Here is a 141,062-nt window from a genome sequence, read left to right as displayed (position 1 = left end):
TGAAAAATGTCCCCCTCCTGCCCCCTTGGGTGTCCAGTGTGGCCTTCACAGATATAGACACACCTTGGGGGAGGGTGTTTTGGCTGCTGAGCTGCGCCCCGCCCCCCATTGTGAGGGCTGAGGGTGTGATGGTGATGCCTCCCCAGCTGCTGCCATTGTCTGTGGGTTGACTGTGATGCCACAAACACATTTGGCAGCTGAGCAGGTATAAACGTGGGCCAAGGCGCAAGCCTCGGCAGTTGCCCTCCCCAGAGAGAAATGGGCAGCTCGGGGGCACTCTGCCCTGGTGGTCTCCTGCCCCGTGGCAGCAAGCTGACAAGCGGAAGGAGGCAATCGCCTGGTGCTGGGATGCTGTGGAGCAAGGAGAAGGCAAGTACAAAGTTTACTTGCTGGTGGGATTGCTACCTGAAGGTGACGGATATTCAGCTCTGAAGCTGGTTGATGCCTGGCAATGGACCTGGCGAGGCTGCAGCTGGTGGGTGGTGATTGGAAGAGTTTGCGTTCAGGCTAGTGGATGCCGTGAGGCTACGCTGGCTGAGATGGATGCAAAGTGGTTTGGAAGCCTTGTTTGTTAACAGGCAGCCAAACAGAGGAGGAGTGTGGGGGGACGCTGTTGGATGGGGGCCATCCCACTCACCTCTTTTCCTTTGCCTTACAGGGATGTCCGGAGCCGATGAGGTTTCCCCCAAGTCCAGCCATCAAAGTCATGAAGAGAAGCGCAGGACGTCCCTATTTACATGGGAGAAATGAACGTGAAATACTGGCAGCGAACAAAGGACAAGGCCATGGCCGTACCTGAGAGAAGGACCTTTGAAGGAAGACTGCAGGCGGACACCTGCTGCATTGCAAGTGATGGGACAGTGGGGAGAGAGAAGAAAAAGAGGGAGGAAACATTAGGCCACATTAGGCGCACCGTCCATTGGAAGTGCTATGAAGACGCTTTGAACAGGAATGGCTTCCCCTCAGGGATTCTGGGAACTGTAGGTGGTTAAGGGGACAGAGAGTTGTTAGGCGGCTTAGGCTTAGGCTTAGACTTAGGGTTAGGAGTTGGATAGGGGTAGGGTTGAGTTGGGGTAGTGTTGGTTAGGGTTAGGGTTCCCTTCTTGTCAGGGAACTTTGGGAAATGTAGCTCTAGTTAAGAGTTATGGGGTAGGGTTAGGGTTCCCTTCTTGTCAGGGAACTCTGGGAATTGTAGCTCTAGTTAAGAGTTATGGGGTAGGGTTAGGGTTCCCTTCTTGTCAGGGAACTCTGGGAATTGTAGCTCTAGTTAAGAGTTATGGGGTAGGGTTAGGGTTCCCTTCTTGCCAGGGAACTCTGGGAATTGTAGCTCTAGTTAAGAGTTATGGGGTAGGGGTAGGGTTCCCTTCTTGTCAGGGAACTTTGGGAAATGTAGCTCTAGTTAAGAGTTATGGGGTAGGGTTAGGGTTCCCTTCTTGTCAGGGAACTTTGGGAAATGTAGCTCGGGTTAAGGGTTAAGGGTTAGTGTTAGCGTTAGAGTTAGGGGTAGGGGTAGGGTTCCCTTTTTGCCAGGGAACGCTGGGAATTGTAGCTCTGGGAGGGGAACAGGGGGTCTCCTAACAACTCTCTGCACCCTTTTCAAACTATAGCTCCCAGATTCTTTGGGGGAAGAAGCCATGAGTGTTTAAAGCGGCTTCATAGCACATGAAATGGTGTGGATGTGGCCCTGGCCTCCCTCACCCCACTGCTCCTTATTCTTGAGGAATCGAAAAGATTTCCCCATGCAAATCTCTCGGAAACAATGTATTTCATCTGGAAAACTATTTAATAAAGATTACTTTTTATTAAAACCTTTGAATGTGTTTGAACTGTGTTTGAGTGCGCAGAGAATGATTTCACTTGAAAGCAATGCCCTTAGATTACAGAATCATGGAAGAGTTAGACGGGACCACAAGGGTCTTCAAGTCCAGCCCCTGCAGGAATCTTTTGCTCTACGTGGGGCTCAAAGGACGGCCCTGAGATTAAGGGTCTCGTGCTCTACTCAGTGAGCTATACGGATTGATCTAAATAGCAAACACCCATTATTTATTTTTTACAATTTACAGTCGTGTAAAATAAAGGGTGTAGGAGATGAAATGATTGTTGCCTTTTCATTGTTTAAAGATGTTTTGTTAAGACTTTTTTTTTTAAATCATATTTATTAAAATTTCCAAAATACAAAAAGTAAAAATAAAACAGAAATAAAATACATTTGAAACCTTACTTTCATTACCCCCTTTCTGGGACTCCCCCCACCCCCATCCCTACCATATTCCCCTTTCATAACGTTGGTTCTACAAGCTCTCACTCCCAATTTAAAATTTAATTTGTTTAACCCAATATTCAAATTTAAATTTATACAGTCATCATCATTACCTTAAATAAAAATCAAAGATTCTCTCCCCAAGGTCCACCCCATTTTCCTTCCACGAGTTCCTTTTTTTTTAAATAAAGACGCCCCAACAAAGTATAAAAACTATATAAAAATATAAAAGATAACAAGTATATAAAAAGAAAAATTCAGCAAATAGTTACACAGCCTTTGGATTCTAAATCTCAGCTGTCAAAGTCTCCGTCTCTTTTCACCAAGCTCTCTCACAAATCGCCCCGGTTCCCAGGGGGGGTTACGTTTTCCTTCTCCCTCCACTCTTCTCCTCCAGCACAGTTCTTGTAGTTTTCCATCGTGGAATTCTTAATTTTTGTCAGAAGTACGCTTCTTTCTAGACCTTGGTTACCCAGTCCTTGTTTTAAAATGTTTACAGTAGGGAGGGGGACTGACTTCCTTTTTGGATCCCCCCCACCCCCGCTCGTGCCAAATCCGAAAAAAAATTCCTTTTTTTCTCCTTTTAAACCCGGTTTCCAAATTACTCACGGGTTGTTGTTAAAAGTCCGAATTTTCAATGGAAGAAGTCAGCGCTCTCCGCCGGATGGCATGCGGCTTCGCTCGGCAGGGAAAGCAGAGGACTCAAAGCACCACGCCACTCCCCGTCCCCCGCTCCGTAGCCTTTAAAAAGGCTCCTTCGCGGGTCGGGAGGGCGCAAACGGTGCCCGCCGAGTCACCAGGTCCACGGGCATCCGCGCCCGTGGTTTTTAGGGTCCCCGCGTCGCCGGCGCGGCAAAACCCAACCCCTGTCGAGCAGATTCCCTCCGGAGCTCGGAGGGAATCCGCCATTTGGCGATGGCACCAACCCGGAAGTCCCTATAAAACAAATTATAAAACCACAGTAAAACATGAAGGTCAGCTTCTTAGCTTTAGAGTAAGAAAACCAACCATATAAGCATTGCCATTCCTCAGCCGAGTTGTATCCAAGGCATTGCAATGAGCGGTACAGCATAGCTAAAAGGGTATTTGGGAAGAGAGTAAAGCCAATGAACTGTCTGGGCAGAAAGCACAAAGTCTATCAGGAACCTATCATGGAGAAAGTGTAGGATTGGGTTGCCAGCATCGAGTTCTGTCCAGCACTGCCTCACAAACTTGCCGCTGTCTCTGGTGCAAGGCAGTGAGAAGCTGCCCTTGCATTTAGGTAACTGTGTTAACTGGCTTTAAAGGGCTTTTACAAATACTTGTGGTACGGTGGCCTTTTTTTACATCCCACATTATGAAAGAAGTGTGCTCTTCTGGTGGCACTGAGGAGGCCATGAATGTTAAATTTGGTGGGAACCATGTGCCAACAGTTGGGCAGAGCGTTACACTTTATGCTGTTTGTTTTTCTTCTTATTCCAAAGATGTACTCCTTGATGTCTGCCTCTTGTCATGTTTCTCTGCCTGGCTGGGACAAAAAGAGCAACCCAGAGCCTTGCAACAAGCTGTGACCCAACGACCAGTACAAGGTATGGTAGGAGATACTTAACTAGGGTTATGATGCTGGTTATCGTATAGGCCAGGGATGGGGAGCCTGGTGTCCAGCAGAGATTGTTGGGACTCCAACTCCCATCAGCCCCATCCCTGAAACCTATGGAAGATGGGCTAATAATAATAATAATAATGGTCATTTGGTGGGAGGAATAATACGCTTCAGCTTTGGAAGGCCTGGTGTGTGTGATCACAGCATTTGGGGTTGGACTAGATGACCCTTGGGTTCCTTCTATGATGCTTCATTCTCCTCTCCAGTTCAATCTTCTAAACTCTGACTGAATAAGCAGGATAGATCCCTGAGTTTCTGCCATTGACTTGTGGTTCTTCCTGCAAAATTGCTTTTAAGCCCATTCAAGTTGAATGATTAGAGATCCTTTCCTGCCACTTCCGAGTCACCTTCAATGGTAGCCCCACGTAGAGCACATGGTAGTAGTCCAAGCTGGAGATAACGCTTAACCATGCTGCCCTCTTTCAGTTTTATGCGGTGAATGCAGACTATGACAAGCTGAAAAAAGGAGCGCCCAGATATCTGAAGAGCAAATGAATATGGGAGCTATAGTTTGGGTCTTTGGGTTTGATGCTTTTGTAACTGGATCTGTAATGGCTTTTAGGCAAATACAATAAATGATTGATTGATTGATTGATTGGTGAAAAAGTGCTTTTTTACTGAGATGCTAACTTTCTCTCTGCATGCCATTCCTTGAACAGCAAAGATAAGGCTTGCTTTCATTGCTCTGTTCATTGGTGCATTTGACTAGTGTTATGTGGAGGGAAATGCAGCCCCTGGGCTGAAAAATGTCCCCCTCCTGCCCCCTTGGGTGTCCAGTGTGGCCTTCACAGATATAGACACACCTTGGGGGAGGGTGTTTTGGCTGCTGAGCTGCGCCCCGCCCCCCATTGTGAGGGCTGAGGGTGTGATGGTGATGCCTCCCCAGCTGCTGCCATTGTCTGTGGGTTGACTGTGATGCCACAAACACATTTGGCAGCTGAGCAGGTATAAACGTGGGCCAAGGCGCAAGCCTCGGCAGTTGCCCTCCCCAGAGAGAAATGGGCAGCTCGGGGGCACTCTGCCCTGGTGGTCTCCTGCCCCGTGGCAGCAAGCTGACAAGCGGAAGGAGGCAATCGCCTGGTGCTGGGATGCTGTGGAGCAAGGAGAAGGCAAGTACAAAGTTTACTTGCTGGTGGGATTGCTACCTGAAGGTGACGGATATTCAGCTCTGAAGCTGGTTGATGCCTGGCAATGGACCTGGCGAGGCTGCAGCTGGTGGGTGGTGATTGGAAGAGTTTGCGTTCAGGCTAGTGGATGCCGTGAGGCTACGCTGGCTGAGATGGATGCAAAGTGGTTTGGAAGCCTTGTTTGTTAACAGGCAGCCAAACAGAGGAGGAGTGTGGGGGGACGCTGTTGGATGGGGGCCATCCCACTCACCTCTTTTCCTTTGCCTTACAGGGATGTCCGGAGCCGGTGAGGTTTCCCCCAAGTCCAGCCATCAAAGTCATGAAGAGAAGCGCAGGACGTCCCTATTTACATGGGAGAAATGAACATGAAATACTGGCAGCGAACAAAGGACAAGGCCATGGCCGTACCTGAGAGAAGGAGCTTTGAAGGAAGACTGCAGGCGGACACCTGCTGCATTGCAAGTGATGGGACAGTGGGGAGAGAGAAGAAAAAGAGGGAGGAAACATTAGGCCACATTAGGCGCACCGTCCATTGGAAGTGCTATGAAGACGCTTTGAACAGGAATGGCTTCCCCTCAGGGATTCTGGGAACTGTAGGTGGTTAAGGGGACAGAGAGTTGTTAGGCGGCTTAGGCTTAGGCTTAGACTTAGGGTTAGGAGTTGGATAGGGGTAGGGTTGAGTTGGGGTAGTGTTGGTTAGGGTTAGGGTTCCCTTCTTGTCAGGGAACTTTGGGAAATGTAGCTCTAGTTAAGAGTTATGGGGTAGGGTTAGGGTTCCCTTCTTGTCAGGGAACTCTGGGAATTGTAGCTCTAGTTAAGAGTTATGGGGTAGGGTTAGGGTTCCCTTCTTGTCAGGGAACTCTGGGAATTGTAGCTCTAGTTAAAGCTAGCTTTAGGGTTGGAGTTAGGGTTACCGTCAGGGGTAGGGGTAGAGTTCCCTTTTTGCCAGGGAACGCTGGGAATTGTAGCTCTTGGAGGGGAACAGGGGGTCTCCTAACAACTCTCTGCACCCTTTTCAAACTATAGCTCCCAGATTCTTTGGGGGAAGAAGCCATGAGTGTTTAAAGCGGCTTCATAGCACATGAAATGGTGTGGATGTGGCCCTGGCCTCCCTCACCCCACTGCTCCTTATTCTTGAGGAATCGAAAAGATTTCCCCATGCAAATCTCTCGGAAACAATGTATTTCATCTGGAAAACTATTTAATAAAGATTACTTTTTATTAAAACCTTTGAATGTGTTTGAACTGTGTTTGAGTGCGCAGAGAATGATTTCACTTGAAAGCAATGCCCTTAGATTACAGAATCATGGAAGAGTTAGACGGGACCACAAGGGTCTTCAAGTCCAGCCCCTGCAGGAATCTTTTGCTCTACGTGGGGCTCAAAGGACGGCCCTGAGATTAAGGGTCTCGTGCTCTACTCAGTGAGCTATACGGATTGATCTAAATAGCAAACACCCATTATTTATTTTTTACAATTTACAGTCGTGTAAAATAAAGGGTGTAGGAGATGAAATGATTGTTGCCTTTTCATTGTTTAAAGATGTTTTGTTAAGACTTTTTTTTTTTAATCATATTTATTAAAATTTCCAAAATACAAAAAGTAAAAATAAAACAGAAATAAAATACATTTGAAACCTTACTTTCATTACCCCCTTTCTGGGACTCCCCCCACCCCATCCCTACCATATTCCCCTTTCATAACGTTGGTTCTACAAGCTCTCACTCCCAATTTGGAATTCTGCCCGGGTCAGAGGAATGTGCCATAGCGTAGGCACCGGCAGATATTCCTGTCGACCTCCCCGCGTCTCCACTCTGCTGATAAGCAGGCGAGGTCCCGGCGATTCTTCTCAGATGTGTGAGAGGAACACACCGTTCTTCCTCTCTCCCCTTTGGTGTCCCCCAGGGAGGGGAAAGAAGCAGACAGAAAACTATTTACATCTTTTATTTCTGCCTCTCATATCAGTACAGAGAAATATGTCTGCACTCGACAGCAGCAAGATGAAACTCCTCCCAAGTACTTCCAGTACAGGTCATATGACACACACACTGAGCTAACATCCGGTGCTCAGTACAGAATGGACTGCCCCTTTGTTTCCATGGCAACAGTCACAAACATCCTGTCTGGCTTTCCAGCCACAAGCAGCAGACTGAGCTGCTGGAGCCTTTGCTTGCTGCAGCATTGGTGCTTTAGAATAACAAACTCCCCCTAAAGTATCAATGCTTGCTGCGAGCAAAGCGTCATCCAGAGAAGAAAACAAACAGTTGTTATAACATTTCCCTGTTGTTTCAGTTCCACCCTTGGAACTACCCGCCACTGGTTTAACCAATGTACCTCTCTGGTTGTGTGACTTCGCATTACCTTGGTTAACAACTTTCTGTTGTGCCTTTGTCTCTGACTCAGACACAGCTTCAATCTGTCCTTGGTCGTTTACAACAGCAACATATGCAAGGTTAGCAAACTCCTCTGAATACCTTTTGGGTGGTACACCCTTTGTTGCTCTCTCAGACCTACGTAAGAGTTGCTTCTCTTCTCTGCTTTCTGGTTCAGCCTCTGAACTCTCTGGAGAACCAGTACTAAGCTTAATCAGTGGTTCATCCTTCTCTTCTGAGGGTCTAGTCATAATTTGAGATTTCCTCTCAATGACTGTTACAACTGAGCTGTCTGAGCTATCGCTGTCATCATCAGTACCACTGAACTCAATAAGATCAAACTCATCATCATCAGAATCATCAGAATCATCTGTGGAAAAAGTGTGAACAATCACTCTCTCCTGTTCAGGAGCACTCTCTAGAAATTTTGTGAGAATCACCTGACCAGATTCAGACAAAATTACTCTATAGAGACCTTTTTCATAACCCACAAAAATGCCTCTGACATTCTTTACCCCACTTGGAGCTTCTGTTCTCACATGAGACCCGAAAACCTTAAAATAGGCAACAGAAGGTTTTCTATTAAACAGCTTCTCAAAAGGAGAACATCCCAACTCTGTTGAGACTTTTCTCAACCACACGTGAAGATAGGACGCTAGCGACTCGGCCCAATATTCATGTGGTAAATGTGAACTAAGCAATTGCGCATGCATCCCTTTCTGCAATTCTTTGTTCACTTTTACACAGACACATTTCTTCCATGCTTCTTCAGAACTAGCTAGTTTGTGTCTTATCCCTTTTCCATCCAGGAACCTCTGGAAATCCTGTAAAAGAAAAACTGGCTTGTCATCTGTGAAAAGACAATCAATGTTAGCATCATGCATACTTTTAACCTTGTCACAAAACTCCTGAAACTTTCCTAAAGTTTCCTGCGGTTTCTTCATCATATAAACCCAAGAATAATTAGTGTAACAATCAACACACAAAAGGTAATATTTTGCACCGCCTCTAGATGGTTCTAAAGGACCAATCACATCAGCATACACCCGCTGAAACGCTCTGTCGACCTTCTTAGCCACCTTCTTGGTGTCCTTGTTGGTCAGATCTGCAAGAGAAATTTCGTTAGAATCAGAAGTATTACATTTCATGTAATCACTTTGATCAAAAGTCAACAAATACAGTCCATCTTTCTCTTTGGCAGTAAGAAACAGTTCTCCATCTTTGTAGATCTTGCATCTTTTAGCATCATAGTATAGTTTTAGTCCCTTCTTAGCAATCTGCGAAGCACTCAGCAGACTAAATCTCAGTTCTGGAACCAGGTAAACATCGCTTATAGTCAAGTTCAGACTCTCAAGATACACAGTTCCAATTCCGGTCGCTTCCAGTTCTTGACCGTTGGCTTGTTTCACAGTGAAGCTTTGCTTCTTCAACGTCGAAAACAGTTGTCTGTGTGGGCAGAGATGCTTCGTTGCCCCCGTATCGATTATGAAAGCGTTCCCAACATCTGGCGTGGTTCCTTTCGCCATCATAGCCTTTGCAGGTTTCACCTGGCATTTGTTACGGCTTTTGCTTGACGCCTCAGGCTTCGTAGAGCTGTTCTTGGCTCCTTTTGACTGTCGCGGCTTCCTACAGTTCCGCTGTAGATGCCCAGTCTGTCCACAATTGTAGCATCTGACGGCGCTCAATGCTACAGCATGCTCTCCAGTAGCATCAGCAGTGGGAAGATTTGAACTCTGTTCTTGCCTCCCCCTGTCCTTCACTTCCAGTGCAGCAAGTCTGTCATGTTCATTCAGGACCACCGCACAGACTCTTTCCGAAGTCAGGTCTTGAGCCGGTAGCGAACCAAGCTGACTGGCAACAACCTTGTAAGTCCGGTTCAGGCTGTTTATCATCATGAAGCAAAACACTTCCTCCTGTAGACGAAAATTGCGTTCCACCATCTGTTGACGCAAAAACTTCATTTCTGTCAGGTGCGCTTGAACATCTCCATCAGGCGCTAATCTCAGATTGGTCAACTTCTCAAAATACAGCAACGCTGAAGAACCGGCATCTCTTTGATGCGTTGTACGCAGCGTATCCCAAACCTCTTGCGCATGTTCCAAATGCTGAATATGCACCAATTGATCATCTGAGACGCACAGAATTATAGCAGTCCTAGCCTTCACATTCTGTGACTCCCAAGCACGCGTTGGTGCTGCAGGAATGGGGTTCTCAATCACCTCAAACAGTCTCTGATTCTGCAGCAGGGCCTTCATCTTTACAGACCAAGATGAATAATTGTCATTGGTCAGGAGGGGTGGAGAAGGCAAGCCTCCCCCCTTCTTAGCATCCATTTTGAGTCCTTGCATTGACTCTGAAACACAAGCCTCTAAAATCCAATAGTTGGCTTGTTTACACTCTTGACACCTGGCAGCTCTGACACTGGCTGCGTTGGAAAGTCCCTTCCATCAGTTCGTGAGGACCTAGTCATAACAAAACCTTTGTTTTCGCCTCTCTGAGGCATAGATTGACTGTCCAGCCCTCTCGATTAACTTTCCAGTCCTCCTTCACTGAAGGACGTTGCTTAGCAACAGCGCATATCTTTCCTCGGACAGGAAACCACAAGAATGCTTGGAATGCAGGCCTCTTCTAAGTTGGAGCTGCTTTCCCACACACGCTCTCCGTGAAGCAGAGAATGAATCAATCTGCATTCACACTTTTAAGCCCTTAAAAATCTCATACCTTGGGTATCGGCTTGGCTGTCAGCTTCTTCTGGTCAGCTTCTGGCTGCAGAGGATCAGCCTCTCACAACAGGCTTCCATGGAGCAGAGGAGGATTCACCAGCCTCTCATGCAGATGTCCGATGAATCGCAACCATCCTCTGCTACCACTGTTGGAATTCTGCCCGGGTCAGAGGAATGTGCCATAGCGTAGGCACCGGCAGATATTCCTGTTGACCTCCCCGCGTCTCCACTCTGCTGATAAGCAGGCGAGGTCCCGGCGATTCTTCTCAGATGTGTGAGAGGAACACACCGTTCTTCCTCTCTCCCCTTTGGTGTCCCCCAGGGAGGGGAAAGAAGCAGACAGAAAACTATTTACATCTTTTATTTCTGCCTCTCATATCAGTACAGAGAAACATGTCTGCACTCGACAGCAGCAAGATGAAACTCCTCCCAAGTACTTCCAGTACAGGTCATATGACACACACACTGAGCTAACATCCGGTGCTCAGTACAGAATGGACTGCCCCTTTGTTTCCATGGCAACAGTCACAAACATCCTGTCTGGCTTTCCAGCCACAAGCAGCAGACTGAGCTGCTGGAGCCTTTGCTTGCTGCAGCATTGGTGCTTTAGAATAACAGGGAACAGGGGGTCTCCTAACAACTCTCTGCACCCTTTTCAAACTATAGCTCCCAGATTCTTTGGGGGAAGAAGCCATGAGTGTTTAAAGCGGCTTCATAGCACATGAAATGGTGTGGATGTGGCCCTGGCCTCCCTCACCCCACTGCTCCTTATTCTTGAGGAATCGAAAAGATTTCCCCATGCAAATCTCTCGGAAACAATGTATTTCATCTGGAAAACTATTTAATAAAGATTACTTTTTATTAAAACCTTTGAATGTGTTTGAACTGTGTTTGAGTGCGCAGAGAATGATTTCACTTGAAAGCAATGCCCTTAGATTACAGAATCATGGAAGAGTTAGATGGGACCACAAGGGTCTTCAAGTCCAGCCCCTGCAGGAATCTTTTGCTCTACGTGGGGCAAAAGATTAAGGGTCTCGTGCTCTACTCAGTGAGCTATACGGATTGATCTAAATAGCAAACACCCATTATTTATTTTTTACAATTTACAGTCGTGTAAAATAAAGGGTGTAGGAGATGAAATGATTGTTGCCTTTTCATTGTTTAAAGATGTTTTGTTAAGACTTTTTTTTTTAAATCATATTTATTAAAATTTCCAAAATACAAAAAGTAAAAATAAAACAGAAATAAAATACATTTGAAACCTTACTTTCATTACCCCCTTTCTGGGACTCCCCCCACCCCCATCCCTACCATATTCCCCTTTCATAACGTTGGTTCTACAAGCTCTCACTCCCAATTTAAAATTTAATTTGTTTAACCCAATATTCAAATTTAAATTTATACAGTCATCATCATTACCTGAAATAAAAATCAAAGATTCTCTCCCCAAGGTCCACCCCATTTTCCTTCCACGAGTTCCTTTTTTTTTTAATAAAGACGCCCCAACAAAGTATAAAAACTATATAAAAATATAAAAGATAACAAGTATATAAAAAGAAAAATTCAGCAAATAGTTACACAGCCTTTGGATTCTAAATCTCAGCTGTCAAAGTCTCCGTCTCTTTTCACCAAGCTCTCTCACAAATCGCCCCGGTTCCCAGGGGGGGGTTACGTTTTCCTTCTCCCTCCACTCTTCTCCTCCAGCACAGTTCTTGTAGTTTTCCATCGTGGAATTCTTAATTTTTGTCAGAAGTACGCTTCTTTCTAGACCTTGGTTACCCAGTCCTTGTTTTAAAATGTTTACAGTAGGGAGGGGGACTGACTTCCTTTTTGGATCCCGCCCCCGCTCGTGCCAAATCCGAAAAAAAATTCCTTTTTTTCTCCTTTTAAACCCGGTTTCCAAATTACTCACGGGTTGTTGTTAAAAGTCCGAATTTTCAATGGAAGAAGTCAGCGCTCTCCGCCGGATGGCATGCGGCTTCGCTCGGCAGGGAAAGCAGAGGACTCAAAGCACCACGCCACTCCCCGTCCCCCGCTCCGTAGCCTTTAAAAAGGCTCCTTCGCGGGTCGGGAGGGCGCAAACGGTGCCCGCCGAGTCACCAGGTCCACGGGCATCCGCGCCCGTGGTTTTTAGGGTCCCCGCGTCGCCGGCGCGGCAAAACCCAACCCCTGTCGAGCAGATTCCCTCCGGAGCTCGGAGGGAATCCGCCATTTGGCGATGGCACCAACCCGGAAGTCCCTATAAAACAAATTATAAAACCACAGTAAAACATGAACGTCAGCTTCTTAGCTTTAGAGTAAGAAAACCAACCATATAAGCATTGCCATTCCTCAGCCGAGTTGTATCCAAGGCATTGCAATGAGCGGTACAGCATAGCTAAAAGGGTATTTGGGAAGAGAGTAAAGCCAATGAACTGTCTGGGCAGAAAGCACAAAGTCTATCAGGAACCTATCATGGAGAAAGTGTAGGATTGGGTTGCCAGCATCGAGTTCTGTCCAGCACTGCCTCACAAACTTGCCGCTGTCTCTGGTGCAAGGCAGTGAGAAGCTGCCCTTGCATTTAGGTAACTGTGTTAACTGGCTTTAAAGGGCTTTTACAAATACTTGTGGTACGGTGGCCTTTTTTTACATCCCACATTATGAAAGAAGTGTGCTCTTCTGGTGGCACTGAGGAGGCCATGATTGTTAAATTTGGTGGGAACCATGTGCCAACAGTTGGGCAGAGTGTTACACTTTATGCTGTTTGTTTTTCTTCTTATTCCAAAGATGTACTCCTTGATGTCTGCCTCTTGTCATGTTTCTCTGCCTGGCTGGGACAAAAAGAGCAACCCAGAGCCTTGCAACAAGCTGTGACCCAACGACCAGTACAAGGTATGGTAGGAGATACTTAACTAGGGTTATGATGCTGGTTATCGTATAGGCCAGGGATGGGGAGCCTGGTGTCCAGCAGAGATTGTTGGGACTCCAACTCCCATCAGCCCCATCCCTGAAACCTATGGAAGATGGGCTAATAATAATAATAATAATGGTCATTTGGTGGGAGGAATAATACGCTTCAGCTTTGGAAGGCCTGGTGTGTGTGATCACAGCATTTGGGGTTGGACTAGATGACCCTTGGGTTCCTTCTATGATGCTTCATTCTCCTCTCCAGTTCAATCTTCTAAACTCTGACTGAATAAGCAGGATAGATCCCTGAGTTTCTGCCATTGACTTGTGGTTCTTCCTGCAAAATTGCTTTTAAGCCCATTCAAGTTGAATGATTAGAGATCCTTTCCTGCCACTTCCGAGTCACCTTCAATGGTAGCCCCACGTAGAGCACATGGTAGTAGTCCAAGCTGGAGATAACGCTTAACCATGCTGCCCTCTTTCAGTTTTATGCGGTGAATGCAGACTATGACAAGCTGAAAAAAGGAGCGCCCAGATATCTGAAGAGCAAATGAATATGGGAGCTATAGTTTGGGTCTTTGGGTTTGATGCTTTTGTAACTGGATCTGTAATGGCTTTTAGGCAAATACAATAAATGATTGATTGATTGATTGATTGATTGGTGAAAAAGTGCTTTTTTACTGAGATGCTAACTTTCTCTCTGCATGCCATTCCTTGAACAGCAAAGATAAGGCTTGCTTTCATTGCTCTGTTCATTGGTGCATTTGACTAGTGTTATGTGGAGGGAAATGCAGCCCCTGGGCTGAAAAATGTCCCCCTCCTGCCCCCTTGGGTGTCCAGTGTGGCCTTCACAGATATAGACACACCTTGGGGGAGGGTGTTTTGGCTGCTGAGCTGCGCCCCGCCCCCCATTGTGAGGGCTGAGGGTGTGATGGTGATGCCTCCCCAGCTGCTGCCATTGTCTGTGGGTTGACTGTGATGCCACAAACACATTTGGCAGCTGAGCAGGTATAAACGTGGGCCAAGGCGCAAGCCTCGGCAGTTGCCCTCCCCAGAGAGAAATGGGCAGCTCGGGGGCACTCTGCCCTGGTGGTCTCCTGCCCCGTGGCAGCAAGCTGACAAGCGGAAGGAGGCAATCGCCTGGTGCTGGGATGCTGTGGAGCAAGGAGAAGGCAAGTACAAAGTTTACTTGCTGGTGGGATTGCTACCTGAAGGTGACGGATATTCAGCTCTGAAGCTGGTTGATGCCTGGCAATGGACCTGGCGAGGCTGCAGCTGGTGGGTGGTGATTGGAAGAGTTTGCGTTCAGGCTAGTGGATGCCGTGAGGCTACGCTGGCTGAGATGGATGCAAAGTGGTTTGGAAGCCTTGTTTGTTAACAGGCAGCCAAACAGAGGAGGAGTGTGGGGGGATGCTGTTGGATGGGGGCCATCCCACTCACCTCTTTTCCTTTGCCTTACAGGGATGTCCGGAGCCGGTGAGGTTTCCCCCAAGTCCAGCCATCAAAGTCATGAAGAGAAGCGCAGGACGTCCCTATTTACATGGGAGAAATGAACGTGAAATACTGGCAGCGAACAAAGGACAAGGCCATGGCCGTACCTGAGAGAAGGAGCTTTGAAGGAAGACTGCAGGCGGACACCTGCTGCATTGCAAGTGATGGGACAGTGGGGAGAGAGAAGAAAAAGAGGGAGGAAACATTAGGCCACATTAGGCGCACCGTCCATTGGAAGTGCTATGAAGACGCTTTGAACAGGAATGGCTTCCCCTCAGGGATTCTGGGAACTGTAGGTGGTTAAGGGGACAGAGAGTTGTTAGGCGGCTTAGGCTTAGGCTTAGACTTAGGGTTAGGAGTTGGATAGGGGTAGGGTTGAGTTGGGGTAGTGTTGGTTAGGGTTAGGGTTCCCTTCTTGTCAGGGAACTTTGGGAAATGTAGCTCTAGTTAAGAGTTATGGGGTAGGGTTAGGGTTCCCTTCTTGTCAGGGAACTCTGGGAATTGTAGCTCTAGTTAAGAGTTATGGGGTAGGGTTAGGGTTCCCTTCTTGTCAGGGAACTCTGGGAATTGTAGCTCTAGTTAAGAGTTATGGGGTAGGGGTAGGGTTCCCTTCTTGTCAGGGAACTTTGGGAAATGTAGCTCGGGTTAAGGCTTAAGGGTTAGTGTTAGCGTTAGGGGTAGGGGTAGGGGTAGGGGTAGGGGTAGGGTTCCCTTCTTGTCAGGGAACTCTGGGAATTGTAGCTCTAGTTAAAGCTAGCTTTAGGGTTAGAGTTAGGGTTAGCGTCAGGGGTAGGGGTAGAGTTCCCTTTTTGCCAGGGAACGCTGGGAATTGTAGCTCTTGGAGGGGAACAGGGGGTCTCCTAACAACTCTCTGCACCCTTTTCAAACTATAGCTCCCAGATTCTTTGGGGGAAGAAGCCATGAGTGTTTAAAGCGGCTTCATAGCACATGAAATGGTGTGGATGTGGCCCTGGCCTCCCTCACCCCACTGCTCCTTATGTATTTCATCTGGAAAACTATTTAATAAAGATTACTTTTTATTAAAACCTTTGAATGTGTTTGAACTGTGTTTGAGTGCGCAGAGAATGATTTCACTTGAAAGCAATGCCCTTAGATTACAGAATCATGGAAGAGTTAGACGGGACCACAAGGGTCTTCAAGTCCAGCCCCTGCAGGAATCTTTTGCTCTACGTGGGGCTCAAAGGACGGCCCTGAGATTAAGGGTCTCGTGCTCTACTCAGTGAGCTATACGGATTGATCTAAATAGCAAACACCCATTATTTATTTTTTACAATTTACAGTCGTGTAAAATAAAGGGTGTAGGAGATGAAATGATTGTTGCCTTTTCATTGTTTAAAGATGTTTTGTTAAGACTTTTTTTTTTTAAATCATATTTATTAAAATTTCCAAAATACAAAAAGTAAAAATAAAACAGAAATAAAATACATTTGAAACCTTACTTTCATTACCCCCTTTCTGGGACTCCCCCCACCCCCATCCCTACCATATTCCCCTTTCATAACGTTGGTTCTACAAGCTCTCACTCCCAATTTAAAATTTAATTTGTTTAACCCAATATTCAAATTTAAATTTATACAGTCATCATCATTACCTTAAATAAAAATCAAAGATTCTCTCCCCAAGGTCCACCCCATTTTCCTTCCACGAGTTCCTTTTTTTTTTAAATAAAGACGCCCCAACAAAGTATAAAAACTATATAAAAATATAAAAGATAACAAGTATATAAAAAGAAAAATTCAGCAAATAGTTACACAGCCTTTGGATTCTAAATCTCAGCTGTCAAAGTCTCCGTCTCTTTTCACCAAGCTCTCTCACAAATCGCCCCGGTTCCCAGGGGGGGTTACGTTTTCCTTCTCCCTCCACTCTTCTCCTCCAGCACAGTTCTTGTAGTTTTCCATCGTGGAATTCTTAATTTTTGTCAGAAGTACGCTTCTTTCTAGACCTTGGTTACCCAGTCCTTGTTTTAAAATGTTTACAGTAGGGAGGGGGACTGACTTCCTTTTTGGATCCCCCCCCCCCGCTCGTGCCAAATCCGAAAAAAAAAATTCCCTTTTTTCTCCTTTTAAACCCGGTTTCCAAATTACTCACGGGTTGTTGTTAAAAGTCTGAATTTTCAATGGAAGAAGTCAGCGCTCTCCGCCGGATGGCATGCGGCTTCGCTCGGCAGGGAAAGCAGAGGACTCAAAGCACCACGCCACTCCCCGTCCCCCGCTCCGTAGCCTTTAAAAAGGCTCCTTCGCGGGTCGGGAGGGCGCAAACGGTGCCCGCCGAGTCACCAGGTCCACGGGCATCCGCGCCCGTGGTTTTTGAGGGTCCCCGCGTCGCCGGCGCGGCAAAACCCAACCCCTGTCGAGCAGATTCCCTCCGGAGCTCGGAGGGAATCCACCATTTGGCGATGGCACCAACCCGGAAGTCCCTATAAAACAAATTATAAAACCACAGTAAAACATGAACGTCAGCTTCTTAGCTTTAGAGTAAGAAAACCAACCATATAAGCATTGCCATTCCTCAGCCGAGTTGTATCCAAGGCATTGCAATGAGCGGTACAGCATAGCTAAAAGGGTATTTGGGAAGAGAGTAAAGCCAATGAACTGTCTGGGCAGAAAGCACAAAGTCTATCAGGAACCTATCATGGAGAAAGTGTAGGATTGGGTTGCCAGCATCGAGTTCTGTCCAGCACTGCCTCACAAACTTGCCGCTGTCTCTGGTGCAAGGCAGTGAGAAGCTGCCCTTGCATTTAGGTAACTGTGTTAACTGGCTTTAAAGGGCTTTTACAAATACTTGTGGTACGGTGGCCTTTTTTTACATCCCACATTATGAAAGAAGTGTGCTCTTCTGGTGGCACTGAGGAGGCCATGATTGTTAAATTTGGTGGGAACCATGTGCCAACAGTTGGGCAGAGCGTTACACTTTATGCTGTTTGTTTTTCTTCTTATTCCAAAGATGTACTCCTTGATGTCTGCCTCTTGTCATGTTTCTCTGCCTGGCTGGGACAAAAAGAGCAACCCAGAGCCTTGCAACAAGCTGTGACCCAACGACCAGTACAAGGTATGGTAGGAGATACTTAACTAGGGTTATGATGCTGGTTATCGTATAGGCCAGGGATGGGGAGCCTGGTGTCCAGCAGAGATTGTTGGGACTCCAACTCCCATCAGCCCCATCCCTGAAACCTATGGAAGATGGGCTAATAATAATAATAATAATGGTCATTTGGTGGGAGGAATAATACGCTTCAGCTTTGGAAGGCCTGGTGTGTGTGATCACAGCATTTGGGGTTGGACTAGATGACCCTTGGGTTCCTTCTATGATGCTTCATTCTCCTCTCCAGTTCAATCTTCTAAACTCTGACTGAATAAGCAGGATAGATCCCTGAGTTTCTGCCATTGACTTGTGGTTCTTCCTGCAAAATTGCTTTTAAGCCCATTCAAGTTGAATGATTAGAGATCCTTTCCTGCCACTTCCGAGTCACCTTCAATGGTAGCCCCACGTAGAGCACATGGTAGTAGTCCAAGCTGGAGATAACGCTTAACCATGCTGCCCTCTTTCAGTTTTATGCGGTGAATGCAGACTATGACAAGCTGAAAAAAGGAGCGCCCAGATATCTGAAGAGCAAATGAATATGGGAGCTATAGTTTGGGTCTTTGGGTTTGATGCTTTTGTAACTGGATCTGTAATGGCTTTTAGGCAAATACAATAAATGATTGATTGATTGATTGATTGGTGAAAAAGTGCTTTTTTACTGAGATGCTAACTTTCTCTCTGCATGCCATTCCTTGAACAGCAAAGATAAGGCTTGCTTTCATTGCTCTGTTCATTGGTGCATTTGACTAGTGTTATGTGGAGGGAAATGCAGCCCCTGGGCTGAAAAATGTCCCCCTCCTGCCCCCTTGGGTGTCCAGTGTGGCCTTCACAGATATAGACACACCTTGGGGGAGGGTGTTTTGGCTGCTGAGCTGCGCCCCGCCCCCCATTGTGAGGGCTGAGGGTGTGATGGTGATGCCTCCCCAGCTGCTGCCATTGTCTGTGGGTTGACTGTGATGCCACAAACACATTTGGCAGCTGAGCAGGTATAAACGTGGGCCAAGGCGCAAGCCTCGGCAGTTGCCCTCCCCAGAGAGAAATGGGCAGCTCGGGGGCACTCTGCCCTGGTGGTCTCCTGCCCCGTGGCAGCAAGCTGACAAGCGGAAGGAGGCAATCGCCTGGTGCTGGGATGCTGTGGAGCAAGGAGAAGGCAAGTACAAAGTTTACTTGCTGGTGGGATTGCTACCTGAAGGTGACGGATATTCAGCTCTGAAGCTGGTTGATGCCTGGCAATGGACCTGGCGAGGCTGCAGCTGGTGGGTGGTGATTGGAAGAGTTTGCGTTCAGGCTAGTGGATGCCGTGAGGCTACGCTGGCTGAGATGGATGCAAAGTGGTTTGGAAGCCTTGTTTGTTAACAGGCAGCCAAACAGAGGAGGAGTGTGGGGGGATGCTGTTGGATGGGGGCCATCCCACTCACCTCTTTTCCTTTGCCTTACAGGGATGTCCGGAGCCGGTGAGGTTTCCCCCAAGTCCAGCCATCAAAGTCATGAAGAGAAGCGCAGGACGTCCCTATTTACATGGGAGAAATGAACGTGAAATACTGGCAGCGAACAAAGGACAAGGCCATGGCCGTACCTGAGAGAAGGAGCTTTGAAGGAAGACTGCAGGCGGACACCTGCTGCATTGCAAGTGATGGGACAGTGGGGAGAGAGAAGAAAAAGAGGGAGGAAACATTAGGCCACATTAGGCGCACCGTCCATTGGAAGTGCTATGAAGACGCTTTGAACAGGAATGGCTTCCCCTCAGGGATTCTGGGAACTGTAGGTGGTTAAGGGGACAGAGAGTTGTTAGGCGGCTTAGGCTTAGACTTAGGGTTAGGAGTTGGATAGGGGTAGGGTTGAGTTGGGGTAGTGTTGGTTAGGGTTAGGGTTCCCTTCTTGTCAGGGAACTCTGGGAATTGTAGCTCTAGTTAAGAGTTATGGGGTAGGGTTAGGGTTCCCTTCTTGTCAGGGAACTCTGGGAATTGTAGCTCTAGTTAAGAGTTATGGGGTAGGGTTAGGGTTCCCTTCTTGTCAGGGAACTCTGGGAATTGTAGCTCTAGTTAAGAGTTATGGGGTAGGGGTAGGGTTCCCTTCTTGTCAGGGAACTTTGGGAAATGTAGCTCGGGTTAAGGCTTAAGGGTTAGTGTTAGCGTTAGGGGTAGGGGTAGGGGTAGGGGTAGGGGTAGGGTTCCCTTCTTGTCAGGGAACTCTGGGAATTGTAGCTCTAGTTAAAGCTAGCTTTAGGGTTAGAGTTAGGGTTAGCGTCAGGGGTAGGGGTAGAGTTCCCTTTTTGCCAGGGAACGCTGGGAATTGTAGCTCTTGGAGGGGAACAGGGGGTCTCCTAACAACTCTCTGCACCCTTTTCAAACTATAGCTCCCAGATTCTTTGGGGGAAGAAGCCATGAGTGTTTAAAGCGGCTTCATAGCACATGAAATGGTGTGGATGTGGCCCTGGCCTCCCTCACCCCACTGCTCCTTATGTATTTCATCTGGAAAACTATTTAATAAAGATTACTTTTTATTAAAACCTTTGAATGTGTTTGAACTGTGTTTGAGTGCGCAGAGAATGATTTCACTTGAAAGCAATGCCCTTAGATTACAGAATCATGGAAGAGTTAGACGGGACCACAAGGGTCTTCAAGTCCAGCCCCTGCAGGAATCTTTTGCTCTACGTGGGGCTCAAAGGACGGCCCTGAGATTAAGGGTCTCGTGCTCTACTCAGTGAGCTATACGGATTGATCTAAATAGCAAACACCCATTATTTATTTTTTACAATTTACAGTCGTGTAAAATAAAGGGTGTAGGAGATGAAATGATTGTTGCCTTTTCATTGTTTAAAGATGTTTTGTTAAGACTTTTTTTTTTTAAATCATATTTATTAAAATTTCCAAAATACAAAAAGTAAAAATAAAACAGAAATAAAATACATTTGAAACCTTACTTTCATTACCCCCTTTCTGGGACTCCCCCCACCCCCATCCCTACCATATTCCCCTTTCATAACGTTGGTTCTACAAGCTCTCACTCCCAATTTAAAATTTAATTTGTTTAACCCAATATTCAAATTTAAATTTATACAGTCATCATCATTACCTTAAATAAAAATCAAAGATTCTCTCCCCAAGGTCCACCCCATTTTCCTTCCACGAGTTCCTTTTTTTTTTTAATAAAGACGCCCCAACAAAGTATAAAAACTATATAAAAATATAAAAGATAACAAGTATATAAAAAGAAAAATTCAGCAAATAGTTACACAGCCTTTGGATTCTAAATCTCAGCTGTCAAAGTCTCCGTCTCTTTTCACCAAGCTCTCTCACAAATCGCCCCGGTTCCCAGGGGGGGTTACGTTTTCCTTCTCCCTCCACTCTTCTCCTCCAGCACAGTTCTTGTAGTTTTCCATCGTGGAATTCTTAATTTTTGTCAGAAGTACGCTTCTTTCTAGACCTTGGTTACCCAGTCCTTGTTTTAAAATGTTTACAGTAGGGAGGGGGACTGACTTCCTTTTTGGATCCCCCCCCGCTCGTGCCAAATCCGAAAAAAAAAATTCCCTTTTTTCTCCTTTTAAACCCGGTTTCCAAATTACTCACGGGTTGTTGTTAAAAGTCTGAATTTTCAATGGAAGAAGTCAGCGCTCTCCGCCGGATGGCATGCGGCTTCGCTCGGCAGGGAAAGCAGAGGACTCAAAGCACCACGCCACTCCCCGTCCCCCGCTCCGTAGCCTTTAAAAAGGCTCCTTCGCGGGTCGGGAGGGCGCAAACGGTGCCCGCCGAGTCACCAGGTCCACGGGCATCCGCGCCCGTGGTTTTTGAGGGTCCCCGCGTCGCCGGCGTGGCAAAACCCAACCCCTGTCGAGCAGATTCCCTCCGGAGCTCGGAGGGAATCCACCATTTGGCGATGGCACCAACCCGGAAGTCCCTATAAAACAAATTATAAAACCACAGTAAAACATGAACGTCAGCTTCTTAGCTTTAGAGTAAGAAAACCAACCATATAAGCATTGCCATTCCTCAGCCGAGTTGTATCCAAGGCATTGCAATGAGCGGTACAGCATAGCTAAAAGGGTATTTGGGAAGAGAGTAAAGCCAATGAACTGTCTGGGCAGAAAGCACAAAGTCTATCAGGAACCTATCATGGAGAAAGTGTAGGATTGGGTTGCCAGCATCGAGTTCTGTCCAGCACTGCCTCACAAACTTGCCGCTGTCTCTGGTGCAAGGCAGTGAGAAGCTGCCCTTGCATTTAGGTAACTGTGTTAACTGGCTTTAAAGGGCTTTTACAAATACTTGTGGTACGGTGGCCTTTTTTTACATCCCACATTATGAAAGAAGTGTGCTCTTCTGGTGGCACTGAGGAGGCCATGATTGTTAAATTTGGTGGGAACCATGTGCCAACAGTTGGGCAGAGCGTTACACTTTATGCTGTTTGTTTTTCTTCTTATTCCAAAGATGTACTCCTTGATGTCTGCCTCTTGTCATGTTTCTCTGCCTGGCTGGGACAAAAAGAGCAACCCAGAGCCTTGCAACAAGCTGTGACCCAACGACCAGTACAAGGTATGGTAGGAGATACTTAACTAGGGTTATGATGCTGGTTATCGTATAGGCCAGGGATGGGGAGCCTGGTGTCCAGCAGAGATTGTTGGGACTCCAACTCCCATCAGCCCCATCCCTGAAACCTATGGAAGATGGGCTAATAATAATAATAATAATGGTCATTTGGTGGGAGGAATAATACGCTTCAGCTTTGGAAGGCCTGGTGTGTGTGATCACAGCATTTGGGGTTGGACTAGATGACCCTTGGGTTCCTTCTATGATGCTTCATTCTCCTCTCCAGTTCAATCTTCTAAACTCTGACTGAATAAGCAGGATAGATCCCTGAGTTTCTGCCATTGACTTGTGGTTCTTCCTGCAAAATTGCTTTTAAGCCCATTCAAGTTGAATGATTAGAGATCCTTTCCTGCCACTTCCGAGTCACCTTCAATGGTAGCCCCACGTAGAGCACATGGTAGTAGTCCAAGCTGGAGATAACGCTTAACCATGCTGCCCTCTTTCAGTTTTATGCGGTGAATGCAGACTATGACAAGCTGAAAAAAGGAGCGCCCAGATATCTGAAGAGCAAATGAATATGGGAGCTATAGTTTGGGTCTTTGGGTTTGATGCTTTTGTAACTGGATCTGTAATGGCTTTTAGGCAAATACAATAAATGATTGATTGATTGATTGATTGATTGATTGGTGAAAAAGTGCTTTTTTACTGAGATGCTAACTTTCTCTCTGCATGCCATTCCTTGAACAGCAAAGATAAGGCTTGCTTTCATTGCTCTGTTCATTGGTGCATTTGACTAGTGTTATGTGGAGGGAAATGCAGCCCCTGGGCTGAAAAATGTCCCCCTCCTGCCCCCTTGGGTGTCCAGTGTGGCCTTCACAGATATAGACACACCTTGGGGGAGGGTGTTTTGGCTGCTGAGCTGCGCCCCGCCCCCCATTGTGAGGGCTGAGGGTGTGATGGTGATGCCTCCCCAGCTGCTGCCATTGTCTGTGGGTTGACTGTGATGCCACAAACACATTTGGCAGCTGAGCAGGTATAAACGTGGGCCAAGGCGCAAGCCTCGGCAGTTGCCCTCCCCAGAGAGAAATGGGCAGCTCGGGGGCACTCTGCCCTGGTGGTCTCCTGCCCCGTGGCAGCAAGCTGACAAGCGGAAGGAGGCAATCGCCTGGTGCTGGGATGCTGTGGAGCAAGGAGAAGGCAAGTACAAAGTTTACTTGCTGGTGGGATTGCTACCTGAAGGTGACGGATATTCAGCTCTGAAGCTGGTTGATGCCTGGCAATGGACCTGGCGAGGCTGCAGCTGGTGGGTGGTGATTGGAAGAGTTTGCGTTCAGGCTAGTGGATGCCGTGAGGCTACGCTGGCTGAGATGGATGCAAAGTGGTTTGGAAGCCTTGTTTGTTAACAGGCAGCCAAACAGAGGAGGAGTGTGGGGGGATGCTGTTGGATGGGGGCCATCCCACTCACCTCTTTTCCTTTGCCTTACAGGGATGTCCGGAGCCGGTGAGGTTTCCCCCAAGTCCAGCCATCAAAGTCATGAAGAGAAGCGCAGGACGTCCCTATTTACATGGGAGAAATGAACGTGAAATACTGGCAGCGAACAAAGGACAAGGCCATGGCCGTACCTGAGAGAAGGAGCTTTGAAGGAAGACTGCAGGCGGACACCTGCTGCATTGCAAGTGATGGGACAGTGGGGAGAGAGAAGAAAAAGAGGGAGGAAACATTAGGCCACATTAGGCGCACCGTCCATTGGAAGTGCTATGAAGACGCTTTGAACAGGAATGGCTTCCCCTCAGGGATTCTGGGAACTGTAGGTGGTTAAGGGGACAGAGAGTTGTTAGGCGGCTTAGGCTTAGGCTTAGACTTAGGGTTAGGAGTTGGATAGGGGTAGGGTTGAGTTGGGGTAGTGTTGGTTAGGGTTAGGGTTCCCTTCTTGTCAGGGAACTTTGGGAAATGTAGCTCTAGTTAAGAGTTATGGGGTAGGGTTAGGGTTCCCTTCTTGTCAGGGAACTCTGGGAATTGTAGCTCTAGTTAAGAGTTATGGGGTAGGGTTAGGGTTCCCTTCTTGTCAGGGAACTCTGGGAATTGTAGCTCTAGTTAAGAGTTATGGGGTAGGGGTAGGGTTCCCTTCTTGTCAGGGAACTTTGGGAAATGTAGCTCGGGTTAAGGCTTAAGGGTTAGTGTTAGCGTTAGGGGTAGGGGTAGGGGTAGGGGTAGGGGTAGGGGTAGGGTTCCCTTCTTGTCAGGGAACTCTGGGAATTGTAGCTCTAGTTAAAGCTAGCTTTAGGGTTAGAGTTAGGGTTAGCGTCAGGGGTAGGGGTAGAGTTCCCTTTTTGCCAGGGAACGCTGGGAATTGTAGCTCTTGGAGGGGAACAGGGGGTCTCCTAACAACTCTCTGCACCCTTTTCAAACTATAGCTCCCAGATTCTTTGGGGGAAGAAGCCATGAGTGTTTAAAGCGGCTTCATAGCACATGAAATGGTGTGGATGTGGCCCTGGCCTCCCTCACCCCACTGCTCCTTATGTATTTCATCTGGAAAACTATTTAATAAAGATTACTTTTTATTAAAACCTTTGAATGTGTTTGAACTGTGTTTGAGTGCGCAGAGAATGATTTCACTTGAAAGCAATGCCCTTAGATTACAGAATCATGGAAGAGTTAGACGGGACCACAAGGGTCTTCAAGTCCAGCCCCTGCAGGAATCTTTTGCTCTACGTGGGGCTCAAAGGACGGCCCTGAGATTAAGGGTCTCGTGCTCTACTCAGTGAGCTATACGGATTGATCTAAATAGCAAACACCCATTATTTATTTTTTACAATTTACAGTCGTGTAAAATAAAGGGTGTAGGAGATGAAATGATTGTTGCCTTTTCATTGTTTAAAGATGTTTTGTTAAGACTTTTTTTTTTTTAAATCATATTTATTAAAATTTCCAAAATACAAAAAGTAAAAATAAAACAGAAATAAAATACATTTGAAACCTTACTTTCATTACCCCCTTTCTGGGACTCCCCCCACCCCCATCCCTACCATATTCCCCTTTCATAACGTTGGTTCTACAAGCTCTCACTCCCAATTTAAAATTTAATTTGTTTAACCCAATATTCAAATTTAAATTTATACAGTCATCATCATTACCTTAAATAAAAATCAAAGATTCTCTCCCCAAGGTCCACCCCATTTTCCTTCCACGAGTTCCTTTTTTTTTTAAATAAAGACGCCCCAACAAAGTATAAAAACTATATAAAAATATAAAAGATAACAAGTATATAAAAAGAAAAATTCAGCAAATAGTTACACAGCCTTTGGATTCTAAATCTCAGCTGTCAAAGTCTCCGTCTCTTTTCACCAAGCTCTCTCACAAATCGCCCCGGTTCCCAGGGGGGGTTACGTTTTCCTTCTCCCTCCACTCTTCTCCTCCAGCACAGTTCTTGTAGTTTTCCATCGTGGAATTCTTAATTTTTGTCAGAAGTACGCTTCTTTCTAGACCTTGGTTACCCAGTCCTTGTTTTAAAATGTTTACAGTAGGGAGGGGGACTGACTTCCTTTTTGGATCCCCCCCCCCGCTCGTGCCAAATCCGAAAAAAAAAATTCCCTTTTTTCTCCTTTTAAACCCGGTTTCCAAATTACTCACGGGTTGTTGTTAAAAGTCTGAATTTTCAATGGAAGAAGTCAGCGCTCTCCGCCGGATGGCATGCGGCTTCGCTCGGCAGGGAAAGCAGAGGACTCAAAGCACCACGCCACTCCCCGTCCCCCGCTCCGTAGCCTTTAAAAAGGCTCCTTCGCGGGTCGGGAGGGCGCAAACGGTGCCCGCCGAGTCACCAGGTCCACGGGCATCCGCGCCCGTGGTTTTTGAGGGTCCCCGCGTCGCCGGCGCGGCAAAACCCAACCCCTGTCGAGCAGATTCCCTCCGGAGCTCGGAGGGAATCCACCATTTGGCGATGGCACCAACCCGGAAGTCCCTATAAAACAAATTATAAAACCACAGTAAAACATGAACGTCAGCTTCTTAGCTTTAGAGTAAGAAAACCAACCATATAAGCATTGCCATTCCTCAGCCGAGTTGTATCCAAGGCATTGCAATGAGCGGTACAGCATAGCTAAAAGGGTATTTGGGAAGAGAGTAAAGCCAATGAACTGTCTGGGCAGAAAGCACAAAGTCTATCAGGAACCTATCATGGAGAAAGTGTAGGATTGGGTTGCCAGCATCGAGTTCTGTCCAGCACTGCCTCACAAACTTGCCGCTGTCTCTGGTGCAAGGCAGTGAGAAGCTGCCCTTGCATTTAGGTAACTGTGTTAACTGGCTTTAAAGGGCTTTTACAAATACTTGTGGTACGGTGGCCTTTTTTTACATCCCACATTATGAAAGAAGTGTGCTCTTCTGGTGGCACTGAGGAGGCCATGATTGTTAAATTTGGTGGGAACCATGTGCCAACAGTTGGGCAGAGCGTTACACTTTATGCTGTTTGTTTTTCTTCTTATTCCAAAGATGTACTCCTTGATGTCTGCCTCTTGTCATGTTTCTCTGCCTGGCTGGGACAAAAAGAGCAACCCAGAGCCTTGCAACAAGCTGTGACCCAACGACCAGTACAAGGTATGGTAGGAGATACTTAACTAGGGTTATGATGCTGGTTATCGTATAGGCCAGGGATGGGGAGCCTGGTGTCCAGCAGAGATTGTTGGGACTCCAACTCCCATCAGCCCCATCCCTGAAACCTATGGAAGATGGGCTAATAATAATAATAATAATGGTCATTTGGTGGGAGGAATAATACGCTTCAGCTTTGGAAGGCCTGGTGTGTGTGATCACAGCATTTGGGGTTGGACTAGATGACCCTTGGGTTCCTTCTATGATGCTTCATTCTCCTCTCCAGTTCAATCTTCTAAACTCTGACTGAATAAGCAGGATAGATCCCTGAGTTTCTGCCATTGACTTGTGGTTCTTCCTGCAAAATTGCTTTTAAGCCCATTCAAGTTGAATGATTAGAGATCCTTTCCTGCCACTTCCGAGTCACCTTCAATGGTAGCCCCACGTAGAGCACATGGTAGTAGTCCAAGCTGGAGATAACGCTTAACCATGCTGCCCTCTTTCAGTTTTATGCGGTGAATGCAGACTATGACAAGCTGAAAAAAGGAGCGCCCAGATATCTGAAGAGCAAATGAATATGGGAGCTATAGTTTGGGTCTTTGGGTTTGATGCTTTTGTAACTGGATCTGTAATGGCTTTTAGGCAAATACAATAAATGATTGATTGATTGATTGATTGATTGGTGAAAAAGTGCTTTTTTACTGAGATGCTAACTTTCTCTCTCCATGCCATTCCTTGAACAGCAAAGATAAGGCTTGCTTTCATTGCTCTGTTCATTGGTGCATTTGACTAGTGTTATGTGGAGGGAAATGCAGCCCCTGGGCTGAAAAATGTCCCCCTCCTGCCCCCTTGGGTGTCCAGTGTGGCCTTCACAGATATAGACACACCTTGGGGGAGGGTGTTTTGGCTGCTGAGCTGCGCCCCGCCCCCCATTGTGAGGGCTGAGGGTGTGATGGTGATGCCTCCCCAGCTGCTGCCATTGTCTGTGGGTTGACTGTGATGCCACAAACACATTTGGCAGCTGAGCAGGTATAAACGTGGGCCAAGGCGCAAGCCTCGGCAGTTGCCCTCCCCAGAGAGAAATGGGCAGCTCGGGGGCACTCTGCCCTGGTGGTCTCCTGCCCCGTGGCAGCAAGCTGACAAGCGGAAGGAGGCAATCGCCTGGTGCTGGGATGCTGTGGAGCAAGGAGAAGGCAAGTACAAAGTTTACTTGCTGGTGGGATTGCTACCTGAAGGTGACGGATATTCAGCTCTGAAGCTGGTTGATGCCTGGCAATGGACCTGGCGAGGCTGCAGCTGGTGGGTGGTGATTGGAAGAGTTTGCGTTCAGGCTAGTGGATGCCGTGAGGCTACGCTGGCTGAGATGGATGCAAAGTGGTTTGGAAGCCTTGTTTGTTAACAGGCAGCCAAACAGAGGAGGAGTGTGGGGGGATGCTGTTGGATGGGGGCCATCCCACTCACCTCTTTTCCTTTGCCTTACAGGGATGTCCGGAGCCGGTGAGGTTTCCCCCAAGTCCAGCCATCAAAGTCATGAAGAGAAGCGCAGGACGTCCCTATTTACATGGGAGAAATGAACGTGAAATACTGGCAGCGAACAAAGGACAAGGCCATGGCCGTACCTGAGAGAAGGAGCTTTGAAGGAAGACTGCAGGCGGACACCTGCTGCATTGCAAGTGATGGGACAGTGGGGAGAGAGAAGAAAAAGAGGGAGGAAACATTAGGCCACATTAGGCGCACCGTCCATTGGAAGTGCTATGAAGACGCTTTGAACAGGAACGGCTTCCCCTCAGGGATTCTGGGAACTGTAGGTGGTTAAGGGGACAGAGAGTTGTTAGGCGGCTTAGGCTTAGACTTAGGGTTAGGAGTTGGATAGGGGTAGGGTTGAGTTGGGGTAGTGTTGGTTAGGGTTAGGGTTCCCTTCTTGTCAGGGAACTCTGGGAATTGTAGCTCTAGTTAAGAGTTATGGGGTAGGGTTAGGGTTCCCTTCTTGTCAGGGAACTCTGGGAATTGTAGCTCTAGTTAAGAGTTATGGGGTAGGGTTAGGGTTCCCTTCTTGTCAGGGAACTCTGGGAATTGTAGCTCTAGTTAAGAGTTATGGGGTAGGGGTAGGGTTCCCTTCTTGTCAGGGAACTTTGGGAAATGTAGCTCGGGTTAAGGCTTAAGGGTTAGTGTTAGCGTTAGGGGTAGGGGTAGGGGTAGGGGTAGGGGTAGGGGTAGGGTTCCCTTCTTGTCAGGGAACTCTGGGAATTGTAGCTCTAGTTAAAGCTAGCTTTAGGGTTAGAGTTAGGGTTAGCGTCAGGGGTAGGGGTAGAGTTCCCTTTTTGCCAGGGAACGCTGGGAATTGTAGCTCTTGGAGGGGAACAGGGGGTCTCCTAACAACTCTCTGCACCCTTTTCAAACTATAGCTCCCAGATTCTTTGGGGGAAGAAGCCATGAGTGTTTAAAGCGGCTTCATAGCACATGAAATGGTGTGGATGTGGCCCTGGCCTCCCTCACCCCACTGCTCCTTATGTATTTCATCTGGAAAACTATTTAATAAAGATTACTTTTTATTAAAACCTTTGAATGTGTTTGAACTGTGTTTGAGTGCGCAGAGAATGATTTCACTTGAAAGCAATGCCCTTAGATTACAGAATCATGGAAGAGTTAGACGGGACCACAAGGGTCTTCAAGTCCAGCCCCTGCAGGAATCTTTTGCTCTACGTGGGGCTCAAAGGACGGCCCTGAGATTAAGGGTCTCGTGCTCTACTCAGTGAGCTATACGGATTGATCTAAATAGCAAACACCCATTATTTATTTTTTACAATTTACAGTCGTGTAAAATAAAGGGTGTAGGAGATGAAATGATTGTTGCCTTTTCATTGTTTAAAGATGTTTTGTTAAGACTTTTTTTTTTTAAATCATATTTATTAAAATTTCCAAAATACAAAAAGTAAAAATAAAACAGAAATAAAATACATTTGAAACCTTACTTTCATTACCCCCTTTCTGGGACTCCCCCCACCCCCATCCCTACCATATTCCCCTTTCATAACGTTGGTTCTACAAGCTCTCACTCCCAATTTAAAATTTAATTTGTTTAACCCAATATTCAAATTTAAATTTATACAGTCATCATCATTACCTTAAATAAAAATCAAAGATTCTCTCCCCAAGGTCCACCCCATTTTCCTTCCACGAGTTCCTTTTTTTTTTTAATAAAGACGCCCCAACAAAGTATAAAAACTATATAAAAATATAAAAGATAACAAGTATATAAAAAGAAAAATTCAGCAAATAGTTACACAGCCTTTGGATTCTAAATCTCAGCTGTCAAAGTCTCCGTCTCTTTTCACCAAGCTCTCTCACAAATCGCCCCGGTTCCCAGGGGGGGTTACGTTTTCCTTCTCCCTCCACTCTTCTCCTCCAGCACAGTTCTTGTAGTTTTCCATCGTGGAATTCTTAATTTTTGTCAGAAGTACGCTTCTTTCTAGACCTTGGTTACCCAGTCCTTGTTTTAAAATGTTTACAGTAGGGAGGGGGACTGACTTCCTTTTTGGATCCCCCCCCGCTCGTGCCAAATCCGAAAAAAAAAATTCCCTTTTTTCTCCTTTTAAACCCGGTTTCCAAATTACTCACGGGTTGTTGTTAAAAGTCTGAATTTTCAATGGAAGAAGTCAGCGCTCTCCGCCGGATGGCATGCGGCTTCGCTCGGCAGGGAAAGCAGAGGACTCAAAGCACCACGCCACTCCCCGTCCCCCGCTCCGTAGCCTTTAAAAAGGCTCCTTCGCGGGTCGGGAGGGCGCAAACGGTGCCCGCCGAGTCACCAGGTCCACGGGCATCCGCGCCCGTGGTTTTTGAGGGTCCCCGCGTCGCCGGCGTGGCAAAACCCAACCCCTGTCGAGCAGATTCCCTCCGGAGCTCGGAGGGAATCCACCATTTGGCGATGGCACCAACCCGGAAGTCCCTATAAAACAAATTATAAAACCACAGTAAAACATGAACGTCAGCTTCTTAGCTTTAGAGTAAGAAAACCAACCATATAAGCATTGCCATTCCTCAGCCGAGTTGTATCCAAGGCATTGCAATGAGCGGTACAGCATAGCTAAAAGGGTATTTGGGAAGAGAGTAAAGCCAATGAACTGTCTGGGCAGAAAGCACAAAGTCTATCAGGAACCTATCATGGAGAAAGTGTAGGATTGGGTTGCCAGCATCGAGTTCTGTCCAGCACTGCCTCACAAACTTGCCGCTGTCTCTGGTGCAAGGCAGTGAGAAGCTGCCCTTGCATTTAGGTAACTGTGTTAACTGGCTTTAAAGGGCTTTTACAAATACTTGTGGTACGGTGGCCTTTTTTTACATCCCACATTATGAAAGAAGTGTGCTCTTCTGGTGGCACTGAGGAGGCCATGATTGTTAAATTTGGTGGGAACCATGTGCCAACAGTTGGGCAGAGCGTTACACTTTATGCTGTTTGTTTTTCTTCTTATTCCAAAGATGTACTCCTTGATGTCTGCCTCTTGTCATGTTTCTCTGCCTGGCTGGGACAAAAAGAGCAACCCAGAGCCTTGCAACAAGCTGTGACCCAACGACCAGTACAAGGTATGGTAGGAGATACTTAACTAGGGTTATGATGCTGGTTATCGTATAGGCCAGGGATGGGGAGCCTGGTGTCCAGCAGAGATTGTTGGGACTCCAACTCCCATCAGCCCCATCCCTGAAACCTATGGAAGATGGGCTAATAATAATAATAATAATGGTCATTTGGTGGGAGGAATAATACGCTTCAGCTTTGGAAGGCCTGGTGTGTGTGATCACAGCATTTGGGGTTGGACTAGATGACCCTTGGGTTCCTTCTATGATGCTTCATTCTCCTCTCCAGTTCAATCTTCTAAACTCTGACTGAATAAGCAGGATAGATCCCTGAGTTTCTGCCATTGACTTGTGGTTCTTCCTGCAAAATTGCTTTTAAGCCCATTCAAGTTGAATGATTAGAGATCCTTTCCTGCCACTTCCGAGTCACCTTCAATGGTAGCCCCACGTAGAGCACATGGTAGTAGTCCAAGCTGGAGATAACGCTTAACCATGCTGCCCTCTTTCAGTTTTATGCGGTGAATGCAGACTATGACAAGCTGAAAAAAGGAGCGCCCAGATATCTGAAGAGCAAATGAATATGGGAGCTATAGTTTGGGTCTTTGGGTTTGATGCTTTTGTAACTGGATCTGTAATGGCTTTTAGGCAAATACAATAAATGATTGATTGATTGATTGATTGGTGAAAAAGTGCTTTTTTACTGAGATGCTAACTTTCTCTCTCCATGCCATTCCTTGAACAGCAAAGATAAGGCTTGCTTTCATTGCTCTGTTCATTGGTGCATTTGACTAGTGTTATGTGGAGGGAAATGCAGCCCCTGGGCTGAAAAATGTCCCCCTCCTGCCCCCTTGGGTGTCCAGTGTGGCCTTCACAGATATAGACACACCTTGGGGGAGGGTGTTTTGGCTGCTGAGCTGCGCCCCGCCCCCCATTGTGAGGGCTGAGGGTGTGATGGTGATGCCTCCCCAGCTGCTGCCATTGTCTGTGGGTTGACTGTGATGCCACAAACACATTTGGCAGCTGAGCAGGTATAAACGTGGGCCAAGGCGCAAGCCTCGGCAGTTGCCCTCCCCAGAGAGAAATGGGCAGCTCGGGGGCACTCTGCCCTGGTGGTCTCCTGCCCCGTGGCAGCAAGCTGACAAGCGGAAGGAGGCAATCGCCTGGTGCTGGGATGCTGTGGAGCAAGGAGAAGGCAAGTACAAAGTTTACTTGCTGGTGGGATTGCTACCTGAAGGTGACGGATATTCAGCTCTGAAGCTGGTTGATGCCTGGCAATGGACCTGGCGAGGCTGCAGCTGGTGGGTGGTGATTGGAAGAGTTTGCGTTCAGGCTAGTGGATGCCGTGAGGCTACGCTGGCTGAGATGGATGCAAAGTGGTTTGGAAGCCTTGTTTGTTAACAGGCAGCCAAACAGAGGAGGAGTGTGGGGGGACGCTGTTGGATGGGGGCCATCCCACTCACCTCTTTTCCTTTGCCTTACAGGGATGTCCGGAGCCGGTGAGGTTTCCCCCAAGTCCAGCCATCAAAGTCATGAAGAGAAGCGCAGGACGTCCCTATTTACATGGGAGAAATGAACGTGAAATACTGGCAGCGAACAAAGGACAAGGCCATGGCCGTACCTGAGAGAAGGACCTTTGAAGGAAGACTGCAGGCGGACACCTGCTGCATTGCAAGTGATGGGACAGTGGGGAGAGAGAAGAAAAAGAGGGAGGAAACATTAGGCCACATTAGGCGCACCGTCCATTGGAAGTGCTATGAAGACGCTTTGAACAGGAATGGCTTCCCCTCAGGGATTCTGGGAACTGTAGGTGATTAAGGGGACAGAGAGTTGTTAGGCGGCTTAGGCTTAGGCTTAGACTTAGGGTTAGGAGTTGGATAGGGGTAGGGTTGAGTTGGGGTAGTGTTGGTTAGGGTTAGGGTTCCCTTCTTGTCAGGGAACTTTGGGAAATGTAGCTCTAGTTAAGAGTTATGGGGTAGGGTTAGGGTTCCCTTCTTGTCAGGGAACTCTGGGAATTGTAGCTCTAGTTAAGAGTTATGGGGAAGGGTTAGGGTTCCCTTCTTGTCAGGGAACTTTGGGAAATGTAGCTCGGGTTAAGGGTTAAGGGTTAGTGTTAGCGTTAGGGGTAGGGGTAGGGTTCCCTTCTTGTCAGGGAACTCTGGGAATTGTAGCTCTAGTTAAAGCTAGCTTTAGGGTTGGAGTTAGGGTTAGCGTCAGGGGTAGGGGTAGAGTTCCCTTTTTGCCAGGGAACGCTGGGAATTGTAGCTCTTGGAGGGGAACAGGGGGTCTCCTAACAACTCTCTGCACCCTTTTCAAACTATAGCTCCCAGATTCTTTGGGGGAAGAAGCCATGAGTGTTTAAAGCGGCTTCATAGCACATGAAATGGTGTGGATGTGGCCCTGGCCTCCCTCACCCCACTGCTCCTTATTCTTGAGGAATCGAAAAGATTTCCCCATGCAAATCTCTCGGAAACAATGTATTTCATCTGGAAAACTATTTAATAAAGATTACTTTTTATTAAAACCTTTGAATGTGTTTGAACTGTGTTTGAGTGCGCAGAGAATGATTTCACTTGAAAGCAATGCCCTTAGATTACAGAATCATGGAAGAGTTAGACGGGACCACAAGGGTCTTCAAGTCCAGCCCCTGCAGGAATCTTTTGCTCTACGTGGGGCTCAAAGGACGGCCCTGAGATTAAGGGTCTCGTGCTCTACTCAGTGAGCTATACGGATTGATCTAAATAGCAAACACCCATTATTTATTTTTTACAATTTACAGTCGTGTAAAATAAAGGGTGTAGGAGATGAAATGATTGTTGCCTTTTCATTGTTTAAAGATGTTTTGTTAAGACTTTTTTTTTTTAAATCATATTTATTAAAATTTCCAAAATACAAAAAGTAAAAATAAAACAGAAATAAAATACATTTGAAACCTTACTTTCATTACCCCCTTTCTGGGACTCCCCCCACCCCCATCCCTACCATATTCCCCTTTCATAACGTTGGTTCTACAAGCTCTCACTCCCAATTTAAAATTTAATTTGTTTAACCCAATATTCAAATTTAAATTTATACAGTCATCATCATTACCTTAAATAAAAATCAAAGATTCTCTCCCCAAGGTCCACCCCATTTTCCTTCCACGAGTTCCTTTTTTTTTTTAATAAAGACGCCCCAACAAAGTATAAAAACTATATAAAAATATAAAAGATAACAAGTATATAAAAAGAAAAATTCAGCAAATAGTTACACAGCCTTTGGATTCTAAATCTCAGCTGTCAAAGTCTCCGTCTCTTTTCACCAAGCTCTCTCACAAATCGCCCCGGTTCCCAGGGGGGGTTACGTTTTCCTTCTCCCTCCACTCTTCTCCTCCAGCACAGTTCTTGTAGTTTTCCATCGTGGAATTCTTAATTTTTGTCAGAAGTACGCTTCTTTCTAGACCTTGGTTACCCAGTCCTTGTTTTAAAATGTTTACAGTAGGGAGGGGGACTGACTTCCTTTTTGGATCCCCCCCCGCTCGTGCCAAATCCGAAAAAAAAAATTCCCTTTTTTCTCCTTTTAAACCCGGTTTCCAAATTACTCACGGGTTGTTGTTAAAAGTCTGAATTTTCAATGGAAGAAGTCAGCGCTCTCCGCCGGATGGCATGCGGCTTCGCTCGTCAGGGAAAGCAGAGGACTCAAAGCACCACGCCACTCCCCGTCCCCCGCTCCGTAGCCTTTAAAAAGGCTCCTTCGCGGGTCGGGAGGGCGCAAACGGTGCCCGCCGAGTCACCAGGTCCACGGGCATCCGCGCCCGTGGTTTTTGAGGGTCCCCGCGTCGCCGGCGTGGCAAAACCCAACCCCTGTCGAGCAGATTCCCTCCGGAGCTCGGAGGGAATCCACCATTTGGCGATGGCACCAACCCGGAAGTCCCTATAAAACAAATTATAAAACCACAGTAAAACATGAACGTCAGCTTCTTAGCTTTAGAGTAAGAAAACCAACCATATAAGCATTGCCATTCCTCAGCCGAGTTGTATCCAAGGCATTGCAATGAGCGGTACAGCATAGCTAAAAGGGTATTTGGGAAGAGAGTAAAGCCAATGAACTGTCTGGGCAGAAAGCACAAAGTCTATCAGGAACCTATCATGGAGAAAGTGTAGGATTGGGTTGCCAGCATCGAGTTCTGTCCAGCACTGCCTCACAAACTTGCCGCTGTCTCTGGTGCAAGGCAGTGAGAAGCTGCCCTTGCATTTAGGTAACTGTGTTAACTGGCTTTAAAGGGCTTTTACAAATACTTGTGGTACGGTGGCCTTTTTTTACATCCCACATTATGAAAGAAGTGTGCTCTTCTGGTGGCACTGAGGAGGCCATGATTGTTAAATTTGGTGGGAACCATGTGCCAACAGTTGGGCAGAGCGTTACACTTTATGCTGTTTGTTTTTCTTCTTATTCCAAAGATGTACTCCTTGATGTCTGCCTCTTGTCATGTTTCTCTGCCTGGCTGGGACAAAAAGAGCAACCCAGAGCCTTGCAACAAGCTGTGACCCAACGACCAGTACAAGGTATGGTAGGAGATACTTAACTAGGGTTATGATGCTGGTTATCGTATAGGCCAGGGATGGGGAGCCTGGTGTCCAGCAGAGATTGTTGGGACTCCAACTCCCATCAGCCCCATCCCTGAAACCTATGGAAGATGGGCTAATAATAATAATAATAATGGTCATTTGGTGGGAGGAATAATACGCTTCAGCTTTGGAAGGCCTGGTGTGTGTGATCACAGCATTTGGGGTTGGACTAGATGACCCTTGGGTTCCTTCTATGATGCTTCATTCTCCTCTCCAGTTCAATCTTCTAAACTCTGACTGAATAAGCAGGATAGATCCCTGAGTTTCTGCCATTGACTTGTGGTTCTTCCTGCAAAATTGCTTTTAAGCCCATTCAAGTTGAATGATTAGAGATCCTTTCCTGCCACTTCCGAGTCACCTTCAATGGTAGCCCCACGTAGAGCACATGGTAGTAGTCCAAGCTGGAGATAACGCTTAACCATGCTGCCCTCTTTCAGTTTTATGCGGTGAATGCAGACTATGACAAGCTGAAAAAAGGAGCGCCCAGATATCTGAAGAGCAAATGAATATGGGAGCTATAGTTTGGGTCTTTGGGTTTGATGCTTTTGTAACTGGATCTGTAATGGCTTTTAGGCAAATACAATAAATGATTGATTGATTGATTGATTGGTGAAAAAGTGCTTTTTTACTGAGATGCTAACTTTCTCTCTGCATGCCATTCCTTGAACAGCAAAGATAAGGCTTGCTTTCATTGTTCTGTTCATTGGTGCATTTGACTAGTGTTATGTGGAGGGAAATGCAGCCCCTGGGCTGAAAAATGTCCCCCTCCTGCCCCCTTGGGTGTCCAGTGTGGCCTTCACAGATATAGACACACCTTGGGGGAGGGTGTTTTGGCTGCTGAGCTGCGCCCCACCCCCCATTGTGAGGGCTGAGGGTGTGATGGTGATGCCTCCCCAGCTGCTGCCATTGTCTGTGGGTTGACTGTGATGCCACAAACACATTTGGCAGCTGAGCAGGTATAAACGTGGGCCAAGGCGCAAGCCTCGGCAGTTGCCCTCCCCAGAGAGAAATGGGCAGCTCGGGGGCACTCTGCCCTGGTGGTCTCCTGCCCCGTGGCAGCAAGCTGACAAGCGGAAGGAGGCAATCGCCTGGTGCTGGGATGCTGTGGAGCAAGGAGAAGGCAAGTACAAAGTTTACTTGTTGGTGGGATTGCTACCTGAAGGTGACGGATATTCAGCTCTGAAGCTGGTTGATGCCTGGCAATGGACCTGGCAAGGCTGCAGCTGGTGGGTGGTGATTGGAAGAGTTTGCGTTCAGGCTAGTGGATGCCGTGAGGCTACGCTGGCTGAGATGGATGCAAAGTGGTTTGGAAGCCTTGTTTGTTAACAGGCAGCCAAACAGAGGAGGAGTGTGGGGGGACGCTGTTGGATGGGGGCCATCCCACTCACCTCTTTTCCTTTGCCTTACAGGGATGTCCGGAGCCGGTGAGGTTTCCCCCAAGTCCAGCCATCAAAGTCATGAAGAGAAGCGCAGGACGTCCCTATTTACATGGGAGAAATGAACGTGAAATACTGGCAGCGAACAAAGGACAAGGCCATGGCCGTACCTGAGAGAAGGACCTTTGAAGGAAGACTGCAGGCGGACACCTGCTGCATTGCAAGTGATGGGACAGTGGGGAGAGAGAAGAAAAAGAGGGAGGAAACATTAGGCCACATTAGGCGCACCGTCCATTGGAAGTGCTATGAAGACGCTTTGAACAGGAATGGCTTCCCCTCAGGGATTCTGGGAACTGTAGGTGGTTAAGGGGACAGAGAGTTGTTAGGCGGCTTAGGCTTAGGCTTAGACTTAGGGTTAGGAGTTGGATAGGGGTAGGGTTGAGTTGGGGTAGTGTTGGTTAGGGTTAGGGTTCCCTTCTTGTCAGGGAACTTTGGGAAATGTAGCTCTAGTTAAGAGTTATGGGGTAGGGTTAGGGTTCCCTTCTTGTCAGGGAACTCTGGGAATTGTAGCTCGGGTTAAGGGTTAAGGGTTAGTGTTAGCGTTAGGGGTAGGGGTAGGGTTCCCTTCTTGTCAGGGAACTCTGGGAATTGTAGCTCTAGTTAAAGCTAGCTTTAGGGTTAGAGTTAGGGTTAGCGTCAGGGGTAGGGGTAGAGTTCCCTTTTTGCCAGGGAACGCTGGGAATTGTAGCTCTTGGAGGGGAACAGGGGGTCTCCTAACAACTCTCTGCACCCTTTTCAAACTATAGCTCCCAGATTCTTTGGGGGAAGAAGCCATGAGTGTTTAAAGCGGCTTCATAGCACATGAAATGGTGTGGATGTGGCCCTGGCCTCCCTCACCCCACTGCTCCTTATTCTTGAGGAATCGAAAAGATTTCCCCATGCAAATCTCTCGGAAACAATGTATTTCATCTGGAAAACTATTTAATAAAGATTACTTTTTATTAAAACCTTTGAATGTGTTTGAACTGTGTTTGAGTGCGCAAAGAATGATTTCACTTGAAAGCAATGCCCTTAGATTACAGAATCATGGAAGAGTTAGACGGGACCACAAGGGTCTTCAAGTCCAGCCCCTGCAGGAATCTTTTGCTCTACGTGGGGCTCAAAGGACGGCCCTGAGATTAAGGGTCTCGTGCTCTACTCAGTGAGCTATACGGATTGATCTAAATAGCAAACACCCATTATTTATTTTTTACAATTTACAGTCGTGTAAAATAAAGGGTGTAGGAGATGAAATGATTGTTGCCTTTTCATTGTTTAAAGATGTTTTGTTAAGACTTTTTTTTTTTAAATCATATTTATTAAAATTTCCAAAATACAAAAAGTAAAAATAAAACAGAAATAAAATACATTTGAAACCTTACTTTCATTACCCCCTTTCTGGGACTCCCCCCACCCCCATCCCTACCATATTCCCCTTTCATAACGTTGGTTCTACAAGCTCTCACTCCCAATTTAAAATTTAATTTGTTTAACCCAATATTCAAATTTAAATTTATACAGTCATCATCATTACCTTAAATAAAAATCAAAGATTCTCTCCCCAAGGTCCACCCCATTTTCCTTCCACGAGTTCCTTTTTTTTTTAAATAAAGACGCCCCAACAAAGTATAAAAACTATATAAAAATATAAAAGATAACAAGTATATAAAAAGAAAAATTCAGCAAATAGTTACACAGCCTTTGGATTCTAAATCTCAGCTGTCAAAGTCTCCGTCTCTTTTCACCAAGCTCTCTCACAAATCGCCCCGGTTCCCAGGGGGGGTTACGTTTTCCTTCTCCCTCCACTCTTCTCCTCCAGCACAGTTCTTGTAGTTTTCCATCGTGGAATTCTTAATTTTTGTCAGAAGTACGCTTCTTTCTAGACCTTGGTTACCCAGTCCTTGTTTTAAAATGTTTACAGTAGGGAGGGGGACTGACTTCCTTTTTGGATCCCCCCCAGCTCGTGCCAAATCCGAAAAAAAAAATTCCCTTTTTTCTCCTTTTAAACCCGGTTTCCAAATTACTCACGGGTTGTTGTTAAAAGTCTGAATTTTCAATGGAAGAAGTCAGCGCTCTCCGCCGGATGGCATGCGGCTTCGCTCGGCAGGGAAAGCAGAGGACTCAAAGCACCACGCCACTCCCCGTCCCCCGCTCCGTAGCCTTTAAAAAGGCTCCTTCGCGGGTCGGGAGGGCGCAAACGGTGCCCGCCGAGTCACCAGGTCCACGGGCATCCGCGCCCGTGGTTTTTGAGGGTCCCCGCGTCGCCGGCGCGGCAAAACCCAACCCCTGTCGAGCAGATTCCCTCCGGAGCTCGGAGGGAATCCACCATTTGGCGATGGCACCAACCCGGAAGTCCCTATAAAACAAATTATAAAACCACAGTAAAACATGAACGTCAGCTTCTTAGCTTTAGAGTAAGAAAACCAACCATATAAGCATTGCCATTCCTCAGCCGAGTTGTATCCAAGGCATTGCAATGAGCGGTACAGCATAGCTAAAAGGGTATTTGGGAAGAGAGTAAAGCCAATGAACTGTCTGGGCAGAAAGCACAAAGTCTATCAGGAACCTATCATGGAGAAAGTGTAGGATTGGGTTGCCAGCATCGAGTTCTGTCCAGCACTGCCTCACAAACTTGCCGCTGTCTCTGGTGCAAGGCAGTGAGAAGCTGCCCTTGCATTTAGGTAACTGTGTTAACTGGCTTTAAAGGGCTTTTACAAATACTTGTGGTACGGTGGCCTTTTTTTACATCCCACATTATGAAAGAAGTGTGCTCTTCTGGTGGCACTGAGGAGGCCATGATTGTTAAATTTGGTGGGAACCATGTGCCAACAGTTGGGCAGAGCGTTACACTTTATGCTGTTTGTTTTTCTTCTTATTCCAAAGATGTACTCCTTGATGTCTGCCTCTTGTCATGTTTCTCTGCCTGGCTGGGACAAAAAGAGCAACCCAGAGCCTTGCAACAAGCTGTGACCCAACGACCAGTACAAGGTATGGTAGGAGATACTTAACTAGGGTTATGATGCTGGTTATCGTATAGGCCAGGGATGGGGAGCCTGGTGTCCAGCAGAGATTGTTGGGACTCCAACTCCCATCAGCCCCATCCCTGAAACCTATGGAAGATGGGCTAATAATAATAATAATAATGGTCATTTGGTGGGAGGAATAATACGCTTCAGCTTTGGAAGGCCTGGTGTGTGTGATCACAGCATTTGGGGTTGGACTAGATGACCCTTGGGTTCCTTCTATGATGCTTCATTCTCCTCTCCAGTTCAATCTTCTAAACTCTGACTGAATAAGCAGGATAGATCCCTGAGTTTCTGCCATTGACTTGTGGTTCTTCCTGCAAAATTGCTTTTAAGCCCATTCAAGTTGAATGATTAGAGATCCTTTCCTGCCACTTCCGAGTCACCTTCAATGGTAGCCCCACGTAGAGCACATGGTAGTAGTCCAAGCTGGAGATAACGCTTAACCATGCTGCCCTCTTTCAGTTTTATGCGGTGAATGCAGACTATGACAAGCTGAAAAAAGGAGCGCCCAGATATCTGAAGAGCAAATGAATATGGGAGCTATAGTTTGGGTCTTTGGGTTTGATGCTTTTGTAACTGGATCTGTAATGGCTTTTAGGCAAATACAATAAATGATTGATTGATTGATTGATTGATTGGTGAAAAAGTGCTTTTTTACTGAGATGCTAACTTTCTCTCTGCATGCCATTCCTTGAACAGCAAAGATAAGGCTTGCTTTCATTGCTCTGTTCATTGGTGCATTTGACTAGTGTTATGTGGAGGGAAATGCAGCCCCTGGGCTGAAAAATGTCCCCCTCCTGCCCCCTTGGGTGTCCAGTGTGGCCTTCACAGATATAGACACACCTTGGGGGAGGGTGTTTTGGCTGCTGAGCTGCGCCCCGCCCCCCATTGTGAGGGCTGAGGGTGTGATGGTGATGCCTCCCCAGCTGCTGCCATTGTCTGTGGGTTGACTGTGATGCCACAAACACATTTGGCAGCTGAGCAGGTATAAACGTGGGCCAAGGCGCAAGCCTCGGCAGTTGCCCTCCCCAGAGAGAAATGGGCAGCTCGGGGGCACTCTGCCCTGGTGGTCTCCTGCCCCGTGGCAGCAAGCTGACAAGCGGAAGGAGGCAATCGCCTGGTGCTGGGATGCTGTGGAGCAAGGAGAAGGCAAGTACAAAGTTTACTTGCTGGTGGGATTGCTACCTGAAGGTGACGGATATTCAGCTCTGAAGCTGGTTGATGCCTGGCAATGGACCTGGCGAGGCTGCAGCTGGTGGGTGGTGATTGGAAGAGTTTGCGTTCAGGCTAGTGGATGCCGTGAGGCTACGCTGGCTGAGATGGATGCAAAGTGGTTTGGAAGCCTTGTTTGTTAACAGGCAGCCAAACAGAGGAGGAGTGTGGGGGGACGCTGTTGGATGGGGGCCATCCCACTCACCTCTTTTCCTTTGCCTTACAGGGATGTCCGGAGCCGGTGAGGTTTCCCCCAAGTCCAGCCATCAAAGTCATGAAGAGAAGCGCAGGACGTCCCTATTTACATGGGAGAAATGAACGTGAAATACTGGCAGCGAACAAAGGACAAGGCCATGGCCGTACCTGAGAGAAGGACCTTTGAAGGAAGACTGCAGGCGGACACCTGCTGCATTGCAAGTGATGGGACAGTGGGGAGAGAGAAGAAAAAGAGGGAGGAAACATTAGGCCACATTAGGCGCACCGTCCATTGGAAGTGCTATGAAGACGCTTTGAACAGGAATGGCTTCCCCTCAGGGATTCTGGGAACTGTAGGTGGTTAAGGGGACAGAGAGTTGTTAGGCGGCTTAGGCTTAGGCTTAGACTTAGGGTTAGGAGTTGGATAGGGGTAGGGTTGAGTTGGGGTAGTGTTGGTTAGGGTTAGGGTTCCCTTCTTGTCAGGGAACTCTGGGAATTGTAGCTCTAGTTAAGAGTTATGGGGTAGGGTTAGGGTTCCCTTCTTGTCAGGGAACTCTGGGAAATGTAGCTCGGGTTAAGGGTTAGTGTTAGCGTTAGAGTTAGGGGTAGGGGTAGGGGTAGGGGTAGGGTTCCCTTCTTGTCAGGGAACTCTGGGAATTGTAGCTCTAGTTAAAGCTAGCTTTAGGGTTAGAGTTAGGGTTAGCGTCAGGGGTAGGGGTAGAGTTCCCTTTTTGCCAGGGAACGCTAGGAATTGTAGCTCTTGGAGGGGAACAGGGGGTCTCCTAACAACTCTCTGCACCCTTTTCAAACTATAGCTCCCAGATTCTTTGGGGGAAGAAGCCATGAGTGTTTAAAGCGGCTTCATAGCACATGAAATGGTGTGGATGTGGCCCTGGCCTCCCTCACCCCACTGCTCCTTATTCTTGAGGAATCGAAAAGATTTCCCCATGCAAATCTCTCGGAAACAATGTATTTCATCTGGAAAACTATTTAATAAAGATTACTTTTTATTAAAACCTTTGAATGTGTTTGAACTGTGTTTGAGTGCGCAGAGAATGATTTCACTTGAAAGCAATGCCCTTAGATTACAGAATCATGGAAGAGTTAGACGGGACCACAAGGGTCTTCAAGTCCAGCCCCTGCAGGAATCTTTTGCTCTACGTGGGGCTCAAAGGACGGCCCTGAGATTAAGGGTCTCGTGCTCTACTCAGTGAGCTATACGGATTGATCTAAATAGCAAACACCCATTATTTATTTTTTACAATTTACAGTCGTGTAAAATAAAGGGTGTAGGAGATGAAATGATTGTTGCCTTTTCATTGTTTAAAGATCTTTTGTTAAGACTTTTGATTCAACACACTTATTTCAATATACAGTTGTACCTTGGTTTTCGAAGTTAATCTGTTCCGGAGGTCCATTCTTAAACCAAAGCGTTCTTAAACCAAGACGTGCTTTCCCATAGCAGCAGGGGACTCAATTTACAAATGGAACACACTCAACAGGAAACGAAACATGTTATGCAGCCAAAAAGCACTTTTTCATCAATCAATCAATCATTTATTTTTTGTATTTGACTAAAAGGCATTACAAATCCAGTTACAAAAGCACCGAACCCAATTAAGAAATAGGTTGTCCAACCCCCCTGGAATGCAGGCAATTCAGCTGAAATTGAGGAAATATTTGTATTTCTGTAGTGCTATTAGGAATACTCGAAATGGGTACCCACCCACCTCCCTTCATTTTGGGGGGGGGGGTTCTCTGCCCAGCAGCTTCCCTGCCTGCTATCTCCCCCTCCATTGCCTCCCCCTGGCATTTCATCCTCCCCCAGCCCCCAGCCCAAAATGCCTGCTGCACCCCAAGGCGTTTTGCACTCACCTGAACCCTTGCAGGGAAAGGGGCGGGGCACAATGGGAAGGGGTGGGACAACAAGACTGTTTAAGCCACGCCCCCTTTCCAACAGAAGCGGCATGGGGGCGGGGTGTCAGTATCCAGAATTCCCTTCTCTGCTTCAATGTATTTCAGTGTAAAATGCTATGTCCTGTATTGATACAGTTTTGTTCTGTATTTCAGGTCCTCTCTCTCCCCCAAGTTAGGGCAGAGAGAGAGAGAGCGCTCACAGCAGAGCAGACATACAGGACAAATTGTCCTGTACTGATTCAACACAGGACCTATATTGATTCAATACAGGACCTAGAATTTTACACTGAAATACAGGGCAGTCCTGTATTATATAAGACGGGTGGCAACCTTAGCTGGGCAGATGAAGGTATCTGGTTGTGCTGGTGCTGATGCAGCATGGCATTTCTTCTTCACTGCGCTCCTCCCAGCGGTCATTCCTCCTTTGGTCACTGCCGTGGATACACAACTTGACCGCCTGTCTCCAGGCATTGCTGTCGTCTGCAAGAGAGTAGCACAGGCAGAGTCGCTGTTGCCAAACTTCGTGTCATGTTTGTAGACATATTTGAAATGCGTTGTTGGTTTGCCTTGGTGCTGGAGGAGACTCTTGAGAGTCCCATGGACTGCAAGAAGATCAAACCTCTCCATTCTGGAGGAAATCAGCACTGAGTGCTCACTGGAAGGACAGATCCTGAAGCTGAGGCTCCAGTACTTTGGCCACCTCATGTGAAGAGAAGACTCCCTGGAAAAGACCCTGATGTTGGGAAAGATGGAGGGCACAAGGAGAAGGGGACGACAGAGGACGAGATGGTTGGATAGTGTTCTCAAAGCTACCAGCATGAGTCTGACCAAGCTGCGGGAGGCAGTGGAAGACAGAAGTGCCTGGCGTGCTCTGGTCCAGGGGGTCACGAAGAGGCGGACGTGACTAAACGACTAAAGGACAACAAAGTTGGTTTGCCTAGCGGCTACCTCTTCCGTTCTGTGTAAATGACCAAGCCAGAACAGCCCTGCTATAGTTTTATATTTATTTACATACCCTACCTTTTCCCCCTGACATGGAACCAAACCAACGCGGAACCTTTCACTTCGAGCCCCGCGTTTCCACTTCAACCCTGAAGTACGCCGTACTGGAGCCGCGCTCTGATTGGCTCCGAAGTGGAGCGCGCGAGGGCTCCTGGGCGCGGTTGCCGGGGTGACGGCGGCGTTTGCGCAGCGCTGCCCGTGCGTGCGTCGCTGTTCTCTGTCCGCCGCTGATCCGGGAGCGGCGCCATGGCCAGCGTGCACGAGAGCCTGTACTTCAACCCCATGATGACCAACGGGGTGGTGCACGCCAACGTCTTCGGCATCAAGGACTGGGTCACTCCGTACAAGATGGCGCTGCTGGTGCTGATCGGCGAGCTGGGCCGGGCCGGGCCGCACCTCAGCCTGCTCGAGAGGCGGCGCCTCAACCGGCTGCTGCTGCCTCTGCTGCAGGTGGGGCAGGGAAGCGGGCGGCCGGCCGGGGCAGCACTTGGGCCAGTGGCCACGCTGCCGGGCGCGGGTTCAGCTCTGTCCCTCATGCACCTCGTTCCTCTCTCTCCTCGCCGCTTATTATCCAACACACACCTACATACACGGGGGCATCAGATTCATGCCCGTGCGGACTGTCGTCGGCGAAAGCTTGTGGTTTGTTATTTGTTTGTGTGCATTGATATGCCACCTTCATCCTCCAAGGAGCTCAAGGTGGTGTGCATGGTTCTCTCTCCCTCACAACACCACTGTGAGGAAGGTTACGTTTAACTGGAGGTGTCGGGGTTTTCCTTTGTTTAGCTCTGACAGCGCTCTTCTGTTCTTCTGTTTCCTGGCCCCTCTTCACTGGAGATACAGTGAATGGGCATTGGGAGTAGGACTGCCTTTGATGGCGGTGCCAGAGTGACCAGGTGAAGAAGACAGGGCTGCTGCACCTTCATAGCTGCAAGGAAGGCGGAGTTTCAGTAGGATTCTTTGGATGCATAGGGAGCTATTCGTGATTTTTCTTTCCTTCATTACCCAGCCTGGGAATTCTTGTAGTGCAAGTGCAGCAATCAAAGTTGGGCACATTCTTTCCTGTAGTAGTAAAGATGGCTATAGATGTTGGGGCTGGTACAGTTTACTTTTGTATTCATCTAGAAAATGCTGTTAACTATTTCGTGTTTCTCCATGTGCTTTATTTAGGGGCCTGATATGACACTGTCTCGCTTGATTAAAGCTATTGAAGAATGCTGCCCTCACTTAGCAAGTTCTGTTCAAATAAGGTAAGTTCATTTGTTCTTTCCATAAGCATAATTGAGATGAGAGTTCTTAATCTTAACCCTGAATACTTTTCAAGCAGAATTAAACAAGTATGTAGTTAAGGACATGATAAATTGACGTAGTAGTAGGTTTAGTGACTTTTGATCTAAAGTTTGCATTGTCTAAGTAACCTGAAACAGAGTAATGTGGCTGCTTAAACAAGTGGGCAAACCAAAGGACAGTGCAGAATGTTCTGGTTCAATATGCAGTAAGCCAACAAAGCCATTTTCCAGGAAACTCTATTCTATCAATTCCCCAGCCCAGTTTTCCTGTTTTTCCCTCTCTCCCTGCCCTTAAGAGTCAATATTGCATGGCCACTCAGCATGCTCAAACCTCATTGGACTGCTTTTTAGTCCCCCCCCACCTTTGGGTTCCCCCCCTCCCATCCCCCATCATGTGCAGGTGTACTTCTGCAAACCATGGGTGTGAGGGGTTTCCCCAAGCTTGATGATGCCTCTTCTTCCAGGGGTCTGCTGAGTGTACAGTGGTACCTCGGGTTACAAACACTTAGGATTACAAACTCTGCTGACCCGGAAGTAGTACCTTGGATTGCAAACTTTGCCCCAGGATGAGAACAGCAGGAAGCCCCATTAGCGAAAGTGCGCCTCATGTTAAGAATGGTTTCAGGTTAAGACTGGACCTCCGGAACGAATTAAGTTCATAACCCGAGGTACCACTGTAGTTCTTTCTTCAGAGTGTCCAAGTCTCCCTCTCCCTTTTCTAGTTCATTTCGTTCAGGAGTCAGTCCTAAATCCCAGCAAGTCAGATCTTACAGCTGCCTAAGGGTTCCAGGGGAGGCTCTCCTCCAACAGGGGGCAGGTTTATTCTGCTGCAATACTCTTGGCAGGCTGAAATTGAGGGCTTCTATGCTTCTCCAGGTGTTTGGCGGCCGGGGGTGGGGGGTGGGGAATCTGTCTAGGCCCAGCCTGAAGAAAGCTTCCAGTGGGGAAGCAAGAACCATATCCAATCTCTGTAGACGCGCCTTGTTTAGGCTTCCAGCCTATTCCCTCCTCTGGATGTTCATCCCTCTCCCTAAGGCTTTTTATACCCCCCCACCTTCATTCTGCGTAAGGCACAGCAATAGGGTTCCCTCTCTTCCACCAGACAGCTAATGGAAAGTGCTCCTACCTCCTCCCACTGCTGGAGTCTCCAGACAATGTCCAGTTGTGGTCTCCTCAGGAGCCATTGCCTGTAGGTGTGGAGTGAGGCCTACTTAAAGGGCCAAGGGCCAAAAACACCTGGCAAGCCCTGACAGCCCTCCACTTTCTCAGGCTGTCCCACTTGAATGAATAGGTCTCTGCCATATCTATTAATTTTGTATTGTATTTAAAGTACAGTCATGCCTCGGGTTACAGACGCTTCAGGTTGTGTTTTTTCGAGTTACGGACCCGCTGAAACCCGGAAGTATTGGAACAGGTTACATCTGGGTTTCAGGGGTCGCACATGTGCAGAAGCGCTGAATCGCAACCAGCGCGTGCACAGACGCACCACTGCGGGTTGCAAACCCTGTGGGTTGCGAACGTGCATCCCGCACGGATCACGTTTGCAACCCGAGCGTCCACTGTAATCTGTTGTTTTTAACTGTTTTTTATTATATTTTCTACATTGAACTGGGACATTTTTAGAAGGCCATTAATACACAACAGTAAATATTAATTAACGCAAGAATGGTACTGCTTTGGCTACATCAGAATAGGCACTTGGAATTTAGAACTCGAAAGCACAAAGTGCAAGTAGATAATTAAGCAGGAAGGTAAACGGCGTTTCCGTGCTCTGGTTCGCCAGAAGTGGCTTAGTCATGCTGGCCACATGACCCGGAAGCTGGACACCAGCTCCCTCGGCCAATAAAGCGAGATGAGCGCCACAACCCCAGAGTCGTCCGCAACTGGACCTAATGGTCAGGGGTCCCTTTTCCTTTACCTATGGGTTTAGCTCACTCCAGATTTTGCTTATATCCTGTTCTTTAAAAATTTGAAGCAGTTACATTTGTTTATATAGGACTTTGTATAACCTTTATAGACAAGCCTTATGGGAGGGGAGTCACACCACATATGTTCCAGCTGAAATCTCCCTCCCCCAGAATGATCTCCCCTTGGGCAAATGAAAATAAGGATTGGAACATTGACTTATAAAATTTATTTTGGCAACTGATGGGATAAAATGACATATTGTTGAGGAGCTAAATAGCTACTCTGAGGGTCCTGGTAGGCACATGGTCTGTGGGATGGTCTTGGGAAAACAGACATCACTGCCCTCATGTCATATCACAAATTTCTTTGGAAGTCACTTACAGAATACTGTTTACAAAGTTCTAATAATAGAGTTAATTATGTAGTCCTTTGGATCCTGGCTACAGATTCGTATAACATCTAGTTTTGTTTTTTTTTAAGTCATTTATTTGAAACTTTTTAAAAAAAACACCCTAAAGCTCTCTTTGCAAATGCTTGCTTATAGAGTTTAAAGGTGTGGAGAACATGTCTACCTATAAATATTAAAAAAACTAACAGCGTAGCATGATGTAATAGTGCCATTTCTAGTATTTTAGTATCCTCGTCAAAGTGCTCTGTATACACAGAAAATTATACAGATTGCTGAGCTGGTTGTTTTTAACCGAGTCTGTTTCTGGCTCTGTTCTTTGGCACATAATTCTTAAAATAATAATAATAATAATGAAATTCCAGATTGATCTAATTTTAATGCCACTTTCTAAATGAATGCTGCCCCCTGCCCCTTTCCCCACATTATTCTTTGGGGAGAGGACAATAGCTTGGTGGACTATCATATGGTTTGCATGCAGGAGGTCCCAGGTTCAGTCCAGGACATCTCCAGTTGAGATGATCAGGTAGCAAGTGATGGGAAGGACCTGTGCCTGAGACTCCTGGAGAGCTTCAGCCAATGTGAGTAGGCAGAACTGGGCTGGATGGACATGATCTGACTCTCTGTGTGGTGGTATCACTTGCAGAATAAAGCTAATGGCAGGAGGGGAGTTGAAAGATATGGAACAATTCTTTGATGATCTTTCGGAGGCATTCAGTGGAACAGAGCCAGAAGTTCACAAAACCAGCGTTGTAGGTACTGTATCATTTATTATATAAAAACCTTGGAGAGCCTCTCTCTATCCTTAGGGGCTGCCAGAGTCCTGGGTCCACAATGCTCACCTCTTCTTCCTGGGCAGGGAAAAGAAAGCAGGGCTTCTCTCACTTTCCTCCTATTTTCAAGATAAAGCTGTTTCTAACATTACAAAGAGTCGTATGTGTAGCTTATCACAGCTGATGATATTTTGCACTGATAAGGTTTTTAAAACTCCAGCAGGCTGCAGTTTCCCAATACCTGTGCGTTGCACAAAACATGGTTTTGATTAGTGACTTCAGTGTGCCAATTTTTGTCAGGTGAGAAGCAGCCTTTCACTTATGTTTTCACTAGTGGAGACCATGGAGGAAACTGTGTGAGGGAGAAAGAGGAAAAAGAAACCTTTTGGTTTGAGATGAGGAGGTCTGAGAATTCTTTACTGTCTTAGGGAAACTCCTCTATAAAAGGCGTGGCTAGCAGAGAGGTCAGAAAGGAATGGGTGGGTTTATACATTTGCTGAAAGTCTGTGGGAGTAAAGGAAAACTGGAGAGCAAAGAATTCAGTTCTCTATGAGTTGAGTCTGTACTGGTTTCTGATCCTTACGCCTGTGAAGATATACAGAAATTGGATGGGAAATGTTAGTTAAAATCTCAGAAGCCAATGGTATGGTTGAATATGGTTTCTAGTGATTGGAGTTGCATGTTCAGTGAGCCACCGAGCTCCTAACCACTATTCATGACCAGAACAAGCTATGCAAAACAAGGTGGATTTGCTTTGCTTAAGTTGCATCATGCATCCAGAGTGCAAAATTAGAGTTTATTTGGGCATGTGATTAAAAATTTTTTAGCGTGGAGTACGCTTATCTTGGTTATAAGGACTGGCTCCCCATAGTGGTGTGAGTGGGTACTGCAGGATTTGATGGAGATCAAGACATCTTAATACAGTGTTGCCTCGCAAGACGAAAGTAATTCGTTCCGTGAGTTTTCTCGTCTTGCGATTTTTTTCGTCTTGCGAAGCACGGTGTCGGGAAAGTTTTGGAAAAGCTTCAAAAATCACCAAAGTCTTCAAAAACCTCAAAAAAGGCTACCACACCGCGTGCTATGAGTTGCTCCTCGAAGTCAAGTCGCAACTGTATTAACGGTGTTAAGAAAAAGGAAACAAACTTGCAAGACGTTTCCGTCTTGCGAAGCAAGCCCATAGGGAAAATCTTGCGAAGCAGCTCAAAAAACAAAAAACCCTTTCGTCTAGCGAGTTTTTTGCCTTGCTTATAGAGTTTAAAGGTGTGGAGGTACCACTGTACACTCGTGTACATTCCAAGAAACAGATCCCTCCCCCCTCTCTCTGTAGGCTTGTTCCTGCGCCACATGATCCTGGCGTACAACAAGCTCTCATTCAGCCAAGTGTACAAGCTTTACACGGCTCTTCAGCAGTACTTCCAAAATGATGAGAAGACAAGCGGAGGAGACGAGACTGAGATGGAGCTGACCCACTGTGGGGAGCTGGAAGGGAAGATGGAGAAAGATGAATTTGATGGGCCTCTCAGGTAAGCTTCTAAGATTTGTTTCTAAAACTTGTCTCTGCCCTGCTTTGATAAATAAACCCTTCCAGCAGCTTTTGTCAGCTTGGTGTCCTCCCAGTTCTCATCAGCTGCTGCCAGCACAGCCACATGAATCATAGGACTGTAGAGCTGAAAGGGATTCTGAGGGTCATCTAGTCCAACCCCCTGCAGTGCAGGAATTTCAACTAAATCATACATGACAAATGGCCATCCAATCCCTGCTTTCAAATCTCCAAGGAATGAGAGTCCACCACCTCTCATGGGAGTCTGTTCCACTGTCAAACAGCTCTTACTGTCAGAAAGTTCTTCCTGGTGTTTAGTTGGAATGTTCTTTCTTGTAACTTGTTCGGGCCGTAGCCTCCAGAGCAGAAGAAAACAAGCTTGCTGCTCCTCCATGTGATAGCCCTTTAGATATTTGAAGATGGCTATCATATCTCATCTCACACTTAGACTAAACATACCCAATTCCTTCAACTGTTCCTCATTAGGCTTGGTTTCCAGACCCTTGATCACCTTGGTTGCTCCTCTGCACATATTGTAGCTTGTCCCTATTCTTCTTAAATTGTGGCGCCCAGAACTGGACACAGTACTCCAGCTGTGGTCTGACCAAGGGAAAATAGAGCAGGACTATAATTTCCCTTGATTAGAACATTAGACTTGACTTCAGTTAATGCAGCCTAGAAGAGCATTAGCCCTTTTTGCTGCTGCATCACACTGTTGACTCATGTGAAGCTTGTGGTCTACTAAGATTCCTAGGTCCTTTTCACAGGTACTACTGGTAGGCCAGATATCGCCCATCTTATATTTGTGCAGCTGGTTCTTCCAGAACCTTACATTTGTCCCAATTGAAATGCATTTTGTTAGTTTGGGCCGAGTTCTCCAATCTGTTAAGGCCATCTTGAATCCCAGTTCTGTCTTCTGTGGCATTAGCTACCCCTCCCAGCTTTGTGTTATCTGCACATTTGATGAGCTTCCCTTCAATTCCTTCCTCCAAGTCGTTTATAAGGATATTGGACAGCAACAGGCCCAGGACAGAACCCTGCCTCACCTCACTTGTCCCTTTTCCCCAAGATAATGAGGAACCATTAATTGGCACAGCAAATCCATCCAGAATCTTGAGAAAAGGTCTCTCCCATCATCTGTGACTAGATCCTTCTAACAGAAAATGCCAGGAACTGAATCTAGGATCTTCCTCATGCAAAACGTGCTGTATCTCTGAGCTCATTTTCCACCTCCCCCCACTCCTTAAGACACATTATCTCAATCTTTTTTACAACAACCCTGGGAAGACATGGAGGTTGTCGATATTACACCCATATTGCAAATGAGGGGCTGAAAATGAGTGAGTGGTTCAGGCCAGAAGTAGTGTTTGACCCCCCAGGACTTCTTCATTTATGATTCAGTAGGCTGAGCATATAGAAAAGCTATTTCAGCCTCTTTGGCAGTCTTGGGGTAAGGTGGTCTTGTAATTATTATCAGGCCTAGAATTCTGAAGGAATTTCACAGTGGGTCTTTTGCTCTGTCTCAAGGGAGGAAGAAATATCTTGCAATGGCCCGCTGTCACAGAAGCAAGCAGAATACTTCCTCTCTCAACAGGTAAATTAATAGTTATTCTTAAACCTGCCAATCGGGTGAGCTAAAGGTGTGGCTTCTGGGGAGGGGGGCTTTTCCATGGTGGCACCTGGTTATCCCCAGACGTGCTCCATTCTTAGTGTCTTTAAAATGCCATGTGAGGTCTGTCCTGTTTCCTCACACCTTAATACCTATTCACTCTGTTGGAGTTCTGAAATGGTTTTTAAAGTAAAATATATTGTTGATGTGATTGAAAATTTCAAAGGGCTTTGGATCCCAGCCTTTGAGTTCAGTTGCATTGACATCTGGATGCTAGAATGAAAGGTATGTTTGAGAGCCATTCTTGCCTGAATCCCTTAAGCCCGCTTTTCATCTCTCGTAATCAAATTAGCAAGAGCCTCTCTTTTGAGTGTAGCCTAACGAAGCTTTGGCTAAATCTCTCCATGGCAATTTGTAAACATGCTGTCAACCACCTTTTTCTTCCTGATATGGAAGGGATTCTGTTGCTGTGGTGATAATAAAATTAAATGGTTTTTAATCCCAGCAAATTCATGCTTGTCTTTGTCTGCTTGCTCAAGTGACAGGTTTTTAATTTAATTCCAGGCATCTTTATTGAAAAATGATGAGACCAAAGCTCTCTCTCCAGCATCTTTGCAAAAGGAGTTGAACAGCTTGTTAAAATTTAACCCAGATTTTGCTGAAGCGGTAAGTTTGGTTTGGTCCGTCCCCCCCCACCTAGGCAGTCTGGTGTAATCTGTACTGTAGCACACTCAGCAGTTTGGTGTTGGTAGCACTGGTAACAGTTTTAGTGACATCTCTGACCATCATTGGCTGAGCTAGTATGTCCTGGGCAGGTCAGGCAGCAGAGCTGTCGTTGGTTGAGGTGCCTTGTTTCTAAAGGAGGGCATACAGAAAAGAAGAATGTGTCAACAAATTAGAAGCTGGGAAAGGTAGGGCACCTGGGAAAGCAATGGGAATTGGTACAGAATGCTGAAAGAAGGAGGGGGTGGGAAATGGAGAAAGGGGGAATGGGCAGGAAAAAGAGGAGCACGTGGTTGGGGACCGCAGTGAAAGTGGAAAGTACTGTGCTTTGAAATTAGCCCACCAGATTCTTGGCCTCATGGTCCCTAGATTTATCATTGGGTGACCTCGCAACCTTTCACCAAATTAGGTAAAGGTACCCCTGCCCGTACGGGCCAGTCGTGTCCGACTCTAGGGTTGCGCGCTCATCTCGCTCAAGAGGCCGGGAGCCAGCGCTGTCCGGAGACACTTCTGGGTCACGTGGCCAGCGTGACTAAGTGGCATCTGGTGAGCCAGCACCAGCGCTGCACACGGAAACGCCGTTTACTTTCCCGCTATAAAGCGGTACCTATTTATCTACTTGCACTTAGGGGTGCTTTCGAACTGCTAGGTGGGCAGGAGCTGGGACCAAATGACAGGAGCCCACCCCGCCGCGGGGATTTGAACCACCGACCTTGCGATCAGCAAGTCCTAGGCACTGAGGTTTTACCCACAGCGCCACCCGCGTCCCAAATTACTGTGTGCTAAATCTGTGTTCAATGTGGCCATTGCAGTTGCCTCTGATCACTCGCAAGCTGTTGTTTGCTGCTGTTTTCACTTCCAGCATTATTTAAGCTACTTGAACGGCCTTCGGGTCCAAGATGTCTTCAGTTCAACACACAGTCTCCTTCACTACTTTGACCGCTTGATTCTCACCGGCGCAGAAAGCAAAAGCAACGGCGATGAAGGCTGCGGGCGGAGCCTGAGATACGCAGCTCTCAACTTGGCTGCGCTGCACTGCCGCTTTGGTCACTAGTGAGTTGCTTTGTGTTCCTCCTGCTGCACAAATTGGCATGAGATCTTCTCCCCCCATCTGCCACATTGCTGCTTTCCCTCTGAGAGATCTCATGTGAACTCAAGATGGTCCCACAAGATCTCGCGAGGGCATCCCAGAGCCCCTTTGCTGAGCGGCACTTGCCTGGTAAGCAAGGCGGAGCACTTAAAAGCTCTCTGCCTTTTTGGGGGAGGAGAAGAAGGCCCTCTCAGCATGCCACCTTCAGAAGGTAAGGATGTTTGCACTAGGGGGTTCCAGGGAGGTCAGGTATGCAGTATGGTAAGCTCTTATAGTTCCCTTCCTTAGCGGTAATGGTAACTGCAAACAAATAAAACAAAATAAACTAAAAATTGTAGTGATAAGATGATGGTAAAGAATAAAATAGTAATAGGAAATTGGAAAGAAAATCATCACCATCATTTTAATGGAGGGAAACATGAGTAACATGATTTGTTCAGTGAAGTCAGCCTTTGAGTGGGCCCATTGAATGAATAGACTTTGACTTGACTCCTTTGATTTCTGTGGGTCCACAGTGAGCATGGCCTAGCTGGATACAACCCAGACTCACTGAGTTTCATTCAGTAATATTAAAAAAATTGATATGAAATGTGGTTATACAAATAAACAGCAACTGATGGGATTGCTCTGATTAAGGATGTTTCCTGAACTTTGTCATTCCAGTAATGGATGAAACGTTTTTAACACAAATGAAGTGGTTATCTTGCTCACTTGTTCTTTTCTTTGCTGTGCTGAAAATGAGTCAACTGAGACTGAACGTTTCTCTAAAACACGATGCACAACTCACCCCCTGAGCCCCCAGCAAGACTTGAGAGCCAGCTACTTTTTCAATGAGCCAAGGAGGGAGAAGGGGGGACCTTAGCCTGCCAGTGGGGGAAGAGGGATTGTCTTCTCTCTCTTGATGCTGATCTCCACACAGACATATCCAGCCGGTCCCTTGGCCTATTTTCCCAGCTTCTGTTGCTACCACTCCTGCTTCTGCCTTCCGGAGCTGACCCCTTGCACTGTGGTTGCATTTCCGTGCAAAGGTCCCAGAGTGTACTGTGGATCAGAAGTGCTCCCCCCCCCCCCCAGCTCTTAGCATCAAGATTCTACTTAGTGCTAACCCTGAAGTCCACTGGGAGGGGTGGGGAATCAACAATGGGATATGATCTTTTTGGCCCCTGACGGTTCCAGGCCCTGCTCCTACCAGACCCCTGGGTTTTTCCACCTCCCTGCCTGTAACATCTCATTGTTGGATGAGTCTGCATGAAGAGACTCTTGGCTACCTCTGTGTTTCCTTTGACTGTAGCCAGCAGGCTGAGCTCGCCCTTCAGGAAGCTATCCGGATCGCTCAGGAGTCCAATGACCACGTCTGCCTGCAGCATTGCCTGGTAAGATGGTGGAAGCTTTCAGCTGGTGTGACAGAGCGGTTGCTCACTTCCTTTCCATTACTGGTGCCTTCACAGATGCTGATCCTATTTGCCATAAACTCTGAGGTTCGGACAGGCTGCACGTCTACAAAAATCTTGGCTGGTTTTACTAAACGGCTTAAAATTGTGATCTGTTGTTTCCATCCAGCCCATGTTTCATCTAGTTTAAAAAAGGAAACGAAGAAAACAATTGACTTGTTAGGTTTTAAAAGCTGATTTTTTGCCTCCAGCTGGCTCTGGCCGTAACAAGTATGGCTGTGTAAAAGCATTCTTTTGCTCAATCTGTATTCCTTAACCATTTGAACACTGCACTGGGAGCTTAAACGCCTGTAGGAGTTTGAACTCTGTTCTCAAATCTTTACTGGCAAATGCCTTGGCTTTTATAGGTTTTCCTTCCCCTTTAATGGCACCAATTTGAGAGATAAGATTCCTGCCTCAGTGGCAGAATAAAAACTTTAAAGCTGTGAAACATCAGAAGCAGCATCAACCACTGTCAAAACCTATGACCATAACTCTGTGGGTCCCATTGATTTGTGGTCCACTGGCATCCATTCTTAATGTGAGGCTCACTTTTGGCATGCTTGACTCCTGAAAGGCTGTTTGCAGGCATCTATAAAAGAGGAGAATCTACTGCTCCTCTGTTGTGTCTGTGGACCAGCCTTCCCCAACCTGGTGTCCTCCTAATGTTTTGGACTACATCTCCCGTCGGCTCCAGCCAGCACACACTGTACTCCTAAGCATCTAGAAGTACCAAGTTATGGAAGACTGATTTAAACTATTATGCAACATTCATTCCCCCCCCCTTAACTCTCCACTTTCCAGAGCTGGCTGTACATCTTGGAGCAGAAAAGGTCGGACAGCTGTGTGCTCTTGGAGCACTCTGTGAAGAAAGCCGTCTATTTCGGATTGCCGGTATGTCTCTCCCACCCTTATTTATCCATTCCTTTGTCATTATAACCATTTTATGCAGCCCTTGGATTAAATGTGTTAAGGGCTGTTAGCAATAAGCAAAACTGCAGTTTTTACAACTGTAAAGGGCATTCACAGCAGATTTCCCTTTTTAAAAAATCCATTGGATGCTGAGCTGCAACCCTCCCTGGGAGAAGGTTCTGTAACTGGGGTGACACACCCAAAAGCACCCTGTTCCCAGTTGCTCCCCCAAACACACCTTGGAGATGCCAGGGACTAAACCTGGAACTTCCTGCAGGCACTCTGCCGCTGAGCTGCCTCCCTTCTCCAAACTCTGGCCCTGCGAGCTTGGCCCTTGTCGTTTGCTTGGGGCTCTCGTTGACTAATTGCTTCCCTTTTCAAATTCTGTGACTTTGTTTATTTTGTTCCTTTCTCCTAGTATTTAGCTTCCCTGGGGATCCAGTCCTTGGTTCAGCAAAGAGCTTTTGCGGGGAAGACTGCCAACAAGCTAATGGGCGCCTTAAAGGACTCCGACCTCTTGCACTGGAAACACAGCTTGTCCGAACTCATTGACATCAGCATTGCCCAGAAGACGGCCATTTGGAGACTGTACGGTCGCAGGTAGAGCAGACCCTTATCCATCCGCTTGCGCCTGCCTGCCTGCCACATGCCCTGATTCTGCAGGAATGGGGAAAGGCTGCTGAATGTGGTGTTGGCCACAGACTTAGGCTTCCTGACAATCTCTGCTGTCAGCTAAAAACTAAAGTTTCTAAAATGGGTGGGTGCAAAAATAATAATTCTAAAACCCTGGAAGCTTGTGGCCAACCATTCCTTCTATTTCCGGTATTCAAGCTGTGAGTGCTGCTGCATATGTAACCATTGTGGCACCACTCATGCACAGGAAAGATGGACCAGCAGGCTTGGCAGAACCCCATGAGCTGCAGAAGTACCAAAAATGTGAATATAGTTGGCGGCCCCAGAGGCTTCGTCTGCTCCCTGTTGCATCATGTCTCCCTCTTGCCGTAGGTTGCTCCAGGGCTGCACAGCAGGCCCACACGCTCCAGGGGGGAAACAGCTTCAGGTGGGAGAAGCAAAAAAACAGCTCAATCCAACTTATTGTATTCATTATATGTACAACTTGACTTTGCCAGAAGAAGATCCCGTGAACCTACAGGGAAGTCCCAAAGAACTGAGCATGCTTAGTGGCAGTGGAATGCTGACTAATTAGGCCTGGGTGGGTGGGATGGAGCATCCATTCTGTTGCAGATCTCACTTGTCCCTACTAAACCTCAGCAGTTTGAGGGAATGCTGGATCTCCAGCTGTCAGAAGCAGGGATTCATCTCCTTACAAAGTTGTCATCCCCACAACCAGCAGAACTGAAATAAACTCTGCAAAAATAAAATAAAAAGGGAACATGCAAAAAATAATAAATTTTTTTTAAAAAATTGCTGGCAAAGGGTTTTATTTTATTTTATTTTTTGCTGCAAAGTACATGAGATGCTTCTGCACATAGCCCGAGGTGCAGGGTCTGTGGCTATCATCCTTCAGCACTCAAATCTTCCTCTTGCCTTAGCACCATGGCCCTCCAACAGGCCCAGATGTTGCTGAGCATGAACAGCCTGGAGGCCATGAACGTGGGCGTGCAGCAGAACAACACCGAATCGTTTGCTGTGGTGCTGTGCCACCTGGCAGAACTACACGCGGAGCAGGTGGGTGGTGTGTGTGTGGGACTGCATGCTCTGGTTCCACGCAGTCATCTGCTCTATAACTGGCAGTTCTTTTTCTTCCTGGAGGCTGGAGGGAGAGGTCACTCTTCCCCTGAAGCAGCACCTTGGTTCTAAAAGGCTCTGGGACGGCCTGGGAAGACTGTCCTTGGAGAAATTCGGCTTTTAAACTAGGAGAGCAAGTCTCTGGCTGTCTTTAGCCCTCGAAAGACACCCCTTTGCTGCTAGAGAGAGCTTTTAGCTCCTGGAAGAGAGAGGACAGGATGTGCCAAAGCCTCAGAGGCCTAGGAATTATCTGTCACCCCTGGGCTTCTCCTCACTGCTCAGTTTTTTTCACCAGCCTTTTGCTGTTCTGTTAATATTGTTGTTGCTTCATTCTGTGGTTTTTAATACAGTGGACGCTTGGGTTGCGAACATGATCCATGTGTGAAGCATGTTCGCAACCCGCAGCGTCCGCAACCCGCAGCGCTGTGTGCATGCGCGGGTTGCGATTCGGCGCTTCTGCACATGCGCAAAGCGCGATTTAGCACTTCTGCGCATGCACAAGCACCAAAACCCGGAAGTAACCCATTCCGGTACTTCTGGGTTTGGCGTGGTGCGCAACCTGAAATCGTGCAACCCAAAGCGTCTGTAACCCGAGGTATGACTGCATTGCAGTTTTACTAAAAATCTTGTTTTGATTTTAGTTGTGATGGCCTTGTAATCCACCCTAGGGCCATTTGGTGAATGGGGGCTGCTATAAGCATAGATAATGTAGGGTTGTCATATTTCAAAAAGTAAAAACCAGGACACCCCGAAAGTTGTTGAGCCCAAATGTTGTCGGGACATATAGTAGCCCTAAGATAATGTCTAATAATATATACAGTGGTGCCTCGCAAGACGAAATTAATTCGTTCCGCAAGTTTTTTCTTCTTGCGAGTTTTTCGTCTTGCGATGCACGGTTTCCCATAGGAATGCATTGAAAATCAATTAATGCGTTCCTAGGGAAACCGACTTCAGACCAGGTCCGGGGACAATCTGTCCCCCGACCTCTTCTGAAGGCTGGGGGGGGCGAAAGTCTTTGCTCCCCCCCCCCCACGGCAGCATTTTAAAATCGCCCCGGACAGCGGAGGACTTCTCCGCTGTCCGGGGCGATTTAAAAGCCCCTGGGAAGGCAGGCAGGGGGGACAAAGACTTTTGCCCCCCGCCCGCCTTCAGAAGAGGTCCTGGACCTCTTCTGAAGGCTGGCGGGGGGCGAAAATCTTTGTCCCCCCCTGCCTGCCTGCCTGCCTTTAAAAGCCCTCTCCCGGGCTTTTTTCTCACTTAAAAGCCTTTAAAAGCCGCTCTCCCGGGAGGGCTTTTAAAGGCAGGCAGGCAGGGGGGACAAAGACTTTTGCCCCCCGCCAGCCTTCAGAAGAGGTCCAGGACCTCTTCTGAAGGCGGGCGGGGGGCGAAAGTCTTTGCTCCCCCCCCCCCCGCCTGCCTTCAAAAGCCGTCGGGGAGAGCGGAGCGTTCTCCGCTCTCCCGGGAAGGCAGGCAGGCGGGAGCAAAGTCTTTCGCCCCCCGCCCGCCTTCAGAAGAGGTCCAGGACCTCTTCTGAAGGCGGGCGAGGGGGGAAGGCTTTGCTCCCCCGGGACGGCAGCGTTTTAAAATCGCCCCGGACAGCGGAGAAGTCCCCCGCTGTCCCGGGGTTTTTTAAAAACCTCTCCGCCCCCCTGCCAGGCTTCGGAGCAGCCTTCCGAAGCCTGGCGGCGGGAGGAGGTCCGAGGACAGTGGGGAAGACGCGCTTCCCTGCTGTCCCGGAGATTTCCCTATGGGCTGTCGTCTTGCGAAGCAAGCCCATAGGGAAATTCGTTTTGCGAAGCGCCTCCAAAACGGAAAACCCTTTCGTCTAGCGGGTTTTCCGTCTTGCGAGGCGTTCGTCTTGCGGGGTACCACTGTATTCAGGTATCGTCTGAATCTGCTGCAAGCATGTTTGCTTGCCTCCCTTGTCTGTCAGACTTCCAAGCCTTTTCAATCATCCCTAGGCCCCACCCCCTGTCCCACCTCATCCAGTAGGGTTGCTTTTTCTCCTTGTGGCACTACTATCCCACCCACCAATCAATTCAGCTGTTGCACAGTCCATGCAGGACACCAATGGATGGTGCCCACTTCCAAGATGTGGCTGGGTTCTCGGTTTCCCATTCTGGGGAAGAGCAGCTCCCATCAGACCACCACCTTGACGTTAGCCAATTGATGACACTTGCCCATTGTGGAGTCCCCTTGTCAAGTGAACTCTCTGGTTGGATACTCATGCAAGTGTCGTATGTTTGATAGCTTTCCATGACTGACCAAGTATAGCCATGATGTGCTTTGGGGGTTCCCCCTGAAAAAGTGAGTCTAATGGAGAATAGTTCCCTGGTCCCAGAAGGTTCTACAGCTCCTGCTTGGGTAGAACTATTTTAATTTTTCCATTTCTGCATCTGACAAAGTAGGCCATACTATGAAAAGAAAAAACACAGCAAACCTGCTCTTAAAATCAGTTATTTGCTGATAATCCACAAGAGGCTGCTGTTTTAATGGTGTGTTAATCAGTTATTTATTTTCAGGCTGTTTCATTTTGGGGCACTTTATATTATTTTTCTATTTTTCTTGTAAACTGCTTTGTGTACCATGGCAAAAAGGCAGGTTAGGAAATAAAAAAGAAATCAAATAAATAGTCAAGGACAGAGTCCAGTCAAAGGCAAGTTCTGTTAGGGCTCTTTCAGTGAGAGAGTTCTCACTTCTGTTGAAATCAATGTGACTTAAAAGCACTTAGCCTTAGGAGGATTGTTCCCCAAATCTTATATTTTTCTTGGAGTTCCTATAGACATCAAGTTTCTATTTTGAGAACCAATTTCTTGAACATTTACTTCAGTCTTGTCTTTCTGTGTATGTTTGTGTCAGGGCTATTTTACAGCAGCTTCTGAAATACTGAAGCACCTGAAAGAGAGATTTCCTCCCAACAGTCAGCATGCACAGGTGAGGCCCAATGTTTGGACTGTAAGCTCCTTGGGAGCAGAGACTTGTCTTTTTTATGACATAGGGAAGAAGAAGAAGAAGAAGAAGAAGAAGAAGAAGAAGCACTCTCAGCTTGCTTTGGGTAGCATTTCTGAACAGTGCTGTGTCCAGGAATTGGGGGGGGGGGGCTTCTTAACCTCTTAAATTCTCATACTTCACCTGGAGGAAGCTCTCTGCAGACTTGAGTGAGAATAGTTCTGGTTCCCACATCTCAAAAAGGCTAATGTACAGCTGGGGAAAGACGAACGGAAAAGGTGAAAAGTAAAAGCCTACCCAAAATGTGACCAGGGATCTGGAGCAGCTCACCTGATGAAAAAAGGCTAACATGGTGCCTCTCTGATGCTGTTGGGCTCCCATCTCCCTCCAGCCCCTGCCAGCATGGCCAGCGCTCAGGGAAGGTGGGAGGTGCAATCCAGCAACATCTGGAGGAGCCACAGGTTCCTCTGCCCTGGTTTAGAGATAAGTGATGCCATTATTCATGGTGTGAAGAAAGAAAAGTTTTTCTCCTCCTCCTCTCCTTGGTCCTCCAAGGAAGGTGATTGGCATGAGATTCAGGGCAGGCAAGAGGAAGTCCTTTTCCACGCAACACATGGTTAAGCAAAGGACTTGGACGAAAGACTCCCTTCAGTAAATGGACAGGGAGGGGACTGCAGGGATGAGTGAACTGGAAAAAGAGATGCCGCCTGATCCAGGAATATCGGAAAGGATTTCCGGGTGCATGGACGTGACACCGGTAACGCCAGACGACTGCATCCTGGAGGATAACAATACCTGACCCATTCTGCTAAAGCAAGCACCCCATCCTCTGGGTTCTGTCATGGCCATCTTGGCTACAGCACCCTTTGATTTGTGTCAGGCCAAAGAAAGCAGACCCTGAAATGTTACTACCTCTGTAATATATATACCTGTATGAAGTTGGCATGTCATATATTTATGAGGTGTGTGTGTAAGTAAGACTCCTGTCCTGTTTCTTTTTAACCTGATCCGGAAATGTTCTTGTCCAGCTGTGGATGCTGTTTGACCAGAAGATCCAGTTTGACAGAGCTATGAACGATGGCAAGTACCATGTTGCTGGCTCCCTGGTGGCTGGGATTACAGCCCTGAATAGCATTGAGGGGGTTTACAGGTAAGAGATCACAAACCTGCAGGAACAAGGGCCTCTTCTGATGTCCATTTGAAACGGGATTAGCATTAACATGGGATTAAAATGCCTGTGGGATAAGGCATTGTATTCCTCTTTCTTTCTTTCTCTTTCTTTCTTTCTTTCTTTCTTTCTTTCTTTCTTTCTTTCTTTCTTTCTACTTGTGCTAGCTTTTCCCACTGTTCCACTGTAGAAAATAAAAATAAAAAATATACACAAGACATTTTGTACATGCATTAGTAATGCTTTACCGCATGAGTTGGGAAAAGCCTCACTGGCCCTCAGCCGTTGAGTGCATGGACTGCCAGTCCTGGATGTTTCACCACCCATCGTACAGCCCTAAGAGCTTGGGAAAACTTGCTTCTTTTAAGAAGAGAGAGAAACATAACTAGGATGCTTCCTTATTCCCTATAGGCAAGGCCACAGATCTGTGGCAGACCACCTACTCTGTGTGCAGAAGGTTCCAGGTTCAATCCCTGGCGTCTCCAGGTGAAGCTGCACAAGACCCCGTGGGAAACCCTGGAGAGCTGCTGCCAGTCAGTGTATGTATGACTGAGCTAGATGGAGCAAGTTCTACTATTTGTCTCCCTAGCCAAGTATTGTCTTCTCTGGCTGGCAGCTGCTCTTCTGGAGCTCAGGCAGTCTTTCCTCGCTTGCCACCCAATCCTTTGTAAAATGGCGGTGCTGCCAGAGATTGGGCCTGGGCCTTCCTGCCCCTCTGCGTGCCCCCCCCCCCCGCAGCATCTGAGCAAGCTGCATTCTGCATACCATGCTGCTCTGGGCCCGCAGTGTGAATGCTCTGGTTAGGGCAGGATGCCACCCATGAGCCCATAAATAGAGGGAAAGCAAACAATTTCTAACTCCCCCTTTCTGAAAAGTCTGTTGCCCAATGCCAGTTGGCACTTGCCATGACGAGGTGACTTTTGCCTTGCCGAGTTCTGTGATCTTTCAGATGCGTTGGTGGGAGAGGGGTTTTTTGTTTGTTATTATGTTATGAATTTTTGCGTTTTTATACTGTAAACTCATCCTTGGATGAAGGGCAGCATATAAATTTAATAAATAAAATAAATAAAAATAAAAGAAGCAATTAAAATGCAATTAAAAACCACTATGAATATATAATATGGACACACCATGGGCCACCTGAATGAAACTTGCAGGCCACAGTTTTGGAGCCCCTGCATTAGGGTTGAATCAGAAACTAATGACACTTCATTGCAATCCATTCTTTGCATTAAACTGTTAGAAGTCTGTATTTTATTTTGAAAAATTATATCCTGCTTTTCATCATCTAGGTCTCAAAGCTGCTTACTGTGATAAAAAACAAATAACATACAAAATTTTAAACATAAATTAAACCACAGAAATTTAAATTCCCAGATATTTTTAAAAGAACATGAGGAATTTATTTATTTGGTTATTGTTTTTAGTGGCTGGTGACAGTAAGGCGCCAAAATGTGGGATACAAGTAAATAAAATCTTACACTTGATCCAGCCAAAAATAAGCACTTTGACATCCCTTTGATTTTGAGCACTTGAAATCACTGCAAATTGGAGGTGCTTCAGACTCCATTTTGGGGGCTCCTGGGATTCTGTCTTCCAGAAAAGCCATCCTGCTTAAAGCGCAGAATCAAATGTCTGAGGCGCACAAACTCCTGCAGAAGCTCCTGATTCACTGCCAGAAAATTAAGAACACCGAAATGGTGATCAGGTAAGCATTGAGTTTCCCTGGGGGCCTTCTAAGAGCCCTGCAGCCGTGGGGCGAGGCTGGGGGTCCTGCTGGGCCTCTTGCGTGGGCCTGGGGGAAGCTCACAGGGCTTTCCTGCAGCAGCTCCCCGCATGCAGAATGCTCTCCCCAGGGAGGCCCACCTGCTATCAGGGCAGCCCTCATTTCAGCACTAACAAATAATGTTTTGCTTTCCTGGCATTTGGGCAGCACCAGTATTTTGATTACATTATAAACATGCTCGTGTATTTTTATTTTTATCGGGGGTTTTTACTCTGCTTGTAAATCACTTCGGACTTTATATTATATTTTATATTTATTTTAAAAATAAGAATAAAATCCTTGTGCATTTTTATTTTTTTTCCCCTGGTTGTAAATCACTTCAGATATCTTGCAGTGTGCTTCCTTTCACACTGCTTCCTCTGTTTTATTCTCTCCATTTCCTGCAAGAAGGGGTGGGGCTATAATACCAGCCTCAAGTGCTGGGCAGGGCCTGTGGCTCAGTAGTAAAGCACCTGCTTTGTAGGCAGAAGGTCCTGGATTCCGTTCCCAGCACCCCTAGGTAGGAATAGGTATGTCTCCTCTCTGAAAGTGCTTCTCAAATGTGGGTCCCCAGCTGTTGTTGGACTACAACTCCCATCATCCCTAGCTGGCTGGACCAGTGGTCAAGGGTGATGGGAGTTGCAGTCCAACATGGCTGGGGACCCAGGTTTGTGAAGCACTAGTCTAGATCAAGGGAACTAATAGCACCACTCTATCCTGTCTTGGTCAGACCCAGCCTGGAGTCCTGTGTCCAGTTCCCAGCTGAGAAGCTGGAAGGTATGTAAAGGAGGTTGACTAGGATGGTCAAGGGTCTGGAATCTAAGCTTTATGAAGAACAGTTGAGGGAATTGGGTATGTTTAGCCTGGAGAAGAGGAGAGGTGATATCTGAAGGGCTGTCACATGGAGGATGGAGCAGGCTTGTTTTCTCCTTCTCCAGAGGGTGGGACCCGAACCAATGGCTTCAAGCTCCAACTCAGGAAGAACTTTCTGCTGGTAGCAGCTGTTCCACAGTGGAATGGACTACCTTGGAATTTGCAGACTCTCTTTCATTGGAGGTTTTTAAGCAGAGGTTGGATGGGCCATCTGTTGGGGATTCTTTGACTGCATCTCCTGCATTGTAGCGGGTTGGACTCCAGTACGTTTCCGAGCACAATTCAAAGTGTTGGTGCTGACCTTTAAAGCCCTAAATGGCCTCGGTCCAGTATAGCTGAAGGAGCGTCTCCACCCCCATTGTTCAGCCCGGACACTGAGGTCCAGTGTCGAGGGCCTTCTGGCAGTTCCCTCACTGTGAGAAGTCAAGTTACAGGGAATCCGGCAGAGGGCCTTCTTGGTGGTGGCACCCGCCCTGTGGAACGCCCTCCTACCAGATGTCAAAGAGAACAACAACTACCAGACTTTTAGACGAGATCTGAAGGCAGCCCTGTTTAGGGAAGCTTTTAACGTTTGGTGCATTACTGTATTTAAAATTGTGTTGGAAGCCGCCCAAAGTGGCTGGGGAAACCTAGCCAGATGGGCAGGGTATAAATAATAAATTATTATGATAATGATGACCCTTTGGGCCCCTTCCAACTCTAAAATTCTGTGGCTCTATGAAACCCTGGAGAGCCACTGCTGCCATACTTGACAATTGGGACCAGTGCTCTGACTTGATAGGCAGTAGCTTCCTAAGAGTTGGGTTTCCCCGCTCCTCTACTTACGCACACTGTTGTATTTCTTTCCTTGCTCCCTCCTGCATGACTTAGTGTCCTCCTGTCCATTGCTGAGCTCTACTGGAGGTCTCTGTGCCACACAATAGCTCTGCCCGTCCTGCTCCAGGCACTGGCTCTGTCCCAGGAATACCGCCTCCAGTACTTGGCCTCTGAAACCATCCTCAACTTGGCTTTCTCCCAGGTATATTTGGCACAGGTGCAAGCAGTACCTGCTTTGTTCTTCCTGCTCCTTTATGCAGTTCTGTCAGTGTGCTGTAAGGGGACAGCCCCTTGCCCCAAGAGGCTTGCAGTTTAAAATTCAATGTACAAAAAGAAATGGTAAAACTTACATATGCATCTAAGTTTAATACATCTATCAATGTTTAATTGTTTTTAAATGATTGCTCTGTCTGTTTTCAGGGGTTCTTATTTTTATCTGTAAATAAATATATATTTTATGTATATAAATCTATAATAATTATAACAAAAGGGGGGATAATAGGCATTTATTTAATTCTCCTGTACTTGGGCTTAGTGAATGACCTTGGGATGTGGGATCTAAAACAGCCGTTCACCAACATAGTGCCCTCCAGATGCAGTTGGGACTCCAAATCCCATCAGTCCCGGCCAGCGCAGCCAGCCATTGGGGATGGTGGTAATTGTAGTCCACTCACATCTGGGAGCGTCACAAGTTCCCCAAACCCCTCTTTAACTTCTACACAATACCTAATTCAGCAAAGCGAAATCTAAACCAGCAGGTGATGATCTCTGCCTGACATTGGGGGGCTCCCGCTTCCCTTCCAGCTAATCCTTGGCATTCCTGAGCAAGCGCTGAGCATTTTGCACATGGCGATCGAGCCCATCCTGGCTCACGGGGCAGTGCTGGACAAAGGAGCCGCCATCTTCCTGGTGGCCAAGTGCCAGGTCGCCTCTGCTGCCTCCTACCCTCCTCAGAAGAAGGCGGAAGGTAAGAACTCTCCGTGCACCTCCTCATCTCTATTCCATAGGCATGCGAGTGGAACGATATATTGCGGGTGGGAGGACTCAGCCCAAGAGGCACAGGCCTTCAAGGGCATCCCTTGGGTACACACACCATCCTCCGTCCTCCGTCCAGGGCCACAGTCCGGCCAGGGAAATGATATGGGAAGGGGACGGAGCAGGGCCAAGGAGAGGCGTGGCTGGTGGAGGCTTGGTTCAGGCAGAATGCTGAAGGCCCAGATAGGCAGCTGGCTTTATAATCTATTTAATCAACTGCATTTTAATATATTTCACTGTTTGATCTTTGAGGAGGGGAGTGTTTTTTTAACAGCTGGGCAATATATGGATTTTAGGATACAAACAGGCAAATGTTTAAGCAGCAGAAGGAAAACTTTGCTCTTTTTTGACAGCTCTGGAGTCAGCTATCCTGAACCTCAACGAAGCCAAAACCTATTTTGCCAAGGTGGACAGTAAGGAGCAGCTCCGGGATGTCCTTTATCTCCAGGCCAGGCTGTTCCACAGCCTTGGCAAGGCCCAGGAGAGGAACCAGTGTGCCATGCTCTTCCGCCAGCTGCACCAGGAGCTCCCTGCGCGGGGGGTCCCCTTGATCAACGCCTTCAAATGAGCCCTTTGAGCAGAGGGCCTCACTCCAGAACAACAGGGCTCGGCGCCGTTCCGCTTCAGCAGGACTTGTGCAAGAGAACTCTCAAATAGATTGCCTCCTAATCCGTTCCTCTGCAGCAGCCTTTCCGAGACTGGTGCTGTCCTCATGTTTGGGTTGGGGCTGATGAGGTGGTAGTCCAAAACATCTGGAGTTTCTCCCCCACCTCCTTCCGTTTATTATTATATGTCTCTTGTTCTGTGCAATCCTCAGCATTTGGAAATCTGTACCAATAAAGTTGTAGGTTTTGGGGTTTTTTCTTGCTACAAAGAAGGATGTTTCTGTCTGCCCTGAAATATGTTTCGCTTTGGCTGCAATTCATGGTTTGCTTGGGGATTTCCTGCCCCCCTTCTTCTTGCAGCTGAGACTTGAGCATTTGGCTTTACAAGTGGCTCCATTGTAGGGAAAGTAGGCTTTAGGAACACAAAAGGTTAGTTGTGTGGGCAGCTAATTGGCGACTTCCTTGCGAATTGTGCAATTTCTTCATAAAGTGTGGGACTTCTCCCCACCTCCCCTGTGTTTGGAAACACAGAAGTGGTTGGCTCAGAAAGGACTAAGAGCCTGTATGCCTGGCTTGGACGCAGTACGATCACTTGCTTAAAATACTTCTAGGTTACACACAGCATGCCATCCTCACCAGCTTCTGAGGAAAAGAACAAAATTTCTAGCTCTCGTGGATGTCTCAAGAGATCTGAAACCACATGAACAAAGGCAACTCCAGCTTCACCACAATAGTTTAAACATTATGTATCCTAAGTATACTGACATTACAGTGTGCTCTATGTGGGGCTACCTTGGGACTGATCTGGGCACTTCTGCTGGTGCAGAACGCCGTGACTTGGTTGCTTGTTGGGGCATATTTGCCTTGTTTACGGGGATTGCATCGCTGTCAGTTTGCTAACGAGCCAAGTTCAAGGTGTTGATACTGACTTAAAAGTTCCTGTACAGCTTGGGACCAGGTTACCTGAGAGACTGCCTTATCCCTTATACACCCAGTAGGTGGCTGCAGTCGGCAGGAGAGTTTCTCTTGCTAGTTCCAGAGATCTCAGAAGCCCGCTCTGCAGAAACTCTGAGCAGGGCTTTCAGTGCGGCTGCTGCTGTTGTATGGAATAGCTTTCCCCTCAAGATACAACAAGCACTCATTATCTTTACTTCCTGGAAAGAGTCAAAGGTATTTTTGTTCCAGCAGCCTTTCCCAGCTGGATAAATGGGTCTTCACCATGGTTTTAATCTTCTAAATGCACTTGTTGCTTTTGTGTTTTTAATTGTGTGTAAATCGCCTTGAGACGGAAGCTCAACCCAAAAATGTTTACAAAAATACATATATTGGGGAAAACTACATAAAAATGAATGTATTAGTGAAGATAGCTGGCAAAAATGTGCATGTAAGTCAAAGCTGCATCAAAAAAAGGTGTTTATTAGGAGAAATTCACATTAAATTGTTGAGAAATTTTCATGATTTTTTAAAAAAGAAATTGCTGTGGAAATGTGGAAAACTGAAGATAGGAAAAATAAAAAACAGAGAGACCTGAAAATGGCAGATTTGTCAATCCCTGGTGACTACAAGATGCTAAACTGTTGAGCGAGGTGGGGTGGGTGGAATGGAATGGAGTATCCTGGCAGATGGGGTAACTGGCTTGCTAGAACCCTGAACAGAAGTGTTCCACGTTACCACATATTGTTGCATGTCCTCTGTGTCGGTGCCCTTTTCATTTACATATATGCAGTCTTCGTATCCAGCTCAGAGCCACAGTTCCTGCCATGACCACATAACAGCAAGAGGGTGTTTACCCAATGGATCATGTGTTTGTGTGTGTTCCTGCAAGACGGGTTCAAATCCTCAATGGACGGCCTTGGGAAATCATCTGTGCCTCATCTCTCCCATCAGCAAAATGGGAATAAAGAATTTATAGGGGTGAGAGTTGTAAAATGCCATGTGTGCTTGAATGACCTGATCAGGGGAGCTGCTGGCTCTCGCTGGGAGGGAGAGGAGGGGCCACACACAGGATAGACACACCCTGGGTACTCCCATCTTTTGGACTGGCCTGACAAACTGGGATTGGCGAGTTCTGAATTGACTCACGCTGGCCCAAACTACTTTTTCTTATTTTGCAGGTGAATAAAAGGAAAACCACCGAGTCGCAGAGCCCTGCCACGATTCTGTGTCAGAAAATTGGTTTTGCATTTCATGTCTACTTGACCGTATACGGTATATTGGGGCAGGGTAGCCTTATGGTTGACTGTGCATGTTATATAGGAACTTCTATAGCATACTACACTGTAAAGGCCATACTGAGTAGCAGAGTGCCTTCCCTGCAAAGCAGCAGGTTCCAGGTTCAGTCCTCTCTGGCACCTCCAGGTGGGGTTGGGAGACTTGCTGGCGATTTAACTTGCTGACGATGAGCGTAGATTATACTGCATTTGAGCCAAATGGTACAGGGGTCTGAAAGCAGCCTCCCATGTTGCTACTTCCTTTTGATTGTCTTAGCCTAATGCATCCTTCAGATCGTCTCACTCCAGCCATGTTAGCATAGCCAGACTGAGTCCCAGCCCCTTTTGGGGTGCTTATGGTTTTGGGAGAGTTGTTGTTGTTGTTTTAGCGCTGCCAATGCAGCTTTATGATTAACATCCTTTTTTGTTGACATAGTGCTGTGGGTGTTGGCAGGTAACCCATTATTTTCAAAGCTAAGAGTGCACCTGTGTTCCAAAGTCCGTTGGAGGCAGACTGGTTTCCAAATTGCAAGCTTTACCAGACGGCTGATATAAAGCAGTCCTGGACGATGTGTTGTTTTTATTCCTGCATTATTGAAAACTCTTGGATGGCAAAGTCCTCCAGATGCGACCTGGGAGCTGGAGAAGAGCCTAGGAGCAGCTTTTAGCACATGCAAAGGTAATGCAAACCTGTCTTGAGCAATTGTTTCAGCGGAAATGTAGCTCTGGGGTGCCCGCTTTTAAGTAGGCCACCCCCCTCTTCGTTAGAGTCGGTGTGTCTGGGTAGGAGGAACGTTTAACATCTTGGCATAGCCTTGGAAGCAAAGCAGCCCAGTGGAAGGAAACCATCAGGAGTTGTGTAGGCTCTCCCAACCTGTAGGTTGCATACACAGCAAATTGCCTATTTTCAAGGCAGTAGCAGTATTGGACTACAATTGTAAGCCTACTTACTAGAAATGAACCCTGATGAACTCTGCAAGATTTACTGTTAAGAAAGCATGCATACGATTGTATGCTAGCAAGGGAGATGTGAAGCAATGCAAGAATCACAAATAAAGCATCCCTGACAGATCAATCAATCAATCTCACCATCTCTATACATGGCGATTTACAAATAACAGGTTTGACAGGTCCCTGCCCCATTAAAAATGAAAGAGAATAGACATGGGGTGAAACATATGGAAAGAATATGCAATTATTTCAAATGTACTTTGGCTTCATTACAATGGATATTGACACCAGCAATTAGTTTTAAAGGCTATTTTTCTCTTAATATTTCTAATATTTTAACTTCGTTTGTTATTGGTTAATTATGATGGCTTCATTATCTGCAAACAGAAATACTGAATGCTGGATACAAATTTGTAAATAAATAGTGACCCACCAGTGTTGGTTAAGCATTGAAACAGAAAAGGAGAGTTTTCCTTTCAACTCCTTCCTTTTTTGTGTGATATCTGATCAGTCCTTTTTACACATTTAATCCCTGCCTCCCCCCCCCCCCCCCCCCGCAAGGTACCAGTGGTTTAAGAATGTCTGTGGACCTTTGAAGGAAATGCAGCTGAAACTCCAAGTGCTAAAACTGCGCCTGCTTGGAAGCTGTTGAACAAAACAAAAGGCTCCCTGTCACACATAAAAACCCAGCCAGTCCAGCACAGCAGCTGCTGTCCCAGTGCTGCATATCTTTGGATATTTGTGATGGCAGGTGAGAACAAACAAAGCCTCCTTCTCCCCAAAAAGTGCTTTGGGTGTGTTTAGGCAGCAGGCACATGGTTCATGGAGAAGCGACAACATTGCTCTGCCTGGCATGTTGCCCTTACTAAGCCTCTGAGCAAGCTGGTGTCCTGTTTTTTTTTGACTGCCAGTTTGAAAATGGAGTTTACCTTCAACAGTGATTTAAAAACAACAACAACAATTTAGTGTGATGTATGGAACGTGATATGCAACACCCATTTTCTCCCCTGTCCAGCTTGTATCCATGATAGACACGCCTCTTGCCTTGCCATTTACTTATTATTTGCTTATTGCCAAGAGCAAACCCCAGCACTCAATTGTTTTAACAGTGGGTGTGGTGTAGATCTACCTGAGAACTGCAGCCGCATAGTATGAAAGAGACGGAGGGGGAGAAATTGGAGAGAATTGGTCAGCTTGTCCATTGCCTTTTCTTTTGGTGTTGTTGCCTCAGGAAATTTAATGTAGGTTTTATGCATTCTGGTCTGCAGGATTTCAGGCGGGTCATTCCCGGCCCTGCCGGGTGTTGGCAGGAATTGAACCTGGCCTGGGACCTTCTGCATGCAAAGGAGATGCTGTAAGGCTGAGCTACGGCCCTCTGTCTTTCTGCTAAAGCTTTCCCAAAAAATATTTACAGTACAATAATCCTGGTTTCCAAGCTCATTCTTCTTGGATGAGCCGGCCTTTGGAGTTGCTCCTGGAAGAAGCATGCAGGCTCTTGTATTTTCATAAAAACAACTGCTTTGTAGACCTTTTTTGAGAGGAGGTTCTGTGTTAGTCTTTTGCATCAGGAACAACAGAGAGCTTTGTGGCACTTTAACCAATTTATTATGGTACGAGTTTTTGTGGGCTGCAGATTAAAACGGGCATATTTTACGATTGTCCTCTGCATGTATGTATGTTCCTATTACTTGTATCAAAATAATAAGTGAACAGGCAGGCGGCAGGGAAGGACCCTGAACTAATATTCTTATATGCACATTTATTATTAACAATATCATTAATTCTCAACTTAATTTCTCCCTTGCTTTTTTAAACTTTAAACAAAAAAATGATGCGCAACACTGCCATATTTTAATAATCTCTGGTTTAATAATCTTTGGTGTATTCTCTGAGCTGGAAGTTTTCTGTCCACCTCCCCACCTCAGTGCCCTACCTCACAGGGTTATTTCTAGGGAGCTAGTATTGTGAAATGCACATTTATTATATCTAGTTGTTGTTTGCATCCAGAGACAATGGAAGGATGCGCCATGGGGGCTGAAATGAAACTGCTGGAGGGATGCCGCGCTTGCTGTGGCTGTAGAGACCCACACGCGCGCGAGAGAGACATGTTGTGTTGCAGCCGGGGCAGGCGGGGGCGTCGGGTTTGGCTGGTGCAGACGATGCCCTCCCATGGCGTTTCTCCTCTCTGCGCTCCTCCTGGCTGTGGTGATCACAATGCCATCCCCATCACAGTCTCTGGCTTGCTTTTGCAGTCGTGGGTGGAGGATCGCCAGGCAGCGAGCTCCCTGTTCTCTGATCTGTATCTGCTGCGCGGGGGCTGCTGCCTCTCCGGCTCCCCCCGCCCCCCCCCCCGCCCTGCGGCTGGAGAGCAGAAGGAGAAGCGCAAAGGGGGGGGGGAGGCAGGCATGGAGATAGAGATGGAGAGGGAGGGAGGGAGAGAGCCCTTTGCAGGAGGGAGGCGCCCCATCCCGGCCGCCCTCCCTCCCTCCACATCTGGGCCACTCACGGCCTCCCTGGGCGGCGCGCCTCCTCCAATGGGCGGCGCTGCTGCCAGGCCGCTCTCACTTTCGGCACAGGAAAAGCTCCCGGCGCAGCCAATGGGCGCGCAGTTGCTGCTGGCATCTGGGGCGCCGCGCGGGCGGGCGGGCGGGCAGGAGGGCGCGCAGCTCCCGGGATCGCGGCTGCAGCAGGAGCAGCAGAAGGGCGGGAGGAGCCGCCGCCGCCGCCAGGTAAGGGACCGGGGCCGGGCGCGCCGCTGCGCTGCCGCCTCCTCTCCAAGGGCGACGCGTTTCCCGCCTGCCTTCTCGGCGGCTCTCCCCCCCCCCCCCCCGAAAAAGGAGCCTGGCTCCCGCGGTTCTGGGGATGCTCCGAGGGCGGCGGCGAAGGGAGGCAGGATCGGGTCTCCAAAGGGAGCCCGGCGGCGAAGGGATTTCAGTTTGACGAGGGCCCGTTTAGCCCCCGCCAGCTGCGCATCCCTCCCGCCGCGGAAAGGCAGCGGGCGCCTCTGGATGGAGCTGCCTGGGCCGCCTCCGGGCATCTGGTCTCGGGAGGGGATGAGATTCCGCCCCAGAAACCCGGGACACCCCAGGCAGCCCCTTCGCCCTCCCCTGGGGTGGGGGGAGGCGGAAGCCCATCATGTTTTGGTTTTTCCCTTATTTTCTGTGCACCGCAAGTTTTGGCCAGGGGGCTGCCTTCCGCCCACGGTCCCTCCCCAAGACTGGGAGATCCAGGGCTCGAGTGGAAATGTCGAAGTGAGGATTCCGCGTTGGATTAAGCGGGTGGAGAGGAGGTCAAGTTGCGTGGAGGGAGCGAGGCTGGTTTCCCCCGAATTATGAGTTTGAGGTTTCCAGGTTGTGCTGGGATTTTGACAGCGGAGGGGGGGAAATTGCAGTCTGGTGTGCTGGATTTCTCACCGACCTGCTTAGCTGTGCAAGAGGATGGAAATCCAGGAGAAGAGAGCCGTTAGGACCTCCTTGCATCTGGTCCTTCCTTCTTCCTCTTTGCTGTAGGAACGCAAAGCACAGACCAAGGCGGTGCTTGTGGTTGGAACTGATGTCTCAATGAGTGCTAGTTTAAAAAACCGTCGGGTTTTAGCTGAGACACAGGCAGCTTTAAAGTTTTATTTCTCACCATGCGATGAAATACCTCATGGGCTGATTTTCCTAGATCAAGTGTGCAGGCCTGATTCTGCCCCCGCTCCCAGCGCACACCCATCACTTGGCAACCCAAGTGGAGTTACTCCGTGAAGGCAGCGCAGAGGGTGTGTTCACATCTGACCCTGAAGTTCACTGCTTTTGTGTGGTTGTGCAGTTGCTGTGGATGCGGGCTGGAGTGTAAAATAGGCTTTTTAAAAAGCTGAATGCCTTTTCTCTTGCTGAAACTGATCTTGAATTCACATGGAAAATGTAACTGCCGGTTTTAAATATTGTCCCAGTGTGTTTTGGAGGAGGAAGGGGTATCCCTTTCCATCTGCTTCACTTAGCTCTGGGTGACAGTGGTTTGGCAAGGCCTGGCAGAGGAGGATTTCTTAGCCCTGATGTTCATGACACACTTTCAATGTGGAAATGAGAGAACCAATTCCCACTCACCCTCAACTGAAACTTATTGTGGCTGCTCCTTCACAGAAATCTTCCCAGTGTGACAGTTATGTGGTGAAGCCACATCAGGTTTTGGAGAGCATGTGGCAGAAGCCACAATGGCTGGTTAACATTCCCCCTGGCTGTTTGCTCTGCCCTGCCACTTTGGGGAGATTTGGATGCAGGCAGAAATGAGTGATCCTGCATTTGAGCTTTGAGGGAGTCCTATCCTGTGAGAGGAGGATTGCACCACCTTTCTGAAACAATAAGAGCTGCAAAAGGTTTTAATTAATGTGATGGACCTTCTTTCTTTTTCTCATCTTTTTGTGGTTTCTCACTGAATAAATAGAGTGCCACTGCAACAATGAGGCCTACAAACTTGATTCCTTGGAATGTCTGTTGTCTTTAGGGGGAATTCTAAGCAAAGCTACATCACCACCTGAAGACTTTCCTGCATGACCTGTTCAGGCTCTATTAGCATTGGAACAAGAGTGATGGCACAAGGCCATGGAGTCAACATTGCTAAGATGCTAGTCTACTGCAGCTTTCCCAACAAAGATATGTGAAAGTGGGCTGCTTTGCATTGCTTGGGATATGTTTTGATATTCTGTGCCAGTTTTTGCCAGCCTGGTGCCCACCAGGCTGATAGGAGCTGCATTGCAAAACATCTGGAGGGCACCAGACTGGCAAAGGCTGTTCTGTGCCTTGCCTTGATGCATAAGATCAGAATCATTTAATTAATTAAGTTAATTATGAGTTTTGAGAGTAAGCTCTCCCCTTATTAACAGTCTTACTTCTGCTGTAAGTCAGCTTGATGAGGACTCTGAATTTTACTATTCTGAGAAAGGGGGGCAATAATGTTTCCTCTCTCCCTCCACACTTTTATAAACCTTTACCATTAATCTTATTCTCTCTCTTCCCCATGCACCTACCAATGAGTTTTAGACGTCTTTTATGAGTGAAGACTCGCTTTTGTTTATCTTATGGTGGCCTTGAAAAGTTTTTTTTTGTATACCAACCTGCAAGAAAAATGTATTTATTATACATTATGTTTCAATAGATAGATCCAGCTATCTTGATTCTAAAGGATTTAACTGCTGTGCGTTGAACAAAATGGCTGGTTTTGAATCCTTCAGAACAAAACTGGAATCCAGTGACTATAACGCCCTTGTGTGTTTGGAGCAAGTGAAGTGTGATAAACTGAAGAGAAAACAAAGGCTCAATTTGTCCCCTTTTAAAATCATAATAATGATAATAATAAATTCCTTCAAGTAGAACTTTTTGTGCTTTCCATCTCTCTGGTTCTTTCTGCTTCTCTCCCCTTGTTTCTCTTCTGTTTTATCTCTCAGTTTTACTTCTTTGCGAGCTACAAAGCTTTATCTCTGCAGATTCTCCACATTCCCATGAGCTGACTTGTAGTCTGACCGTTCCTGAAAATCCACGTGGCTCGTGGGATATTAGTCAAGGCACCGTTGTTGGTATGTGTGGGCTGGTGCTTTCCCCCACCATATTCTTTTATTTTTTTTATGATTCTTTTGGTTTAATTGTTGCAAGATCATCTTCACACAAGGGGCTCTCAGAGTCAGCCAATTCAAGCGGCAAGTCCTGAGATTCAAGTTCCATATGTGTGCATGTGGGTAGGAATTGTATGGTTGAATGTTCTCCATGGAAACAAACACACACACACACACACACACACACTGTCCTTAATGCACATAGAAAACAAACATTGCAAGCAGAAGGGTTCAGCCCAGCCTGTATGAAGGTGCTAAAGCTCAGTGGTAGGACATCTGCTTTGCGTGCAGAACGTCCCAGTTTCAATCTCCAGGAAGAGCTGCTCACCGTCAGTGTAGACAATACCAAGCCAGATGGAGAAATGATTTAGTGCAGTAAAAGTCAGCTCTCTATGTTCCAGTTTAATTCAGCCCTTTCATTCGGAACAATGAAGACTATAATCTTCTTTTTTTAAGGGAATGGTCAGCAGTTCAGTGGTAGAGCATATGCTTTGCTTGTAGAAGATCTCTGATTCAGTCCCCCGCATCTCCAGGTGGGGCTGGGAGGAAAACCTCTTTGAAACCCTGGAGAGTCACCAATCTACTCACAGAGTTAAAAACTGGCAGTGATCTACCCCTTTTGGGGTTCAGGTCAAAGTTATTGAGCTTTTTAGGAAGGGTATGGATTAGGAAGGAGGAAGCCCCATTTTTTGGGGTGCAGGGCAAAAGTGTTGAGCTTTTTTTTTTTTTTTTTTTTAGGGAAGCCAAAGTTTTTGAGCTTCTTTGGGGGGAGCCAGTGATCTGCCACAGACGTCCAGTGATCTGCCTGTTGGACGTGCCTGAGCTAGATGGACAAGCTTGGTATAATTTGGCTTCCAGTGCCAATCTTATTTGTCGGGGGATTTGGGTAGGTGTGTTTTTAATGGCACATTAATGTGGCACACTTCGCTGTGAATGGAGGTTCTGTTCAGCTATCATACCAAAAAGACGTTGGTATCCTTCTCCTCCTCAACCCACATATTCGTTTGATCCAGGAGTAGCCAAAGCCAAAGCTGCACTCTTCATATGTTGCTGGGCTGCAGCTCCCATCAGCCCCAGCCAGCCCTGTCAAAGGTCAGGCATCATGGGAGCTGGAGTCCAACAACATACGGAGGGACACATCTTCCCCAACCCTCGTCTTAGGATCTTGGGGCAGCACATTGCTTAGACTAATTCTGCATTGTGCAATCGATTCCTTTCCTCTACCTTGGTGCTTATCTTCATTAGAGAACCCTGATTTCAAGGATTTTGGGAGAGGGAGAGAAGCTTCTTCCTATCTGCTCTGAGTACTGGTTTTGGGGTGAAAGGAGGGGCACTAGAGAGGTTGGGGTGACATTGTGGGGGAAGAGGATGCTTGGTAGGGTAGATCTTTGCTCTGATCGGACTGACTTCCTTTTTTAATTGCATGCATTTACTTCCTCCCTTTACACCTACGAAGGAAGAATGGTAAATCAAATTGTGTGAATATTTGGAATTAGCAAAAATGACAGAAGTAATTAGAACTCAACAAAAACCAAAGGTTAAAAAAGGAGTGGGATGTTTTAAAGAGTATCTGGAAAACCATTTTTCAGAAGTGTAGGGGGACCTGTCCCCTAATAAACACCCAATCAATCTCCCCACTTGGAAATTGAAATCTTTGAAGTAGGATGCTCTTAAATCCTCATAGATTGGGCCAGCGTAAGTGGTGGGGTAAATCGTCAAGCACATGACAGCTATGTGGGCATCCTCTCTCTTCAGAGGGGATCCAGTGACAGCATCCTTCAATTACGGAAGAAAACATGGACTGGAACCTCAGAGCTGTAAAGGCTTGTCTCCATTCCACGTTTATCATCCTGTTTACGTAGTGAGAGCGAGGGGTCTGAATTTTGGCAGAAGTGGTCAGCACAAAAGTTGCATTTTAAAATATGAGATTTCAGGTGGTAAGAGGCTATCTTAAAATCTGAAAAGCTCAGAATGCTGAAAAAGAGGCCATACATGTCAATAACTTTTATTTCCTGATTCCAAGACGGAATTGCATTTTAGTTCAGGCTCAAGATCTCGTTGAAAGCAGAAAATTCTAAATTGGGCCGTACCCACCTTTTAAATTTTAGCCAATGCCTAGGGGCAAGGATATGCACCCCTGCCTTCACTGAGCAAAGACCAGCTTCCAGACAGAGAATGGAAGACTCTGTTGCCTTAGGGAACTGGGGTTTTTGTCTGGATTTGGCACTGTTTTCACATTCCACCTGTGTCTCTGCATAGCTGTCAAGCTCATTCCAACTGGCCTCTTTTGTGCATTTATTTATTCCTTTAATCTGGGGAATTTATTTTTAACACACGCCCCTTGCTACTGTTTGCATTGTTTCCCGAGGCCTGTGCTTTTTCAGTATTAGCCTGGCAGTTCAGCCCTGTGCTGCCTTTAAAAATAAATAAATAAAACTTCCATAGCTTTTGAGCAACTGCCTGGATATAATGGGTTTGTGGAGGTTAATGGGAACAGAAAGAGTTCTAACAGATGCTGCTTTAACATCATTAAAAACAGATAAAAGTTGCTGGTTCGTGTAGGATTAGGCCGTCCCAGTGAGTCAAGCAAGGTTTCCAAAAAGTGACGTTTTCCCTTGGGGTTTCTAGGTTGCGTGTGAGGAGCAGAAAACAGAGTAAAGAAAGGAAACTTAAAAGCTAAAGTTGGCTGAGTGTGGTGTCCCCTCCATGAAGCCATGTTGCTTGCTAGGAATTTCATACGCCAAGTTTGATTAGAAAATGTGAGGCCTTAGACTGGTCAAGCCTTGGTTTTCTTGTTGGTTGACATAAGGAGACAAAGACGTAAAAATATTCTACTTTAGACTTGGTCAAGGGACCAGGTGTGGACCTGCACATCAGCGTATGGCATCCGCCATATTTGTTTCCCACAATGCCCTGGAGTCATGCCTCCACAGGCCTCCACACCTGGAGCCATCCTTGACCAGTTGTTTCCCAACTTTGTAGCACCAGGAATTGTGGTTTCCTGTCTGCCACAGAAGAACTACTGTGTGTTGTAGGAGATTCCAGAATGTATGCCAGGGCGCTCACTGTTTAGGTGTAGGTGTGACCTGCCTGTCCTGATGGACATAAGAAGAGATCTCCTGTTCCAACCACTCTAGCCCCATATTTTGTTCTCACAGCAGCTAAACAGAAGTCTCTGTGAAGCCCATGCGCAAGGGCATAAGTGCAACATCACTCTCCCCACATACGATTCCCAACAACTGGCATACTGGCTCCGGCAGGGCAGGTAGAATCCAGCTAGCACTTTGTCTAAACCTCTTGTAGAGCCATCCAAGTTGGTGACCATGGCTCGATCTTGTGGCAAGGAGTTCCATAGCTTAACTATGCGCTGAGGAATTCCTGAATCTTCCCAATGTTCAGTTCCTTAGGATGATTGCAGAGTCCATCAATGGTGAGAGAAGAAGAAAAGCCTCTCTGTCTACTTTCACCATGTCATGCAACTTTTGTATACATCTCCCGTGTCTCCCCTTTGCATGCCTTTCTTCTAAGCGACAAAGCCCAACATATAAACTTGGAGCATGTTTAATGCTGTTCACTTAGAGCAGGGGTAGGCAACCTAAGGCCCGGGGGCCGAATCCGGCCCAATCACCTTCTCAATCTGGCCCACAGACAGTCCAGGAATCAGCGTGTTTTTACATGAGTAGAATGTGTGCTTTTATTTAAAATGCATCTCTGGGTTATTTGTGGGGCATAGGAATTCATTCATTCCCCCCCCCCCAAAATATAGTCCGGCCCCCCACATGGTCTGAGGGACGGTGGACCGACCCACGGCTGAAAAAGGTTGCTGACCCCTGACTTAGAGCCACTTCAAGAAACACACTGTATTCTCCAGTGTTGCGGCACTGTAGGGGGGAGATCAAATAGTGGTGGGTAAATATAAGACCACAGCTGCTGCTGCTGCTGCCGGTGGTGAGTGTCAGGAATATTCCACGTTCCACCCTGAGCAGCTGGCTTTCATGGGCAAAAGCAAGTTGCTCATCCATTTACTTTCAGAGAGATCCCAGAGCGTCATAGAGAGTTGAAAGGAACTCTGAGTGCAGTGGCGTAGCGTGGGTTGTCAGCACCCGGGGCAAGGCAAGTAATTTGCGCCCCCTAACCCGTGGATTTGCGCCCCCTAACCCGTGGATTTGCGCCCCCTAACCCGTGGATTTGCGCCCCCTAACCTGTGGATTTGCCCTAATCCCAGATGTTGCGCCTTTGCGGCCGGCCCCCCCTGCACCCCCCACGCTACGCCACTGTCTGAGTGTCATCTAAACCAACTCCCTGCAATGCAGGAATTTCAACTAGATCATTTGAAGCACTTTGTGATCCCTATATAAATGCTAAGTATTTAAACATTTTAATACTATTTTCAAAGGTCTTTCTGTGTCTGCCCTTGAAGTTGGCTTTTTGCTTTTCTACCACTTCCCTTTCTGGTGGTAATCTGACCTCTACCCACTTCCTGTGTCCCATCCTGCCCATTGCCTCCCCCTTTTTTGGTGCCATTTTTGGTGCGGGCTTCTGTGTAGCTGGGGGTGTGCAGCATTGTGGGCATTGTTCCCAGTTAATGGGGTAACTATTTTTATGCACTTGCTGGCAGAGCTCCCAAAAAACAGACCCTGAAGTAAATGGAAGACCAGCAGGGTGGGGGTGGGGATGTGCTATGCCTTTGCTTTTGTGTATGTGTGCATTAAGTGCAGTTACCAGATTCTGCTCTTAAGTGCAGCTGTGACTGGTGCATAAGAAAGCTTTTGTTCAGCATGAAAACAGCTTCAGCAGTAGTGATACACCAGGAGCAAAATCTATGCTACAGATTTTTCGGTGCAGTGTATGGTGGCTTGTGTGCTAGCAATGGATGTAACCACACTAGAAAATTACTCTAAAATTTTACTCACACTAGAAAATTTTACTCTAAAATTACAGTTTTCTCTCTCTCTCTCTCTCTCTCTCTCTCTCTCTCTCTCTCTCTCTCACACACACACACACACACACACACACACACACACACTTTCTGTATGCTCACTTGGCCTCCAACACGGCCACGAGGAAGAAATTGGAAGTTCCCACTTCTTTGTTGACCATTGTGCAGTGTTGCGTCTGAACCCTAAACTCTGGTTGGTCTTAACTCTAGCTAGTGAAAGCAAGCCAGCTTTATAAACTATGGTTGAAATTGGCTTGTTGCACTACTCATACTTAAGAGTAACCACAGTTTGTCCTAGTTCAGATGTCACCACAGGGCAGGCTGTGGTTAGCCTAAAGCAGAAGCTAATGCTTTGGAATTCCTCCTCATGGCAGTGCCAGAGGAGAGGAGGAATAACTCAACCATAGTTTACGGTGATGTGCAAACAAGGTGTCTGTCCAACCTGCAGAGCCAGTTCACATACACTGCGTGTCAAGTGCTTTGAACACTCACAAAAAAGTGGTATAAGTGCTGAGTATTATTACATCGGCATGCATGAGAATTAAAATATAGAATGCAATTACAAATAAATCAACCAGATAACAGAAACAAAATCAAGGATCAAATTTAAATGCTTCCCCAACTAACCAATCAAAATGAACCAATTAGCCAAAATGAACCAACCCCCAATTTTACACCTATTGTTGTTCTCAAGTATATTTCCCCCGCCCCAAATGCCCAACAGAACCCTTTTTAATATTTTAAGATGCCCAAACTGGGGTTTCTTCCTGCTTTCTAACCCAAGCATAAAACACTGTTTTCTTTCCTGGTGTCAGAAGCAGCAAAGCCGTGTCCATGAGCCTGTGGCTCAGGCATCTAACTTCAAACCATTTGGCACAATATGCATTTCAATAAATCTTCTGTCTATTAAACGGACACCAATGGAAGGCATGACTTGTTTGCCTTTAAATCTTGGGCTTTGTTTGTTTCTGAAGTGCATTGTTGGCCCTGCTAGCTGCCTCCACTTTATACCTCTGTGTGCCAGCGATTCCAAGAACCTTTTGCAGCAAAATGTTTCCTTTTGTCTTGCTTCACGATGCCTGTTTAATCAGATGGTTCCCTTTGGCTCTCAGAGGCCCTGGTTGCTGAACCACATTTGCCAGATGAATTGAAGATTTGATACAAGGATCGCTCTAAATCAGAATCCCAGTATTGAGCATCTCTAGATGAAGCGGGCAAGGAGATAATGTAATACTCGTAGCATGTTACAGGTGTCATTTCCTTGACCTGCAAAACACAGGTGATAGAATCTTGTCTAGCCAAGTAGGAAAATGTATATTTTGTAGAGTTATACTTGTGTCTTGCTAACTGATTTACTGATTTGTTCTCTTAGGGGTGTAAAAATTGTTGGTACAGCATCACATGTGCTAGATAACTAGATTTTGATAAAGGTGTAGTGCAGATTCCCTCCTTACTAAAAACGAGGAGTTCCCGGAAACAATGTGCATCACCCTAGTCCAGGTATGTCCAAAGTCTGTTTTGGGGGCCTAATCCGGCCCCTGTGACAGTTTATGGTCAACAACTTTGGTTGGCCCCCACAGCCCTTCACTTCATCAAATCTGGCCCTCTTTGGAAAAAGTTTGGACACCACTTAGTCTCTCGCTCTAGACTTCTTTTTATGGGCAGGTTCAAGGTGGGTGGTCCTTCCTCAGGCTGCCCAGAGCTGTGTCCCTTTCAGCTGCCCTCTCCACACCCAGTACAGCAGGTTTGCTGAGTTTTCCAGGGGTCTTTAGAGGAAGCCACAGAATAGCCCACCCCTAGAGTAGGCTGCTTGTTGTCTCTCAAGACAAATCTGTACTCCAGAAAAGTCCAGTGGCTCAGGCTAAAACATGGGGGCTGACTTATAAAAGAGCAGAGGGCTGTCTGTCCTGCCTATTGTAATTCAGAAACAGTGTGCCTTAGAGATCACATTAGTGCAGACAGCACCAAGACTCCGTCCCATACTCACTGAGCTGAGCTGCCCAGCCTCCAGGGCTGGCTTGAAGTCTCCAGCCTTTCCTGACCCCCTCCAAGTAGCTGGAGGACAGCTTGAATCTCCAGGTGGGCAAAAGTGCATTTTTTCAAAATTAAGAAGGCTATGTGTTCAGCTTAGAAGCTTCAGCCTGGCAGGATCCAACTGCAATTGCATAGACTCTTTTCCCCCAAGGGGGGATTCTATCTGTCCTCTGTTTCCGCCTCCCCTCTCCCAATTAACCTCCGTCTCCAGGGCTCAGTGGTGGGGAAAGCGCAGAGGAAGCATCTAGGTCTCAGGTTTGGGCTCTGAGATTTCGGTGTCTGGGATGCTCCTGAACTGGCGACCCTATCGATCGTGCTTTCGACTTTCTGTGTGTGCTGGAGGGTGTAATCCTGCAGTCCCTTTAGGCTGCTGTTATCTCTCTCTGGTGCTTGGATGGTGTATTTTTGGTCCCTTAAGAAGTGGCAGTCAGAGAACTGGGTTTGCTGTTGGCGTGTGTGAATGTATTCCTGCTACGAATTACATTGCCTTTTCCCACTTTAATTTTAACATGTCAAATGAAGCAAGAGGGTGGGCAGGTGTGGAGGGTGATGGCAACCAGACATCTTTACTTTAGGGGGAAATGGTGGCATTTCATGCATTTTATTTGGTGCCTGAAAAAAGCAACTGTGCAATTACAAAGACTTTTGCCTCTCCCACCCACCCGCTTTTAATATATATCCATATAAGTGACATGGAGCTTCTGCTATACTGATTTAGAGTTGCTGGGCCAGAGGGCACTGCTTTAACAGGAATTTTAATTTTAGATAAGTGTCTCTCTAATTTTAATGACTGCCTTTCCAAAGTGTTAAGTATGACAAGGAAGGGGGGGGGAGTGTGGGCAGGGGAGGAAACAATTGCATGTGATCCGCCTTCCCTATTTTTGCTGATGATCTTTTGACAACCTGGGAATTCAGAAAATAATAGTTATTATAGCATGTCTTTGCTGTAAAGGGACCCTCAAGGTGAACTTTAGGGGGAAATGGTTTTATGAAGTGCATGGTGACTAAAGCTGCATATATGCACATATATGGGGCATTCGTCTTAGTAAATATGATTGCACTGTAAATTGCATTATAATTGCACCGTCAAAAGCTATCAGCTATGATAGTTAAGAATGGAGCCTTCAGTCTTAGAAGCAGTCTACCTGTGATAGGGTTGCCATATTTTTAAGCACCTCAACAAAAGTGTTAAGCTTCTTTTTTGGGGGAAACCTAACCCATAAACAGCTTTTTGAGCTGTTTCCTCTGCTTTTTTCATCGCGTTGCCATACGCCTGGGTTTTTCCTGACATTTTGCCATTTTTACACCCGGAGAATGACATGTCAGGAATTTTCCTGACATATGGCAAGCCTAACCTCTGAGTAACAGTCACTGGAGGCAGGCAAGAGAGGGCCACCTCTAGGCTGATTTGGAGCTGATTCGGACAACAGCAGCAGCTTATGGAGTCATAAAATTTTTTAGTTGGAGGGGGTCCTGAGGATCCCCAATGCAGGAATCTCAACTAAAGCATCCGTGGCAAATGGCCACCCAGTCTCTGCTTAAAAACCTGTAAAGGAAGGAGAGACCTCCACCTTCTGACAGAATCCCTTCCACTGTCAAACCGCTCTTTCTGACAGCAAGAGTTCTTCCTGAAGTTTAGCTGCAATCTCCTTTCTTGTAACTTGAAGCCATAGGTTCGAGTCCTACCCTCCAGAGCAAGAGAAAACAAGCTTGCTCCATCTTCACGTGACAGACCTTGAGATATTTGAAGATGACTATCCTATCTCCTCTCAGTCTTCTCTTTTCCATGCTAAACATACCCAGCTCCCTCAACCGTTCCTCATAAGGCTTGGTTTCCAGACCCCTTACAAATCTTAGCTGCCATCCTCTGTTCCAGCTTGTTATACAGGATAGAAATAAATGACATTGGCTGAAAGTCGCTCTAAAGTTGTATGCTGAATCTCCCTATGATTAGCAGGAATGAAGTAAATCATGCTGAATAAGCAAATGCTTGCATTATGCACCTTGGAGAATTTAATTTTCTTGCTTCAGAAATGTTGTTCAGATCCCTAGCACAGAATCTATAGATTGCACTTGTAAACTGGCAATTAAGACTGCCAGTTTCCCTGAATTTGTCAATTTTGAGTTGTTAAGCTGTTCTGCCAAGTGAGTAGTTTTGAGCTGTCTAGAATCCCGCTTCTGTCTTGGCTTTGCCCACAACCCACCAGAAATGGTGGTGGCTTTGCCCCTGACCTGCTGGATTCAACCCGGCTCCCACTTGTACCCATTTGCTTTTCTCCAGGGCTCCATCCACATTCCACCACTTTCAGCTGTGATCCTGCCTCCTGAAGAGGCAGAATCACACCTGAAAGAGTTGGTGTTTTGGATATCCAGAAGAGTTGGTGTTTTGGATAATCCACAAATGGCAAAAGTCTTTTGAAAATAATAATTTAAAAAGTAAGTAGGAATGGGGGGGGGGGGTTGACTTGGTTTGCATTTAAAGCCAAATTCACACTTTCTTGTGAAACAGTACGAGAACTGAAGCACAGCCATTCTGTGAAAATTCTGTGTGAAATTTGTGATACAGTCCTTTTACCAACCAGTGTTTACAAACAGCATATACCAGGGGAAAGTTGCATACAAATGCATATATTAGGGAAAACAACATACAAAAAATGCATTCTGTTTGGAGAAATTGCGCACAAATATGTGCTTATTATGAGAAATTCACTCTAGAATGTGGATGAATGTTCATGAGAATTTAAACAGAAAAGAAAAAGGAATACAAATTTCTGCAGAAGTGTGAAGAACTGAATTTAAGAGGGAACTGACACTGAGAGCTCCACCCATCCCTCTCAGCAGTTGTTCTGGGCTTTCAGGAAAGGGACAAGACTGGCAGGGACTGTCATGATGCAGACGAGGAAGCGGGAGAGGCAGAGGTGGGTGGAGTAATTCTGGAGCCAGGAGGAGCAGGGTGCTATTATGAAGGGAAGCATGGTTTGAGGACCAATTGCTGTCAGGGTCGCTGTGCTTTAGAAAAGCAGTGATCACCTTTTTTGTGTGTGCAAAGGAATGCGCATGAAAGAACAAATACGATTTTGCATTTTGAGGTTCACGCCCGGAGGCCCCTCTTTCCTTGTACGCCACTGAAAGAGACTTTATAGCTTGAAATGCCTGGTTGGCACAGTGCAGAACCCAGGGCCGGCTGCCCCATGAGACTCAGAGAGGCTGTTGCCTCAGGTGGCAACAGATCCAGACTCCAAGGAGCGCATCATTCACCTGTGTAGGCGGTCCTGACAGAATATAATTCATTTGTGCAATTATCTGCATTCCTTGTCCCTTATTGATGTGAAGGCATGCATTGTTTGTGAACGTTAATGTTTACATTCATACATCATATAGGCCATAGGCTGTGTAAGATTGTTCTTCCAGTTATTTTTCAGCATTATGCATGTGGTGTAGAAATACATTGTGCAACTTGAGCAATCTGGCTTCGTTTTTTGAATTTCCCAAGTGGTCAGGGAATAGACTCGCAAGGTTACTTTTGGGGACTTCCAGTTCCCCTCCGCCTCGGACAGCGTGGTCAGTGTTGTAACCCAGAAACGTCTGGAGAACACAGCCTCCTCATCTCAGGAAAGATCCACGCTGTGGTTTTCTCAGTTGACCCCATGGGACAGGAATGGCGGCCACAGACACCACCTGGGAACTTGTGGGTGAGCAGGGCCACAATCCATAGTGGGTGCAGCAACAAACATAAAGGTCACATTTGTACAGTAGACAAGTTTCTACACAGAGAAACTACCGTATTTTTCGCTCTATAAGACACACCAGACCATAAAACGCACCTAGTTTTTGGAGGAGGGAAACAAGGGAAAAAATATTCTGAATCTCAGAAGCCAGAACAGCAAGAGGGATCGCTGCGCAGCGAAAGCAGCAATCCCTCTTGCTGTTCTGGCTTCTGGGATAGCTGCGCAGCCTGCATTCGCTCCATAAGACGCACACACATTTCCCCTTACTTTTTAGGAGGGAAAAAGTGAGTCTTATAGAGCAAAAAATACGGTATCCTCCAGGCAGACAGGTATGAGTTCAAAGACACTTTCCAGCCAGGCAAAAACATGTTAGGGGTGTGACGAGGGTGCAGGGAGGTGTTGCCTGGGATTAGTCCAGATATTTGGCCCTTGGCCCTGAGGTTTTGCCACCCCTGCTGTGGGACCAAAACTTCCCCATTTGCTCTTTGCAAAGACTGACCAGCAAATCCACCTGGTCATGTGGGAGGCAAGTCCTCTTCCGTCCTGCTAATGGTTTTGCTTCTGTTTTGACCCAGCACACCATGGATGTAGCTGCCCCACTGGGATGAAGCTGGCCAGCGCACCATGCCAACATGCATCTACAGCAGGCCTGCCACCGCCGAAAGGCTCGTTTCCCACAATGAGCTTGGCAGGCAGCAGGAGGCTGCTGGCTTTCCGCATTGCTTGCAAGCCCTGAAGTCTACCCAGTTGGGCAAGATGGATTCCTTCGTGGTGGTGACGGAGTATGACCCTGCTTCCAGGCCTTCGCAGGGCGGGCGGGACGAGCAGGAGGATGAGGAGCCCATGGAGCCCTGCGAGGAGCAGCCGGTGGCGCAAGACCCCAGAGGGTTCGAAGAGGAGGCTTTTCCTGGGGGTGCTCTGGGGGGCCCCTTGCGAGAGACAAGGGAACCTCGAAACAAACTGAACCTTTCAAGTCGCAAACTCTCTCTCCAGGAAAGGTCGCAGTCTGTCCAGTCTCCTGGTAATGGCGAGGGCGTTAATGGACGCTACATTTATCCTTCTCTTCCTTATTCCCCCGTCACGTCTCCGCATTCCTCGCCTCGTCTGCCCCGGAGGCCGACGATAGAATCCCACCGAGTTTCTATCACAGGATTGCAAGTAAGAGAAGTGATCTCTGACAGTTTCAGCACTGGGTGTGTGATTCTGTAAACGACACCAAAGTATTCCAGGGAATTCTGTGGTGGCTGCAGGGGGTGTGTGAGCAGACCCTCCCAAGGGCCCCTATTTTGCAGGGACCGTCCCGGATTTACAGAAGCCATCCTGGTTTCTGATTTGATCCCTCAATGTCCCCCTTTACCTTAGGATGTTGCTGTTTTCATTGGAGAAATGTTGGAGGGTGTGGTGTTATGCAACCCCCAAGCTAAGGAGATAAGTAACTATATGAGCTTTAGAAAACCAAAGGTGGCCCTGTATAGGGAAGTTTTTTTAATGTTTAATGTTTTATTATGTTGGAAGCTGCCCAGAGTGGCTGGGGCAACCCTGTCAGATGGGCGTGGTACAAATAATAAAATTATTATTATTATTATTATTATTATTATTATTATTATTATTATTATTATCATCATCATCATCATCATCATTATTATTATGGAATAGGACATGCCTATTTTCATCAGAAAAATGTTGGAGGGTATGTGTGAGGTGTTATTGGGAATGGCTACAAAGCTTCAGTGCTTGTTTCGTGGTATGATTTCGGAAATGTAGAATATGTGATTTCAAGACTTAACCAAGACTTCCTTTGCATTCTTACGTTACTGCAGCTTGCAGAGTTCTCACAGACTTGCAGCACAAAACAGATCAATATAAGTCCATCATAAACAAATGGGAAAAGGGAGAAACATATTTCTTCTTATGCTTTCAGTCTGTACCAAGATAGCCCCTCCACACCGACCTAGGTGTGTCGGAGGGCGACACTTCCTCCCTTGTTTAATTAAGTCTGAACTGATACCGCACCCAATAAGAGTGTTCTTTTTCAGCAGCAAAGCCCCTCAAAGCACTCTGTGATGATGTGCAGGGTGCTGTGAGGGTCCTTTGAAGCCAAACTGCTCATGAAGGGCGAGTGGAAGATCTCCAGTGCCTCACCACTGTCAGTCCGGATACCGTAAAGAGCAAATGTATTAGGATGCTTTTCTTTAGTGACTCTTATGAGAGTTGAATGGATGGGGTGGGTTCAGGGGCGTAGCAAGGGGGGGGGTGCGGTAGGTGTGGCCTGCCCCGGGTGCCCCCACCGAGGGGAGTGACAAAATGGCGGGTGGCACTCACCGCTGGACCTGCAGCGCGCCCGAACCATGTGTCTCGGGCGCCCGCAGGTTCCACTCTGTCCGCCCGCTGCCTCCACGCCGTCCCGTCCTTAAGGGCATGCCCTGTCCCTATGGGTGCTGCGCCCCCTGCCCCTAGGGGTGGTTTGCCCAGCCCCTGGGCGCGCTGCCCCAGGTGATGGAGAGGCTTCCACCACAGCTGGGTGGGATCATATTAGCACAACCTTTGCCAAACTGGTGCTATCCCAGATGTTTAGGACTACAACTCCCATTATCCCCAGCCAGCCAGCATAGCCAGTGATCCAGGGATTATGGGAGTTGTGGTCTAATAAAACTGGTCTGAAGTGAAAGGGAGGACAAAACCTTTATGTGTTGCTGTAGATTAGTTGAAGGTTTTTTCCAGCTTCTGAGGACTTTTCAGTGGGGTGCCTTGATGGACCTGAGGCCCCAAATTCTGCCCTTTCTTGCTGTGATCCAGAGAACCGGCCCCACCTGCCTGAACCACCGTGCAAATGAATTATCCCTGGGTTTTGTGTTCTCTGCTGTTATTGTTGCAGAAGGGATGTGCGAGGCTGGCGATGGCTGTGGGTGGGGAGAAGATAAACGAGGAAGAAAATCAGATGCTCTTTGCAAAGCTATATATGGCGAGAACAGCGGCTGATTAAAAGCAGAGGTGGGTGGCAGCACCGATGCCTCCAGCCCAGTCTTTCTCAGTTATGCATTAGAGAAAGAAGATGCGCTTATGCTAATACAGCTCAGCTCCCAGCGTGGAATCTCTGCATGTTTTATGCAGCGCATGGAAAGTTTAGTTGAGCAGGCAAGGGAGAAAGGAGGAGGAGGGGACATCAGCCTTTCCCAAACTGTTGCCCTCCAGGTGTTTTGCACCACAACTTCCATCAGCTGGCTGGGCTGATGGGAGTTATAGTCCAAAACATCTGGAGGGGGGCCATTTGGGAGAGCCTGACCCAAGTCTTTCATCTTGGTTCAAAGAAAAAATAATAAGTAAAAGAAGAATTCCTGGATGCCAAGATCCTTGTTTGGGGTAAGCACTCTTTGGTGTGAGAACCTCAGCAGAGATTAAAAATGGCAAAATATGCAACAAAGTAAAGGATGGAAATAAAGGCTGTTTGACCTTTAAAATATGCCCTTGTGAATTCCAAAACTTCCCTCTTCCCTTATCATGGAAAAATACCAGGTTTGCTAAGTTAAATATGGTTTACTTACAAACTCTCCTGAAGTCATATTGATGTGCTTTTCCATACAGAGTTCAGAAAAAGTAGCACAGGCAAAAAAAAAAAAAAATCGCTTAGTTACAGAGTGGTGAAAGTTCTTCAATTATTGGTATAGTGGCTTGTGAGAGCCATGTGGCTAAGCTGGAGCAAGCAGCTTGCTCCAGCTTAGCCTCTTCACACACAGAGCGCAGGGAGACAATAAGCTTGATTACCTAGTCCCTTCTAAGCTGAGCTAAGCCTGGCAGGACAGTTTACACACTGGTCTTAACTCCTTCATGCATTAATTAGACGTAAGCATGGTGGTTCTATGAGGCTGGTTATCCCACATCATCTTTGTTTATTCCACATTTTGAACAGAGGTGAATTGTGTCCATGAAAAACAGAGGGATGGCTGGTGGTGATGAAGTCCTTGTATGCATACATCCTCTTTGCCGGGTGCCCAAGATCTGCCGTGAGTGAATGGCAGGCCATAAACTTAAAACATAATAAAAGCTGGTGGCTTTTCGTTTCGAGGGTCGGTGCTTATAACGCTGGCAGAGAAGACTTTTTACAACTTGTTTAATTCCGACTGCCTCAGCGTTCCTCCTCCGCTATTGTGTGGCTCAGTTTCCTCATTATCTGTCTTTCGTCAGCCTTGGGACTTCCTTTGCGGCCAGAGAGATTGCCACCTCTTCACCCCCTCTCTGGTAATAAAACTCAAATATTATTGCTAGGAACTGAAGGAGATTTTCAAGTGGCAATAAACTACAGTAATGGCAAATGGTGTTTTATTACCCAAATAGTACAGCTTAAGCCACTGAGTGTATTTTTTACCTCTTCTCTGCTTCTGTGGATTTAATGCAATAACATTTTGTGGGATTTGCCACAGAGAGATCTGGGAATTGGCCATGCAGGCTGAGGCTGATGGGAGCTGGAGTCCTGAACCCCTGGGGGGCAGCATGTTGGGCTACCCCACCTTACACCAAGCCTTGGCAAGGCTCTCCACCAGCTTTCTGCTGCTAAGCCAAAGGTTGGGGAGGTCAGCTGACAAGGGACTGGCTGGTCTGGGTAGCATCCAGGAGGATGCTGAGAGGCACTGCCTTTCTGTGAGATGGCTAGATGAGGACACAGGCATGTGTTTATGCAGAATGAGAAGAGGTTGCTTGAGGGAGGTAATCGAAGCAGATTAATAAGCAATCAGCTGTACTAGAGGCTTAGCAAATATTTTCATCCTCTGCAGCAATTTCCTACTGAATCCTGGGGTCCTAAAACATGCCAAAGTCATTCACATCATAAAAACGCAACAGTACTCAATTTTAAAAAAGTAAGTAGCAGCAAAAACTTCCCATGTGTTTAAAGCACATGTAACACTCATTTAAAGTAGGTGGATTTCTCTAAAGTCCTGGGAACTATAATTTGTTTAGGGTTCTGGTAAATGTAGCTCTGGTAAGGTAGGGAAACTACAATTCCTAGGATTTGGGTGGGGGGTTATTATATATATATAATATACAGTGGAACCTCATCGTCAAACACTTCGGCAGTTGAACATTTCGGCTTTTGAACAGCGACAACCCAGAAGTGTTTTTGAATGTGTCTCAGAAGTCGAACGGCTTCCGAGGTGCATTTCTCCATTTTTTCAATGGATTTTGCTGACCGGCAATTGCGCCTCGGTCGTCGAACGTTTCAGAAGTCTAACGGTCTTCAGAACGAATTACGTTTGACAACCGAGGTTCTGTTCTGTTCTATTCTATTCTATTCTATTCTATTGGTAGCTTCCAACATATATAAAAACATAATAGAACATTAAACATTTTAAAACTTTCCTATACAGGGCTACCTTCAGTTGTCTTCTAAAGGCTGTATAGTTACTTATCTCCTTGACATCTGATGAGAGGGTGTTCCCCCAGGCGTCTGCCCAGAGGGCCCTCTGCCTGGTCCCTGTAACTTCACTTCTCGCAGTGAGGGAACTGCCAGAAGGCCCTCGGAGCAGGACCTCAGTGTTTGGGATGAACAACGGGGGTGGAGACGGTCCTTCAGGTATACCCTAAGAGTGAGAACAGTTAAGGAATGGTTGGGTGCACAGTTCCGTCTTCAATAGATGATGGATGCCCCATACCTGGTGCCTGCCTGATTTCAACAGCAAGAAATTTCCACATGGTAGGCACCACAACAGAGAAGGCCTTCCCTCGGCCAGAGCCCTGCCAGGTGAGCCTCTGTCGGTTGTGGCACAGTCAGAAGGACCCATTTTGTAGATTGTGGTGATATCGACTGTGGTCCCTCAACATATACCGGTCCCGAACTGTTTATTGCTTGGTAGACACTTTAAAATTGACTCAGGAGTTTGGCTCAGGATGCCAACTGACTGTTCTTAGCACAGAATGGAAAAGAGAGCAGTGGGAATAGAGTGAGGGAATCCTGAACAGCTTTACTTCACACTGTAACATTTTGTTGCAGGTCCCGTTTCTAATAACCGTCGGCTTCTACCATTCTCAAGAGAGAAATGGATTAAAAGTAAATGCCATCCTTTTGTATTTTCAGCATGTGCTTGTCTCATTCTGTTTCCGACTTCCTCTTTTCTTTTAGGACTGTGTGCAGCTAAATCAATATACGTTGAAAGATGAAATTGGAAAGGTGATTATGTTGTTTCTATCTCCGCAGATTTGTTGTGTGAGTATTTGGGCTGAACCTGGAATTTGTACCAGCCCAACACATTTGTGTCAGAATGAAGGTTATGAAAGGGAAGCTAATAAAGCAACATCCAGATTCGGCCCTCTAGTTCAGAGGCCACCAACCTTCTGGGACCAGGGAGCACATTTCAGATTGTGAGAGGGTGCTGTGGGTGACAGTCACAAAATCACTCCTGGGAAGTGGGTGGCATGACATAATGCAAAATACCCTTGGTCTAATAGCTTTGGTCCTTGTGTTTTGCTTGGTGTGATTGCCTTGCCTGCAGAATCATAGAACTGTAGAGGTGGGAGGGACCCAAGGGTCATCTAGCCCAACCCCCTGCAATGCAGGAAGGCAATTTGTGTGTGTGTTGATTCGGTTGTTTTGCATTTCCTTAGGGCTCCTATGGGGTTGTGAAGCTGGCATACAATGAAAATGACAACACCTACTATGTGAGTAACAGTCTCTGAGCTGGGGGGGTGGCAGTTGACGGCAGTGAAAGTGGGGAGTCCTTAAGGAACACTCATCACCTGTTGCTCTCTTGTTACTTGTTACTGCTCTTCAAAGCTCAAAGTTTTCAATCCAGCTGGATTAAAATGCAGCTTTAAGAGGGTAGAATAGAATAAAGAGGTTTGCTAAATGTTTTAAAAGCATTGTATGTGAATATTTCATAAACATAAATGTCTCTAAGAAATATTAGTCTATTAAGTTGCCAGGTACAGTAGACAAGTTGGCCCTAGCTCTTCTGCTTATTCAGGTTGCCAATTTACTAAAACCATGCTTAAAAATACAAAATGCTTTTTAACGGTGACACGCTGACCCTTTCCTGTGTCATCTTATTGTGTGTGTGCCTGTGTTGATTTCTCTTGCAGGCAATGAAAGTGCTTTCCAAGAAGAAGCTGATGAGGCAAGCGGGATTTCCACGTAAGTGAGGACTAAAAGAAAGTGCTGTCCGAATGCTTGCGTTGGCCTTTCCTAAGGCTTTGGCATAGGGGAGGGCAGCACAGGGAATGAATGAAGTGGGGAGAGAGAAGGGTGGACCTGTCTCCCAAATATTTATGCTAGAAGCACAGCGGTAGATCACCCCCTTTCCATGCAGATCATCCCAGGTTCCATCTCCCGGCAGGGCTGAGACAGTTGAAAACCTGGAGAGCTGCTGTCAGTCAGTGCAGACAGTTCGAAGCTAGATGGGCCAATGTATACAGCAGCTCCCCATAACCTCCCTTTTGTTGGCGTCTGTCTTGAGAGACAGTGGAGTGCACCTTTGGGGGTGAAGTCAAAGCACTGAGTTAGCAGCACTGAAGTGACCTCCCTGGGGTGTCAGCCTGGGCGGTGTGCATGGAGGTGTGGTCCAAAGGAAAGCAGAGCAATATATTTGGCACCAGCTTGGCTGCAGGAGTTGCCAGAAGGAGACAGACAAGGCACCATCCAACCGCTTTAGACACCCACACTCTGGATTTGTGGAGAGTTTACTCCTGAGCCTTTTCTTCTCCCAAAGATATCCTGCAAGGCAGCGGAGTTTTAGGATCAGAGTATTCCTTCTCCTAGATGGGTTACCTTCCCAGCTTGATGAGCCTCATCTGCCCTGATAGTCTCTGAATGAGATGATTATAGTCAGTGTTTTGTTTTTTTAAGATGCTGATACTCTCTAGGGCTGGGTGATATATTGATATATTGTCGAAAACCAGTTTGAAGTGCATATCACGATATTGGTTTCATAGTTTTGCACCTGACAATATATAGCTCAAAACTGGTTTCAAGTCCATATCGTGATATTCGTTTCATAATTTTTGACCTGGCAATATATTGTGAATCATGATGTGTGTTGTGCAAAAATCACAGTATGGGAAAAAGCGTGAAGGCAGCCAGTGCCTCTACACAGCCCCCATCCTGATTTCAGATGTTGTGATATATAAGTATATCACAATGTTTAGCCAATTATATATCACAATGTTGAAAACCAGATATTGCCCAGCCCAAGTCCTCACCACAAAGTTGTTACAGTCAGTGCCACACTTTTTAGATTTGCGGGGAGGGTAAGGTACATGTACTGAGTACCCCCCTGAGTACCCCATAAAACCAACAACACTGGTTATAATGAGCTGTACATGGTGCTGCCCTTGAAGCCAATCCAGAAGCTGCAATAGTGCAGGATGGGGCCACCAGAAACATGATTCGGGAGGATCTGCGATGGTTCCCTGCTGTGCTTCTGGGCCCCGATTTGCTCCTGGTGACATAAAAATCCCTAAACCAAGCATGGCTAATCCTTTGGTCCTCCAGATGTTGCTGGACTGAAACCCCAATCAGCCCCAGCAAACATGGCTAGGGATGGTGGGAGTTGCTGTTCAGCGACATCTGGAGGGCCAAAAGGTTCCCTACGCCTGCCCTGAATGACTTGGGACTGAAATATTTGAAAGAGAGCCTGCCCGCACTTTAATATCTCCTCAGGGAGGCTCTTCTCAGCATTTCAGAAATGGGAGGGACACATTATGTTGTGACATGGGAGAGGGGCCTTTGCTATGGTGGTGCCATTCTTCTGGAATGCCCTCTTTGGCACCGATTTTCTTTGCCTTTTGCAGCCAACTGAAACCACGGCTATTTCATTATGTTTTTTGTTGGATGTTGATAGAATTAGCATACTTGCAGAAGGATGAAGTAACTGGGTTATAAAGATAGATCTAGAGATTGTGCTGACTGTTGTTCTATTTTGACTTCCTTAACTGCTCTTCTGGCTTACACGAATTTGTTGGTCCTGTTTTGTGCCCTGGGCTTTTATCTTTTGTAACCCGCCCTGGGAATCAGTGGGCTAGAAATCATCTATGTAAAAACATCCAGCCCCCAGCCTTTTGGGAGCACCCCACATGTGCCAGCCCTCCTCACCCTCCAACCCTCCATGCCTTTCCTTATGGTCTTCCACAGGCCGTCCTCCTCCTCGCGGTGCCAAGCCCCCTCTGGAAGGCTTCTGCCAACCCAAAGGACCCATTGAGCAGGTCTACCAAGAAATCGCCATCTTGAAAAAACTCGACCACCCAAACGTAGTGAAGTTAGTGGAGGTGAGAATGGTATTGCATCAGAAATGTCAGTGCGGTTCCTGGGTGTAAGGGAGGAGGCAGAGTTAGACATCAGCAGAAGGGGCCAGCCATTTTGATTAATCAGACTGAAGCAGGAATTCAGGGCAAGAATACCCCAACCCCTTGAATTATGGGACACCAATCCCAACGAAAGAACAGTGGCAAGAAAAACTGATGAGTTACGCAATACTGGCCAAATTGACGCAATACTGGCCAATCGTGACTTCAAAGAAGATTGGGAACTTTTTACAAATTATTTTAAAAAAATAAATAACTTGGATTCCTTGGCAGGTTTTGAATAAACATACACAAATTTATTAATAGAATATATGACAGATAAGGTAATGATATGTACAATTTTTAACATGCAGAGAATAACAGGTGCAAACAAATCAGAGAAGGGAGCTGAGGGAAGTCTTGGGAAGGAGGGAGAGGGAGGGATGGGGAGGGGGGATAAAAAGGGGGGAAATAATGTAATTGACCATTTGGATTAGTAACTTGGATTGTTTAATAAAAATATATTTTTTTAAAAAAGAATTATGGGACATCAATAACCTTAATCTATCAGGGTATACTGCATTGCTGTTTTTAAAGTAAGCTAGTTACGGGAATCTAGATGCATGCCCTACACCTGATTCATTCTCTCTCTCTCTCCCTCCCTCTCTGACAGGTGCTAGATGACCCCAGTGAAGACCACCTGTACATGGGTAACCAACTCCTCTTCCCACCCGTTTTGCTATGCACCTCCGAAAGAGGCTCCTTCACTTCCAGTCTGTGCAGGACAGTGCAGAGGCAAGCAGCCTCAATGGCACAAAAGCACTAAAAACGTACCTGAGATAGCTGGTGAAGTCTAGAACAGCCTTGTATTGAGCCACTCACCTGGTTGCCATTGGCGACCAGGAATCCCAATGAGAGAGCTGGCAGAGGAAGCAGGATGGAGCTCCTGTGGATTTCCACTTTGTTTCTGTGCTAGATGGAGAGGAAGGAAAGCCCCTTTCTCCATGGCCAGGATCAAAATTAAAGCTGTATTGACATCGTCTCCAGATTTCTCATCCCAGATGAGATACATCTGCTGTGTTTTCTTTCCCCTTCGTGCAGAAAGGCAGGTGTTTTCTAAGGGTCTAATAACCTTCCTACTTTTATGGCCGCTCAGATGAAAATGGCTCAGGGAACGCCAGGCAGGTGTTACAATCCAGGGTTGGATAAACAGAACACGGCGTATAGCCCAGTCCAATAAAATAACCAGCACTGCAGGCCAAGTTGAGGAAAGATAAGCCATGGCTGCTTTATCTCAAATCAATCGCCTTCCGTCTTCAGGGTATTTGGAATGATTGAAGATTGACCTAGGTGTCATTTGGCCAGAAGTTGTGATATGTGATTCTTGCTGTGTGCATTTTAGGTGTTCACAACAGTATCCCATGTGGTGGACAATGCTAGCTTTATAACTTTTCCCGCAGTTGATTGGACAAATACAGTAAATGTCATATCTTAAAAAAACAAAAATAGAGAGAGATAGCAGAGGAGGGGTTGATCGCTCTGTTCTTCTTGGTAGAAGACAAATAAAATAAAAGCCTGCTTAGAACCACAATCCTATGTTTTAATGCAAGACACAGAAACCAGTGGCCAACCTCACAGGAGGATAGTAAATTGTTTTGCACACTAATAATGCATTGCAGGGGGTTGAGCTCTTTGGGTTCCTTCCAACTTGACAATTCTATTATTCCAGTTTTTGCCAGCTCCATTTTCAAAACTAAACTAAAGGTTCTCTAATGGACTAACAACAGCCCTATACATGTGTCTGTGTATGTGCTCCTATGCTGTAAACATGTACAGTCTTGGGGGGAGGGTGGGGTGGGGAGTAAAATACACACTTGTTTGCTGCAACCCTCCATTTTTCTGCCCGCTCCTCTTTGTCTAAGCACTGAGTGGGACTTGATGTTAAGAATTGCCCATCCGTGCCTGTAGTACTCAAAGATGTTCGGTGCGCTGCCTACACAAGTGGCCACTTCCAGATGGAAGAGAGTCTAAAATAGATCTTGGACAGCAGTTCAGTATTTTCTCCCTCTGTGCTCCATCTGGTGTTTGTTTCAAGTTAGTTTTTAAAAAAACCAAAGGCTTTATAAAAATTAATTTTTTTAAAAGCATAACTGATTGTTTGGACCATCTGATTGTTTGGACCATCCTTCCAGGGCAGTCTTCGCCAACTTGGTGCCCTCCAGATATTTTTGACTGCAATTGTTCAACTTGGCCACTGTTAAATAGTGGGTAGACATGGCAGACGACACAGTGATTTCTCCAAAGCAGCTCTTTATTTTGTAAGCTGGAACAGAAACTGAACAGCAAACAGCTCAGCCGGCCTGCTTTTATAGGCAGCCAGCTGTCAACATTGTAGCAACAACAACCCAGGGTTTTCCGCCTAAAATAACTGACGTGGACCTGAGTGAAAACTATCTACAGTATCCCCCTGCTGGCCCAGGGTGAGAACTTCAGTACATAACAGTCACCAATTTAAGTGAATTCCTCATCTTTATAATTTTCAACTTGTACAGAAACAAAAAATGTGTATATTACGTACATCCAGTTATTCCTTCAAGAAACTCGGGGCAACCTAAGATTGATTAATATAAAGGATGGGGACTCTGTGTCCCTCTAAATGATGCTGGACTACAACTCCTATCAGCCTCTGCTGCGTGGGCAATGGTCCGGGTTGGTGGGAGTTGCACTCCAGCATCATCTGGAGCGCCACATTTTCCCTACCCATGGTTTATATATAATGCCACATCCTAACCCTTGTATATACACTGCTTCATTAGTTGCTGTCTGGTTTATGGTAAACCATAGTTTTATCATTGCATCTGAACTGGCAAACCATTGTTTGCACTTGCTCTGCAGAACAGAATCAAACTCTGTTTTGCAAGCAGGGTTTGCAGGACAATTGCAAACTACAGTTTAACAGGCCTGTGGTCCTGGTTTGCAAAGGACACACAATCATTTAAATGTAATGGTAAGCTTCGCCTTTGCTACCTGCCAGGAGGTATTGCGTTAAGTGAGTTTGTGAGAGGAGAGGAGGATGCATGCAAAGGGCTACTGCTGATAGCACCAAACCCTGATTTGGTACTAGGTGTGACCTGAGCCTTATTTAGCCTCCCTTCCAGACACTGATCAGCCATGACCTCATAAGCTCTCAGAATGTAAGTCTTTCTTTTTGATGCTGTATTTAAAATTTGAGATTTTGCTGCCTGGAGAGTTAATGATTTAAAAGGCAGGATTGTTTTCTCCTGGTAGTATTCTCTCCTCATAATTAATAACCGGTCTCTTTTGTGTTTCAGTGTTTGAACTTGTGAAGAAAGGGTAAGATTATGATTGTTTATTAATTTATACAGTTCATTGAGATACAGGATGTATTGCAGAGCAAGCAAGAAGTGCTGCGGGGGGGGGGCAGTTTGCTGCTCCAAGGACTTTGCAGTCTTGCAGTCTATCCTCTGGCTTTAGGACAACTCACAGAACCCCCCCCCCCCATTTATCGTCTCCTTTTCAACTTTCCTTGCCTCCTATCTGCAAGAGCTTCTCCCCCCTCCTCCCTTATGTCCTTCTCCTTCCCCAAATCACTCTGCCTCTAAAGCCTTTCTCTCATCCTAGAGTTCTGTAGCTGGGGTGCACTCTGCAGAATTAAGATGGATTTAAATTATGTATTTAAGGCATGTATATACAGTATACCGCTTTTCAGGCACACCTCAAAGCGGTTTTCATATGATTGTTACAACAGTAATCATCATAGCTGTCAACTTCTCCCTTTTCTTGCGAGGAATCCTATTCAGAATAAGGGAATTTCCCTTAAAAAAAGGGAAATGTTGACAGCTATGGTAATCATGGATAAAAAAAGTAATTGTATTAAATTATGCGCCAAAGTAACCAGAATCCTGTGTTGAGAAAACAAAGTCCTGGCCTGCAGCTCCCATCATCTCTGACCATGGGGAGGTAGAGTTCCACAACATCTGGAGGCACAACATTGCTTATGTACAGTGCTTTTTTCTATTTTAAAAAAATGTTTAGGGGTACTCTCATTTTGACTTAAGAAAACCAGCATTTTATAGTTCAAATCAGGAAAAACAAATACAGTACAGGTAAATGGACAAAAGTTCAAAGATCCACAAAATGTTTAGGGGTATGTGTACCCCTGCGTGTGCCCAGAAAGAAACAACACTGGTTATGTAAATTGGTTGGGTTCATACATGTAAATTTGTCTGTTCCTCCAAAACAGGCATAGGCAAACTTGGCCCTCCAGATGTTTTGGGACTACAACTCCCATGATCCCTAGCTAACAGGACCAGTGGTCAGGAATGATGGGAATTGTAGTCCCAAAACATCTGGAGGGCTGAGTTTGCCTATGCCTGCTCCAAAAGTTATGCTCGGAAGCCCCACCCCCAGCTCCGGAGGCTCTGCAGATTTAAGAGCTCTGGGTCCCTCAGGCGCTGGGAAGGGATCTTGAACTCGGGACTCACCAGCGTAGTATCTTGCCAGAGGGGGAGATTGCCATCTCTGGTCAGAGGCCAGTATTGCAGCTGCCAAGTCTGCCAAGCCTAGTGACCCAGAGGATTAATAAGGCAGAGACTTTGAGGGGTTCCTGTGCAGCGCTTCCAGGGGACCCCACCTGCTGCCCGAAGGCCCTTGCCCTGTGGAGGGTCTGGCTCATTCTCCGCAGACTCTCTATCTGGTTGCAGGTCGGGGCCTCCAGACCTGCCCAAAGTCTTGCGTTTTAGGCCAAGTTGTGTTTCACCTTCGCAGGCCTGTGATGGAAGTCCCAAACCTGAGACCTCTGACTGAAGACCAGGCACGCTTCTATTTCCAAGACCTGATCAAAGGCATTGAATATTGTGAGTTCCCTTGGCGACGTTTTAGCAAAACGGCACAGAAGGGAAGGGCACAGAACATTTAATAAATAATAATACTGGGGGTGAGGGAGGGGGCACCCATGTTATGGTCTTTGTTTGTTATTATGGTATGCCTTTTGTGTTTTTATATTGTAAACTTCCCTGTGATCTTCAGGTGAAGGCTGGTGTAGAAATTTAATAAATAATAAATAATGATATTATTAATTTGTGACTGTAATCAATAGAGCTAATGCCCAGATAATTTATGTTCAGCTTGAGGGGTTGTGCCCTGTGACTGGAGGAACAATGAAATGACAGTGTGCTTCTGACCATGTGCAGAGTTGCACCCTTTCAGTGCTGCATAACTATCTCAGACTTAGTCACTGTGCTACAGTAGCACTTTTTCCCCAGGCTAAGGATATAGTCATTTAAGCCCCCAAATCTCCCTCAATGTTCTATTTATTTTAATTATTTAGAGCATTTTTACCTCACTCTTCAGCCAAATAGGCTCCCAATTTAAATGATACAGATCCTGCCTGAAAGCTTACAATCTAAAATACACAACACAAAAGGAAAGAGGGATGAGGAGGAAAGAGGGATGGAGCAAATTAACCCCTGAAAACTGAAGAAAGGGAGCAGGTTCTTTGCGTCCCTTGAGCTTCATGCTCTGCCAAATTCATGTCTCATCTGGTCTTTCTCAACAGTGCACTACCAAAAGATAATCCACCGGGATATTAAGCCTTCCAATCTTTTAGTTGGGGAAGATGGTCACATCAAAATAGCCGATTTTGGCGTGAGCAACGAATTCAAAGGGGCAGACGCCCTGTTAACCAACACCGTGGGGACCCCAGCGTTCATGGCACCCGAGACCCTCTCAGAGACCAGAAAAATATTTTCTGGAAAGGTATGTTGAGAGAAGAGTGTGTATTTCTATGCTTATTTACACAACCATGTTCTGTACTCTCTGGAAGGAACCAACCAAAAATTAGGTTGCCTGAAATGACTCAAAGTCCAATGTACTTTATAGCCATCACATGGCCTAGCAGTTAGAGCAAGGATGGGGAAGCCATGACCTTCTGGATGATGTTGGATTTCAACTCCCATCAGCCCCAACCTCAAGGATGGTGGAAGTTGTATCTCAGCAACCTCTGGAAGGCAACAGGTTCCCAACTCCTGGGTTAGAGTGTCAAACTAGGACGGGGGGAACCCATGTTGAAACCTCCATGGTCTTGTCCATTCACCTCCCTTGCAAGATTGCTGTATGAATAAAATTGGAGGGGGGTGAGTGGAAAAAGCAAGTGTCGTACTCCTGGAGGAATCATAGATTCGGCATCAGTATTGGAGGTCCTCTAACAAATAGATTAAAATACCCACCCCACTGTGGATATTCTGGTTCCAACACTACTAATCTGGAGAGTCTGGAGGGTCAGATAGCGATGCCCAGAGAATCACATTTCTGCTGCCTCCCTGCCACTGCGGCAGTTCATCTTAAAAGCTTACCATGTTATTTTAAAATAGAAAAGCAATACAGATGTAGAGTTTTTGGAGGGCTCATGTGTTTAATCTCTGCCTTTCTCTCTCTCCCTGTCCCTTCTTCCTAAGGCTTTAGATGTTTGGGCTATGGGGATCACTCTCTACTGCTTCGTCTTTGGGCAGGTAAATGAGCTGCTTCTTTACCTACATTTTGGATTTTAAACATTTTGTTGTTGTGGTTGCTTGTTTGAAACGGGGCCAGAAGTAGTGTTTGGTTGCAGGATGCATGCCCCGCCCCCTTTCAGGGGGTCATAAAGCTGAGTAAGATCTGGATGTTATTAGGGCAGCATAATTAAGAAGCCCACACATGTTACTAGTCTGCAGAAAGTTTGACCAACCTGCTGAGAAGCTACTGGCCTGCATACGCAAGGTGACCGCAGTGGAGGGAAGGCTTCACTTCTGCAGCAAGCAGGGAGACGCAGAATACTGACTTCTTAGCGGAATAACTTTAAAAGGGGTGTGTGTGTGTTGTAGCAGGTGGGTTGGAGGAGGAGAGTCAAAGCTGAGGGATAGGTTTTCTGTTCTCCATAGCCAGCAGAAAAAGCAAGCAGATTTGTGGAAGAGAAATGGAGCAATCTGTCCTTCTCCACCAGCCCCCTTACTTGCCTCCATGGAATTCCCAGTCGCCTATGGCTACCAGACAAGTTGTTAAATACACAACTGTATTAGGGACCAAACCTAGATGCAAATCTGTGATCTCCCATGTGGTTTGTTACCTGCATGATTCTCTCTGCAAGACAAAAGGGCAGGGTTTGAAGGGTTTTTTTGTGGGAGTGTTAATTTGTGGAAATGGTAGAGGACAACAGCTGCACGCATGTGCATAGACACGCATACACACACTCTGCCACTTGCCTGATCAAATCCTCCGCCAGGTACATGAGAGTGAAGGAAAGTTGGGGGAAAGTGATATAATAGCATTATAATGCAGATGGGACCTTAACCTCAGAGCAGGGCAATCTCACTGACGTGCAAAAGTGTTAGTAGGATATTATCTCGGTCAGGACCTCAAGCACATCAACAAGGCCATGCTGGGCTGTCGGGCTTCCCCAGCAGGTGCCAAGATGACACTCAAACATTCGCTAGTGGTCACTAGTTCATAAAGACACATCAAAATGGTGTTCCTCTCGCTCTCTTGGAGATTTTGATTCTCTGTAAAGTGGCTAAATATAAACTGGGCAGTCATCTGGGTTCTGTCACACTCTTAATCAGGAGCTGCAAATCCCTATGGTGTGTGTTCTATCTGTTGGCTGCCCTAAATTTAATAATACATAATAAAACAGAATCCAGAATAAAACAGGTACACAAGAGTGAAGCAACGGTAGGGGGAAAGGCAAACGTTTGATGAAAGCTTTGTACCACCAGTGTACCTGTCATGGCTGCACCCCAAAGAATTCTGGGAACTGTAGGCAGGATCAGAATGCAGAAGACTCCCCATCTGACATCCCTAGTCCTGCCCCCACACTCACCTTTCCATGCTAAATTGATTTTATGTCTGTAATGAGAGATGCTCATTAGGGGGAAAGGGGGAGGAGAATGAGAATATTTTTTGTTGTGAACTGCCCTGAAATCTACAGATAAAGGGCAGTATACAAATCAAATCAAATAAATTGATAACATTCTTAGGAGGCAGGGAGACCAAGTTAGCCATTGCTTTATAATCTCTCATTGTGTTTTTTTGTTCTTCCAAGTGCCCTTTTATGGATGAGAGGATTTTGAGTTTGCACAGCAAAATCAAGAGCCAGATGCTGGAATTTCCTGACCAGTGAGTATGCAGAATCACTATGTTTATGACTACCCTAGCCAGGGTTCTGGATTCTCCCACCTCTCCTTCTGGACCTGCAGCAGAAGGGCAGGAGTCTCCTGGAAGCCACCTGGAACCTTGGAGGTGCTTTGCTGCTTGCCAAGCCATTCCAAGACTTGGTGCGATAGGAACGAGTCTCTGTGTGCCCCCCTCGCCCAGCACATATATAGGGTGAAAGACAACAACTTGCCCCCTCAGTACCTCACAGTTCCTCCATTGGGCGGCGGGTGGTGGTGGGACATATTCAACAGCAGTAAATTTGGGCTGGTTTCCAGGACTGGCTCTCAGGTGCCTCCAACCGTGGAGACAGAGCACGGCTGATGGGCTTTAATCGCTTTCTCCTCCATGAATTTGTCTAATTGTTTTAAAGCCATCCAAGTTAGCGGGTGGTGCTGCCACCAGTGCAAGCAAGTTCTGGGTGCTGGAGAAGGCCTGCTGAAGAGTTATGACTGAGTTGGAGCTTTATTTTATTGCCTGATTGTTTGAATTTATATACCACCCTGTACCTAGAGGTATACTGATAAAGCAGGAGAGAAGGGCGAAGTCCTGGGAGAAAAAGTTGGGAGCAAGAATTGGGATGGTGCCTGGGAACCTCACAACTCAGGTGCCGCTTCCCTGGTTGCATGTGGCTCCCTTGTTATGGTTGCCAATTGAGGCAAACAGGCCACAAGGACATTTTTGGGAACACAGGAACACAGCCCCTGTTTTTATTCTCTCCCCCCCCATATCCAGTAAATGAGGTTCTCGTTTGTATTTAGGTGGGCGTAGCGCAGTGAAAGAGCATCAGCTTTGCATGCAGAAGCTCCTAAATTCAATCTCTGGTACCTCCAGGTAGTTCTAGGAATGTCCCTTGTAGACAATTCTGAACTAGATGGGACCAATGGTCTGACTCCTGTACAGCAGGAATGACCAGCTTATTTTCAAACCTGCCTTTCCATCCTGAAGGGCTAGAGACTTACTGTTCATTTGTTTGTTTCAAAAAGAAATGGTGAGAGCAGGCCCAGTGCTTGTGAAGCAAACTAACTGCTCAACTTGTCTTGATATTTCCTCCCCACCCAGGCCAGACATTTCTGATGAACTGAAAGATCTGATCACGCAGATGCTGGACAAGAATCCCGAATCCAGGATCACAGTCCCAGAAATAAAGGTATCCCACAGTCAGTTCACAACATCCGAAGAAGTGTGATGCCCGTAACCTTATATGTCTCAGATCCTTTTCTTTGGCCTCTCTTTTTTGTTGTTGCTGTTCTGACATGCTTATCTGTGCTACTATTCCTGGTTGTGGATAATAATCCATTTTACAGTGTCTACCCTTCCTTATAGTCCAAAGGTCTCTTAAGGTGGGCTTACAAATGGATTTTAAAATTCCCATCATGCCTGGACAGTGCACCATTTTAAAGGGGACGCATTTTCCCACCAGAGCTTGTTGACAGGCTTAAGGTCAAGATGTGGGAGTTTTGCAGGAAGGGAAGACAATTTGCATTGGAATTCCCCTGCAGGGCAGTGGGGCCTTGATTCTGATTCTTTTTCCCCACCCCACTTCCCCAAGCTGCTCCAAGTCAGATAATCAACATGGGCAAAATGGGTTAGATCCTTCAAGCTGCAGTCTAAATCTAACCCACTCTCCCCTGCAAGAAAATAAAAGAAAACCTTGACTACTTTTTGTAAAATAAAAATATATACGAGTTTTAGTTGCAGAACTTCCAGGTCACATACATCCACACCATATGTTTATGGATTTCCCCAAAGAAACCTGGGAATTGTAGTTTATTATGGGGACTGTGGATTTAAATATACACAAATGTACCTCCCGTTGCTCGGTCCCTGCTCCTGCCAACCTAGCAGTTCGAAAGCACGTCAAAGTGCAAGTAGATAAAGAGGTACTGCTTTGGCGGGAAGGTAAACGGCGTTTCCGTGCGCTGCTCTGGTTCGCCAGAAGCAGCTTAGTCATGCTGGCCACATGACCCGGAAGCTGTACGCCGGCTCCCTCGGCCAATAAAGTGAGATGAGCGCCGCAACCCCAGAGTCAGCCACGACTGGACCGAATGGTCAGGGGCCCCTTTACCTTTACCTATACTGAGTTGCTTTCAGAGTATTAAGCTTATGATTTCAAAAACTCTCTCTCTTTTTTAAAACAGCTTTTTCATAATAAAATAAAATAAAATAATCTAAATAAAAACAAAAACAGAGAAAGAAACAGAAAAGAAAACACCGACTCCTCTCTTAAAAGTTGCTCCCTAATCCTTGTCTCACACAGAAAGTAATGGACCCTCCCAGCTCTCACAATGGGGGAATTTTCCCCTCCCTATCAAGTTTTAAAATTACAACTTGGCTGGTATTTCTCATCTCACTTTTTCCTTTGGGTTGTTCTTGTTCCAGTAAACAATATAAAGCTGCTGCATCTAAGAGAGGAAATCTTGACCTGTATTTTCTCTCTCCTGGTCATCTACAGTCAGTTAATTTATTCATTCTCATTATCTGCCAGGCTTCCCATAATCATCCATCTTTGTTGGGACATGAGTTGCATTTCCAGTACTTTGCCTTTAGGACTCTGGCAGTGAGCAATAAATTTCCAACTAGGTCTTCATGTCTCCTATTCACATTAATTTTTAAATATCCCAAAAGATAACAAGTTTAGTTTTAGTGGTTTTATGGTATCCAATTATTTCTCTAATGCTTTTTGGAATAAGCTGCCAGTACTTTTATGATCTTATACAGCTCTCTGCCAAGGATTTCCAAGCACCTGGAGGAAGTTGTGGAAGGAGGAGGCAATTCTTGAGCTATCTCAGGGCCTCGCCATACATCCTTTTTATTGTGCATTCATGATGATTTGTGCGCATGATGCTCTCAGGCATAATTGGGCACCTGCATATGTTTTGGGGCAGCTATGCTGGTTGGTTTCCACTGGTGCTTGTCCTGTAATTCCTGCTGAAATCCTGTTACTTTTCATACCACAAATGGTATGTTCCACTTTTGTTGTGCGGTGGTGCAAGAGCTGTCCCTCCAGGTTGCAGTAATGTGGAACCACTGGGGAAGCATTGCAGAACAACTAAGAAAGCAGGAGGATGTGTGGATGGACCTGTATAAATCCAACACTAATTCACTCTTACTACAGTGGTACCTCGCAAGACGAATGCCTTGCAAGACAAAAAACTCTCTAGACGAAAGGTTTTTCCGTTTGCGAGTTGCCTCGCAAGACGAATTTCCCTATGGGCTTGCTTCGCAAGACGAAAACGTCTCGCGACTTTGTTTCCTTTGTCTAAATAATAATTCGCAAGACGAAAAATTCGCTAGACGACAAAACTTGCAGAACGAATTAATTTCGTCTTGCGGGGCACCACTGTATGTGAATGGCATGTTGCAGAACCTGCAGAAATGACAGGCACTGCTAGCCTGCTTGGGTCAGAACCAACACTTTGCCTTGTGCCTGGAAAATTGCCAGCATTAACTCTGGAAACCAATGCTATAAGAATATGGGCCTGATCCTGTGTGGCTCTTATGATCTAGCCCAGTATCTTGTTTCCCACACTGGCCAAGCAGATGCCCCTGGGAAGCCCACAAACAAGACCTGAGGATAGCAGCCCCCTCCTCTGAGCCTGCAAGCTGGAAAGACCCACTGTGGGTGGTAACGATGGCTAGCCGAAACCTCCATGAATTCGTCTAGCCCAGTTGGGATCCACTTACAGGGTCACAACCCGATCTAAGGTGGGTTGCAAAAGCAGCATTACCACCATACAAATATATGGTTGAAAATAATGAAGGCAGGGGTCACAAAATGCATGTTTGGGTTAAAGGTGGGTTCTGGGCCTGAAAAGGTTGAATTCATGGCTGTCACCACATCTTGTGGTAGCAAATGTCATAGTTTTTAATGCTTTGTGTGGTATCGTCTGTCTGTCTGTCTGTCTGTCTGTCTGTCTGTCCATCCATCCATCTTCTTGCATTTATTTAATGTTCCTTCCTTCTGTCATGGTACCCACGGTGGTGTTCACCTGGTACTCATCCAGGTCTGATTAGCCCCAGACCTGTTTGCCTTCAGCATGATGGTGGCCTTGCGAGCCTTGTTGTGAGTGTGTCAAGAAGTTCTTACTTTTGACAGTCCTGAATTTCCTGTCCTTCGCCTTCCCTGGCTCACCCCTGATTCTAGTATTCTTGGGCTGAATTCTGTAATGCTTACTCTTACTCTCTTTACCCCCTCTCCTTTTTTTTATAAGATATTTATTAGTGTTTTACAAAAAACAGAAGTTTACAGAGTAAAAGGAATAAAAACAGAGATTTACAGAGTAAAAAGAAAACATAAAAGAGGAAGAAAAATAAAAAGAAAATTACAAGAATTACTAAAAAATACATAGAAAAAAAGAAAAGACAAAATACAAAAAACAGATAACTAAAAAAATTTGAAAAACAAATCCATTTTTCGATATCTTTAAGCTCATTTGCTTGTTTCCTTGACCTCCTCACACCTCCCCTTTTTTTTATTTCCATTTACATAATCAATTCAGCAAATCCATACCCTCTTTCATTTATCTTAACTCTATATCTTAACATATTATAGCTATATGTTTTCATCCATTATCAATCCATTTTTGCATATTCTTATTAACCTTGTTGCCAATACCACTTATTTTCAATCCAACATCATTTTAACATTCATTAATTTTACAATATTTCTGCAAATATTCTTTAAATTTCTTCCAATCTTCTTCCACCAACTCTTCTCCCTGGTCTCTTTACCCCCTCTCAACCAGAAAGCCCCGTTCTAACCAGCCCCTGAATGGTTTTGGGTTTCCCTTTTCTACACCTTCTCCTTTTGACACCCAAAATGTACACTGTGTTCCAAGTGTGTCCACACCACTGATTGGTATGAGGGCATTATATGTGTTCCCCAGAGCCTGTTCCAGTTGACAACCCTGCCGCTATGCTATGGACCCGTTCCAGTTGCCAAATGCGCTTCAGAGGCCCTGACAGCCTATTTCAAGAAATTCAATCTAGAAGCTACCATGGTGTGTATCAAACTGCAGTCCTAGCTGTGAATTGATTTGTGGTAGCTGGATTTCCGAGGGATTCCCCACCCCCAGCCCCACGACAAGTGCAAAGGATGCTTCCTCCATTTTGTAAACCAGCTTCGTAATCTTATTTTAAAATAAAGTTTCATAGTGCCGACTTCTCTGTCCTTCCAGGTCCAGGGGAAGTGTGTTTCTCTTAAATTGTTCCCTCTTCCCCCCAAAATGAAACAATTATCGGCTTCTGCCCAACTTTTTATATTATTACAAGAAGAGTCTCTGGGTCACCAAATCGTAGGGCTTCCCCGCTCTCCAGCTGTGAAATCAAGGCAACGTGTGGTGTTTCTCCCCCTTCTCTCAAACAAGGTGCACCCCTGGGTCACCAAGAACGGGGTGGAACCATTGCCGACAGAGGACGAGAACTGCACGCTCATAGAAGTGACCGAAGAAGAGGTTGAGAATTCGGTCAAGCACATCCCAAGCTTGGCCACTGTGGTGAGTGAGACCCAAGTGCTGCTTGTGTGTTGGATATGCCTGATTCAAAAGGGCACGTCTAACCAACCTATTTTTAAAATCTGCTCCAAGTGCCAGCGAGCCTTATTGGCTGAATTTGCAGGTCACAGTGCGCCAGGTGTGGAGACCTTTTGGCCCTCCTGTCTTGCCAAACTACAACTTCCACCAGCCCAAGCAAGCATGGCCAGGGGCTAAGGATGATGGGAGTTGAAGTTCAGCAAAATGGGGAGGGCCACAAGGTTCTTCATATCCTGCCGTAAGTTATAACCCAAGGATGGCTAACCTTTTGAGGGCTGAGGGTCACATTGACCCTTCTTTCTCACGCTTCCCAAAGCAGAAGCTTCTTTTCCCCTTTATTCCCCCCCCCGACCCCCACTCCCAAATATGCTGTCGCTGTGGGAAGGGGGTGAGCACAGCTGCAGGGAGTGAGGAACAGAGAGAATTTCTTTGGGGACTTTCCCTCCTTTGTTTTCCTCCCTGCTGGTGGTGGCAGGAAGGCTTGTGCAGACCCCCTCCCCAATGCTGATCCTTTCAACCTCTGACCCATATGCACTAGGTGGGAGAAGCAATTTGCACTGAATGGAAGCCCCGTCCCCCTCCTTGAGCAAGGAAGTTGGGGACACACCTTGTTCCAGCAAAGGAGAAATAGGGAGCCCCCTTTAAGCTCCCACCTGGTTTTTACCAAGCCCCCACCCGACTTCATGTGGAGTATCTGGCATAGGTCGAGTGGGGGTGGCTTCCCCAAAAGGCCTGGTGGGTCAAGTTTGGCCTGTAGGCCAAAGGGTCTCCTCGACTGATGCAGAATGAGGAGGAATACTGGACAGTATCACTTCAGATTGTGGGGAGGGGGATCCATGTTTCTGAGTCCTCCTCCTCCTGCATGTAGCTTGCTAGTACAGTGGTAACTCATATTGCGAATGGGATCCGTTCCGGAGGCCTGTTCACAACATGAAAAGCCCGCAAACTAAAGCACCGTATCTGCGCAGGTGCGCAGCATGATTGGCGCTTGTGCGAAGTGCGATTTAGCGCTACTGTGCATGCACGGGCAGCGAAACCCGGAAGTAACCCTTTCCGGTCCTTCCGGTTGGCCGTGGGACGCAACCTGAAAAAGCATAACATGAAGCAAACATAACGTAAGGTATGACTGTATAACACTGGAAAAGCTATCTGTAGCCTTTGCCTGGAATGAGCTAGTTTTAAAAAGCCTCTCTCCTTGCATTAAGCTAACACATCAGAAAGAAATTTCATGTAGGCCTTTCCCTGAGGTGCTAGCTAACTGGATGCAGTCAACCCCTGGCCCCCCTCAGATGTCTTGGGATTGTAGTCCAAACTGTCTGGGGGCTGCCACGTTGATGAAGGCAGCACCATATAAATACAGAAATACCGGTAATAGTAAAACAATCATGGAGGTCTTTAAGCAGAGGCTTGACAACCATATGTCAGGAGTGCTCTGATGGTGTTTCCTGCTTGGCAGGGGGTTGGACTTGATGGCCCTTGTGGTCTCTTCCAACTCTATGATTCTATGATTCTATGATTCTATAATCTTCTCTTTCAGATCCTGGTAAAATCAATGATCAGGAAAAGATCTTTTGGGAACCCGTTTGAGGGGAGTAGAAGAGAAGAGCGATCCCTTTCTGCACCAGGGAATCTGTTGACGTAAGTCTCTGACGCAGGAGCCTTGAGCTGTGGAGAAGGGCAAGAGTTTTCCAAATGTGCTGTGGATAATTTTCATGGGGAATTTCCCTGGAAGTTAGGGGTGCTCAACAATACCTAACATACAGGCCCAGCCCTGCCATTAAACAAACTTGAGGTGTGTGTGTGTGTGTGTGTGTGTGTGTGTGTGTGAGCAGAAGACAGCAGTTTCATATATATTTAATGGAATATTAATTGTGTTTCACTGTAGGGAGTGTGGAAGAGTAACCTTGCTTCCCTTGGAAACTTTGCACTTTGACTTTTGGATGATGCCTTTTGCTGCTCCACCTCAGGCGGCAAACTATTTTGAGCCAGCCTTGTCAATAAAAGATGGCGTTGACTGTCTTCCCCTTCAGTGTGCAGCCATAACATGGGAGATTATGATCTGAGGTGCTCACCTCATGTAGAAACATGGCTGAGTCTCGTGACATGCCTGTCCAGGAGCCTGTGTGAACTACAGCTGTTCACCAGAACATATTTTTTATTAATATATTTATTTTTGTATATGCCACCCATTGTAGAAAAGTGTGTCTGAATTGAAAAGTTTTTACTTGGTGTCTGAAAGCATGGGCAGGGGGCTATCCAAATTTTTTAAGGCAAGGTTTTCCATAAGTGTGGTGCCCATGCATAGAAGGCCCTGTCCTCATGTCCACCAGCTACATCTCAGATTCAGGTAAAGAAACATAGCAAGAGCCTCTGTGAAGGAAAAGGCGAGAGGGCAAGTGCTTATTGAGCTTTAAATGGACCACTGGGAGACTTTGGTGTTTAGCACACTGGTGGCTTGAACCCACCACTGGAAGGTGGGTCTCTCCTGCAGCAGCACCAGCTTTGGGAAAGGCAGGTGCAGGGTTGTTGTTGTTGTTGTTGTTGTTGTTTTAAGAGGTGGAGAAAAGCAATGTAAAAGAAGATGGGCTTGCTTTATTTTTAAGAACTTCTGTAGAAAAGGGAATTGTGGGGGCTGGCTGCTGGTCACAGAGTGATGGTGGAGGCAGCACTTTCCAAAAAGTGCAGGGGCTGAGCTGTCTACTTTTGTAGCTTTCTATTCACAGACACAGGGGATGCGGGTGGCGCTGTGGGTTAAACCACAGAGCCTAGGACTTGCCGATCAGAAGGTCAGCGGTTCGAATCCCCGCGACGGGGTGAGCTCCCGTTGCTCGGTCCCTGCTCCTGCCAACCTAGCAGTTCGAAAGCACGTCAAAGTGCAAGTAGATAAATAGGTACCGCTCTGGCGGGAAGGTAAATGGCGTTTCCGTGCGCTGCTCTGGTTCGCCAGAAGCGGCTTAGTCATGCTGGCCACATGACCCGGAAGTTGTACGCCGGCTCCCTCGGCCAATGAAGCGAGATGAGTGCCGCAACCCCAGAGTCGGCCACGACTGGACCTAATGGTCAGGGGTCCCTTTACCTTTACCTATTCACAGATGCGGGTGGCGCTGTGGTCTAAACCACTGAGCCTATGGCTTGCCGATTGGAAGGTCGGCGGTTCGAATCCCCGCCACAGGGTGAGCTCCCGTTGCTCGGTCCCAGCTCCTGCCAACCTAGCAGTTCGAAAGCACGCCAAAAAGTGCAAGTATCTTAATAGGTACCGCTATGGCGGGAAGGTAAATGGCGTTTCCGTTCACTGCTCTGGTTTCGGTGTTTCATTGTGCCAGAAGCGGCTTAGTCATGCTGGCCACATGACCTGGAAAAACTGTCTGCAGAGCAGACAAACGCGTTCGCAACTGGACTTAACTGTCAGGGGTCCTTTACCTTCACTCTGAAGCCGAAGTGGCCAACCTCCAGCCCACAGGCCATATACATCTCCCCCAAGTGTTTTCCCTTCCCCATAAGTCCTCCCCCAAATTTGACTTTCTTTCTTTATTTGTTTGTTTGCTTAGGATTTTAAAAAATAATAATTTATTTTTTAAAATAATTTATTTTTAAATTTATTTAATTTATTGCTACTATGATGCCAAAAGATGGTTGTGCCTCACAAGCACCTGCCCCCAATTTCCCTTCTCTCTTAGGGAAATGAATAATAAATGATAAAAACGATTTAAAATAGTGCAGAATAGCTGATGGGGAAAACCTTTTGTGAGGGCTGCCTTGAGTTCTGCCGCTCTGTCCATGCCTACACCCAAAGTATCCAGATTCTGTGGTCAGAGGAAGCTCAAGGGATTTGGAATAAATTAAGGGTTGCATAGTTTTCAAAGGGGTAGCTAAGAAGAAGGTAATGAGAGTTCATAGAAACATCTCTAAGTTTTTATTTTGCACCTTGTGGACTAGAAACTCTTGCAAGATCAGGAATCAGACTTCCCATACCCAAACCCATATAAATAAGAGACCAATAAGACTTGGGTTATGGATCAAAACAGGCCACAACTTTATTGAATACAGATGAAAGAGGTTTGGCTTGGGCATGGGGAAATCTAAATACTTCTGGCCCACCCGCTGGAAGTGACGCATGGTCAATCTAGGTGGGGGTTCCTACATTCAAGAGGGTGGCCCCCCCCCAGGGCCTCCCAGGGCATGCGGACATGGCCACTCCCCCCCCCCCGGATCCCTTTAAAGGGATACCCCAGTTTGGAGGGGCAGGCAGAGACTACAACCTCCCCTCCATCCAAAACAAAGGATTGCCCCAATGTCCAAACAGTTGTCATGATTGCTATGAGGTAGGCAAAACCACTGGGTCACTGCCAATTAGCCCAGTGGGCAAATTCCCACCCAGCCCCTTGAAGGATGGCGACCAGCGTAGCCACAGCAAAGTCATTGACTATCAGTTTAAACTGAGGGTGGGTGGGATAGGGAACAAACAGTCTGAGCCCCAGGTCTAGGATGCTTAAATGGGCAAGGGGTGGATCCAAGGGAAGCCCACCGTTGGCTCCAACAGCGGCACCCCCCAGCGCAGCCCAAGTCCCAGCCTGCGGCCCCAATTGCCAAAGCAGCGTGCAGGCTAGGATTCGGTTCCTGATAGGCGGAGGGGGTTCAGGAAGGGCACAGCATTTTGAATTCCCACGTTGGCGTCCCAGTGAAGCCTCCTCTGTCCCGCAATGCCAGGGCACCAAAAGGGGTGAGCGGACTTGTTGTCTTTGGCAAAAGCTGAGATTTTGGGCCACAGCAGCAGGTCTTGGAGACATGCAGATTACGCAATGTTGTGCTTCTACTTCCGTTGCTCCATTTTATGGTTTGGTTTCTTTGAACTGTGTCTGGAAAGATCTGTACTTCTACGCAGCCAGTGCTGAGTCTGACAGTGGAGGACATTGCTGGATTTTTTGTGTGTGTGTGTGTTTGTGTGTATCTGAAGAAGTGTGCATGCACACGAAAGCTCATACCAATAACAAACTTAGTTGGTCTCTAAGGTGCTACTGGAAGGATTTTTTTTTAATTTTGTACGTATGGTTGTGTGTTCTCATATCCACTTCCTGTCCTTCTCCTTGACCCGCTGTCCCACGCCCCACCCCACAACTCCAGAAAAAACAAATCGGGAACTGTGAAATATTTCATCAGTCAAAGGTAAAGATCACAATTGTCTTGCTAGCTCCTTCTACCTGTTTGTCCGTTATGCAATGAACTGGAATCAAAGTCTCTGAGCTGCTGCATGTTGTCGTCAGTGGAAGGGAGAGCATGAAGCCGACTTCTTCTGACGCATGGAATGCTCTTGTTTTGGGGTTCCCTTTCTGAAATGTGTAGCATGATCGTGATTCGACAAAGACCCTTCCCCAACTAAGCAGTAGCACACAGCAGGATGCCGAGGTGGTGGGCTGTCAGCAGGGGTGTTTCAAAGCATTATTATTAATTTAGTCTGCTTCCAGGGCAGCTGGATGCCTTGCAAAGCACAGTGAACGTCTATCGCCTTCCATCTCAATTTGCCCAGAGGCCCTCCATCCATTTATTGTGGGTCTCTGCTCTGAGCGCTTTATGTACCTAGCAATGCCCCTGGTTGTCGGGAAATATATATATATGCATGTGGCTGCCAGCAGAAACTTGACCGGTGCCAGCTCTTGGATTTCTTTGGTGCATTTTCAAAATACGGGCTGCAAAGGATTTCAATGTGTGTGCAGAGTGCATTCTCCTCTGTGGTGAGACACCCAGCCCAGAGAGGGTGCGTGTTCTCTTTAACTCTCAGTGTTCATACAGAGTGCTTTCTTTTCTACTCATGACTTGTCCAGACACTTTAAGGATGCAATTTGATCTATGCTGCTCGTAGTTATATGGCCATTGTAAGTATAATAAAATACACGAAAGCATAAGTGTGTACCATATATAAAAAATAACCGTAGAATTTATTGGGGTTGCTTTTAATTTTAGCTTGTTCATATTAACAAGGCACTGCAAACTATGGGCAATTTGGTGCAAAATTCTCACTCAGGTTTTCTTTGCTGCAGTTGCAAACAGTGTCACTTCATAGGTTCTATATTCCTGTTCATCCGATAAGAGAAAAATCGCTACAGGCGGGATTCAACTAATGAGCCCCACTAGGGGAGGCGTGTACATATGCAAGGATTTCTGCTAATGCAAGAAGACTCCCCCCTCCTGCATGCAGCCCCATGCCTCTCAAACTCGGCTCAGGGGGGGACGGGAGGACCCCCACAATAGTGTGCAGGTACAGGAGAAGAGGGACTCTTCAATCTGGCAAGCTGAAATGCTTGTGCTGAGGAACATTGGTCATAGCCTTCATGGAATCCCTCCCATTTTCTTGAACTGGCCGTCTGCTACATTCTTGAAGGCTATAGCACTGCCTACCCAGGCCTGCTGCCCTGTAGAGGCTTCTCCCTCATCCCTGACCATTGCCCACACTGGAAGTTGGAGGGCAACAGGTTGTTGAAGGCAGATTATTTATTCTTACTTTTTCGTTTCACCAATTTTTATCTTGCTTAACACTGTAGTTCTCTAACCATGAAACCAGAAAAAGCTTACTTTAAATGCCTGCTGAGCTTTACCAAAAAAAGACACTCTTCAGTAAGTGCCAGACACTCAACATCGAGGGGGCCTGTCTGATCTCAGCTGAGGGGAAATTCCACAGCAGGGAGCCCACTGAAGGCACAGCTGTTGGTGGATGCAAGCCAAACATCTGGACCACGGGGACCACACCCAGTGACTTCCCTTGAACACCTCAGTGATCAGGCAGGGATCAAACGTTCCTTGGAGTTGGCAACACCCAGTTGGCAAGGGCCTTGTGAGTTAATTCAACAGCCTTGAACTTGGCCCAGTAGTGAGTTCCTAAATACTGGGGTTGTTTGATGCTGGTGGTCCAGCTCTGCCCACAGCTTCCAGACTGGGCCAATTGCAACAATCGAGCCTTGAGGTTACTAATGCATGACTCACCAGGGACAGGCTATCCCCATTCAAGAGTGACTGTAGTTGGCGTACCAGCCATAACTGGTAGGAAGCACTCTTAGCCACTGAAGCTACATGAGCCTCAAGCACCAAAGATGGATGCAGGAGCACCCCACCACCACAAACCACACACCTGTCCTAGCAGAGGCACCTGTGCAATCACTGCCCACCTGAACCTCCATTAGCATATATCAAAGTTTTCCTGGAGCCATAGAAATGGCGTCAGGTGCAATCGGAAGATGTGTAGCCTATTTTCTCTCTCTCTCTTCCTTCTCATTTGACCTTGGAGAAAAAAATGTTGTATAGTTTTTAACACGTTTGTTCTTCATTTTTTTAAAGCAGAAAGCAAAACAGCGAAGACAACCTTAAGAGCATCAGTGACCTGCCAAACGTGGGCGAGAATGAACTGCTTTCCTGAAAGCTGCCATTCTGGTTGGAGTGCACCCTCTGGTCCCATCCCGACTCCCCACCCCCCGACTCCGTTACAAAGCATGTGTCCATGGAGGGAGAAGCCTGTGGAGCCCAGGGCGATCCAGCCAGCATTCTGTGAGGCTGGTAACCATATAGATGCTGAATGTAGAACTTTTTGAGGCAGCATGCTGTATAAAGCAGAATCCGTCCAGCCGCCGTAAATAAGGACCATCACAGGATCATGTCTGATATCAAAATACGAGGACCTCAAACCGGCCTGCTCCTGGGCTTCATCTGAATGGAGCGTTGTCAGAGCTCGTCATACTGATTTTGCGAAAATCAGCCAAACTATCAACCTCATTTAGGGTGGGGAGAAACTCCCAGGTCAAATATTTCATGAAGAAAATGGTCGGTATTTTAAAAGCGTGTTGAAAGTGGGCAGCTAAGTGTGATGCTTTTGATCAAGCGGAGATTGTGTTTGCATCCTTCCAGTAACATACATCTTTCTCTTTTTTGCTTTGGTGTTTACTATACATACATTTTTTGTATTGATATTTTTTACTGCATGGAAACCAAACAGAAATGCCACATCGGGGTTTTCGGTGATGCTTGGGCTTTTGTGATTAGAGATTATTCACAGCTGCATTTGAGAGTGGTTTGCCTTGATTTCATTTGACCATCCTCAAGACCATAGCAGTGGTGTGGTTTGTGGGGTTTTGAGTGCTCCAGACATACAAGGCAGACAGAGCCCTTTCTTTTTGAGGGGCTGTGTGTGCCAGAAGAACCCATAGAGTGCTCGACTTCAGTACAGTCATGCTCAAGCACAAATTTGAAAACATGCACTGCTGAGTGAAAACGATATTGTATCTAGCTGATGAAGTGATAACAAGAATTTCCTGCTAGCAGTTTTACTTGATCTCTGTTATCTATATGGGCATGTACAAAAAATAATAATCAGCATTTTTAAAATAATAATTATAATCCAACACTTCCTGTTATGTAACATGGTTTAATACATTTTAACAGAATAACAGATAGCTTCTGCAGTTTTTGAATACAATCCAATGAATTTTACTGAAATATATAGATTTTGCTGCTAACGAATATTTCAATTAGCTTGTAAGCAGAAGTAGCTGTTTTGTGCTTTTTTTGTACCTGAAAAATGTGTCATTGTCCCCATCTTTAGAACGGGACCAGCACCTGCATCCCTGTGCTCCGATAGCCACTAGCTGAGGAAACAAAAGGACCAGGGAATGAAAGGCTAAGCTCATGCATAATTTCCACCCAGCCTTTGCTGGAGTATACAAGTTGCTAGAATAGTTTTGCCATGTCAGTAAAATCTGTAATTTTAAAAGCAGCTGGCAGAATTGCATGTTTGGATGCTACCATGTTTTTCTTGGAGAGAAAACAACCAGCACCCAAAAATTCATCTACTCATCAGAATCTATACCCCTGACATGCTAGCTTTCTGTGGACTAAAGAGTTTCCAGTAGTGATGCTTTCAGAGATGCAGTCTTTCTTTCACTCCAAACCCTCACCTTGTAAAATTGACCCAATCCTGGGATGGTTGCTGAGCATGGAGCTTGCCTCCGAGAGCCTCCCTCAAACCCAAATGGGGCCTGCCTACATCTCCCAGTTGGAGGCAGAGCCACAAAATGCATAAACTGTTGCTGCAGCAACCATCAGGCCTCTCTCTCTGCTGTTTGTCTTGCAATCAGGTACCACTTCGTAGCCCCAGTTAATCTATTTGTTTTGGGTGGGCTTAAGTGGCTGATGGCTTTACTTTCACTGTTCCTTCTACTCTGCTCCCAGTGTAAAAGCTCTGTTTACATGGCAGCAGCATCTTAGGTCATCCTGCAGTCTGTGTGTCCACATTATTTGCTGTTCTACTTAAGCTTTCCATTGTACTTCTGCCCTCTGGCAGGCTGGTGCTGGTGCTGGAGTTGTAGTCCAAAACATCTGGAGGACACCAGCTTGTTGAAGAAGGAGGTACCTTAATGCTTAATTTCTCTTCATGACGAGCACTGGAGTCAAAACGTTGAAGGAGGAAGGGAATCTGCTGCCTGTTTGCGTAGAACTAAATGGCAGACCTCCTGGGTTATTGTGGTTTATCATGAGTACGGCGTGGGCTCCTTTATGCGTCCCATCCTCTCCAGTTTTGAAGCCCCCACCCACTCAACACAACCAGGAGAAATGTGTAATTAATTACCATTAAAAAAAAATAAAATCCTTCCAGTAGCACCTTAAAGACCAACTAAGTTAGTTCTTGGTATGAGCTTTCGTGTGCATGCACACTTCTCATACCAAGAACTAACTTAGTTGGTCTTTAAGGTGCTACTGGAAGGAATTTTTTTGTTTTGACTATGGCAGACCAACACGGCTACCTATCTGTAACTAATTACCATCAATTTATTAATCACCTTCTAAATAACTGTCCCGAGACGATTTACTCAAAAGTTAGTTAAAAACACAAAGAAGAGCAAATGCATTTAAAACAAGACTGAAAAACTAACGATGTAAACACTTGTGATAAAGACATATGAATCCATCTGGGCAAGCCTGCAAGCACAAAATGTCTTCCAGGGGCAGATAGCAGGGGGTTGTTTAGTAGTTGTGGGTTGTTGTTAGGGAGGAACCATGTAATTCCCTGGTTTGAAAATAACGGGAAGCCCAGAGAAAGAGCCATCAGGCAGCCTGTATTAGCATCCCACGTCTCCTCATTAAACTTTGAGATGCCAAAAAATGTGTCTCAGGGGTTGCCAAGTGTTTTATGGGCCAGCAAGACAGTCACAAAATGGTTGCTGTGTGGGTATGTGGTGTAACATAAAATGGCTGCCTTGTTTAACGAAACGGGAAAAGAGACAAGAGCACAAAATGGGCCAGACATGCCCACTGCTCAGAACAGCTGGGAAGGGAGGTGTTCAGTCCTGGCGCTGGATGAAATGGGGGCATGTTCCAAGTGGAGGAGGAGACAAGCCAGCACAAACAGGGACTGGGCAGGAAGAGCAAATCACCACCTGTGTGCTGAAGGGATCTTTACTGGGCTCTTTCTCATAGGTGCCATCGGCTGAACTGACAGCGCATTGGTGCCCACAGGCAGTGCTTGGGAGCTTGCACATGTGATTTAATTTATTCCATCGCCGCTCTCTGGCCTGCCTTTGTTCTAGACGAGCTGCGGTCTTGTGCAGCCCTTGAACTTGCTCAGGCATTCTCTGAGAGGGTTGGACTCAGCCCCTCGCACCATGCTTGCTGCGCTGAGATGCACAGTTGGCTTGGCAGCACCAACCACAGACCTCGGCTAAGGCCTGCTCACTGCTCAGGAATAGCCTCTTGGCCGTTTGCTCCCAAGGCAGGACTAGCTGCCTCCACAGAGGCACAGAATAGGGGAAGGTCCCTTTGCTATTGGCAGAATTCCCTTCCCGTGGAGACTATCCAAAGTCTGAGGTTGAGCGTCTTCCAGAAACATCTACAGCAGACATTTTAATGTGCTGGGCTTTTAATGGTAAAAATGGACGGTACAAACGAGTGGCATTAATCTTTGTGGGTCTGTGGGAACCTGTGGACCTCCAGATGTTGCTGAACTCCATCAGACCCAGCCAGTGTAGTCGGGGCACGTCCAACAGCACTCAGAGGCCACAGCTGTCTTAGCCTTATAAAAAAAAAAGGTGCTCCAGAGCTTGGAATGGGTTCAAGCTGTAAAGCAATTCATTTTGTTAAAAAAGCAGCAGCTTAGATTCTGGCGTTGAGAAGAAAAGTGTGTGAGCAATGCTAAATTATTGTCTTCAGGTGCAGTTCATGCTTTTTATGCCCATGTAACCAGGAATGCTAGGCTCTAAAAGCATATTTTATTACAGGGCTGCTGCATCTATGGCTACAGAACTGTAACTCCTGGCGGCATCGCCTTGTCCAAGCTCTATAATAATGCTGATTTTTATATTGTTGAATGACCAAGGCTTGTATTATTATTTTTGATTTTTGTTCCTGCCTATGTCCTTTCTACTACACTTCTACTTTTATCAAGCGTTTTAAACATTATGTATTTATCACTTAAATGACCTTTTAAAAAAACAAGACAGACCCAACAAGGAATTGGCAAGCACTTCCAGGGGACTTTCAGTATTCAAGCTGAAATAAAAATGTGGGGGAATGATAAATCCAGCCTCTAGGGGTTTCATTATGTTGGTTTTGCAAAAGAGAGGGAGAGAGAATACATTTACCTGTAGCTTAAGGACATCCCAGAAAGGTCCACAAGATGCCTTGGCTATCCCTCACCTGTCCTACATCAGGGTCACGATATAATGCAAGCACCTTCCCAGCCTGGTGCCCTCCAGATATTTGGACTCCCACCACTTCTAGCCAGCACAGGATTGTAAGGGCAGGATGTAAGTATTTTAAAATAAATACATTTTGCAGATTGCAGCATTTGTATCTCCCCTTTCTGCAGAGGTCTGACATTTTCCCTAAATGCAGATAAACAAGTTCTGAAACAACAGTTTTTGAAACACAGACGATTGCATCTTGATTCCACCACACACAGTCTCCAATCTATTCTGCTAGCATTTACTTTGCACAGAATTAAAATTGTGTGAATATTCAGTTGCAGCTCTGCATTCCAGGCTACCCATACAGGAAGGAGGCACAAGAAGATGAAAGTTTCCAATAGCTTTATTTTCTCCACAAAATAGATCTCTCCCCTAAAATCCCCCCCCCCCATTCACATTAATCAACTTTTATTTTTGCTCCCATGTAATCTAGACAGGGGAAAAGTGCAAGGACGTACAAATTTATTTCTTTTTGACCTATATCCATTCCTTCAGTTTGGAAATGAATTCTAAAGGACAAAAATTAAGGAAAGTGCAAAGGGAAAGGACTGGCAGTATGCCATGTAGTTCACAGGTCAGAGCGCCTTCCTTGCCCCATGGAATGCTGGGGATTCTGTCGCCCGCTAAGAATAGGAACTGGGATCTGTGCAAGGAAGGCAGCAGAAGACCTATCTTGTTTAAATCCAGCAAAGATGGGGAGATGAAATGAAGAGGAACCAGGGCAGAAGGGGGCAGAAAGGGAAGGAATCCTACCCAGAAGCAACTTGGGGGAAGACAGGCCACTTGCTTTTTCCATTGCCACAACTTTAGAGGCCCTCAAAATTACCCCAGACTATCCAGGGCTTTGCAGGACCCCCAAAATATCTTCCCCCACCCCAGCAAAAATAACTTTCACAGAAAGTGGTTATCATTTTTTGCAGAATATCACAATCTTTACATTCCCTTTATCAGGGCATCCATATTGGAAGCAAAACTGAACAGAATAATAATTTATGTGGGTTTCTGTTCCCCTTCACAGCCTGTGCATGTGTGAAATTCATTGGACATCAGCACTTTGGGTTGGTCATCGAATGCGACAGCCTTCCTGAGTTTCTCCCTGGGAGCCATAGGATGAATTGGCTTCCTATGAAAGAAGAGGGGGAAGTCAGTGCAAAAACAACAACAAGACACAAGACAGATTCTCAGGCTCGCATTCTGGCTAACATTGCCCCAAGGGAAATTTCCTAAGCAAATTAGCCTGTAAGGTTCATTGAATTGTAGAATCTTAGAATTGGAAGGGATCCCAAGGGTCATCCAGTCCATAGCTGTCAACTTTCAGATTTGAAAATAAGAGATCAGCAGCCTAGAAAATAAGGGATCAGCAGCCTCACCTGTCCAGGGGACAGTCCATGGGATAGCTAACAATCCGGGGAAGCAGCGAGAAATGGCTCTGGAATAAGGGAATTTCTCGCCAAAAAAGGGAAGGTTGACAGCTATGATCTAGTCCAACCCCCTGCAATGCAGGAATGACCCCTACAAGGTTCTACAGGAGCTGCACTTGCTAAGGCAAAGCAACACACTTTCAAAAAGCCCAACCAAACTTTTCTAATAAGCTGGCAAAAGGTTGCCAGTAAGGCAATGAACCAAGCCTTCTTCCCCCTACTGTGCTCCAAACTGATCAAGGTACGCTATTGTGATTTTGGGCTTCCTAGAGGCATCTGGTTGGCCACTCTGAAAACCATATGCTAGACTTGATTGGCCTGTTTGTCTCTAAAAACAATTTGCTGTAATCTAGCAATACGATACGATACAATAATTTTTATTGTCATTGTCCCATACAGAACAATGAAATTGAAAAAAATCTACATCAGACATTCAAAAACCAACAAGCCTGCTATCCCAGCCTGGTTAGCCCCTAAAAATGTATCTTAAAAAAAGGTAAAGGTACCCCTGCCCGTACGGGCCAGTCTTGACAGACTCTAGGGTTGTGCGCTCATCTCACTCTATAGGCTGGGAACCAGCGCTGTCCGCAGACACTACCGGGTCACGTGGCCAGAGTGACGAAAAATGTATCTTTACTATGCCTTATAAAATGCAAGCAGCTGAAATCAAGCCCTTTTTAAAATTAAGAACACCCACCACAAGTCTATCTACTTTATGGTAAATCTTCATTCCCCATGAGAAGCTACATAGCTCTAGCCTAATATATTAGAATGATATTTATCTGTAGGAGCAGATATTGATCAATAGGATGATGGGAGCATCTGAAGGGCAACAGGTTCCCCAGCTATAAAGGAAAAGAAAGTGATTAAACATCCAATTAAGCCACAGGGCCTTTTGGCCAGAAACCAAGGTGGGAATTTGGTATTATAAATGGTTTTTTAAATTCTCACAGTGTCTCACACAGGAAAGTCTAGTTATATGGTGGCACCAAGAATTGTTAGCAATCCTTAATATAGTTTCCAAGCTTCTTTTAGGGGAAGAAAGAATGGATGTTCCACATCCATGTTTATTCTTTTCCTTCTGGAAAGACAGAGAGAGAGAGAGAGAGAGAGAGAGAGAGAGAGAGAGAGAGAGAGAGAGATGGAAGGAAGAAGAAACAGATACAAAGAGAGAAAGCTATGGGAGCAAATCCTAACACAAAGCAAACTTACCAAGTCATAGTCTTCAACATATTTGTATTTCTTCTCTCTATAATAATATTTTTTCTTCATGAAATACAGGACAATGATATCACAGAGGACTGTCGCCTAGTTGAGATTCAAAGGCAAAGAAGAGATTTTACTTATTTTCAAATGTTGAAGTTTCTTCTAACACCTTACTAAAAGGAAACCAGTTGTGAGGGAGAATAAAGGGCTTACCACACCAAACAGGGCTAAGCCAGATCCAATGTTAATCATCGTAGGAATGATATCAAATTTTCCTGCCTAAAAAACAGACAGATATACAGAAGTTATTCACAAGTCCTTTTTCCGATAGCTCTCCTATTCATTTAAGGCAACTTTCCACTGACAGGTGGTGTTGGACTCCAATTCCCATCAGCCCCAGCCAGTATGGGCACTGGACAGGAACAACAGGAGTTGGAGTCCAACATTATCTGGGAAGGGCACCACGTTGGGGAAGGCCGGCTTCATGGCATTTGTTTGTAAGAAAAGGATGGCCGTTCTGTGACTGTCTGAATTGTCTCATGTCTGTGGTGGTGAAACCTCCAGCACTAACTGGTGCAACAGAACATTCAACAACTCAGGAAGACAAAGACGTTGGACACACACAAAAATTCACAGTTTCTATGAAAGAGAAAGAAATGAGTGGCGGAGGCAGGTGGACATACTTAAACCAACAACTAGAAATGTGGTCACACGTCACAGAATGTGTTTAAAAGTTGGGTCCCAAAAAGTTGAGGACAGCAGAATTATTCTGACTGGTAGCAGGTCAAAGGTCTTGGGTACTCTTGTTGGAAATGCCAGGGCTCAAACATGGGGCCGTCTGTTAAATGAGATTTGGGTTCTCTCTCCCCGTTCTTAAGGGAACAAAGCGGAGGGGTGCCATGCATGCCTGGTGCCATCTGAGGGTCCCCGCAGCCACGCCAAACTCAGAGGCAGCTCGCCTCCTTATGCCCTTTGCAAAAGCAGGTAGCTACCTTGCCAAACACCATGATATCAAAGCGGATTCCATAGGCCTTGATGAGCGTCCGGGAGTCTCTGCCACCAGCATTCTTGTAATATTTAGCAAATCTGTTTGGGAAAAGGAAAAGGAGAGGTGGGTCTTGTCCTCTGGGCAGCCCAGGACCTCCATACACACTGCCCAGGCTTGTGCCCCAGGGAGGTCACGTAAGTGCTGCTAACACAGTGGTTTGACTTCACCCCTAGAGGCGCACTCCATTGTCTCTCGAGACAGATGGATGCAAACAACTGCAAATCTTCAGGGATCTCATAACCCAGTTAGAAATCCTGGTGCGTCTGCTCCAGAGCTGCTGCACACACACATTCATGTGGATCACTGGTCCAGAGCAACTGGTCTCCACTGGTGCTGTGCATCAAGTGAAAGTGCTCACAGGCATCACAGTAAAACCAGTACAATTAAAAATCAACAGCATAAGCCAACTCTTCCAACAAATAATCACACCTAAACAAACACTCTCTTCACCTGCTCCAGACATCAGACCCTGCACCAAAAGAGTTGGACTTGGGTAGAGGCTATACCATGGTGGGTTCCCAGACCTGGTTACCCCAAACCACCCTACCTGAAATTGTATCCTGGAGAGACGGTGTGGTCAGAATCCTTGTTGTCGATACGACGGAAGGTGTACTTTGGCAAACAATGAGAGGCAGCCTTGTCCAAATTACAGTTCCAGCTGATCTGCAGCCCCATCACCCCACCCTGTAGAAACCAAAACGGTGCATTCAATTTAAATTCAAACAGACCTCATATGTGACATAATTCATTTTCCCCCCTATGGTCATGGATGCAATTGTCTTTTACAGCAGACCATGCACAAAATTTTCTAGAGTCTAGTGTACACTGCATCCACCATAACCCAAGTCAATTTTGGTACAAAAAAAGAGTGAGGGACAAGTTTCTAGGTCTCATTGATGCCAAAACACATTGCACCATAAAATGCAGTTATTTATTGCAATTATTTACACCCCACTTTTCAGGATACAAATCCTTCCCATGTGGTTTATGAAAAATATAATCTCAATGCACAATCTCAAAATATAATAAAGCTGCTGTCATTTGTCCCCGTCCGCCAGTTTGCCTGAGTGTTCTGCATGCAGCTGTAAGGCTTGAGTCTAGCAGCAAAGTTTTACGTTTTTAAAACACTCTGACGAAATCTACATGGAAGGGGTACTTGCAGACTGACATAATTGTAAAGGTTTTTCTACAGCTTGTTTCAAATGTTCAAAGCACATTAGTGAGTTCTCACAATGATAGCCCTGTAAGTTTGGTCAGTATTATTTTCCCAATATTATAGATTGGAAGACTGAGGCCTTAAAGAACAGCACAGCTTGCATAAATCCACCTTGGCAAGTGAAGAGCAGTTCTGAACTGGACACTTTTAAGTTTACACTTTGCACGGCTGAACCAAGTTGAGGCGTTAGCAAAAAGAGCCTTTTGGAAATGCAACTGGCAAATGCGACTAGAAGCAAAGCTCATTGTTTGAAAGACGCCTTGATCTTGAGAAGATAGCAAGCCCAAACAAGGAAAGTTAAATATTTGCTCCATTAATCGCATTCCTTATAATGTGCATCTGCCAAAGAGCACCATTTGTACAAACTGTTACCCAGCTGCCCTTGTTCAAATATGCTGGATACTCAAGAGGAGGGGGAAGAGGTTGGAAACAAACATTAAACAGGACATGAAGGCTCTCGCGGTGCAGCTGCCGCCTTGTGGGGCTTGCTCAGAAGTGGACTCACGGGGCAGCTGCCCCACAGGCTTCCTGCTCTCATTGCGGATCACCCCCCCCCATCACACAGGCCGACCCCACACTGCCACAAGGAGGGGTGAGGCCCAAACCCCATCCTGAGCCACAGAACATACGGGGGCTTCTGACAGGAGAGGCTGCCACAGAGAGGCCCATGTGCCCCCTCCCCACCTGAAGAGATGCTGGGTCGAGGGTCTTCTTGGCAGCCCACAAGCGAGGCATAAAGCAACTGTTCTCCTGCACGGGAGGCTCCCAGATTCTGGTGTCGCAGCTAACGGCCTTTGCACAGCAGACTGCGCTCCATGGTCAGTTTTGCTTATCATCCAGGCTATTATCATGGTGCAAGGACATGAGAAAGCACTGGAAGAGCCTGTGGAGTGGAGCTGATAGCAAGTGGGGCCTGGGCAGGGGAGGGGTCTGTGGCCTGGCCAGAGCCCCAGGGGCCAGTGGAAGGAGCACCTATGTCTCACAGCCCAAGTTAACAATACATGCTATGTGCATATAGAAAATTTAACCTATCTTTAAAGGAAGATAAATCTAAGTATTTATTTTTTAAAAAATCTAATTCGCAACTCTTGCACTCGGCTCCAGATTGGATTATCACTCTTCCCTTCCTGTCGCATTTTCCCACCACAGATTCTAACCAACCTCAACAGCCATCTCTTGGAAATTCTGACCAGCAGATTCAACCACATCACGGAGGCGGAAAATGGGGCAAAAGGGGTCCGTTTTGGCATTGTATTTGCAGTTCTTGAGGTATGATTTACTTATGTTGGGGAGGATGTTTCGCCTGGGTGGGGAAGAAGGGAGAGATTCCAGAGTTAAGGTCATCTGGGGAACTCACTGGGTGATTTACCTATTAAATTTATATCATGCCCTTCCGCCCAAAGGGTGCAACTTCCTGCATCCTGAACCAGAAACACCTGCCTTGCCCACTCCACATAAAGATGTTGTTGTCTAGGAAAAGGGGGGGGGGTATCTCTGGCAAGCTTTTGAAATGAGAGAATGAGCATAAGCCATCTCTATTCATTCTGCAAACTTAATCCTGGCTGAAAGCCGCTGCTGTTCCACAATGCCAGTGTTAGGAGAAGGGCAGCGGCTCATGCCAAGAGTCCAAGGTTCAGTCCCTGGCATCTGCAGGCAGGGCTAGAGAAAGATTCCCCACCTGAAACCATGGGGAGCCATAGCTAGTCAGTGTAGACAGATGGACCAGTGAGCCTGGCTTGGTATAAGGGCGCTTACTGCAGTCCTAAGAAAAGTAGATGCAGCACCAGCAAACAATGGCAGTGAGGAAAGCAGCTCATGGGAGGAAGGGTCTCCCACTGACAGGGTCTTGCCCAAGGGAACCCGGAAACCTAGAGCCAGTGCCACCCACCGGCATCTCCCATCCCACCCTGCCACCTCCATGCTTGACAAAGCACAGCCGAATTCTTCAGTGCCGTGATTTTATATTGTGACACAAATAATACAAGGACTGATTCTTTTTCCTGCTAGCACAAGAACCCAACAACTTGTGATTAATGCTCCAGTGAGCGCAGCCCAAAGACGTTAGTGATGGGGGAGGATGTATACGCACTTAGTGAAGTTGAACTTGGGGTACCAGATGTTGTTCTTTACCAGGAGGGTGAAGTTTGCAGCATTATGTAGGAAAGCTGGTCTGGAGGAGATGGAGAAAGGACCAGGGGATGGGATGGGACAGGGAGGAGAAAGAGAATGTCTCAGTGGAAACATGCGATTTCACTTTATGCCTGACAATCGTGGCTAGCAACAAGGCAACGATCCAACAATCTCACTTCAAAAAGGTGGTCTGGCCCCCCATAGGTCAGTGCACACTTTGCACACATAACACCCCAAATTCACTCAGGCAGGGGTGATATCCAAAGAGGGTGACCTCGGGTAAAGCCTTCCATTTATAGCGCTGCAAGGCTGCCCATCCCCAGTGTCCCCTGATTGGCCCATTCAAACAAGCCTTTCTGCCCATGCCAGTGTGGCCAGAGGGGGGAATGCTGAGCGTCCCACCCACGGCTATGGGGGAAGGAAACAATGGCCTTTGGGACCAGGCCACAGCCGCGCCAACCAATAAACGCTGCTTCCCTGAAGTCCTGGGAAAGCAAAGGCCGTCAACACCATTGAGCTCCAAAAGACGTCTGAGCGTAGCTACCTGGTGGAAGTATCTCAGCACCTAGCCATGGTTGGGTTTTTTAAAAAGCAACTTGTTATTTTCCCTCCCGCAAGACACTCACTTGGGAACATGTTCATCATCCTCCACTGGACACCAGGCAAAGACCTGACAGGTTTTCTCGGTGGAGTTTCTGTATGCAACACACTTCCCAGTCTGGACACCTGAAAGGATACCAAGAGCGTCCTCATCAAACTGTTATGCTAGCAAGAACTATGCTGCCTCAGGACTCTCCTTCCTTGGAGGTTTTTATGCAGAAGTTAGATGGCCTCCTGTCACGGATGCTTTAGCCGAGATTCCTGCATTCTAGGGGGTTGGACTAGATGACCCTTGGGTTCCTTCCAACTCGATGATTCTATGATTCTGAGTTTTTCTGCTGCCACATGTGTAAGTCAGGCTTCAGACCTAACATCTTCCTATGAAAGGTAGGCCAGAACCACTCTCTTCTTGCAGAGGGCGGTGATGGTGTTTTAGGCTGAGAGAAAATGGCTTGCCATCAGGGAAGTGTGGGGAATTAGAGGGCAGCAGCACCCAACTGAGTAATCAGCATTCCTCCCCTCCAAAACCCATAACAAGTATCTACAGATGAAGTCAATCACACCATTACACAATATCCTTGAAATCTGCAAGATACAGTTCCCGCTTAGAAATGCTGCCCTGTCTATATGTTTGCAGATCTCAAGGTCAAGATTTTATCAAAAAAAGTGAGCAAAATGATTAGCAGGCACAAAGACGACCACACCAGCTCCTACCATTGCTGTGTGTCCCAACGTATCCTTCCGTGCAGTTTTCGCTAGAATGGCACCGTGTGGTTTTATCTGGAAACTGGAGAGGAAGAAGATGGTGCAGATAAACGGAAAGGCAGTGCTTGCCATGCCCTCTCCCTCCACCCCGTGGCCTCCAAAACTAGCGCTTATGAAAGGGTTTGCATGGGGGCACATCAAAACAAAAAAGCTGCTTCTGAACTAGTTAATCCACTATGCTTGGATTCATTGAAATAAATCAAATAAGCGGGAGCTAACAAGAACAGCTCTTCACTCAAAGAAAGGAAGGAAAGAAACAACGAGAGAGTCAGAATTCTGCACAGAGGCAAATTGGGCAATCTACATAAATTGGGATATGTGCTAAAAACACTTTGATCCAACCAAGTTGGCAAACACCACAATTTAAAACAATAGTATGCAGAGAAAAAAGACCGTAGTACTTATGTAGGTCCTCTTCCTTTCTGATTGTGGGTGTCATACAATACAGTGGTACCTCAGGTTACAAACACTTCAGGTTACAGACTCCGCTAACCCGGAAGTAGTACTTCAGGTTAAGAACTTTACCTCAGGGTATGGGAGAGGTACAAAGATCTAATAGAACAAAAAACACCCTGGTGGCTATCACCAATTGAAGCTTCGTTACTCAAGCCGCTTGGCAAAAAGGGGAAGTGGCCCACATATAGAGATCTACTGAGGGATCAAGAAGGGAAATGGAAATTAAAAGAGTTTGAGGAAATCAAAGACCATTTTCAGAGTTGGCTACACTATAGACAACTTTATGAGATGTATAAGGAAGATAGTAAGAAAGGGTTTAGTTATACAACTTCCAGATTTCAAAAGGAAGTTATAGAAGAAGAAGGGAAGCTGCTGAAGAAAGCCTATAGTATTCTGCTAGAATGGGAAACAAAAGATGAGGAGGTCAAATCAGTCATGATTAAATGGGCACAAGATATAGGACATAACATACAATTTGAGGACTGGGAAAATTTGTGGAAAGTACATCTGAAATTTACAGATTGTTCTCTTTTGAAAGAAAATTATATGAAAATGATGTACAGATGGTGTATCACACCAGTACAAATAGCAAAAATGTACAAAACCAGGTCAAATATATGTTGGAAATGTAAAGAAAAAGAAGGTACTTTTTGTCATATGTGGTGGAAGTGCAGAGAAGTTAATTTTGGTGGGGGAAATGATATATAACGAATTGAAAAAATGTTTAAAATGACATTTGCAAAACAACAACAACAAAAAAACAGAAGCATTTTTGTTAGGGATTGTAAGACAAGACCTGCCAAGAAAAATAAAAAACATATTTATGTATGCTACAACAGCGACAAGAGTCTTGTTAGCACAAGGATGGAAGAACAAGGAAATCCCAATGAAAGAACAGTGGCAAGAAAAAATGATGAGCTATGCAGAAATGGCCAAGTTGACATATAAACTGCATGACAAGGACAATCATGACTTCAAGGAAGAATGGGAACTTTTTACAAACTACTTAAAAAGACAACAAAATGACTTGGACTCCTTGGCAGGTTTTGAATAAACATCCACAAATTTATTAGTTCAATATACGATAGACAAGGCAAGGATATGTACAATTTTATAATATGCAGAGAACAATATGTGCAAAGAAACCAGAGAGGGGAGCTGAGGGAAGTTCTGGGTGGGGGGGAGAGGGGGGGAAGGGGGGAAGGGGGGAAAATAATGTAATTGAATATTTGGATTGATAAATTGTTATGTTGAAATTGTTTAATAAAAATATATTATTATTTTTAAAAAAGAACTTTACTTCAGGATGAGAACAGAAATCTCACGGCAGCGGCAGTGGGAGACCCCATTAGCTAAAGGGGTACCTCAGGTTAAGAACAGTTTCATGTTAAGAACGGACCTCCGGAACGAATTAAGTTCTTACCAGAGGTACCACTGTACAATTAAAAACCACCTTCACAAAATATTTCAAAGTCTGATAAAAAAACTAAAACCAACACATAACACACTTCTAAAACTGCAGTCATTTAGCATTTACTGCCGCTGGGTCGCTGGGCATTAAACCCCCTAAGGCCCAGGTCAAAAAACCAACTTTCTCTGGTTTCTAAATGCTATAAATTTACGTAATTTATTTCCTAAGGATTTCAACCTTCTTTCCCTCCTGAGGACCCTGCAGTGTTTGCTTCTGTGCTGCTGCTGGTGGCTGCTCCTACTTTGATCAACAGGCTGGCTCCACCCCCAAACGCCAGCAGCCATTAAAATCCTAATTCCCCAAAGATGGCATCACTACTTTGGCCCTGGGATGTAAACTGAATGGCCAACTCCTCAACTCAGCTCCCGAAATTGCACAGCATTTTCTTTACGGTTTCAGACAAAAGACGAATGAATTCTGAACATTGAAAGCTTGATGTTACTGGGAGCCTACCTCTGCACAGAGTCCTTGAGTTTGATTCTGAGTGATGATCATGTTTGTCATGACGAATACGGAGTTCTCGCCCTAAACATGTGTACAAAGAAAAAACACACAGTTATCTGGATCTGTGGTGTTTCCCAAGGAGAAGCCAGATAGCATCAAGGCTTAGCTCATTTTAGCAGAAGGGGAAACTTTGATTGAAATGTCCCTCTGTGGGGTACAGGAAAAGGTGGTTCCCACAAACCAATGGCTCAGAAGCTAAAATGTGATCATGGGCATCTTAGCAGCTCAGAATGAAAGAGCAGTACATCATTGACCATCAGCGCAGTTTCCATTAGAAGCTGAAAGGCGAATTTTGAGCAGGAGCAAGAAAACTTTTTGCCCAGGAGTTGAGGTCAGGAAGAACAACTTGCTACTAGGTGAAATAACTGGACATCCCATAGAGTGTCAGAGCTTATTGCACCAACAGCATGAGATCATCAACGGGTCAAGATTTGGAGCTGGTCAGACTGAGCTGGGGTGACAATCTGGAGACAGAAGGTGAGGCAGTGGAACCCACAAGCCAAACTTTTGTTTACTGATCCCTTGTTCAAGTGCAAGTTTGTACTTACATCCCTCCCAATGGGACAATCCTGCCAATTGGCTATCAAAGGTAACAGTGTCAGCATAAAGGTTGACAGCATTCCAAAAGCCTGGATAAACAAAGAGGTTTACACCTTGTGTCTCAATTAGGTGAATGTGGGGATAACCAATTATGCTTTGGAATTCCCTAAATTAACTGAGAATATCTTGTCTTGTGCCTTCATCTGCACACCTTAATACAGTACAGTGGAACCTCGGGTTGCGTACCATCCTCCTTACGAACGCTTCGGGTAACGAGCTCCGCTAACCCGGAAGTAGATGCTCCTGGTAGCAAACTTTGCCCCAGGATGCGAGCGGAAGTCATGCCATTAGCGAAAGTGCGCCTCAGGTTAAGAATTGTTTCGGGTTAAGAACAGACCTCTGGAACGAATTAAGTTTGCAACCGGAGGTACGACTGTACAGCAGAACCTCTACCTATGACCGCCTCTACTTGGGCCCGATCCAAGTCGCGACCACGGCAAACCCGGAAGTAAATACCAGGTTTGCTGCGATTCGTGCACACAGAGAAGCAGCTGCCGCTGTCTGCACCTGCACAGAACGGCGCTTCGCCCAGCGACCCGTTTTGCCTAAAGGACGGGCCGCCAGAACGGATGATGGTGGTGAGTAGAGGTTCCACTGTACATGGATAGGGAAGTACTGAAGAAGGTACTTAGGTCCCAAGTCATTGCAGGTTTGGTATATGATTCAATGCATCTCCTTGAATAATTTCCAGAAGTTGACAGGCATTCAGCATAAGGATTTAATGATTGGGTTAATGTGAGCCCCACCCCCATCACATAAACAGCCAGGCAGCAACATTCTGCCCCAGCTGCTCTTTCTGAGTAGTCTTCAAGGGGAGCCCCATGGAGCAGATCCCACTTCTGCCACCAATTACTGTAGCAGAACCCTCGACTATATACCAATTGCTGTGGACCCAAACTACGTACATACTCTATAATCACCACCACAGGTTATCTTTATGGATTTTGTGTGAGGGGAAACTTTGATACTTGGGAGACTCAGGCAGAAGTTGAACAAATAAGAAAGATTTATTTAACAGAACAAAGTGGATAAAGCAAAGGATGTCTCAGGAGATAATGTTCTTTCAGAAAATAGATAACCTATTATTATTTATACTAAATCTAATGGATGCTACAGGCACAACTTCTTTTAAACTTCAGCTGCTTATGTTCAGTTACTTCGCTTTAGGTAGATGTTACAGGTTTTTAGATTAGATGGCTTCTTTCCAGTTTCACTTCAGTTCCTTAACTCATTTGTTGCACAGGTGTTACAGCTGAATACTTTGGTTCTTAAGCAAGGTGGCACTTTTGACAGGATTCTTTGGGGTGAGCCACAACTGTATAAAGTGTTATCGTAGCACATAGTAGGATGGCATGGATATCTGGGTTATGATAAAGTGAAAATACATAAAGGATTTCGCAACCATATTATCAGAAAGGCAATATTTGAAGTATGGGAAAGAAATAAAAAACTTTTGGAGCTGAAAAACCCTTGGTGGTTATCACCAATGGAGGCAATGGCTGTTAAAAGGAAAAATATGGGTACCAATTGGCAGACATATAAAGATTTACTAGAAGAAGAAAATAACCAACTGAAATTGAAGAAATACAGTATATTAAAACAAATCGGTATAAGCTGGTTGCAGTACCACCAACTCAATGGTGTTTTGAACATAATAAAAACAAGAATAGACTTGACAAGATAATATCTGATCTTGTTAAAGAACTTCTTTCAAATGATAAAAAGAATGTATATTACAAAATTGGCATCTAAAAGATGAAGAAGTAATGGTAAAATGGGCCCAAGATTTTGGCTATAATATAGAACTAGACAAGCGGGAAAACCTTTGGAAAAATGATATTAAGATTTCCGGCATGCTATACGATTAAAGAAAATTTCCTAAATGTGATGTATCGGTGGTACCTGACCCCAGCAAAATAGGCTAAAATAAAAATTTTAAATAGTAGTAAATGTTGGAGGTGCAACCATAAGGACGGGAATCTATTCCACATGTGGTGGACATGTCCCAGAATAAAAAAATTCTGGGACAAGATATATGAAGAATTAAAAAGAAGAATTAAAAAATTGATTAGATACACTTTTCTAAAAAAAACAACCACCCAGAGTTATTTTTATTAGGAATCTTTACAACAGACATCCCAAAGGCCAAAAAGAGTCTTTCTATATGTAATCACGGCTGTCAGGATCATGATTGCAAAATATTGGAAAAGTAACACATTGCCAACAAAAGAAGAATGGCTCTTAAAACTAAGTGAGTATCTGGAACTGGCTAAACCCACAGAAATAATAAGAAATCATTCAAATGAGAGAATTAGGAGAGAATGGGATGTTTTTTATACATTATATGAAAAAAGGTGGTTTCCAGGATTTTGCTTGGCTTAGTGTAGATAAAATTTCCACAGGAATTTTTTCCATAGTCTTACTAATGGAATACAGACAACCAGAAATACGAGTTATTAAGAACCACATAGGGGTAGAGGGAAGTCAAGATATAAATCAGGGCATGAAGCATGAAGTCAGAAAAGGAGATATTGTAAAAAGAGAAGAGAAGGAGGCTACTAACGGGAATAAGGACAGCTTGTATTCCTTACAAAGATGTGTATATGGAACTGTTGTTCTTTCTTTTTTAAAGTTTTTTCTTTTTTCTTTTTCTGTATGTATATGTCAGAATAATTGCAGGTTATGTTAAAATTTGTAAAACTATGTTCCCTTTTTTTCTTTTTCTTTTGTATATGTAATATGTATATGTTAATAAAATTCAATTTTAAAAAGTGTTATTGTAACACTTTAAATGTATGTATGGTGTGAATGTGGCCTAAGAGGGGTATAATGTTTGTTGTTGTTGTTGTTATTATTACGGTAGATTTTTATTTCTATACCAAACTAATATTGATCCAAGTATACATGCTTTCATACACGCTTAAAACAGCAATCAAATACGATTGTTTAGGGAGATGACTCAGTCACAGTGCGAACAACAAGGAGGAAGTGTGGCTCCCAGGAAGCCACAAGCTGCAGAGATCAGAGGCAGAGGCATAAAACAGGAGAAGTTGAGGTTTAGCCAAGAGGAAAGAATCAGCAGAGCTGACCTTATCATTCTTTCACAACGGCTGTAAAAGAGAATCAACAGAGGAAGCTTACACCCGTTCTGCCTTGACATATTGCAAAGACATATTGAACCGAGTTCTATGACAGAGAAGAAATTATTCCACACAACAGTCTACCAGGAAGGGCCTGGCAGCTATTTGCAAAGTGTCCTCTTGGATTAGACGAGGTTCTCTCAGGTCCTGCCTTGGGCTTCCTGAGGCATCTGACTGACCACTGTGGGAACAGAATGCTGGACTAGACCTGGGGCTCAGGTCCATGGACACCAATAGTGCCCTCAAACTACAACTCCCAGTGGTCCTCACTGTTGGCACTGATGGTCCCAAATATCTGTAGCAGGGGTTCGGCAACCTAAGGCCCATGGGCCACAAGCGGCCCATTGGGTTGTTTAACCGGCCCATGGACCCCCACTGCCCACTTGGTCAGCTCCCGTGCGCTGCGCTAAATCGGCACAGAGCAGAGCGGGGACCGCCTTCCGTGATGCTGGCTGGCTTCCCATTGGCTGAAGGAAGCTCCTGCAGCCAATGGGAAGCTGCGCACACCTCCTCCGTGCTGGAAATAGCGTTTGCGCATGCATGCATGCGTGCACACACACTCCAGCCCACCGTGGTGTCTGCAGGACCGTGAACCGGCCCAAGCCACAAAAACCTTGCCGACCCCTGATCTGGAGGCTATCAAGACTGGGAATGCTTGGTACATGTTGTATCCCACAGGCTGCAAGCAGCAGACATGTTTTCTGAGATATGCCCTCTAAACAAGACCTGAAGCCATCACCATAGAGCAGGGATGTCCAACAGGTCGATTGTGATCGACTGGTCGATCCCCAGGAGGTTCCGGTCGATCGCTGTCAACCGTGGGCTCCTTTTCCTTTGCGGTGGCATAAGAGCATTGGCCCCGGCCTCTCTCTCCATCCTCCATTTTTGCTGGAATGGAAGACGTAGTTTTTGCTGTGAGGCAGATTGTTTCCCTAGCAATCTTTTGGTGAGTGATTTTTCCCCTTTCCCCTTTACTCAAAACAACTTTGACCACAAAAGGGGTAGATCACTGCCAGTTTTTATTCTGTGAGTAGAATCCAGTCTCTCCATCGCATTTTGGCTAAGTGGCCCAAAAAGATAACAAGGTCAGTGACATTAAAAGCCTCTGAAAGGTCACCAGAATCAACAAGGTTGCATTCTCCCTGCTTCTCTAAAACACATGTTTTTTCATTGTCCTATATTGAAAGACTTTGGGCAGAAGGTAACTGAAACCATCAACAGAACTGTACGGAACAACCTTACATTTACAGAGCAAAATATCTTCTTGAATTATATACCCAGCACCTGGAACCTTACAAAAGGACAATACGAGTGGACTCTCCGTGCCCTGACCACAGCAAAAAGACTGGTTCTGATGAACTGGAAAAATAAAAATGCGGCTCCCTTCTATGACTGGATTGAATACCCACTCGCAACATATGAACAACTTGCATATAAATGCAGACTTGCCATGGACAAATTCAATGATATTTGGAACCCATTCTTAGAAATACAGTGGTACCTTGTTTTGAGTCCGGGATCCGTTCCGGAACCCCGGACACTCGACGAAAAGGACACTCGACAAAACACAAATGGACGCTGGACGGGGCGGACTTATACGGAGGTACCACTGTACTGTAATGGGTTAAGATCTGGTGAAGTACAATAACAACATTGTAAAATATACACTTTGGGGGTTTTTCCCCTCCTCCCTTTGTTTTCCCTTTTGCAAGGTTTCTGTTTCTCTTTTTCTCTTTTTCTTTGCATCTCACAATGCTTGGTGCACATATGGTTATGTACTTTTAAAACTTTCAATAAAGATGTTACAAAAACCCCCACAAGGTTGCATTCTCCATGTCCCTCTTCCGGTATAGGTCATCTACCCAGGTGACCAATACAAGTTCCATACCAAACTCAGGAATGAAACCAGGATGGAATGGATCTGAACAACTGGCTGGTTGGCCACCCCAAAAAGCAGGCATTTCTTATTAACACTCATAAAGACGGCCACTGTATGTCTTAGGCTCTGTTTAACTTTAGTCCTGTGATCTAATGGTCTCCTTTGAAGAGCTAGCAGGTAAAAACTGTCCCCGTTTGCTCCAAGGCAGAGAGACTCCTGACCACAAACAGGAAGTATGTGTCATACCCAGCAAAGCCCTCATGAGATTCAGCTCCTGTGTACATACCTGAGGCGGAATCACGTAATCGGCTACATCCCAAACTCGGAGCCCCAGCTCTGAAGTATTGGTCACGGTGACGCCCTTCACTTTTGTGGTCACCGAACTCACCACTGAATCTGTTTCTTGGTAGCCCTTTTCCCACACGAAGACCCAGCTGCAAGGGGAGGGGGCAAAACATCCACCTCAGAATTTAGGTTTAAGTAGGGTTGCCATTTTTCAAGAAGTAAAAATCCAGACACATTTTGGGGAAAATATTTTTTAGCTTATCCGATTAGTCTTGCACGGTTAGGGAAACCTGCAAGCGTTACTGGTCTCTTCCACTTCCCATCATTTATGCATTTTCCATTTTTCTATTTACATATCATACTTTGTCATCAAATATTCTTTCCATATAGATTTCCCAGCCTAGCCTCCCATGGCATTTGTAATTGCTGAATATCCAAATATTAATCCACCCTACTTTTCCCCTTCTAGTCCTTCTTTGTATTTACTGTTGTTCAGAGAATTACCCCTACTTGTAGCTTTGCTTTAGTATCAACTTTTTTTAAAGTACTCCCCCAAACTTTCCCATCCGTCCTTTATTTGTTTTCCATCCCGATGCCTTATTTTGGCTGTCATGCTTGCGAGTTCGGGGTATTTTGTCCGTTTATACAGCCATTGTTCTTTTGCTGGTACGTATTCTTTTTCTTGCCAACTTTTAGCATGCAGTATTCTTGCGCTGTGGGTTAAACCACAGAGCCTAGGACTTGCCAATCAAAAGGTCGCCGGTTCGAATCCCTGCAACGGGGTGAGCTCCCGGTGCTCGGTCCCTGCTCCTGCCCACCTAGCAGTTTGAAAGCACGTCAAAGTGCAAGTAGATAAATAGGTACCGCTCCGGTGGGAAGGTAAATGGCATTTCCGTGCGTTGCTCTGGTTCACCAGAAGCGGCTTAGTCATGCTGGCCACATGACCCAGAAGCTGTATGCCGGCTCTGTTGGCCAATAAAGCAAGATGAGCACCACAACCCCAGAGTCGGTCACGACTGGACCTAAAGGTCAGGGGTCCCTTTACCTTTACCTATTCTGTGCTTCTTTTGATAACATTTTGTTAATTTTCCAAAAAATAATAATAAAATAATAACAACAATGCATAAAAAAGAAAAAGAAAACATCATAGCCAAATTTTTAAACCATATTTTTTGCTTGACTTCCCTCCACTCCCCCTCTTGGTTCCATTGTTTAGTACTCGTTCACGCATGTCCTTAAAGCCTTATATTCTTTATAATCCAATTTTAAACCTTCTTCATCTTATTACAAGTGACTTTTAATAGCATGCACTATTCTGACCGCTGCTGTGGCAGAAATAAATTGCATACTGCCAAGGGGAGTTTACACTTAACTAACTGAGGTTCTGCCCCCCTGCCAACATAAAGCCTGCCCCCCATAAATCCTGGCTACGCCCATGCATACATGTAAAGTATATTCTTCCCCCAGCCTGGAAAGAATGGTGGGAACTATAGTTCATGATGGGTGCTGGGAACTGCAGCTCGGTGGCGGGTAAACTAAAGCACCCAGGAATCTCAGGAGGAGGGCAAAGTGCTTTCAACAGATGGTGCGTATGCAGCCAACATCTGGAGAAGCACAACTTCGCTGCAACCAACTCCTTTGTAAGTAAATCCTACTGGAGGGGCTTACTTCCGAGTAGACACCTACGGAATTCAAGAGGACTACCCTCCTCTGGCAACAAGTGAGTTCCCCTGCTACCCTTCCCCAGTTCTGGGGGGAGGATCACGTGGGCGGGGAAGAGAGGTCCGGGGGTCTCCTCCCCCGCCTTACCCGATGACGTAGGCCAGGATGGCCAGCTGGACCAGCCGGTTCATGAGCCCCACTTTGCGGCTCTTGATCAGCACGATCCGCGGCGTGTCGTACTCGAAGAGGAAGCTGTACAAGCCCGCGCACGGCTTGCCCGGGCCGGCCATGGAGCCAGAAGGGGCGGCGGGCGGCGGCGAAGAAGCAGAAGAAGCGCGATCCCCGCTCCCGCCCGGCCCGAGGGCTTTATAGAGGGCGAATCCCGCCGCTCCGCCTCCCGGGGGCGAGTTCGAAAGAGGCGGCTCCCTTCCTCCTCCTGCGGCCGGATTGGGGGCAAGGAAGCGGAGGCGCTGCTCCTCCCGCCGCGGGCAAAGTGGACGGGACTCCGGGAGAGGAAAGGAAACGGGAAAGGAGAGGAGTCGCGGCTGCTTCGTCGGCGGGATTCAGCTGCAGGCGAAGTCCGAAGGCTGCACGAACTTGCCACCCGGGATGGGAAAGTCGGGAGTGGGGAAAGGGGAGGACCCCCAGGCTGGGTCTCATTCACACGCCCTTTGAACAGGAGCAAGGGCTTCCCCAGGGCCGGATTTAGGCTGGATGAGGCCCTTTCTATGTCCAGCTGTCCTTTGTCAACAACAAATGGTCACTGTTTTTTGTGTTGAATATATGCTATAATTTGTGGACCTAATAGGTATCTAAAGCCATTTGCACATGCAGAATGTAGGCACCCTGTATACAGAAATGAGCAAACCAGTGATATTTTAGGGAGCAGGCTCGCAGGCGGGGACCATTACTTACTTACATCATAGATAGCTGTCAACCTTCCCTTTTTTGTGGGAAATTCCCTTATTTCAGCGCCGTTTCCCACTGCTTCCCGCTGCTTCCCCGGATTGTTAGATATCCCGTAGACTGTCCCCGGGACAGGTGAGGCTGCTGATCCCTTATTTTCAAATCTGAAAGGTGACAGCTATGATCATAGGACCCTACACACAACACACAAACACTGTTGCTGTGTGTAGGTTTTATTTTATATGTTTTTTAATTTATATTCTGGAAATGTACACCCAGGGTTTTTTTAATTTGGGGTAGGGGCCAAGA

At 46.3% G+C, this 141,062-nt stretch overlaps 5 protein-coding genes across 12 annotated transcripts in view; 4 read left to right on the top strand and 1 right to left on the bottom strand.

The window, feature by feature from the left end:
* The window catches only part of LOC114586166 (uncharacterized), a 17,021-nt gene extending 15,205 nt beyond the window's left edge, over nucleotides 1–1,816 (top strand). Inside the window, exon 5 of the transcript XR_013390961.1 lies at nucleotides 679–1,816. The gene's annotated coding sequence lies outside the window, so the exon portion shown is untranslated. The remainder of the gene's footprint in view (nucleotides 1–678) is intronic.
* The window catches only part of LOC144325892 (uncharacterized), a 44,213-nt gene extending 2,175 nt beyond the window's left edge, over nucleotides 1–42,038 (top strand). Inside the window, exons 3-11 of the mRNA XM_077920697.1 lie at nucleotides 3,724–3,828; nucleotides 12,889–12,993; nucleotides 17,464–17,568; nucleotides 22,026–22,130; nucleotides 26,611–26,715; nucleotides 31,183–31,287; nucleotides 35,715–35,819; nucleotides 40,181–40,290; nucleotides 41,762–42,038. Of these exons, the coding sequence (XP_077776823.1) occupies nucleotides 3,724–3,828; nucleotides 12,889–12,993; nucleotides 17,464–17,568; nucleotides 22,026–22,130; nucleotides 26,611–26,715; nucleotides 31,183–31,287; nucleotides 35,715–35,819; nucleotides 40,181–40,290; nucleotides 41,762–41,902 (986 nt within the window). The 3' untranslated portion in view covers nucleotides 41,903–42,038. The remainder of the gene's footprint in view (nucleotides 1–3,723; nucleotides 3,829–12,888; nucleotides 12,994–17,463; nucleotides 17,569–22,025; nucleotides 22,131–26,610; nucleotides 26,716–31,182; nucleotides 31,288–35,714; nucleotides 35,820–40,180; nucleotides 40,291–41,761) is intronic.
* Nucleotides 42,039–44,849: 2,811 nt separating this feature from the next.
* On the top strand, nucleotides 44,850–67,544 carry LOC114586347 (anaphase-promoting complex subunit 5). The gene is made up of 17 exons (XM_028709678.2): nucleotides 44,850–45,099; nucleotides 45,820–45,899; nucleotides 48,899–49,008; nucleotides 50,353–50,548; nucleotides 52,093–52,159; nucleotides 52,739–52,840; nucleotides 53,760–53,950; nucleotides 55,279–55,360; nucleotides 56,222–56,311; nucleotides 56,748–56,929; nucleotides 57,883–58,018; nucleotides 60,938–61,012; nucleotides 62,056–62,177; nucleotides 63,796–63,903; nucleotides 65,704–65,851; nucleotides 66,454–66,616; nucleotides 67,038–67,544. The coding sequence occupies exons 1-17, from the start codon at nucleotides 44,896–44,898 to the stop codon at nucleotides 67,250–67,252; spliced, it is 2,271 nt and encodes a 756-aa protein (XP_028565511.2). The 5' UTR covers nucleotides 44,850–44,895; the 3' UTR covers nucleotides 67,253–67,544.
* A 5,534-nt stretch (nucleotides 67,545–73,078) lies between these two features.
* CAMKK2 (calcium/calmodulin dependent protein kinase kinase 2) lies at nucleotides 73,079–118,271 on the top strand. Of its 7 annotated transcripts, none has more exons than XM_077920071.1 (18): nucleotides 73,079–73,179; nucleotides 87,317–87,899; nucleotides 92,854–92,901; nucleotides 93,336–93,389; nucleotides 93,810–93,861; nucleotides 95,857–95,990; nucleotides 96,679–96,715; nucleotides 99,338–99,359; nucleotides 100,794–100,882; nucleotides 101,584–101,783; nucleotides 102,482–102,535; nucleotides 104,101–104,174; nucleotides 105,273–105,360; nucleotides 109,100–109,213; nucleotides 109,580–109,708; nucleotides 111,282–111,382; nucleotides 114,866–114,907; nucleotides 117,071–118,271. In XM_077920071.1, exons 2-18 carry the CDS (start codon nucleotides 87,366–87,368, stop codon nucleotides 117,147–117,149), a joined length of 1,851 nt encoding a protein of 616 aa, XP_077776197.1. In that variant the 5' UTR covers nucleotides 73,079–73,179; nucleotides 87,317–87,365; the 3' UTR covers nucleotides 117,150–118,271. The 7 variants fall into 7 exon arrangements, with proteins under 7 accessions (XP_077776197.1, XP_077776198.1, XP_077776196.1 ...); XM_077920072.1 differs by lacking the exon at nucleotides 73,079–73,179 and adding an exon at nucleotides 75,897–76,004 and having other exon boundaries at nucleotides 117,074–118,271; XM_077920070.1 differs by lacking the exon at nucleotides 73,079–73,179 and adding an exon at nucleotides 75,897–76,004.
* A 3,410-nt stretch (nucleotides 118,272–121,681) lies between these two features.
* Nucleotides 121,682–140,559, bottom strand: P2RX4 (purinergic receptor P2X 4). Of its 2 annotated transcripts, XM_028709144.2 has the most exons (12): nucleotides 139,995–140,271; nucleotides 138,187–138,334; nucleotides 132,231–132,302; nucleotides 129,800–129,872; nucleotides 129,112–129,211; nucleotides 128,445–128,525; nucleotides 127,517–127,658; nucleotides 125,687–125,823; nucleotides 125,084–125,177; nucleotides 124,305–124,370; nucleotides 124,098–124,193; nucleotides 121,682–122,587 (listed from the first exon to the last, which is right to left on the bottom strand). In XM_028709144.2, the coding sequence occupies exons 1-12, from the start codon at nucleotides 140,135–140,137 to the stop codon at nucleotides 122,528–122,530; spliced, it is 1,212 nt and encodes a 403-aa protein (XP_028564977.2). In that variant the 5' UTR covers nucleotides 140,138–140,271; the 3' UTR covers nucleotides 121,682–122,527. The 2 variants fall into 2 exon arrangements, with proteins under 2 accessions (XP_028564977.2, XP_077776203.1); XM_077920077.1 differs by lacking the exon at nucleotides 132,231–132,302 and having other exon boundaries at nucleotides 139,995–140,559.
* Nucleotides 140,560–141,062: the final 503 nt, after the last annotated feature.

This window comes from Podarcis muralis, chromosome 16 (assembly GCF_964188315.1).
Source record: "Podarcis muralis chromosome 16, rPodMur119.hap1.1, whole genome shotgun sequence".
Taxonomy (NCBI): domain Eukaryota; kingdom Metazoa; phylum Chordata; class Lepidosauria; order Squamata; family Lacertidae; genus Podarcis; species Podarcis muralis.
This window is presented reverse-complemented; position numbering and strand designations above follow the sequence as displayed.

Coding starts and splice junctions, on each gene's coding strand:
- P2RX4 (XM_028709144.2), bottom strand. CDS start 140,137: ATGGCCGGCCCGGGCAAGCCGTGCGCGGGCTTGTACAGCTTCCTCTTC. Junction 132,303..138,186: donor ATTACGTGATTCCGCCTCAG/GTATGTACACAG, acceptor ACACATGTTTAG/GGCGAGAACTCCGTATTCGT. Junction 129,873..132,230: donor CTCAAGGACTCTGTGCAGAG/GTAGGCTCCCAG, acceptor CTTCCTCTCCAG/TTTCCAGATAAAACCACACG.
- CAMKK2 (XM_077920071.1), top strand. CDS start 87,366: ATGCCAACATGCATCTACAGCAGGCCTGCCACCGCCGAAAGGCTCGTT. Junction 93,390..93,809: donor AAAATGACAACACCTACTAT/GTGAGTAACAGT, acceptor TTTCTCTTGCAG/GCAATGAAAGTGCTTTCCAA. Junction 109,214..109,579: donor TCAATCTAGAAGCTACCATG/GTGTGTATCAAA, acceptor CTCTCAAACAAG/GTGCACCCCTGGGTCACCAA.
- LOC114586347 (XM_028709678.2), top strand. CDS start 44,896: ATGGCCAGCGTGCACGAGAGCCTGTACTTCAACCCCATGATGACCAAC. Junction 49,009..50,352: donor TCACAAAACCAGCGTTGTAG/GTACTGTATCAT, acceptor CTCTCTCTGTAG/GCTTGTTCCTGCGCCACATG. Junction 52,160..52,738: donor AATACTTCCTCTCTCAACAG/GTAAATTAATAG, acceptor ATTTAATTCCAG/GCATCTTTATTGAAAAATGA.